At 45.9% G+C, this 144,179-nt stretch overlaps 4 protein-coding genes across 6 annotated transcripts in view; 1 reads left to right on the top strand and 3 right to left on the bottom strand.

Annotated features, from left to right (window-relative positions):
• Positions 1 to 13,713, top strand: part of EIF3G (eukaryotic translation initiation factor 3 subunit G) — a 21,263-nt gene extending 7,550 nt beyond the window's left edge. Inside the window, exons 3-10 of one of the 2 annotated variants that reach the window (XM_069767075.1) lie at positions 1,182 to 1,270; positions 9,435 to 9,494; positions 9,761 to 9,865; positions 10,224 to 10,416; positions 10,590 to 10,697; positions 12,061 to 12,194; positions 12,496 to 12,602; positions 13,620 to 13,713. In XM_069767075.1, the coding sequence (XP_069623176.1) occupies positions 1,182 to 1,270; positions 9,435 to 9,494; positions 9,761 to 9,865; positions 10,224 to 10,416; positions 10,590 to 10,697; positions 12,061 to 12,194; positions 12,496 to 12,602; positions 13,620 to 13,635 (812 nt within the window). In that variant the 3' untranslated portion in view covers positions 13,636 to 13,713. Of the gene's footprint in view, positions 1 to 1,181; positions 1,271 to 9,434; positions 9,495 to 9,760; positions 9,866 to 10,223; positions 10,417 to 10,589; positions 10,698 to 12,057; positions 12,195 to 12,495; positions 12,603 to 13,619 lie in introns of both variants that reach the window. The other variant, XM_069767074.1, reaches the window with a different exon arrangement.
• A 27,085-nt stretch (positions 13,714 to 40,798) lies between these two features.
• P2RY11 (purinergic receptor P2Y11) lies at positions 40,799 to 82,070 on the bottom strand. The gene is made up of 3 exons (XM_069767073.1): positions 81,998 to 82,070; positions 51,073 to 51,285; positions 40,799 to 42,678 (listed from the first exon to the last, which is right to left on the bottom strand). Exon 3 carries the CDS (start codon positions 42,662 to 42,664, stop codon positions 41,726 to 41,728), a length of 939 nt encoding a protein of 312 aa, XP_069623174.1. The 5' UTR covers positions 42,665 to 42,678; positions 51,073 to 51,285; positions 81,998 to 82,070; the 3' UTR covers positions 40,799 to 41,725.
• Positions 82,071 to 100,857: 18,787 nt separating this feature from the next.
• On the bottom strand, positions 100,858 to 110,360 carry PPAN (peter pan homolog). The gene is made up of 12 exons (XM_069767071.1): positions 110,246 to 110,360; positions 108,397 to 108,567; positions 108,165 to 108,266; positions 107,564 to 107,614; positions 104,707 to 104,877; positions 104,217 to 104,293; positions 103,820 to 103,927; positions 103,276 to 103,399; positions 103,085 to 103,163; positions 102,640 to 102,769; positions 102,382 to 102,530; positions 100,858 to 101,929 (listed from the first exon to the last, which is right to left on the bottom strand). The coding sequence occupies exons 1-12, from the start codon at positions 110,258 to 110,260 to the stop codon at positions 101,103 to 101,105; spliced, it is 2,004 nt and encodes a 667-aa protein (XP_069623172.1). The 5' UTR covers positions 110,261 to 110,360; the 3' UTR covers positions 100,858 to 101,102.
• An 18,960-nt stretch (positions 110,361 to 129,320) lies between these two features.
• The window catches only part of COL5A3 (collagen type V alpha 3 chain), a 305,521-nt gene continuing 290,662 nt past the window's right edge, over positions 129,321 to 144,179 (bottom strand). For both annotated transcript variants that reach the window (XM_069767069.1, XM_069767070.1), the window contains 4 exons: positions 134,925 to 135,037; positions 134,535 to 134,603; positions 134,213 to 134,446; positions 129,321 to 133,792 (listed from right to left, as the gene is read on the bottom strand). In XM_069767069.1, coding sequence (XP_069623170.1) covers positions 133,646 to 133,792; positions 134,213 to 134,446; positions 134,535 to 134,603; positions 134,925 to 135,037 — 563 coding nt within the window. In that variant the 3' untranslated portion in view covers positions 129,321 to 133,645. The remainder of the gene's footprint in view (positions 133,793 to 134,212; positions 134,447 to 134,534; positions 134,604 to 134,924; positions 135,038 to 144,179) is intronic.

Raw genomic sequence — 144,179 nt, 5'->3', positions numbered from 1 at the left:
ACTAGGGGCACGGGGTAGATGTCAGGATCCCTGGCAGACTAGGGGCACGGGGTATATGTCAGGATCCCTGGCAGACTGGGGGCACGGGGTAGATGTCAGGATCCCTGGCAGACTAGGGGCACGGGGTAGATGTCAGGGTCCCTGGAAGACTGGGGGCACGGGGTATATGTCAGGATCCCTGGCAGACTGGGGGCACGGGGTAGATGTCAGGATCCCTGGAAGACTAGGGGCACGGGGTATATGTCAGGATCCCTGGCAGACTGGGGGCACGGGGCAGATGTCAGGATCCCTGGCAGACTAGGGGCACGGGGCAGATGTCAGGATCCCTGGCAGACTAGGGGCACGGGGTAGATGTCAGGATCCCTGGCAGACTAGGGGCACGGGGTAGATGTCAGGATCCCTGGCAGACTAGGGGCACGGGGTAGATGTCAGGATCCCTGGCAGACTAGGGGCACGGGGTAGATGTCAGGATCCCTGGCAGACTAGGGGCACGGGGTAGATGTCAGGATCCCTGGCAGACTAGGGGCACGGGGTAGATGTCAGGATCCCTGGCAGACTAGGGGCACGGGGTAGATGTCAGGATCCCTGGCAGACTAGGGGCACGGGATAGATGTCAGGATCCCTGGCAGACTAGGGGCACGGGGTAGATGTCAGGATCCCTGGCAGACTAGGGGCACGGGGTAGATGTCAGGATATCGGTTCCCCCGTGGTCTAGGACAGCACAGTTGTGTAAGAGGTTATCCAGTGTCTGTGTTGGTTTTTTGTTTTTTATCTCCAGAGCTGCCAGTGTCGCCTACACACACTCCTCATTGACCATAGTGGGGCGTCGGGGTTGTGTCCTGGTGTCTGGCCGGTCCACTAGCTCCACCATAGATGCTGCCTTATGCATGAGGGGGACCCCATGCCTTCAGATGGGGGTAGCAGGATATAATTCGGACATGTGCCAGTAGGGGGCGCTCCCCACTGGTCTTTTGGATGTGCGCTCAGACTTGTTGTATTGTAATCACTATGGCGTCGTCTCTCCAGCCAGTCATCCCCGTCACACATGGACTACGGGAAGTGCTCAGTATTACACTGGGGCAGCAGCTTGTGCTCCACAGCTGAACTCTTACATCCATTGTAGCCAAGTGCCTACTGGCCTAATAGCGCAGCTCTGCAGTGTAACCTGTGATCCTCCACAGATGTCCTGGACACCCCGCGAGAGGTCGTGAATGGAAACATAAAGACCATCACCGAGTACAAGCTGGATGGAGACGACAAGAAGATTAAGGTGGGTGCCGCCCGTTATCTGCTCCACGTACTAAGGGGACAAGCCTCGCACAGCAGAGATGGGTGTGTGTCCGGTGCAGATGTGCTGAGGTGGGAGGGAGATGGATCAGCTGCGCACAGCAGAGATGGGTGTGTGTCCAGTGCTGAGGTGGGAGGGAGATGATCAGCTGCGCACAGCAGAGATGGGTGTGTGTCCGGTGCTGAGGTGGGAGGGAGGTGATCAGCTGCGCACAGCAGAGTTGGGTGTGTGTCCGGCGCAGATGTGCTGAGGTGGGAGGGAGGTGATCAGCTGCGCACAGCAGAGATGGGTGTGTGTCCGGTGCTGAGGTGGGAGGGAGGTGATCAGCTGTGCACAGCAGAGATTGGTGTGTGTCCGGTGCAGATGTGCTGAGGTGGGAGGGAGGTGATCAGCTGCGCACAGCAGAGATGGGTGTGTGTCCGGTGCTGAGGTGGGAGGGAGGTGATCAGCTGCGCACAGCAGAGTTGGGTGTGTGTCCGGCGCAGATGTGCTGAGGTGGGCGGGAGGTGATCAGCTGCGCACAGCAGAGATGGGTGTGTGTCCGGTGCAGATGTGCTGAGGTGGGAGGGAGATGATCAGCTGTGCACAGCAGAGTTGGGTGTGTGTCCGGTGCAGATGTGCTGAGGTGGGAGGGAGGTGATCAGCTGCGCACAGCAGAGTTGGGTGTGTGTCCGGTGCAGATGTGCTGAGGTGGGAGGGAGGTGATCAGCTGCGCACAGCAGAGATGGGTGTGTGTCCGGTGCTGAGTTGGGAGGGAGGTGATCAGCTGCGCACAGCAGAGATGGGTGTGTGTCCGGTGCTGAGTTGGGAGGGAGGTGATCAGCTGCGCACAGCAGAGATGGGTGTGTGTCCGGTGCTGAGGTGGGAGGGAGGTGATCAGCTGCGCACAGCAGAGATGGGTGTGTGTCCGGTGCAGATGTGCTGAGGTGGGAGGGAGGTGATCAGCTGCGCACAGCAGAGATGGGTGTGTGTCCGGTGCTGAGGTGGGAGGGAGGTGATCAGCTGCGCACAGCAGAGATGGGTGTGTGTCCGGTGCAGATGTGCTGAGGTGGGAGGGAGGTGATCAGCTACGCACAGCAGAGATGGGTGTGTGTCCAGTGCTGAGGTGGGAGGGAGGTGATCAGCTGTGCACAGCAGAGATGGGTGTGTGTCCGGTGCAGATGTGCTGAGGTGGGAGGGAGGTGATCAGCTACGCACAGCAGAGATGGGTGTGTGTCTGGTGCTGAGGTGGGAGGGAGGTGATCAGCTGCGCACAGCAGAGATGGGTGTGTGTCCGGTGCTGAGGTGGGAGGGAGGTGATCAGCTGCGCACAGCAGAGATGGGTGTGCGTCCAGTGCTGAGGTGGGAGGGAGGTGATCAGCTGCGCACAGCAGAGTTGGGTGTGTGTCTGGTGCAGATGTGCTGAGTTGGGAGGGAGGTGATCAGCTGTGCACAGCAGAGATGGGTGTGTGTCCGGTGCAGATGTGCTGAGGTGGGAGGGAGGTGATCAGCTGCGCACAGCAGAGATGGGTGTGTGTCCGGTGCAGATGTGCTGAGGTGGGAGGGAGGTGATCAGCTGCGCACAGCAGAGATGGGTGTGTGTCCGGTGCTGAGGTGGGAGGGAGGTGATCAGCTGCGCACAGCAGAGATGGGTGTGTGTCCGGTGCTGAGTTGGGAGGGAGGTGATCAGCTGCGCACAGCAGAGATGGGTGTGTGTCCGGTGCTGAGGTGGGAGGGAGGTGATCAGCTGCGCACAGCAGAGATGGGTGTGTGTCCGGTGCTGAGGTGGGAGGGAGGTGATCAGCTGCGCACAGCAGAGATGGGTGTGTGTCCGGTGCAGATGTGCTGAGGTGGGAGGGAGGTGATCAGCTGCGCACAGCAGAGATGGGTGTGTGTCCAGTGCTGAGGTGGGAGGGAGGTGATCAGCTGCGCACAGCAGAGTTGGGTGTGTGTCTGGTGCAGATGTGCTGAGTTGGGAGGGAGGTGATCAGCTGTGCACAGCAGAGATGGGTGTGTGTCCGGTGCTGAGGTGGGAGGGAGGTGATCAGCTGCGCACAGCAGAGATGGGTGTGTGTCCGGTGCTGAGTTGGGAGGGAGGTGATCAGCTGCGCACAGCAGAGATGGGTGTGTGTCCGGTGCTGAGGTGGGAGGGAGGTGATCAGCTGCGCACAGCAGAGATGGGTGTGTGTCCGGTGCAGATGTGCTGAGGTGGGAGGGAGGTGATCAGCTGCGCACAGCAGAGATGGGTGTGTGTCCAGTGCTGAGGTGGGAGGGAGGTGATCAGCTGCGCACAGCAGAGTTGGGTGTGTGTCTGGTGCAGATGTGCTGAGTTGGGAGGGAGGTGATCAGCTGTGCACAGCAGAGATGGGTGTGTGTCCGGTGCAGATGTGCTGAGGTGGGAGGGAGGTGATCAGCTGCGCACAGCAGAGATGGGTGTGTGTCCGGTGCTGAGGTGGGAGGGAGGTGATCAGCTGCGCACAGCAGAGATGGGTGTGTGTCCGGTGCAGATGTGCTGAGGTGGGAGGGAGGTGATCAGCTGCGCACAGCAGAGATGGGTGTGTGTCCGGTGCAGATGTGCTGAGGTGGGAGGGAGGTGATCAGCTGTGCACAGCAGAGATGGGTGTGTGTCTGGTGCAGATGTGCTGAGGTGGGAGGGAGGTGATCAGCTGTGCACAGCAGAGATTGGTGTGTGTCCGGTGCAGATGTGCTGAGGTGGGAGGGAGGTGATCAGCTGCGCACAGCAGAGATGGGTGTGTGTCCGGTGCTGAGGTGGGAGGGAGGTGATCAGCTGCGCACAGCAGAGTTGGATGTGTGTCCGGCGCAGATGTGCTGAGGTGGGCGGGAGGTGATCAGCTGCGCACAGCAGAGATGGGTGTGTGTCCGGTGCAGATGTGCTGAGGTGGGAGGGAGATGATCAGCTGTGCACAGCAGAGTTGGGTGTGTGTCCGGTGCAGATGTGCTGAGGTGGGAGGGAGGTGATCAGCTGCGCACAGCAGAGATGGGTGTGTGTCCGGTGCTGAGGTGGGAGGGAGGTGATCAGCTGCGCACAGCAGAGATGGGTGTGTGTCCAGTGCTGAGGTGGGAGGGAGGTGATCAGCTGCGCACAGCAGAGTTGGGTGTGTGTCTGGTGCAGATGTGCTGAGTTGGGAGGGAGGTGATCAGCTGTGCACAGCAGAGATGGGTGTGTGTCCGGTGCAGATGTGCTGAGGTGGGAGGGAGGTGATCAGCTGCGCACAGCAGAGATGGGTGTGTGTCCGGTGCAGATGTGCTGAGGTGGGAGGGAGGTGATCAGCTGTGCACAGCAGAGATGGGTGTGTGTCCAGTGCTGAGGTGGGAGGGAGGTGATCAGCTGCGCACAGCAGAGTTGGGTGTGTGTCTGGTGCAGATGTGCTGAGTTGGGAGGGAGGTGATCAGCTGTGCACAGCAGAGATGGGTGTGTGTCCGGTGCAGATGTGCTGAGGTGGGAGGGAGGTGATCAGCTGCGCACAGCAGAGATGGGTGTGTGTCCGGTGCAGATGTGCTGAGGTGGGAGGGAGGTGATCAGCTGTGCACAGCAGAGATGGGTGTGTGTCCGGTGCAGATGTGCTGAGGTGGGAGGGAGGTGATCAGCTGCGCACAGCAGAGATGGGTGTGTGTCCGGTGCTGAGGTGGGAGGGAGGTGATCAGCTGTGCACAGCAGAGATTGGTGTGTGTCCGGTGCAGATGTGCTGAGGTGGGAGGGAGGTGATCAGCTGCGCACAGCAGAGATGGGTGTGTGTCCGGTGCTGAGGTGGGAGGGAGGTGATCAGCTGCGCACAGCAGAGTTGGATGTGTGTCCGGCGCAGATGTGCTGAGGTGGGCGGGAGGTGATCAGCTGCGCACAGCAGAGATGGGTGTGTGTCCGGTGCAGATGTGCTGAGGTGGGAGGGAGATGATCAGCTGTGCACAGCAGAGTTGGGTGTGTGTCCGGTGCAGATGTGCTGAGGTGGGAGGGAGGTGATCAGCTGCGCACAGCAGAGATGGGTGTGTGTCCGGTGCTGAGTTGGGAGGGAGGTGATCAGCTGTGCACAGCAGAGATGGGTGTGTGTCCGGTGCTGAGGTGGGAGGGAGGTGATCAGCTGCGCACAGCAGAGATGGGTGTGTGTCCGGTGCAGATGTGCTGAGGTGGGAGGGAGGTGATCAGCTGTGCACAGCAGAGATGGGTGTGTGTCCAGTGCTGAGGTGGGAGGGAGGTGATCAGCTGCGCACAGCAGAGTTGGGTGTGTGTCTGGTGCAGATGTGCTGAGTTGGGAGGGAGGTGATCAGCTGTGCACAGCAGAGATGGGTGTGTGTCCGGTGCAGATGTGCTGAGGTGGGAGGGAGGTGATCAGCTGCGCACAGCAGAGATGGGTGTGTGTCCGGTGCAGATGTGCTGAGGTGGGAGGGAGGTGATCAGCTGTGCACAGCAGAGATGGGTGTGTGTCCGGTGCAGATGTGCTGAGGTGGGAGGGAGGTGATCAGCTGCGCACAGCAGAGATGGGTGTGTGTCCGGTGCAGATGTGCTGAGGTGGGAGGGAGGTGATCAGCTGTGCACAGCAGAGATGGGTGTGTGTCCAGTGCTGAGGTGGGAGGGAGGTGATCAGCTGCGCACAGCAGAGATGGGTGTGTGTCTGGTGCTGAGGTGGGAGGGAGGTGATCAGCTGCGCACAGCAGAGATGGGTGTGTGTCTGGTGCTGAGGTGGGAGGGAGGTGATCAGCTGCGCACAGCAGAGATGGGTGTGTGTCCGGTGCTGAGGTGGGAGGAAGGTGATCAGCTGTGCACAGCAGAGATGGGTGTGTGTCCGGTGCTGAGGTGGGAGGGAGGTGATCAGCTGCGCACAGCAGAGATGGGTGTGTGTCCGGTGCTGAGGTGGGAGGGAGGTGATCAGCTGCGCACAGCAGAGATGGGTGTGTGTCCGGTGCAGATGTGCTGAGGTGGGAGGGAGGTGATCAGCTGCGCACAGCAGAGATGGGTGTGTGTCTGGTGCAGATGTGCTGAGGTGGGAGGGAGGTGATCAGCTGCGCACAGCAGAGATGGGTGTGTGTCTGGTGCTGAGGTGGGAGGAAGGTGATCAGCTGTGCACAGCAGAAATGGGTGTGTCTCTGGTGCTGAGGTGGGAGGAAGGTGATCAGCTGTGCACAGCAGAGATGGGTGTGTGTCTGGTGCTGAGGTGGGAGGGAGGTGATCAGCTGCGCACAGCAGAGATGGGTGTGTGTCTGGTGCAGATGTGCTGAGGTGGGAGGGAGGTGATCAGCTGCGCACAGCAGAGATGGGTGTGTGTCCGGTGCAGATGTGCTGAGGTGGGAGGGAGGTGATCAGCTGTGCACAGCAGAGATGGGTGTGTGTCCGGTGCAGATGTGCTGAGGTGGGAGGGAGGTGATCAGCTGCGCACAGCAGAGATGGGTGTGTGTCCGGTGCTGAGTTGGGAGGGAGGTGATCAGCTGCGCACAGCAGAGATGGGTGTGTGTCCGGTGCTGAGGTGGGAGGGAGGTGATCAGCTGCGCACAGCAGAGATGGGTGTGTGTCCGGTGCTGAGTTGGGAGGGAGGTGATCAGCTGCGCACAGCAGAGATGGGTGTGTGTCCGGTGCTGAGGTGGGAGGGAGGTGATCAGCTGCGTACAGCAGAGATGGGTGTGTGTCCGGTGCTGAGGTGGGAGGGAGGTGATCAGCTGCGTACAGCAGAGATGGGTGTGTGTCCGGTGCAGATGTGCTGAGGTGGGAGGGAGGTGATCAGCTGCGCACAGCAGAGATGGGTGTGTGTCCGGTGCTGAGGTGCTGAGGTGGGAGGGAGGTGATCAGCTGCGCACAGCAGAGATGGGTGTGTGTCCGGTGCAGATGTGCTGAGGTGGGAGGGAGGTGATCAGCTGCGCACAGCAGAGATGGGTGTGTGTCCGGTGCTGAGGTGGGAGGAAGGTGATCAGCTGTGCACAGCAGAGATGGGTGTGTGTCCGGTGCTGAGGTGGGAGGGAGGTGATCAGCTGTGCACAGCAGAGATGGGTATGTGTCCGGTGCAGATGTGCTGAGGTGGGAGGGAGGTGATCAGCTGCGCACAGCAGAGATGGGTGTGTGTCCGGTGCAGATGTGCTGAGGTGGGAGGGAGGTGATCAGCTGCGCACAGCAGAGATGGGTGTGTGTCCGGTGCAGATGTGCTGAGGTGGGAGGGAGATGATCAGCTGCGCACAGCAGAGATGGGTGTGTGTCCGGTGCAGATGTGCTGAGGAGGGAGGTGATCAGCTGTGCACAGCAGAGATGGGTGTGTGTCCGGTGCTGAGGTGGGAGGGAGATGATCAGCTGCGCACAGCAGAGATGGGTGTGTGTCAGGTGCAGATGTGCTGAGGTGGGAGGTGATCAGCTGTGCACAGCAGAGATGGGTGTGTGTCCGGTGCAGATGTGCTGAGGTGGGAGGGAGGTGATCAGCTGCGCACAGCAGAGATGGGTGTGTGTCTGGTGCTGAGGTGGGAGGGAGGTGATCAGCTGCGCACAGCAGAGATGGGTGTGTGTCCGGTGCTGAGGTGGGAGGGAGGTGATCAGCTGCGCACAGCAGAGATGGGTGTGTGTCCGGTGCTGAGGTGGGAGGGAGGTGATCAGCTGCGCACAGCAGAGTTGGGTGTGTGTCCGGTGCAGATGTGCTGAGGTGGGAGGGAGGTGATCAGCTGCGCACAGCAGAGTTGGGTGTGTGTCCGGCGCAGATGTGCTGAGGTGGGCGGGAGGTGATCAGCTGCGCACAGCAGAGATGGGTGTGTGTCCAGTGCTGAGGTGGGAGGGAGATGATCAGCTGTGCACAGCAGAGTTGGGTGTGTGTCCGGTGCAGATGTGCTGAGGTGGGAGGGAGGTGATCAGCTGCGCACAGCAGAGATGGGTGTGTGTCCGGTGCTGAGTTGGGAGGGAGGTGATCAGCTGCGCACAGCAGAGATGGGTGTGTGTCCGGTGCTGAGTTGGGAGGGAGGTGATCAGCTGTGCACAGCAGAGATGGGTGTGTGTCCGGTGCTGAGGTGGGAGGGAGGTGATCAGCCGCGCACAGCAGAGATGGGTGTGTGTCCGGTGCAGATGTGCTGAGGTGGGAGGGAGGTGATCAGCTGCGCACAGCAGAGATGGGTGTGTGTCCGGTGCAGATGTGCTGAGGTGGGAGGGAGGTGATCAGCTGCGCACAGCAGAGATGGGTGTGTGTCCCGTGCAGATGTGCTGAGGTGGTCAGTACAGAAGTAAGAAGCTGTGACCCCTCTTGACCCTCGCCATGTTGACAGGAGAGATGTATATACAGAGGGGGGGGGGGGGTCACTAATGTAAAATACATCTACAGGCAAGCGTGGATTCATCCTCGGCAGCCACTAGAGGGCGCAGCGTCGCCTCATTGGAACGTTTCCCGGCTGCAGCTGCTGGCCCTAATTGTGGCCGCAGGAAAACTCCTTCCACCCAGTATCTGCACTCCATGGAGCTGTGCCAGGGCCCGTTTTTAGCTGCCACTTTTTGGGTACATGTTGCATTTTTACTAACTTTTTTTATTGAATTTTCTGGGAGAAGCGCAGCAACCAAAAAAAAAAAACCATGGCAATTCTGGAGATTTTTTTTTTATTATTATTTCTTAATTTCATAATTTTTTAAATGGGTTGTTTAATTTTATATTTTCATAGATCAGATTTTTTTTATTCATTTTTTAATTTTTTTTTTTATAGTCCTCTCTTGCCGCATGCTGAAATAATGTCGATCACCTTAGAAACCTGGGGTTATAGAAATAGTGGGGACTGGCGGGTTATAGAAATAGTGGGGACTGGCGGGTTATAGAAATAGTGGGGACTGGCGTCTTTAGTAAACGCTCGGCTCCCATGGCACACTGTCTGCAGTTTCATCGTGGGGGACAATGCGTGACGGAACGGTCAGGCATCACGATCACTCGATTTCGATGCCCGTGGTCAGACAGCAGCGATCAGAGATGGCTCCGATCGCTGCTGTGTAACTCAGCCAGCACCCGCCATAAAGAGAGGTGCGATGGGTCTGCTCGGCGGGGACCTTCACTGATGTCTTGGGTGCAGTACCTCTTATTTTGGGCACTGTAAAACCAGGGTGTCTATCCATGTGAACACTTTGGGGGACGACAGCCAGGGGCCCAGGTCGCACCCCACGTGTCACATACAATGCGGATCTTAATGTCTGTTTTTTTTTTACTTTCAGATTATTCGCACCTTCAAAATTGAAACCCGTAAAGCATCCAAAGTGGTGGCACGCAGGAAGGTGAGTGCAGGGAGGACATAAAGGCCTAAAACCTATATAAAAGGGTATGCCGGGGGCTGATCTTATGGGGTCCTGAGAATGTGGAAGGGGCTGCACTCATGTAGCCGTTCACTGTTGCTCCGAGCCCCGTTCCGTGCAGGCAAACCGCCGCTCAGACCCCATACAGGTTAACGTTAAATTTGCGCAGGACTGGTGGGACCTCCACAGATCAGAAAGTGAGGGCAAGACCCCTTTTATTCTCCTTTCCTTTTTCTTTTTGTCTTCAGAATTGGAAGAAGTTTGGAAACTCCGAATTCGACCCACCAGGACCAAATGTTGCCACCACCACCGTCAGCGATGACGTCCTAATGACCTTCATCACCAATAAAGAGGTGAGAAGAGTGACCCTAATTCTCCCTTACGGGGGCAGAGGTGGGACACCAGATTAGGAACTCCTATCTTGGATGATGATGACCGCCACCACCACGACGTCCATGTCGACCACTGCAGGATGGGTAGAGGAGAGTGAGGTTTTTCCCTTCCTACTTATGGAGACCTCACCAGTATCTTGGAATAGGTTCTGGGACGTGCAGTCTGAGCTCTGTTCAGAGGTTGACCCTTTATAATGTCACGTTCTGCCCATTTTCTGAGCTTTGAATGGTCCAGGTTCTGTACTCGTGTGGCCCGGGTCTTGTACCCTTGTGCACAAATGTGAGGTTTAGGCTGACGCTATGTCTTTTGCCTTTCCAGGATCTCAACAATCAGGAGGAGGAAGACCCAATGAACAAGCTGAAGGGGCAGAAAATCGTCTCTTGTAGAATTTGCAAAGGAGACCATTGGACTACAAGATGTCCCTATAAAGACACGCTGGGTCCCATGCAGAAGGAACTGGCCGAGCAGCTGGGTCTGTCCACCGCAGACAAGGAGAAAGTGCCGGGAGCTGGTACGTACTGTGCGCAGGTCCTGACCCCAGATGAGGAGGACCCTAAAGAGGAAATGTCGGATTACACGGTGCCCGCTGCCATCTGCTGTCACTGCCCCATGGATGAGGAATTGTCTTCTGGGGCACATCACTAGGAATTCTACGCTTTACTCTGTTCTTGACTTTTTTCACAGAACCAGAACCAGCGCAGGCTCCAGTGAGCAAGACAGGAAAGTACGTTCCACCCAGTCTGAGAGATGGAGCAACCCGGAGAGGAGAGTCCATGCAGCCCAACCGCAGAGGTACAGATAGTATCGGCGGGATATGGCCGTCGTATATGTCCTCCTGGCATCGGAATTACTCACGATCCTGACGAGCACCCTGCCTACACTAACTCACACAACACTGGCTACCTTAACCATCTCCTTGCAACACTGCCTCCCTGGGCCCGCGTGAGCCTGCCTCCCTCCCTGGGCCCACGTGAGCCTGCCTCCCTCCCTCCCTGGGCCCGCGTGAGCCTGCCTCCCTCCCTCCCTGGGCCCGCGTGAGCCTGCCTCCCTCCCTCCCTGGGCCCGCGTGAGCCTGCCTCCCTCCCTCCCTGGGCCCGCGTGAGCCTGCCTCCCTCCCTCCCTGGGCCCGCGTGAGCCTGCCTCCCTCCCTCCCTGGGCCCGCGTGAGCCTGCCTCCCTCCCTCCCTGGGCCCGCGTGAGCCTGCCTCCCTCCCTCCCTGGGCCCGCGTGAGCCTGCCTCCCTCCCTCCCTGGGCCCGCGTGAGCCTGCCTCCCTCCCTCCCTGGGCCCGCGTGAGCCTGCCTCCCTCCCTCCCTGGGCCCGCGTGAGCCTGCCTCCCTCCCTCCCTGGGCCCGCGTGAGCCTGCCTCCCTCCCTCCCTGGGCCCGCGTGAGCCTGCCTCCCTCCCTCCCTGGGCCCGCGTGAGCCTGCCTCCCTCCCTCCCTGGGCCCGCGTGAGCCTGCCTCCCTCCCTCCCTGGGCCCGCGTGAGCCTGCCTCCCTCCCTCCCTGGGCCCGCGTGAGCCTGCCTCCCTCCCTCCCTGGGCCCGCGTGAGCCTGCCTGCCTCCCTCCCTCCCTGGGCCCGCGTGAGCCTGCCTGCCTCCCTCCCTCCCTGGGCCCGCGTGAGCCTGCCTGCCTCCCTCCCTCCCTGGGCCCGCGTGAGCCTGCCTGCCTGCCTCCCTCCCTCCCTGGGCCCGCGTGAGCCTGCCTGCCTCCCTCCCTCCCTGGGCCCGCGTGAGCCTGCCTGCCTCCCTCCCTGGGCCCGCGTGAGCCTGCCTCCCTCCCTCCCTGGGCCCGCGTGAGCCTGCCTCCCTCCCTCCCTGGGCCCGCGTGAGCCTCTGACTTCCACCCTGTCTACCATTCTGACTACAGCTACCTTAACCCTTGCCACGCTGCCATATTTCCTTCATACATTGCTCTGTGAACAAGACGTTGAAGACATGAGGGTGGCCATGGAGAACTGTGGTGTTATTAGAACCTTCGGTCTTAGAAAATGGGCGGATAGTACAGTTACTACTCCCCCTTAGACAAGTGTTGGCAGACTGGGCCCTGGTATTCATGTAATGAAGATATGGGGGCCCAGTATAAATAAGGGTCCGGACCTGTTCTCTATGGGGTTGAGGTGACTTCCCTGGATGTCCATGTTCTTTTTGTAGCAGATGACAACGCTACTATCCGTGTGACCAACTTATCTGAAGACACCCGGGAGACCGACCTCCAGGAGCTCTTCAGGCCTTTTGGATCCATCTCTCGCATCTACCTGGCTAAGGACAAAACCACCGGACAGTCAAAGGTAAACCATCCTATATCCAATTGATACATCTAAGGGTTAACAATCTTCCTGATCGCTGGGACCCCCACCGATCCGAAAGAATTGGAGGGGACGCTTGGGTCGTGTATTGGATGGGGGGGGATGATGCTAGCTGTACGAAACCGATACTGTGCTATTCATAGTGCAGGACCTGAGGAGGTGAATCCGTGCCATACTGCGCCCCCCTCAGGCCTGTAGTAGGAACAGCAGTGACGGTTTCAGGTATTGCACCTCATTACGTTTTTTTCCTACATAACTGGTGTCTCCCATTCTTCCCCGTCAGGGTTTTGCCTTCATCAGTTTCCACCGCAGAGAGGACGCAGCCCGCGCCATCGCTGGCGTTTCCGGCTTTGGTTACGACCATCTAATTCTCAACGTGGAATGGGCCAAGTAAGTCTGACCACAAGGTTTCCTTTTCTGCCATTTTCTTAGGTTTATCAGATTTTTTGCTCCATTAAAGAAGTCACAGATATTCTCACATACCGGTTTTGCACAACATTTTGAGACTTTTTTTGTTGTTGCTAATCCGATATATCAAACGCGGTTCGACAGATTTGGTCCATAATACGGCCACAAGCAAAACAAAACGGACCTCGGATATTCCCCTCATGGTAAAGTGTTGTCGGCCGGAATTTGCCTTCAGTGAGACTCGGTCATTATCTTAGTAAGGGATGAAAAAATGCAGATTAAATATGGAGTCTGGGACTCGCCTGTCACAAAGGGACTGCGGTCTCTTCCAGCCTTTCCACTCCTGGGGCCTCTACATACAATTGTCTTCCAAGCCTTTGGAGGGAACATCCGGAGTAGTCAGAGGCAGACGGCTCCTATGGATTTTCTTGCTATGATTGTTAGGTGAACCAAAAAGGAAAAAAATACCCAAAAAGCAAAATTAGAAAAGAAGTGTAAAGATTTATATATTTCTTCTCTAATTTTTCTTTTTGGGTATTTTTTTTTCCTTTTTTGATTTTTCTAAAATGTAAATGGAACTCCCTTTATATGTTATGCCTTGCTTTTGGGTTATATGAGTGTTAGGTTTCGGAGCTCTTTGGGTGGCACTATATAGAAATTTGCCTCCTGGTTGTAGGAGAGAAGCACAAGCATGGCTGCCTTGGCGAATGTGCTGGGATAAGGTGTTGCCTGAGCATGCTCGGGTGCTGACTATGTTTGAGTTCCCGCGGCTGCATGTCTCGTGGCTGTTCGACAGACGCAACACATGTGGGGAATAGCTAGCAGCCACGGGGACTCAAACATATTATTCGAGCACACCGAAGTCACTCAGTCAGCACACGAGCATGCTCAGATAACACCTTATCCCAGCACGCTCGCTCATCACTAATAGTTAACACTAACATTACTTTTTTTAAAAAATAGTAATTAACTTTCTGCATCTCTCTTGTTTACCCGCAGACCGTCAACCAACTGAGCGAAAATCGGCACATGGTGTTAGAAGACGGGACGCTTTTTCTTATGTCGCTTGATGCTAATAAATCAGTTGAACACCGAGGAGTCTGTGCTGTTTCTTGCAGCTGCAGCGCCTTATAGCCGCAGCGCCATGTGGCTTGTAGCCGCAGCGCCTTGTGGCTTGCAGCCGCGGCGCCTTGTGGCTTGTAGCCGCGGCGCCTTGTGGCTTGCAGCAGCGGCGCTTTGTGGCTTGCAGCAGCGGCGCCTTGTGGCTTGCAGCAGCGGCGCCTTGTGGCTTGCAGCAGCGGCGCCTTGTGGCTTGCAGCAGCGGCGCCATGTGGCTTGCAGCCGCGGTGCCTTGTGGCTTGCAGCCGCGGCGCCTTGTGGCTGCACCTCTTGTAGCTGCAGCCTCTTGTACCCACAGCTCCTACCCTGGAATTTAGCTATGCAAAGTAACCATCCCCTGTTCTGTTCATATTTTATTATTCAGAGTGGCTTAGACATCAACCATGTTGGCAAATGGCTAACCACTGACAAAGCAGAGGGAGGACCCCCTAGGGCTATAGAATAAAGGGGCAACATCAATGTTAATGCTTATGCCGTAAAAAGCTATTTTCAACCTTCACCCCTGAAGGTGGTTTGCACGTTAATGACTGAGCCAATTGTTACAATTCTTTCCACAGTCCCTTTATTAGGTAATAACTCTGGAACGCTTCAACTGATCCCGGTGATTCTGAGAATGTTTTTCATGACATATTGTACTTCATGATAGTGGTAAAAATTCTTCAGTATGACTTGCGTTTATTTGCGAAAGAAACCCCCGGAAATTTGTCAAATTTCGCAATTTTCCAACTTTGAATTTTCATGCCCTTAAGTCACAGAGATATGTCACACAAAATACTTAATATCATTTCCCACGTGTCTGCTTTACATCAGCACAATTTTGGAACCAACTTTTTTTTTGTTAGGGAGTTATAAGGGTTAAAAGGTGACCAGCAATTTTTCATTTTTCCAACAAAATTATTTTGTTTTAGGGACCACATCACGTGATGTCTCTTTGGGGGGTCTATATGATAAGATACTGAAAAGTGACACCACTCTAAAAACTGCACCCCTCAAGGTGCTCAAAACCATATGTATTTAGATGCATGGTGATAACCTTGAACCTCCAGGTGCTTCACAGAAATTTATAACGTTGAGCTGTGAAAATAAAATCACATTTTCTTCACAAAAAATGTTTTTAGCCCCAAATTTTGTATTTTTATAAGTGAAACAGTTGAAACACCCACAAGAGACCCCATTTTAGAAACTAGACCCCCCTCAAGGAAATGTACACTGCTCAAAAAATAAAGGGAACACTTAAACCACAGAATATAACTCAAGGAAATCAAACTGTCCACTTAGGAAGCAACACTGATTGACAATCAGTTTCACATGCTGTTGTGCAAATGGAATAGACAACAGATGGAAATTATTGGCAAATATCAAGACACCCTCAATAAAGGAGTGGTTCTGCAGGTGGGGACCACAGACCACATCTCAATACCAATGCTTTCTGGCTGATGTTTTGGTCACTTTTGAATGTTGGTTGTGCTTTCACACTCGTAGCATGAGACAGACTCTACAACCCACACAAGTGGCTCAGGTAGTGCAGCTCATCCAGGATGGCACATCAATACAAGCTGTGGCAAGAAGGTTTGTTGTGTCTGTCAGCGTAGTCTAGAGACTTGTAACTGTCAGCCTGTAACTTCATTTTCCACTTTGATTTTCAGCATCATTCCATTCCAGACCTCCGTGAGATATTAGTTGTGATTTACGTTGATCATTTTTAGGTTTTATTGTTCTCAACACATTCCACTATGTAATTAATACATTCCCTACAAGACTATCACATGCTATGAAGTCCTTGGAGAGATTAATACTCACCTACTTGTGTCCGAGGGTGAGGGCTTTTACTGACCCTCTGCAGTTTGCATACCAGCAGAGATTGGGGGTGGATGATGCGGTAGTGTCTCTGCTACATTCAGTACATTGATTCTTGGACAATGATGGATCTGTAGTGTGAAGAGATGGCTGGGGGACCACCATGGTGCAGGAAGACTACTGTACACAAGATGAGATGCAAACAACAAAGGGTAGATTTATTGGAAGGCAAGGAAGGAAGGGAATGAGGAAGATGCAAACTGGTATACAATGGCAACAGACAATTTACAAGAGTAATACACTTTATCTTTTCCGTAAAATAGCATGGTGCTCCAGCTATTTCAGACTCAAAATATGTCTAACAAGCAAATGTAAACAATAAACAAGTGATGATGCTACTCTACATATAACCTCCCTGGCCTTTACTAAGCAGGCCACACGGCTCCCGTGTACTGACTATTGAAGCCTACACTAGGCCCTAACAGGTGCACCAAATGAACAGACTTACGGTGATGTTGGAGAATCAGGTCCAGTCCCAAGGGGCCCCCAGCAGTCTAATATGGTGGTGCGCACGGCTTTCTGTCAGCTCTGTGAAACGTCTTCTCCTTGCTTCTGGATCCTAGGCATGCTCCTGGAAACTGTATATCCCTTTCTCTGTATCTTCGTGGCTCTCTTGCAGCTATAACAGGACAGAGTTCTCTCTTTCAGCTATCAGCACAAAAAGTCCTCTCCGCAGCAGCCTCAGCTCACACACACCGCTCCAGCTCCACACCTGCACTCTGCACAGACTAGCTCATTACGATTATTGCAGGGGAGAAGCAGAACATTCCATCACGCCAGACAAGGGAGTGCAGCCTCTTAAAGTGACAGCGTGTTCCTTACTGCCCATAACAGCACCACCCTCTTACATTCCTCCCTTCTTAATGATGGTTGTCCTCGGCCATCACAGCATCAGGGTCATAGTGTAATGGAGGAACGTGCAATGCGGAAACAGCACCTATAGAGGAGGCAACAAAGGTAAAAACAGAGCACACTGTTCTACATATTGGACTGGTGGAACCCCTGCATTAGACCTCTGGGATCTCCGAAGCTCTTGGCTCTCAGGCAAGGGTTGACTATCTTCCAGAGGAACACTTGCTGCAGGAGTCATCGTGGGCTCTTGTCTGGTCTCGTCCTCACGTGGCGGTACAGGTACATCCATGGGATTACCGTCTCTGTGCAGCTGAGGACCCCCTACTGTGTCAGGGACGGTCCACCACTCATCAATTTCACCATCAGGCATGACAGATTCAGGAAGTGGAGTAGCACCTTCAGCCGACAATGGCGTAGAACAGACCGGCAAGGCCGCAGCATATTTCTGTGAAGTACTCTAGGGGCGGATGCTCCAGTCTCAATTTGTACCTTGTAGACCGGGCCATTAGCATACACTCGCTCGATAAGTTTGTACGGCTGTACTTCCCATCTCTCACTTAGTTTTCCCTTGGGGCGTTTCTCTCTAATACTCGGTCTCCAGGTTGGAGCGGTAACTCTTGAGTCGGTTTGCGGCCCGTATGTTCTTTTTCTTGCAGCTGCTGACCCGCCAACCGCTGTATCGTTTGCAATCGTTGCTGATGCTCTTTCACCCATGAGGTGACAGTTCGCTCCATCAGCTCCTCTGGCTGTTCCAAATTCAGCTCAATGATCTCTCGTCCAGCTCTTCCAAACAACAGTAGATAGGGAGTATAACCCGTGGTGGAGTGGACACGATTGTGGTAGGTCCAGACCAATTCCGGCAGATAGTCTGGCCAACACGCCTTCTTATCCTCTAACGTCCTCCGCATTTGAAGTAAGGTTCTGTTAAAGCGTTCACAAGCTCCGTTGTGGTCCAGGACCGCTCGATGCCATACATACGATACAATTCTTCCATCACCTTGCCTTGGAAACATGCGCCTTGGTTGGAGTGCATGCGCTTTGGGCACCCATACACCCAGATGAAGTCTTGACAGATGGCTCGCGCCGCCGATTCCGCAGTCTGATCTCTAGTCGGAGTGACTAATGCGAACTAAAGGTACCTTCACATTAAGCGACGCTGCAGCGATACCGACAACGATCCGGATCGCTGCAGCGTCGCTGTTTGGTCGCTGGAGAGCTGTCACACAGACCGCTCTCCAGCGACCAACGATGTCGGCAACCAGGGTAAACATCGGGTAACTAAGCGCAGGGCCGCGCTTAGTAACCCGATGTTTACCCTGGTTACCATCCTAAAAGTAAAAAAAAACAAACACTACATACTTACCTACAGCCTTCTGTCCTCCAGCGCTGTGCTCTGCTCTCCTCCTGTACTGTCTGTGTGAGCACAGCGGCCGGAAAGCAGAGCGGTGACGTCACCGCTCTGCTTTCCGGTTGACCGACGCTCACAGCCAGTACAGGAGGAGAGCAGAGCACAGCGCTGGAGGACAGACGGCTGTAGGTAAGTATGTAGTGTTTTTTTTTTTTTACTTTTAGGATGGTAACCAGGGTAAACATCGGGTTACTAAGCGCGGCCCTGCGCTTAGTTACCCGATGTTTACCCTGGTTACCAGTGAAGACATCGCTGGATCGGTGTCACACACGCCGATCCAGCGATGTCAGCAGGAGTCCAGCGACGAAATAAAGTTCTGGACTTTATTCAGCGACCAACGATCTCCCAGCAGGGGCCTGATCGTTGGTCGCTGTCACACATAACGATTTCATTAACGATATCGTTGCTACGTCACAAAAAGCAACGATATCGTTAACAATATCGTTATGTGTGAAGGTACCTTTAGAGAAATGATCGGTCATCACCAAACAGTATTGCAGGCCCCAGGCCGAGTGTCCCACGAGGAGATAGTCGATCATCAAGACTTCTAGCGGTTCCTTAGTTTGTATGGTCTGGAATGGGTGCCCTCTGTTCGGTACTCTTAATGAGGTCACATACTCGACATTGCCGGCAAACCTCTTCCACCACCAACTCCAACCGGGGGGCAATACACAAACCGCTGTAACCATTGGTAGGTCTGTGGGGCCGAAGTGCGCTCCAAATTCGTGGGCTTCTTTAGCTACTTCTTGAGCCATTCTTCCTGGGATGACAACTTGCCACCTTCCATATCTTTTGGCTGTTGCGTCTTACGATATAGCACTGACTCTCGCACCTCCAGTCTATCCCACTGATGTAACACACTCCTCATTTCAGAGTCCAGATCATCTCTTTCTTGTTTGCCAGGCTTCCGCTTTGAGTTACCCACCATTTCATCTGTCTCAGCCCTTCATCTTCATCCTGAATGTGTCCCCATTCTTCATTGGTTCTCCCCAGGGACCGGGGTAATGCGCAGGCCTCCCTTCTTGACTGGGCTGCAACCATTGGGGGCTTAAACTTGCGAAAGTCTGAGGTTTCCTCTTTGAGTTGCTCATCAAGATCCCCCACTGAAGTCTCCACAGTCATGCTTGACAGCCCATCAGCATTTACGTTTTCGGTAGCAGAGCGATAACGGATGGTAAAGTCGAACTTGGCTAGGCGAGCCACCCACCGTTGTTCTAAGGTCCCCAATTTAGCATTCTCAAGGTGGGCCAGGGGATTATTGTCTGTTCGAACTTGAATCTTGGTACCTGTCAGGAAGCCTGCAAACTTTTCTGTCATGGCCCACACCAGGGCCAAGAGCTCTAACCGGAAGGAGCTGTAATTATGAGGGTTTCTTTCGCTGTTCCGCAGGGACCTGCTGGCATACCCGATGACTCTCTCATGTCCATCCTGTATCTGAGAAAGTACTGCACCGAGTCCATGAAGGCTACCATCTGTGTACAACAGGAACAGTTGATCGAAGTCTGCGTAGGCCAAAATCGGTGCTGAAGTAAGGGCATTCTTTATAGCCTGGAAGGCCTCGTCTTGTAAGGCACTCCAGCGGTCCCCCTCAGCAACTCATTGGGAGGACCCGCCACCTTCGCGAAGTCTTTAACAAACCGGCGGTAGTACCCAGCGAGTCCCAGGAAGGCCTGGAGTTCTCTCATTGTTCGAGGGACTGGCCACTTCTGGATAGCAGCCACTTTTTCTGGCGAGGGTAGAACTCCATCTTGTGACACTATGTGGCCCAGGTACTCGATCTCTCTCTTGAAGAGGTGGCACTTCTTTGGCTTCACCTTCAGGTTATGAGCCCGCAGTCTTCCGAGTGCCTGTCCAAGCCGGGCAAGGTGTTCTTCGAATGAGGCCGAAAACACAATGATGTCATCCAGATAGATCAGGGTAGCCTCAAAATTTAAGTCTCCCAAACACTTTTCCATCAGCCTTTGAAATGTGCCTGGAGCATTGGAGAGCCCGAAGGGCATCCGGTTAAACTCAAACAGCCCCATAGGGAGGATGAAGGCGGTTTTCTCTTTGTCTTTCTCTGCCACGGCTACTTGGCAGTATCCGCTTGCTAGGTCCAGGGTGGAGAAGTACGTGGCTTTCCCCAATGCTGTCTCGATGCGGGGCAACGGATACAAGTCTCGAACAGTGCAGGCATTGAGTTTCCTGTAATCTACACAGAACCGGATGGTCCCATCCTTTTTCTTGACGAGCACCACCGCGGCTGCCCAAGGGCTCTGACTACTCTGCACCACTCCCGAATCCAGCATCTGCCTCAGTAATGTTTTCACCTCTTGATACATCTTGGGCGGGATCTGCCGGTATTGTTCTCGAATTGGACAAGCTTCCCCAGTCGGTATCTCATGTATGATGGCTTCAGTACAGCCGAAATCTTCGGCGTGACAGGCGAATGTGACCTGATTTTCCCACAGCATAGTTTCTATTGCTTGCACACGCTCATGGCACAGAGCCTTCACATCCACTTCCATTTGATCAAGGATGATCTGTCCACTCCACTCCGGGGATGGCGTCTCTTCGTCCGCTGCAGCAACTGCTAAGGTCCACCCCACACCTTTTTTTGGTGATAAAGACATCTCCTTCTGACTCACCATTTCACCCTTATGTAGGTACACCAGGGCCAGATCTGTCACTCGTGGCAAGGTGACCTCCCCGGGGCCCACGTTGAAAGCTCTTATGGGGACATGTCTTCGCTGGACCACAGCTATCGTACAAGCTATCATGACTTCTTGGTCCACTCCTCTGCCTTCCACAGGCTGAACAACCACTTCCAACCCGTCAAGGTTGCGGTGAGTCCCCACTGGAACTATAGTTTCTTGCTCGGGAGGTAGGATTACAGGTTCTTTACCAGGAGCCCTGATGACCCCTACCGTCTGATAAGATGGCACACTCTTCTGCGTCCCACAGACGCGGATCAGTCGTTGAAGGGCTTCTTGAGTAGGCTTATGTGTAGTAGCCTTCTTCCAATTTCCAGGTCCCCGTTTGGTAAACATAATCTGATCGAGTTCACGTAGGATGTTCATTCCCAGTCCTCCAGCACATCTTTGATAGGCTCAGGGACTAGCAGGATCCCTTTTCTGCCAACTTCTTGCCCACAGATTCGAATATTCATCCACATGACCCCTGTGACTGGGATCGGTTGTTGATTGGCAGCAAACAACCGGATCAATGTCTCTTTTTCTGGCTTAGCCATGTCCTGAAAATGCTGCTTGAAATACGCTTCTGGCATTGTCACTTGTGACCCGGTATCTATCAGGCAATCCACTAGAACTCCTTCGAATTCAGCACGTAGGATGGGGCTCCCAGCAATCAAGTGTTAGTTATGATATGGAGCGGCCTCTCTCCTCGCCTCCCCCACAGAGTGCCACACTGCTGCGGGGGTTGGTAGTTTAACGGCGGCTTCCGCTGGCCTTGGGTATAGTTCCGACAGTCTCTGGCAAGGTGCCCCCGTCCTCCACATTCCCAGCATTGGATGCCTACTCCTCGCCGGGGGGTACCTCAAGCCTGTCCTCGTGCCTCCGATGCCTGATGGGAGGGGGCTTGCTCCCACTGATCCCTTATCGGTCGGGCTGAAGTATGGTTGCATGAGTACAGTGGGTCAGACTGTTGTAGTTCCCCCACTCTTCGCTCAATCTGGGTCAGTTTCTCTTGCATGTTGACAAGGGACCGCTGCAAGTCTTGCACCACCTGGACCAGCACCTCCTGATGGTTTGGGTCCCCTCTGGTATTGGCGCCCTGGAATGCATCACCCCAGATGCATAGCTTTCTTCTTTACTTTGGGCCACTGTTTCCGCCAGGATTTGACGAAACATAAGAGCCAGATCTGCCCGGATCCGTTCTGACAGTGCTCACCTCAAGGATGTGCTGTGCAGTCCCAGTTGGAATTGCTCCCGGCAGGGCCGACGTCAGCACCCGGTGTACCCGGGCAAGTGCCAGGGCCCTGACAAGACGGAGGGGGCCCATAACAGTAAGACACTGCTGCCGACACTAATGCGCATCATGCGCTCCTGGGGGGGCCCCGAAGCCGGACTTCATCCCTCCCTGCAGGGCCGCCATCAGGGCATTACAGCCCTTACTGGCGTATGGTGCTGCCCGGTGAGCAGAGAGCGGCCCCTCACTTCTGCTCTCCTGGTACAGCCGGCGTGCTGGAACACCGTGTATCAGCGCGGTTGCACGCACTCATTCTCTGCTCCTTCCTCTCTGCATAGTGAGGACTGGAGCAGAGCGCTGGCAGTGCGTGCGGCCATGCAGAGAGTTGCTGGCTGCAGTGTAGCAGGGGCACACAGTCACACATGCTGTGACACTACTCACCGCACCTGCAGTCAGCAGCAGAAGCATCGGATCCCTCCCCTCCAGCAGCGTCACAGCTCCCACACTGTGAAGTCATGGAGGGGCGGGGCTAAATGTCGGGGGTGGAGCCACAGACAAGCAGGGAGAAGAAAGCAGAAAGGATTAAGGAAATATAAAAATCAGAGCGGGAAAGAGAAAAGATGTAAGAAGAGAGACAGAAAACACAACAGAGAGGCAAGACACAGGTGAGAAGTTCCGTCACACTTCCGTCTTTCTGTCTGTCCTTCTGTCTTTCTGTCACGGATATTCATTGGTCGCGGCCTCTGTCTGTTGTCGCTGATTGGTCTCGGCAGCTGCCTGTCATGGCTGCCGCGACCAATCAGCGACGGGCAGAGACCGATTAGTCCCTCCCCTACAGTCAGTGCCCGGCGCCCGCTCCATACTCCCCACAATCGGTGCCCGCTCCATAATCCCCTCCAGTCACCGCTCACACAGAGTTAATAGCAACGGTAACGGGCCGCAGTGTAACGCACTCCGTTACTGCTGCTATTAACCCTGTGTGTCCCCAACTATTTACTATTGATGCTGCCTATGCAGCATCAATAGTAATAATATGTCATGTTCAAAATAATAAAAAACAAAAAACCTGCTATACTCACCCTCTGCCGCCTTTCCCACTCCTCGCAACGCTCCGGTAACCGCTCCATGCAAGCGGCAGCTTCCAGTGCCAAGGATGGTATGCGAGAAGGACCTGCCATGATGTCGTGGTCATGTGACCGCAACGTCATCACAGGTCCTGCGCTCATACCAGCCCTGGGAACGGAAGCTGCCGCATGCGGTACAGGGCCAGAACTTCAACGGAGGGTGAGTATATGTTTATTTTTTATTTTAAGTCTGTATACTACATGACTCTGCTGTATACTCCGTCACTGGGCAATATACTACGTGGCTGGGCAATATACTATGTGACTGGCCAATATATTACGTGGCTGGGCAATATACTACGTGACTAGGCAATATACTACGTGGCTGGGCAATATACTACGTCACTGGGCAATATACTATGTGACTGGCCAATATACTACGTGGCTGAGCAATATACTACGTGTCTGGGCAATATACTACGTGGCTGGGCAATATACTACGTGACTAGGCAATATACTACGTGGCTGGGCAATATACTACGTCGCTGGGCAATATACTATGTGACTGGCCAATATACTACGTGGCTGAGCAATATACTACGTAGCTGGGCAATATACTACGTGGCTGGGCAATATACTACGTGGCTGTGCAATATACAACGATGCTGGGCCATATACTACGTGACTGGGCAATATGCTACGTGGCTGGGCAATATACTACGTGGCTGGGCAATATACTACGTGACTGGGCAATATACTACGTCGCTGGGCAATATACTACGTAGCTCAGCAATATACTATGTGCCTGGGCAATATACTACGTAGCTGGTCAATATACTACGTGGCTGGGTAATATAGAACGTTGCTGGGCCATATACTACATGACTGGTCAATATGCTACGTGGGCTGTGCAATATACTACATGGCTGTGTTATATACTACGTGGCTGTGTTATATGCTATGTGGGCTGTGCAATATACTACGTGGCTGTGTTATATGCTATGTGGCTGTGTTATATACTACATGGCTGTGCTATACGCTACGTGGGCTGTGTTATACACTACGTGGATTTGCTATATGCTACGTGGGCTGTGTTATATGCTACGTGGGCTGTGTTATATGCTATGTGGCTATGCTATATTTCTCTGCTGTATCTGTGCATCATGAATCGTGCTATGTGTTAAAGGGGGGGCCCACTGAGACTCTTTCGCCCGGGGCCCTCTAAAACCTGGAGCCGACCCTGGCTCCCGGAGTATCCGGTCTTTAGAGCCCATGCCGTCAAATCCATCCGCCTCCTTTCTCTGCACCTCTGCTAACACTTCTTGCAGTGCTGTTGCATACCGAGAAATTTCTTCTTCTTCCCGCTGCAGCCTAGAGAAAAATTTGGCGCGAAGGTGTCCGGCGTCAGCAGTTTCGCCGTAGATCTCTTCCAGGAACTTCACTAGCTCCTTCAGGGTACTGCGGGTGAGTTCTGCTTGTAGGCAGACGTTTCTACGGGCTTCCCCCTCTAGGGCAGTTAACGCAATGTCCACTTCAAGGTCTGGGCTGATGTTATAAATCTTCAGTGTGCTTTGCAGCTGGGACACCCAGTCGGACAGTGACATATTCTTGCCGTCAAACTTTCGTAGCACACTAAATATGGTGCCCATAGAGAGAGTCCTTGCAGGGGTTCCACCAATGTCCACAGCATCTCCATTAACATTAGCATTCCCACCATTGCTGTCTGCTGCCTCCATCTTGGTGACAGTACCCTGCTCGCAGCGCCACTTGAAGCGATGGCCGGGGGACCACCACGGTGCAGGAAGACTACTGTACACAAGATGAGGTGCAAACAACAAAGGATAGATTTATTGGAAGGCAAGGAAGGGAATGAGGAAGATGCAAACGGGTATACAATGGCAACAGACAATTTACAAGAGTAATAAACTTTATCTTTTCCGTAAAATAGCACAGTGCTCCAACTATGACAGACTCAAAATATGTCTAACAAGCAAATGTAAACAATAAACAAGTGATGATGATGCTACTCTACATATAACCTCCCTGGCCTTTACTAAGCAGGCCACACGGCTCCCGTGTACTGACTATTGAAGCCTACACTAGGCCCTAACAGGTGCACCAAACAGGGACAGACTCACGGTGATGTTGGAGAATCAGGTCCAGTCCCAGGGGGCCCCCTGCAGTCTAATACGGTGGTGCACACGGCTTTCTGTCAGCTCTGTGAAACATGGTCTTCTCCTTGCTTCTGGATCCTAGGGATGCTCCTGGAAATTGTAAATCCCTTTCTCTGTATCTTCGTGGCTCTCTTGCAGTTATATCAGGACACAGTTCTTCTCTCTTTCAGCTATCAGCACAAAAAGTCCTCTCTGCAGCAGCCTCAGCTCAGACACACTGCTCCAGCTCCACACCTGCACTCTGCACAGCTCATTACAACGATTATTGCAGGGGAGAAGCAGAACATTCCATCACGCCAGAAAAGGGGGTGCAGCCTCTCTTAAAGTGACAGCGTGTTCCTTACTGTCCATAACAGCACCACCCTCTTACAAGTGGGTGCCATGATCTTTGACTTCTCAAGTGCTTTCAATACCTTACAGCAGTCCTTACTACGTAATAAGTTGACTGATATGGTGGTAGATGAGGGGATGGTGAACTGGATAAGCGACTACCTGACGGACAGGCCGCAGTTTGTAAGGATGAGGGAGGTGGTATCTGGCAGTGTACGGAGCAGTGTTGGAGCCTCTCAGGGTACAGTGCTGTCGCCCTTCCTCTTCACATTGTATACAGCTGACTTTCAGTATAAATCAGATTTTTGTCATCTCCAAAAATTCTCAGATGACTCACTGATTGTAGGGGGCATTGTGGGGGGCCGGGGGGAAGAGGAATATAGAAGGATGGTTTCTGACTTTGTGGATTGGTGCCGGACGAACGGTCTAGAACTAAATGTAAAGAAAACCAAGGAGATGGTGGTGAGTTATAGAAGGAAAAAGGAGGATTACTTACCGATCAATATTGCTGGCCAGGAAGTTGAGATTGTTGAGAGCTACCAATATTTGGGGTTTCACCTTGACAGTAAACTCGATTGGAGTTGTCATACAGAAAAGGTTTATAAGAAGGGAATGAGCAGACTGTACTTTCTCCGGAAGCTAAGGTCATTCAATGTGTGCAGTAAAATGCTGGAAATGTTCTACCAGTCCGTTGTGGCAAGCGTCATCTTTTTAGTGTATCGTATCATATTTAACCCCTTCTCGACCTTTGACGCCACGTAGGCGTCATGAAAGTCGGTGCCAATCCGACCCATGACGCCTATGTGGCGTCATGGAAAGATCGCGTCCCTGCAGATCGGGTGAAAGGGTTAACTCCCATTTCACCCGATCTGCAGGGACAGGGGGAGTGGTAGTTTAGCCCAGGGGGGGTGGCTTCACCCCCTCGTGGCTACGATCGCTCTGATTGGCTGTTGAAAGTGAAACTGCCAATCAGAGCGATTTGTAATATTTCACCTATTATAACTGGTGAAATATTACAATCCAGCCATGGCCGATGCTGCAATATCATCGGCCATGGCTGGAAACACTAATGTGCCCCCACCCCACCCCACCCTACCGATCTCCCCCCCAGCCCCCCGATCTGTCCGGTACACTGCTCCGGCTCCCCTCCGTCCTGTGCTCCGCTCCCCCCGTGCTCCAATCACCCTCCCCGTGCTCCAATCACCCCCCCTGCACTCCGATCCACCCCCCTCCGTGCTCCGTTACACCCCCCGTGCTCCGTTCCACCCCCCCGTGCTCCGTTCCACCCCCCCGTGCTCCGTTCCACCCCTCCCGCGCTCCGATTCACCCCCCCATGCTCCGATCTCCCCCCCCCCGTTCTCCCCCCCCACCCCATCATACTTACCGATCCTGCCGGGGTCCGTCCGTCTTCTCCCCGGGCGCCGCCATCTTCCAAAATGGCGGGCGCATTGCGGCCGGCAGATTCATTCCAAAGTGCATTTTGATCACTGAGATAGATTATATCTCAGTGATCAAAATAAAAAAAATAATAAATGACCCCCCCCCCCCCTTTGTCACCCCCATAGGTAGGGACAATAAAAAAATAAAGAATTTTTTTTTTCCACTGTTAGAATAGGGTTAGGGGTAGGGTTAGGGTTAGGGCTAGGGTTAGGGTTAGGGGTAGGGCTAGGGGTAGGGGTAGGGTTAGGGGTAGGGTTTCGGTATGTGCACACGTATTCTGGTCCTCTGCGGATTTTTCCGCTGCGGATTAGATAAATCCGCAGTGCTAAGCCGCTGCGGATTTATGGCGGATTTACCGCGTTTTTTCTGCGCATTTCACTGCGGTTTTACAACTGCGATTTTCTATTTGAGCAGTTGTAAAACCGCTGCGGAATCCGCACAAAGAAGTGACATGCTGCGGAATGTAAACCACTGCGTTTCCGTGCAGTTTTTCCGCAGCATGTGTACAGCGAATTTTGTTTCCCATATGTTTACATTGAACTGTAAACTCATGATCCGCAGCGTTTTCCGCAGCGTGTGCACATACCTTTAGAATTAGGCTATGTGCACACGGTGCGGATTTGGCTGCGGATCCGCAGCAGTGTTCCATCAGGTGTACAGTACCATGTAAACATATGGAAACCAAATCCGCTGTGCCCATGGTGCGGAAAATACCGCGTGGAAACGCTGCGTTGTATTTTCCGCAGCATGTCAATTCTTTGTGCGGATTCCGCAGCGTTTTACACCTGTTCCTCAATAGGAATCCGCAGGTGTAATCCGCACAAAAAACACTGGAAATCCGCGGAAAATCCGCAGGTAAAACGCAGTGCCTTTTACCCGCGGATTTTTCAAAAATGATGCTGAAAAATCTCACACGAATCCGCAACGTGGGCACATAACCTTAGGGTTAGGGTTGGAATTAGGGTTGTGGTTAGGGTTAGGGGTGTGTTGGGGTTAGGGTTAGGGGTGTGTTGGAGTTAGGGTTGTGGTTAGGGTTGTGATTAGGGTTAGGGGTGTGTTGGGATTAGGGTTAGGGGTGTGTTGGGGTTAGGGTTGTGGTTAGGGGTGTGTTGGGGTTAGGGTTGTGATTAGGGTTACGGCTACAGTTGGGATTAGAGTTAGGGGTGTGGTGGGGTTAGTGTTGGAGGTAGAATTGAGGAGTTACCACTGTTTAGGCACATCAGGGGTCTCCAAACGCAACATGGCGCCACCATTGATTCCAGCCAATCTCGTATTCAAAAAGTCAAATGGTGCTCCCTCAATTCCGAGCCCTGACGTGTGCCCAAACAGTGGTTTACCCCCACATATGGGGTACCAGCATACTCAGGATAAACTGCGCAACAATTATTGGGGTTCAATTTCTCCTGTTACCCTTGTGAAAATAAAAAAATGCTTGCTAAAACATCATTTTTGAGGAAAGAAAAATGATTTTTTATTTTCACGGCTCTGCGTTGTAAACGTCTGTGAAGCACTTGGGGGTTCAAAGTGCTCACCACATATCTAGATAAGTTCCTTTCGGGGTCTAGTTTCCAAAATGGGGTCACTTGTGGGGGGGTTTCTACTGTTAAGCCACATCAGGGGCTCTGCAAACGGAACGTGACGCCCGCAGACCATTCCATCAAAGTCTGCATTTCAAAAGTCACTACTTCAATTCCGAGCCCCGGCATGTGCCCAAACAATAGTTTACCCCCACATATGGGGTATCACCGTACTCAGGAGAAACTGGACAACAAATATTGGGGTCAAATTTCTCCTGATACCGTTGGGAAAATAAAAAATTGCAGGCTAAAAGATCATTTTTGAGAAAATAATTTTTTTTTTTTTTCATGGCTCTGCGTTATAAACTTCTGTGAAGCACTTGGGGGTTCAAAGTCCTCACCACACATCTAGATTAGTTCCTTTGGTGGACTAGTTTCCAAAATGGAGTCATTTCTGGGGGATCTCCAATGTTTAGGAACACAGGGGCTCTCCAAACGTGACATGGTGTCCGCTAATGATTGGAGCTAATTTTCCATTTAAAAAGCCAAATGGCGTGCCTTCCCTTCCGAGCCCTGCCGTGCGCCCAAACAGTGGTTTACCCCCACATATGGGGTATCAGCGTACTCAGGACAAACTGGACAACAACATTTGGGGTCCAATTTTTCCAATTACCCTTGGCAAAATAGGAAATTCCAGGCTAAAATATCATTTTTGAGGAAAGAAAAATTATTTTTTATTTTCATGGCTCTGCGTTATAAACTTCTGTGAAGCACCTGGGGGTTTAAAGTGCTCAATATGCATCTAGATAAGTTCCTTGGGGGGTCTAGTTTCCAAAATGGGGTCACTTGGTTAGGCACACAGGGTCTCTCCAAACGCGACATGGTGTCCGCTAACAATTGGAGCTAATTTTCCATTCAAAAAGTCAAATGGCGCTCCTTCCCTTCCGAGCCCTGCCGAGTGCCCAAACAGTGGTTTACCCCCACATATGAGGTATCGGTGTACTCGGGAGAAATTGCCCAACAAATTTTATGATCCATTTTGTCCTTTTGCCCATGTGAAAATGAAAAAATTGAGGCTAAAATAATTTTTTTGTGAAAAAAAAGTACTTTTTCATTTTTACGGATCAATTTGTGAAGCACCTGGGGGTTCAAAGTGCTCACTATGCATCTAGATAAGTTCCTTGGGGCGTCTAGTTTCCAAAATGTGGTCACTTGTGGGGGAGCTCCAATTTTTAGGCACACGGGGGCTCTCCAAACGTGACATGGTGTCCGCTAAAGAGTGGAGCCAATTTTTGATTCAAAAAGTCAAATGGCGCTCCTTCCCTTCCAAGCCCTGCCGTGCGCCCAAACAGTGGTTTACCCCCACATATGAGGTATCAGCGTACTCAGGACAAATTGGACAACAACTTTCGTGGTTCAGTTTCTCCTTTTACCATTGGGAAAATAAAAAAATTGTTGCTAAAAGATAATTTTTGTGACTAAAAAGTTAAATGTTCATTTTTTCCTTCCATGTTGCTTCTGCTGCTGTGAAGCATCTGAAGGGTTAATAAACTTCTTGAATGTGGTTTTGTGCACCTTGAGGGGTGCAGTTTTTAGAATGGTGTCACTTTTGGGTATTTTCAGCCATATAGACCCCTCAAACTGACTTCAAATGTGAGGTGGTCCCTAAAAAAAATGGTTTTGTAAATTTCGTTGTAAAAATGAGAAATCGCTGGTCAAATTTTAACCCTTATAACTTCCTAGCAAAAAAAAAATTTTGTTTCCAAAATTGTGCTGATGTAAAGTAGACGTGTGGGAAATGTTATTTATTAACTATTTTGTGTCACATAACTCTCTGGTTTAACAGAATAAAAATTCAAAATCTGAAAATTGCAAAATTTTCAAAATTTTCGCCAAATTTCCGTTTTTATCACAAATAAACGCATAATTTATTGACCTAAATTTACCACTAACATGAAGCCCAATATGTCACGAAAAAACAATCTCAGAACCGCTAGGATCCGTTGAAGCGTTCCTGAGTTATTACCTCATAAAGGGACACTGGTCAGAATTGCAAAAAACGGCAAGGTCTTTAAGGTCAAAATAGGCTGGGTCATGAAGGGGTTAAAACTGGAATATTTCATTCAGTGATCTCTAGGAAGTGGGATTTTAGTGTTCCCTTTAAATTTTGGAGCAGTGTATTTATATGGGTGATGAGTACCTTGAGCAGGGCTGCCACTAGAAGTTTTGGGGCCCCATACTGGCAAAAAGTTCGGGGCCCCCTTGAAACTCCGCCCTGGCTCCACCCCAGCCCCACCTCCAGCCTCCACCCCTCGAACTGTCCACAGTCCCACTGCTTTCTCTTGGAAAATCTCCACTTCTCACCTATCACACATTGACAGTTCCCATCACCAGATCACATTCATAGCTGGCAGCTTTTGTTTTGGCCAAAAGATTTTTTAAGCCGCCACCATAACACGGTAGACACTATTGGCCGGGCCCTACTCCACTGTAACCTATTAATTATTTGTTAAAATATGCAATACAATTTAGGTATATTTTTATTTATTTTTCAATTTTTAAAATGACCTATAATACTACATACAAGGAACAAATACCACAACACTATGACCAGATGACATATTACCACCACAGTGATCGAATAATATAAAATACAAGGAACAAATACCGCTACACCATGACCAGACCACATATTACCACCAATGACTGAATACTACAATACTGATCAGTAATAAAAAAAAACCACAATACTATCACCATCAGTGCCATACACAGGAGATCTATAATTAGTAAGCAGTGTCTACAGGTAATACAGTGATCACCGGTGACATTATACACAGGAGCTCTGTATGTAATGTATAGGTAATACAGTGATCACTGGTGACATTGTACACAGGACCTCTGTATATAGTATACAGTGTAGTGTCAGTGTATAGGTAACACTGACTCACCAGTGACATCTCTAGGTGAAGTCCTTCATCTTTCCTCCAGCACAGACCGCCATCACTTCATCCAGCCAGGACTCGTCTCTGCAGGAAATAACACAGTTATCTCGAGTTCCGCTTGTAGAACACATTACTTAATTTTCCCAGCCTCTACATTACACCACATGAAGAAGGCGACATATCACTCTACACAGTAACAGGACTGCCCCCCATTTAAAACAGTATACTCAAAAAATAAAATAAATACATCACTGCAATAATAATATCCCTTAATTAGCCCCTATGGTAATATTCCCCATCCTGGCCCCCGTGTGTCTCATTCCAGGCTCCAGCCATATGTTCTCCCATCCTGCCCTCATGAGTATCCATTCTGCCCCATATGATCTCCCCATCCTGCCCCATCTGTCTCCATCGTATCCATCCTGCCCCATCTGTCTCCAATCCTGCCCCATCTGTCTCCATTCTGTCCCATCTGTTTCCAATCCTGCCCCATCTGTGTCCAGCACTCTGCCCCATCTGTTTCCAATCCTGCCCCATCTGTTTCCAATCCTGCCCCATCTGTGTCCAATCCTGCCCCATCTGTGTCCAATCCTGCCCCATCTGTGTCTATTCTGCCCCATCTGTTTCCAATCCTGCCGCATCTGTGTCCAGCACTCTGCCCCATCTGTTTCCAATCCTGCCCCATCTGTTTCCAATCCTGCCCCATCTGTTTTCAATCCTGCCCCATCTGTGGCCAGCACTCTGCCCCATCTGTTTCCAATCCTGCCCCATCTGTGTCCAGCACTCTGCTCCATCTGTTTCCAATTATGCCCCATCTCCGTCCAGCACTCTGCCCCATCTCCGTCCAGCACTCTGCCCCATCTCCGTCCAGCACTCTGCCCCATCTCTGTCCAGCGTTCTTCCCTGGGCCCCCCGGATCGCCGCTCTCAAGAAAAAAAAAAAAAAAGAAGTTCTTCTTACCTGGCCGTGCTCCTGCGGCGGGCGAAGTCTCCACGCAGCTGCAACGTGCACTCGCCGGCGACTGACAATGATGTCAGACGCCGGCGAAATGCACGCACGCTGCGGCTGACGTCAGCTGCCAGCCTCAGATTGGCTAGCGGCTGTTAACTATTGACGTGCGGGCCCGCGCCCGCACGTCAATAGCTTTAAACAGCTGCAGCGTCGGCGCTAAGGGCCCGGTTAGCCTGCGGCTGCCGGTAGGGGCCCGGTGAGCAGATGAGACGGGGCCCGATGCGGGCCCCCTCTGCCCACCGGGCCCCTTACGCCAGTCACGGCCGTCATGCCCTGATGGCGGCCCTGACCTTTAGCCCTCAGGTGCTTCACAGAAGTTTATAACATTGAGTCTTGAAAATAATAAAATTACATTTTCCTCACAAAAATGTTATTTTAGCCCCAAATTTGGCATTTTCATAAGGTTAACAGTAAAAATGGCACCATACAATTTGTTGTGCAATTTCTCCTGAGTGCGCCAATACCCTATATGTGGGGAGAAACTACTTTTGAGGCACAATACAGGGCTCAGAAAGGAAGAGGCGCCATATTGGAGTTCAGATTTTGCTGGAATGGTTTGAGGGTGCCATGTCACATTGGCAGAGCCCCTGAGGTGCCAGGACAACAGAGACCCCACTATATGTGAACTCATTTTACAATCTACACTCCCCAATGAATTAATCTAGGGGTGCAGTGATCATATTAACACCACATGTGCCTCACAGAATATTATACCACTGAGCTGTGAAGAAAGAATAAGTTACAATTTTACCACAAAAACTTTTTCTAAAGGCTAATAGGAATTATTTTTACAACAAACAGGTCCATTTTTTCCTGAGTGCGCCAATACCCTAAATGTAAATCGCGAAATATTTTTCAGGCACAGTGCAATGTTCAGGAGGCAAGGAGCGCCAGATTTTACTGTTATGGTTGGCAGGTGCCATCACCCACTGGCAGAGCCCCTGAGGTGCCAGAACAACAGAACCCCCCCATACGTGACCCCATTTTACGAACTACACATCTCAATTAATTCATCTAGGGGTGCAGTCATGATATTGACACCACGGGTGTGTCACAGAATTTTAGACCATTGGGAAGTGAAGGAAAAATAATTGAATTTTTACCACCAAAATTTAGTTTAATCCCCTTCTGACATCAGACGTACTATACCGTCGAGATGGTAGGAGCCCGTATGACCACGGGGGGAGCGCGGCCGATTGGGGTCGGGTGTCAGCTGACTATCGCAGCTGACATCCGGCACTATGTGCCAGGAACGGTCACGGACCGCTCCTGGCACATTAACCCCCGGAACACTGCGATCAAACATGATCGCAGTGTTCCGGTGGTACAGGGAAGCATCGTGCAGGGAGGGGGCTCCCTGCGTGCTTCCCTGAGACCCTCTGAGCAACGTGATTTGATCGCTTTGCTCCGAGGGTCTCCTACCTCCTCCCTGCAGGCCCAGATCCAAAATGGCCGCGGGGTCCTGCAGGGAGGTGGCTTTCAAGTGCCTGCTCAGAGCAGGCATCGGGAAGCCTCCTTGCTGTGCCTTTGTGATCTCTGATCTGACACAGTGCACAGCAAAGTGTCAGATCAGCGATCTGTGGCTATAATGTGATGTCCCCCCGGGGCAATGTAAAAAAGTTTAAAAAAAATATACGTGTAAAAAAAAAATCCTAAATAAAGAAAAAAAAAATTGTTCCAATAAATACATTTCTTTGTCTAAATAAAAAAAATAAATAAAAGTACACATTTAGTATCGCCGCTTCCGTATCGACCCGACCTATAAAACTGTCCCACTAGTTAACCTCTTCAGTGATCACCGTAAAAAAAAAGGCAAAAAAACAACGCTTTATTATCATACCGCCGAACAAAAAGTGGAATAACATGCAATCAAAAAGAGGGATATAAAAAAACATGGTACCGCTGAAAACGTCATCTTGTCCCGCAAAAAACGAGCCGCTATACAGAATCATCAGCAAAGAAATACAAGTCCTCAGAATAAAGCGATGCAAAAATAATTTTTTATATAGAATAGATTTTATCGTATAAAAGCGATAAAACAATGTTATAAATGAGGTATCGCTGTAATCATACTGAGCCGAACAATAAAACTTCTTGATCCATTTTATCAAACGTGGAACGGTATAAGCGCTCCCCCGCCCCCAAAGAAATTAATGAATTGCTGGCTTTTTGTTTATTCTGCCTCACAAAAAATCAGAATAAAAAGCAATCAAAAAAGTCACGTGCCTGAATATGGTACCAATAAAAACGTCAACTCGTCCCGCAAAAAATCAAGACCTCACATGACTCTGTGGACCAAAATATGGAAAAATTATAGGTCTCAAAATGTGGAGACGCAATAACTATTTTTTGCAATAAAAAGCGTCTTATGGTGTGTGACGGCTGCCAATCATAAAAATCCGCTATAAATAGTAAATCAAACCCCCCTTCATCACCCCCTTAGTTAGGGAAAAATAATAAAATTTAAAAAATTTATTTATTTCCATTTTCCCATTAGGGTTGGGGCTACAGTTAGGGTTTGGATTACATTTACGGTTGGGGTTAGGGATGTGGTTGGGATTAGGGTTAGGGGTGTGTCTAGGTTAGAGGTGTGGTTAGGGTTATAGTTAGGGTTGGCATTAGGGTTAGGGGTGTGTTTTGATTAGGGCTTCAGTTATAATTGGGGGGTTTCCACTGTTTAGGCACATCAGGGGCTCTCCAAACGTGACATGGCACCCGATCTCAATTCCAGCCAATTCTGCGTTGAAAAAGTAAAACAGTGCTCCTTCCCTTCCGAGCTGTCCCGTGCGCCAAAACAGGGGTTTACCCCAATTTATGGGGTATCAGCGTACTCAGGACAAATTGGACAACAACTTTTGGGGTCCAATTTTTCTGGTTACCCTGGGAAAAATAAAAGGGGGGCTAAAAAATCATTTGTGGGAAAAAATTATTTTTTAATTTCACGGCTCTGCGTTTTAAACTAGTGAAACACTTGGGGGTTTAAAGTTCTCCCAACACATCTAGATAAGTTCCTTGGGGGGTCTAGTTTCCAATATGGGGTCACTTGTGGGGGGTTTCTACTGTTTAGGTACATCAGGAGCGCTGCAAACGCAATGTGCCGCCTGCAGACCATTCCATCTAAGTCTGCATTCTAAACAGCGCTCCTTCCCTTCCGAGCTCTGCCATGCGCCCAAACGGTGGTTCCCCCCACATATGGGGTATCAGTGTACTCAGGACAAATTGGTCAACAACTTTTGGGGTCCAATTTCTCCTGTTAACCTTGGGGAAATACAAAACCGGGGCTAAAAAAATAATTTTTGTGGAAAAAATAATTTTTATTTTCACGGCTCTGCGTTATAAACTGTAGTGAAACACTTAGGGGTTCAAAGTGCTCGCCACACATCTAGATAAGTTTCTTAGGGGGTCTACTTTCCAAAATGGTGTCATTTGTGGGGGGTTTCAATGTTTAGGCACCTCAGGGGCTCTCCAAATGTGACATGGCGTCCCATCTCAATTTCAGTCAATTTTGCATTGGAAAGTCAAATGGTGCTCCTCTTCTGAGCTCTGCCATGCGCTCAAACAGTGGTTTACCCCCACATATGGGGTATCAGCGTACTCAGGACAAATTGCTCAACAACTTTTGGGGTCCACTTTCTTCTGTTACCCTTGGTAAAATAAAATGTTGGAGGCGAAAATATCATTTTTGTGAAAAAATGATTTTTTTATTTTTACGGCTCTACATTATAAACTTCTGTGAAGCACTTGGTGAGTCAAAGTGCTCACCACCCATCTAGATAAGTTCCTTAGGGGGTATACTTTCCAAAATGGTGTCACTTGTGGGGGGGGGGTCAATGTTTAGGCACATCAGGGGCTCTCCATGGCGTCCTATCTCAATTCCAGTCAATTTTGCATTGAAATGTCAAACGGAGCTCCTTCCCTTCTGAGCTCTGCCATGCGCCCAAACAGTGGTTTATCCCCACATATGGGGTATCAGCATACTCAAATCAAATTGTACAACAACTTTTGGGGTCCAATTTCTCCTGTTAGTCTTGGTAAAATAAAACAAATTGGAGCTAAAGTAAATTTTTTGTGAAAAAAGTTAAATGTTCATTTTTTTTTTAAACATTCCAAAAATTCCTGTGAAACACCTGAAGAGTTAATAGACTTATTGAATATGGTTTTGAGCACCTTGAGGGGTGCAGTTTTTATAATGGTGTCACACTTTTCTATCATATAGACCCCTCAAAGTGACTTCAAATATGATGTGGTCCCTAAAAGAAAAATGGTGTTGTAAAAATGAGAAATTGCTGATCAACTTTTAACCCTTATGAACGGCGCACTTGAGATCTCCTCAGAGTGGCTCAATGATATTGAGGTCAGGAGACTGAGATGGCCACTCAAGAACCTTCACTTTATTCTGCTGTAGCCAATGACAGATCGACTTGACCTTGTGTTTTGGATCGTTGTCATGTTGGAATGTCCAAGTACATCCCATGTGCAGCTTCCAGGCTAATGAGGGCAAATTTTCCTTTCCAGTATTTGCTGATAACGTGCTGCATTCACCTTTTCTTCAACTTTGACCTAGTTTCTTGTGCCTCTGTAGCTCACACATCCCCAAAACATCAGCGATCTGCTTCTGTGCTTTACAGTAGGAATGGTGTTCCTTTCATCATAAGCCTTGTTGACCTCTCTCCAAATGTAACGTTTATGGTTGTGGCCAAAAGAGTTCAATTTTGGTCTCATCGCTTCAAACTACCTTGTTCCAGAAACTTTGAGGCTGGTCTCTGTGCTGGTTTACGTATTGTAGGGGAGATTAACACTTTTGTAAGAAAAGGGGAGAGAATCTTAAAAAATAGGAGGTGTGAACCCATCCGAAACCTGGACTCTTACCCACTGGAGTATTTCTTATTGCATCGTCAATTTCTGCTTCAGAAAATTGGTTTCCCAACTGTTTTATGGATTCATTTCTTAAGGGGGAATAGCATTATCACATATATATTGGTCAATCCGTTGGTGTAAGATCTGGGGATCCAAATCCAACAATTTATCTTTTTTATTGTACTGGAATGTGCCTGTAAGAATAACAGTATTATTAGCAAAACTAAAAATATAGAGAACTGAAATTGCATCTAAACAATGCTATGAAACAGAGTGAAAAATTTAAAGGGGTCTGAATACTTTCCGTTCCCACTGTATCTGTTTGATGTGTTCAGCCACTTTAGAAGCTTTCTTCCCTTTAAGACGTACACCGTGTTTGATTAGTATTCCCTGAATGATGCATTTTAAGAGATTCACATTGTAGTGGTAGGAGTGATGTCTAACGTGTTGGTAGTCAAAAACACTGTGGAACCACGAGGTATAATATCTATCTCTGACATTGGGAACATGATCGTTCTTAAAGTGTGTCTCTTGAAGGAGCAGTATCTGCACCCTTTGTTTGTGCATTGCATACAATATCTGTGATTTCTTTTAAGGGATATTAAATCCCTTCCTATTCAGAACGACAAATTTTAAGGGCCGCATAATTACCTTATCCTAGAGCAATTCTAATGTCAGGAGATGAGGCGAAAGACATACACACACACACACAAAAAAAGGTGGGGGTGAGAGAAGGAAGTTAGAGGAAGGAAAGAAGGGAACAAGGAAGAATAGTGTCACGGGGTTACCGCGACAGAGAGGAGCCAGAAGACCGCAGCGTCTGATTGCTCCTACTCCTGCGCTGAATATAAGACCCTCTTATTAAACAGTGTCTATTTCTTTGGGCAGTGCAGGGGTTAATCTGCTCAGTTGAGAGCTCCTGGAGCTAGGGCTCTCAGCTGTGCAATGTTAGCCACTCCCATCCCCTACAGTATAATTTGGGTTCTGACTGTCAGATGCTTCATGGCTGAAGGTTGTTGGTGGTTATTTGAGCAGTCGGTTGGTGGATTTACGAGCTGATGCTAGGTTTTGTAATTATTCCCTTTCTTCTCCTTTGGTTTAACACCATCCTTCACTTCCCAGTCTTTACCTTTGTTATATGTGAGTGTATGTTTGGTATTTTCCGTTACTCCTGTTCGTATTACCTTGTTAGTCTGGTAGGTGTAGTACGGTATACTACTACTTCCATGGGTGGGGTAAGGGTAGAGACTGAGGGCAGATTCAGGAGCTAAGGCAAGGTACGTGGCTCCGGCATCTTCACCTTCAGAAGTAACCCATGGAACAGTGTGAGCTAGGGCGCCCCATAGCATTAGGGACAGGGAAGGAGCCCCTGTTCCCGGGTCACTCGAAAACAAATAGTCGTGACAAATAGGGAGAGTGTTCAAATTTTTATGCTCACTACAGAAGAGTGAGCTGAATGTAGCCAACTAACTGGAGGTCGCGAAAAAGAAATAACTGTACCGTGACCAGCGAAGTACAGTTCCTCTGTCCGGGTGATGGGTTTTCCACAAAGAGATCCTCCCCCGAGCCAAGAACACACCTATTGTTACACTACTAATTGGATTATTAAAACCAAGAATCAACATTTTTAAGAAAATAAAACCAGAGATGACTCCAATTATTCTATCATTATAAGTCATTATGTTTAAAATTTTCATTGTGTTTATGACAGATGTTACTTGTAATTATTACCCGTTATAAACTATTAATATGGCTAGGAATAACTTACTCTAAGCAGCTGTGTGTCATATTGAAGACTGTTATGTGGTGTCTACCATACCCAAATAAAATATGTAGAACTTATTAGAACTTTATATGATGGACTCATGAGAGTTTTTCAACATTGTGATGGAACATAACTGGTATATCATATTCCATTGTAACACAAATTATTCCCGTCTCATCTGAACAACATCTAAATACTGTAAGGGTCAGTCCCCAAACTGTTTAGGAAGAAATGTTCATAGTTATGTAGATAGGAACCATAAATCCATCAGTTAATGGGAACCGGAGCCCGTGGATTGTCCCGTCCTCTGACGCGTCTCCCGTCGTTTCTCCTTCCAGGTTCCCGTTGTCTTTGTGGATGTAGACGGGGTATGTCCTTGTCTCTGGCTCCTGTAAGTAGGGAGGGCAAATACAAGTCCTCCACATGAGGGATGTGTAGAGCCTCGGTGAAAGCCAAAATACCACTAGGGTGACTTGGCACATGGACTCTCCCAGCTTGACGGACCCTCAGACGAAATGGGAACCCCCAGGTATAGGGAATAGTGTGTCTTCAGAGCACTTCTAGAAGTGGTTTCATAGCTTTTCTTTATTGCAAAGTCCATCTAGGAAGATCTGAAAAAATCTGGATCATTACATCCAATTGTGGAAATTATTATTATTCCAAGATCTATTGATTAAACTTAGTAACATAGTAACATAGTTAGTAAGGCCGAAAAAAGACATTTGTCCATCCAGTTCAGCCTATATTCCATCATAATAAATCCCCAGATCTACGTCCTTCTACAGAACCTAATAATTGTATGATACAATATTGTTCTGCTCCAGGAAGACACCCAGGCCTCTCTTGAACCCCTCGACTGAGTTCGCCATCACCACCTCCTCAGGCAAGCAATTCCAGATTCTCACTGCCCTAACAGTAAAGAATCCTCTTCTATGTTGGTGGAAAAACCTTCTCTCCTCCAGACGCAAAGAATGCCCCCTTGTGCCCGTCACCTTCCTTGGTATAAACAGATCCTCAGCGAGATATTTGTATTGTCCCCTTATATACCTATACATGGTTATTAGATCGCCCCTCAGTCGTCTTTTTTCTAGACTAAATAATCCTAATTTCGCTAATCTAGCTGGGTATTGTAGTTCTCCCATCCCCTTTATTAATTTTGTTGCCCTCCTTTGTACTCTCTCTAGTTCCATTATATCCTTCATGAGCACCGGTGCCCAAAACTGGACACAGTACTCCATGTGCGGTCTAACTAGAGATTTGTACAGAGGCAGTATAATGCTCTCATCATGTGTATCCAGACCTCTTTTAATGCACCCCATGATCCTGTACTTTTGTTCATGGGAAAACCCCTTTAAGTAGTAAATGTCTCCCAGCTATTGACTGGGTACACTTTAGTAAAGTGTACTGTCTCTTTAAGACAGGGAACGCATGCGCTCGTACCCCAAGCGTGCTGCCAAGAGATCTGCCAAGGGTGGCAGACCCTGGAGAGCAGGCGCAAAGGCAGGAGACACAGATGGGGTGGTGAGTAAGTCAGCGTCCGGGGAAAAAAGGGAACGGATGCACTCAAGGACACCACCGCTACATAGGCCTAGAGGCCAGCGGGAAAATCTCAAGATTTCTGAACCAATAGTGATTATGGAAATTGAATAAAGCATTAAAATAAACATGTAAAAATATAGTTAACATAAAAAGACAATTTATAGAATAGGTCATTTTCTGATGACACATTCCCCTTAAGCCTGGACTGATAGGTCACAATGGCTTTTCAAATAAGCACCGCCCCTGAGGAACTATCTGCTTTAGATATAGAAAATCTAAATCAGTCAAGAATGTGGGCAATAAATTCAATAAACCTCGGACAACTGTACTCTTCACAATTTGCTAGAGAGATTTAAAAAAAAAAAAGAAAAAACACAACGTACATTAATACTAATTCACAATAAAAAAGCAAACATTTATTTATTTATTATGCTCGGTTATATAACGCCATTAATTTCCTCAGCTCTTTACAGACATTACAGTTTAATAAATTTAATGTTATTGATAACTTCATCCATTAACAATCATTTATCACTACAAAGTTTTAGATATCAATCACATAAACGAGATGACGAATAACTGTAGATGAAGAGGATGTCCAGGATTAAAAAAAAAAAAAAAAAAAACATGGCTGCCATCTTTCAACAACAGCGCCACACCTATCCCTGTGTTGTGACCGGTAGTGCCTTTTCTCCTCTAAATAGAGCTTGGCTGCAATACCCGACACAACCTAGAGATGGGGGTGGCGCAGGTTTTATAAAAAACAAGTCATGTTTTTTTCTAATTTGATACAACCCTTTAAAAAGGGATAATCCAGCTCTGATCACTCACGTATTAGTAAGTGAGCGGAGTTGGTGAGGTCACGTCTACAGATATTTACTGGCAGGCTTTGGGCACTTGTCCTATTCAATCGTCCGCGAGCAAACAGGTATCTACAGACGTCACATCACCAGCCGATGCGGAAGTGATCGGAGACGGATTACTCCTTCAGTGCAGTGTGAGCTACTAAACAACTTTTGTGGCAACAACAATTTCGGAATCACGTATACAAATACCATGGCTTTACAAGCCTCCTACTGACATTGGTTGCTCGACTTTGCCTTATATACATCTAAAGATCAAGGAGCAGTTTCGGGAATTGTGTTTAATTGGACGTTCTGCTCGACTACAATCAAGTCCCTTGACTTTTTCTTCACCCCTCTCCTCCCCACCCATGTTCCTTCCATCCACCAGTTGTCTCATCCTCACTGCCGTAAGTCATGAGGCTGAGTTCTTGTCTCTTCCACCTCAGAAGATTTAAGGTTTCCTAAATGGATTCATATTACAGTCGTATTTCCTCTGGTTTTTTCTCTACATGTTTCTGGCAGCATTCGAGCCTCGCTCTCACATTGTCCACGACGGAAGTATACAACAATGGATGAATACAAGGGTTCAAGGCCACCAAACCTCGGGTTATCTGGAAACCCGAGTGGATGTAAGATGACCACGCACAGGATGTCGGCTTCAGTCTGTTCGCGAGGTTGAGGTTCCTCAGAATGTGATAAGGCAAAAATGAGATTGAGTAAAGGGCCACCACAATGCACACCATAGTGACCACCTTCCTCTTATCTCTTGATTCGAGCCCATGGCTTTTACAGACGGCCCTCGCGATGCCAATGTATGAAAAGAGAGTGATCACAAATGGGAGGCCACAGCCAAATGCGGCCAGAAACAGGCTGTAGGGCAAGTAAGTGGGCAACATGCTATCAACGGCCGTTCCTATGCACTCCGTCACATGTAGTTCATGTTTTATGGTGGAAAATTTAAAGACAGGGGCCGAGATGGTGGCTACGATCAGCCATACAATCACACTGGCCACCTTGGCATGTTTACTTTCTACCTTACCTCTGGCATAGAATGGGTACACTACACCCAGGCATCGGTTGGCGCTGATGCAAGTTATGAAGAAGATACTTCCATAGAGATTGCAATTGAAAAGAAACCGCTCCACTTTGCACAGGGCCAGGCCGAAGACCCAATTTTTGCCCATAGCATAGTAAGCGATTAAAAGAGGCAACGACAATGCATAGGCCAGGTCACTGACTGCAAGGTTCAGGGAGAAGATGATGCCGGCGTGGCTTTTTTTAGATCCTCGTGGCACCAGTAACCAGATGGCAAATCCATTTCCGAGCAAAGCTAGAAAAAATTCCACTCCATAGACCGGAGCCAGGTACTTAATCTGGACGTGGGAATAGGAAGCGTTACACTTGGGGGTCTCCATATATCAAGGATATTCTGCAGAGAAAACAAAAGGGACACCATAAATCATCAAAATAAAAAGATTCTTAATATAAACAAAATGGTATTAAAAGCAATACATCCTAGCCAAAAAAATACTAAACACTGTCATACAGTGAATTAATAAAACAATGGTATATAGTTCAGTGTGAATATTATCAGCATATAGACGTAAGATTATAATGGAGGGCAATCTGGGCTAGCGTTTGAGGCTCTGCAAAGGCCCATGGCCGGATCGCCCACACCATAGTGTTGTGTGCACTGCCATCAGCAACACACATCTCTGAATTGGGAGCCTACCCGGAGCTCGGTTGCTGGTAATACAGAATGGCAGTGTAGCTCCATGGGAGCTCCTATCGCCTCTCCTGTGAAGTGTCGGTGCGATGATGTCATGTTATGTGGGCTCATGCTGTATATAAGGGGCTCACACTGTATCTAGAGGGCTATATGGGTTTTATACTGTATTTCAGAGGCTATGTGGGGGCTCATACTGTATATAGAGGGCTATATGGGTCTCAATGTATATAGGGAGCTCGTACTGTATATAGGAAGCTATGCAGGGTTTCATGTTGTATATAGGAAGCTATTGCTACATACAAAAGGCTCATACTGTATATAAGGACTATCTGGGGGCTCATGACAGGGTCGGACTGGCCCACTGAAGAACTGGAGGATTCTCCGGTGGGCCCAAGCACTGACACCTGCTGGCATACAGGGCCGGAAGCTGCCTAGGGCCCCTGCTGCTCCAGGGGCCCCCAGCCAGTGGCGTGTCGCTAATAACAGCACACCACACAGCTGCTATGGGGCCCGTGAATTGGGGGGGCCCGCCCCCGCCCGGTGCCAGCAGAGCAGCAGTGGGAGGCAGGAGCCCGTCACCACAGCGAAAGAGAAATGAACATTCACTCTTCCCCACGCCCCCATGAGTGTGGAGAGGGGTGAATATTCATTTCACTGTAATAGCAGGCAGTGTTAGCCGCAGGCTGTGGATAACATACCGCCTGTAAAGCCGACCGGGGCCCGGAGGTGGAGGGGGGCCCCTGCAGGCAGCTAACACTGAGGGCAATCTGGCCTGTTTATCCGAACCGAGGCTCCGGGGGCCCCTGGCCAGATTGCCCTCAAGTTTGGTGGGCAGGGAGCAATGATGCCTGCAGCTCCGCTGTCTACAGGAGAAAATGGCAGCGGGTGTGTGTGTGTGTGTGTGTGTGTGTGTTGGAGAGGGCAATGGAAAGGATGATGGGGTATTGGGGAAGGAGGCAATAATATAGGTGGTGATGAGAGGACAATGATGGGGTGGTGTAGAAGGTATTGATGGAGACGGCAATGATGGAGGTGGTGGAGAGAGCAATGATGGGGTAGTGGAGGAGGCATTAATGGAGAGCGCAATGATGGAGGTGGGGGAGAGTACAATGATGGGATGCAGATGGGGAGGAGGATAATGAGGGTGTGGGATTGGAATGGGAGGAAAGCAAAAGAATTGTCAACGGATCTACGGGAAAAGGTAGTTGAACTGTATAAAACAGGAAAGGGATACAAAAAGATATCCAATGAATTGATAATGCCAGTCAGCTGTGATTGATTAACAAATGCCAGGAAAATTGTTTGGGATGCAAAGAAAAACCTACAAATAACATCAGCTGAAATACTGGACTCTCTGAAAATTAGCGGCGTGGCTCTTTCAAGATGCACAATAAGGAGGTGCAGCGCCTCAGAGTCCTGGTCGTTGCAGTAATGTCATTCTTCCACCGGGGATAGTGATGTTACGTCTGAAGGCAATGAAGGAGATCACCTTACCAGGTATCACAAACCACACAACACACTTCACACTCCAGGCCGCCAGGGGGAGCTATGCTTCTATCTATTAGGACACTCCTCGCAATTAGGTAAAACTGGTAGTCTGGACAGAAAGTTAGGCAGATGCAAACTGAAGCTGAAGCTGGCTGGAGTGAGAGGGGGCAATACACGGTATTAAGAAATAGGGTATGTACACTTTTGATCAGGGTCATTTGGATGTTTTGGGTTGTCATTATGATTTAAAAAGAGAAAACACAGTAGTTTGACAATAAATGGCTTCACTCAACCACTAACCTTGAGTGGAGAAAAAGTTTTGGTATTATCATTCGTATTCTCTGAAAAAAGGCCAAGAAAGCAAAAATTCTGCCGGGTATGTAAACTTTTTAGCACGACTGTATAGATATATCATACAGTGCAGTGTGATTATTATCAGTGTATAGTTGCGGTGTCACATGTATACCATATACAATATATAGTGCAGTGTATCTCCTATATTCTGCTGGCGATTAGTGCTGCTCTGTAGCTTCCTGTGCAGTGGGTACCTATGTTATATCACTGTGGGTATTACACATCCGCTTGGAGCAGACACTTCTAGACACAGGATTTCCTATGGCCACCACACAGTGCAGTTACCCAAAATAATACCGCGCTTTCTGTGTTGTCATAGTCTCGGTTATACATGATATGGCGATACTATTACAGTAGTTAATATCCTATATTTTATCATATGGTGGTTAGATCAGCAGATACGTTTGTGGTTCCAGTTAGAATATTACATAACCCGAGGTGCATGGTATGATCTGTTTCTATCAGCGCAGCATGTAACACAGGCAGTGGAGCGACATGTATGGCTACGTGTATCGTATGTGCTGACAGCGAGCAGGAAATAGTGGCAGCTGGGGTATAAAGTGCGGTGAACGCCCAAGCACAACACACCAAATGTCACCATAGGAAATGCTAAAAAGTAGTAAAACTACAAAAACTCAGTAAGAGACAATTCCAGGAACTACACGTCCCATCAATTCGATAACAATGATTCCATGTCTTGGCTCCTGATGTAAGTTGGATAGTGCCAAAGTCCCTGCTACTATGGATATTACTGCCATGCAAGTGAGTAGCCCAAACATTACTGGAGGCCAAAGTGCCCCCGTTGTCACTGTCCCGTGAGAGTACGTCCTCGTCCCTGCCCAGTCCCGGGAAAATAGGCGCCCTACTCCCCGCCCAGTCCTGGGAAAAGAGGTGCCCTAGTCCCCGCCCAGTCCCGGGGAAAGAGGCGCCCTAGTCTCCACCCAGTCCCGGGGAAAGAGGCGCAATAGTCCCCACCCAGTCAGGGGAAAAGAGGTGCCCTAGTCCCTGCCCAATCCCGGGGAAAGAGGCACCCTAGTCCTCACCCAGTCCCAGGGAAAGAGGTGCCCTAGTCCCCACCCAGTCCCGGGAAAAGAGGCACCCTAGTCCCCGCCCAGTCCCGGGAAAAGAGGCACCCTAGTCCCTGCCCAATCCCGGGGAAAGAGGCACCCTAGTCCCTGCCCAGTCCCAGGAAAAGAGGCACCTTAGTCCCAGCCCAGTCCCGGGAAAGAAAAGAGGTGCCCTAGTCCCCACCCAGTCCCAGGGAAAGAGGCACCCTAGTCCTCACCCAGTCCCAGGGAAAGAGGTGCCCTAGTCCCCGCCCAGTCCCGGGAAAAGAGGCACCCTAGTCCCCGCCCACTCCCGGGAAAAGAGGCACCCTAGTCCCCGCCCTGCCCTGCCCCATGGAATGGCATCCTAATCTTTACTGTCCATTGGGATAAGGCTAGGTTCACATTGCGTTAGTGGCAGTCCGCTAACGGAATCCGTTACATAGCACCACTAACGCAATGTAACGGGTCCGTTAGCGCACCCATTGACCGCAATGTATCTAACGCATCGCTAACGTATGCCATTTTTGGCATGCGTTAGCGATGTCCCGCTATTTAATGACGGACCTCGAACGCTGCTTGCAGTGTTTTTGGGTCCGTTCTCGAGCATCTGCGCTAATGGGATCGCTAAACACAATCCCTTTTTGTACATTGCGTTAGCGCATTCTGTTAGCGTATGCGCTAAACGGATTTCACTAACGCAATGTGAACCTAGCCTAAGCAGGGAGCACATGACACCTCAGAAGTCCCAGTAAGCCCAATTTCCCCTCTCTCCATTTGTACATGCAATCTGCGCGTATATACCGAGACTTGACTTTCAAGTTGAATGTGTCTTCCTTATGTGTGAGATTCATCTTGAGAGTGTGCAAAAAACTAACTGACACCACAAAAGCAAATCTGCACCTTACATAACATATTATACAACTGAGCCCTAAGGCTATGTGTACATGTTCAGGATTTTTCGTGTTTTTCAGCCATTTTCTGCGGGAAAAACACTTGAAAAACACATACAAAAGCATCCCATCATTTTTAATGCATTCTGCAATTTGTGTGCACATGATGCGTTTTTTTCAGCAAAAACGCATCATGTTCATTAATTTTGCGGATTTTTCGCGTTTTTGACGTTATTTTATGCATTGGGAAGCTCCGGGAAAAAAAAACGCGGGAAAAAACGCATGTGGATTTCCTGCAGAAAAAAGTCCAGTTTTGTTCAGGAAAATTCTGCAGAAAATCCTGACGTGTGCACATAGCCTTAATATGTACTGTGACGTAAGCGTGTGTCAATGGGAAATTGACAATTGGCATGCACATGCTGCAGAAAAAAAAAAAGTGTGGATTTGCAGCGCTTTATTTTCCGCAGCATGTGAATTCTTTTGGTGGATCTGCAGCATTTCTGCACCCATTGAGTCAGGCAAATCTGCAGCAAAACCACAGGTTTAAAAAGATCTGCAGATTTGCTGTGGAGTTGGGTGTGAGAAACGCTGCAGATCGGGAGGAGGAAGAGTGTGTAAGCGGAGACTATGTGCGTGGGCGGAGACGTTGTGCGTGGGCAGAGACGTTGTGCGTGGGCGGAGACAAGTGCGTGGGCGGAGACAAGTGCGTGGGCGGAGACAAGTGCGTGGGCGGAGACAAGTGCGTGGGCAGAGACGTTGTGCGTGGGCAGAGACGTTGTGCGTGGGCAGAGACGTTGTGCGTGGGCAGAGACGTTGTGCGTGGGCAGAGACGTTGTGCGTGGGCAGAGAAGTATAAGTGTGGTCGCCCTAGTGACTTGCATAAAGGCAAAACTATGTTCTCGTCATAAGTATCTATGCCTCTTTCAATACATCCCATTATTTTATTTGCCTTGGCAGCAGCTGCCTGACACTGAGCAATAAAATGGAGTTTGACATCCACCAATACACCCGTCTTTTTTTTCAGCTACAGTTTTACCCAGTGTTTTACAATTCCATACATACCGTAATTATGCATTTCATTTCCACTGCCCAACTGCATAGCCTTACATTAAATTTCAATGTTTCAGTACAAGTCTCCAGATTACATAACTGCTTCTGAAATATTAAATTATCCTCCTCTGTGTTGATTACCCTGCAGAGTTTAGTATAACCTGAGAGTATTGAAATTCTGCTCTGTATGCCCCCTACAAGGTAATTAATATGATAAAAAGAAGAGGGCCCAATACTGACCCCCGTGCTACATCATTGTTAACTTTGACCCAATCCCAGTGTGTTCCATTAATATCTAACCTCTGTTTCCTATCACTAAGCCAGTTGTTAACCCAGATACACATATTCTCCCCTAGTTTTGTTTTTCTCATTTTATATACCATCATTTTGTGTGGCGCCGTATCAAACGCCTTTGTAAAGTCCATATAGACAACATCCACTGTGCTTCCCTGGAAATTAGCTCCTCATGTTATCCCATACCAGCAATGTGAGGCAGCTGAGAACTTTGGAAACTAAAGAAACAGTCAAGAACAAGAGCAGCCTTTCCCACCATCAGCTGGTTGCCTTAACTAGTGGGCCTTCAAACTCCAATTCTTCACAGAGATGTGAAGCCAAAAAGTAAAAATATTAAAAGGGGTTTTCTAGGCTTAACATAAGTTTCGGCAGGTAGCATGAGTGTAAAGATCGTGGTCACAAAGGGTGTGACTGAGACCGGGCCAGTGGGAGTGCAGGACCCATGGCAGCCAGCTCTGGAGGACACATCTGCAGTTGAAGACTATGCCACCTGCGACGTGCCGCCAACGTGCTCTGCAGCTCCGGGCCTCTGATAGACCTTTGCCTACAGAGTAAGTGCTGGGCAGAGAATCATCTGGGAGGAGGAAGAGGAGGATAGAGCTGCCCTGCGGAGGACATGGGAGAGATTGGTTTGTTTTCTTCAATAGTAGTGTGGGAGCAGACCATAATGGAGGCCACACTAATTTATAGGGATTACGTTATCACTTTATATGGGTCCCATAGGGTGACTAATATATGTGGGCCACATTATTCATTTATCTGAGCCAGAATTGAGGGACATTACTATAATATCGGAGTAACATAGTGGGACAATATTTTTGGTGGCCACAGAGGAATATCACTACTTTATTGGGGCCACGGAGCTAGACGTAACACCTGTAAGGGGGAATCATCACATCCCTCCGGCCTCCATGCCGGCCCCGAGGCATCCCTCCGGCCTCCATGCCGGCCCCGAGGCATCCCTCCGGCCTCCATGCTGGCCTCCAGGCATCCCTTTGGCCTCCATGCCGGGCTGTGAGGCGTCCTTCATGCTGGCCGCGAGGTGTCCCTCCGGCCTCCATGCCATTGCTGTATGAACACATGTGAGGCTTGGTAAATTTGGGCTGGGAGTTCTGCGGTCAGTCCACAGATTGCAGTCCACATTCAGACTATGAAATACGCCTGTCAGAACCAGATCTTAAAAGGGAACCTGTCACCATAACCTGCAGATATGGGGTTAATCTGCAGGTTATCAGCGTTATAATACTGCCGGGCGCCTGCGCGCAGCCAAACGCTTCAGGGAGAAAATGAACTTTATTCTCCTCGGCAGCGTTCCCGTTACAGTCGCGGGGGCAGCATTCCCGTTACAGTCGCGGGGGCAGCGTTCCCGTTACAGTCGCGGGGGCAGCGTTCCCGTTACAGTCGCGGGGGCAGCGTTCCCGTTACAGTCGCGGGGGCAGCGTTCCCGTTACAGTCGCGGGGGCAGCGTTGGTTCAGTTACTGCTCAGAGAGTACACCATGCCCCCAACATTAGGGCCGGCCGTGAGTCAAGGCCGGGGTCGCGGTTAGAGCCGTCGAGTGAACCAGCGCCGTCTCCGTGACTGAAGCGAGAACGCTGCTGAGGAGAAAATAGTTTGCTTTCTCCCTGAAGCGCCGGCCAGCATTAGAACCTCCAGATTAACCCCTTATCTTCAGGTTAAGGCTGCCGTCACACTAGCAGTATTTGGTCAGTATTTTACCTCAGTATTTGTAAGCCAAAACCAGGAATGGAACAATTAGAGGAAAAGTATCATAGAAGCATATGCACCACTTCTGTATTTATCACCCACTCCTGGTTTTGGCTTACAGATACTGAGGTAAAATACTGACCAAATACTGCTAGTGTGACGGCAGCCTTAATAGTGTTTTTTTCTCGTGACAGGTTTCCTTTAAATAACAGAACTTACAGAAAACTCTAGATATCGCTCATGCACCAACACTACTTTGTGTACTGAGAAAAACCAGAAGAACCTCATACGTAGGTGAGCATTACTGGGGCCCCAGGATATTCTCCAGGGGCCCGCTGATAACGTGACGCCAACAGGAAGCGAGCCAGGGTAGGAGTTGTGATTGCAGGGCTCCCGGGATGTATAGGGAAGATCTCTGCTTGCTGTCAGTGAAGAGGAAAGTCATCTGAAAACACACTGGCTTATATATTCAGCGGCTTCAGGCATAAAACCACTAACAGCTGTGGGTTTGTTACACTTGCACCCAATGCGGGAAATTCTCTGTTAGCAAAAGGTCATTCAGTCCTGATAGTTTACTACAGACGATCAGTGCAGGGAAAACGTATCAGCCAGGAGCCCATACTGGTGGGATTAGGTTTAGTAGAGTTTTTAAGCCACTGGACATTAAAAAAAAACAAAAAAAAAACGAGAGGTCAAGAAGCTGAGCACTTTCGTAATACCCCTTTAAGCAAAGTTTGGATGGTCGAATATCATGGAAAGTGAAATACGGCCATCTGGACCCAGCCATAAAGTGTCCATATAGACATGCTGAGAGTTGTAGTTTCCCTATATAATTTACACATTACTCAAGTTACCCTTAATATTAGGGAATTGTTTTCTAAGCGATTGCCTCGTATACACCTATTTTGAGGATAGCCTCCTTGGGAAAGTCCAGGCATCATTACTTATTAGTGAGGGTCCTCTCTCCTCCTGTGCCAGTCGTGACTTGTATTGTACAAGATTATTGTACTTGTTTTTATTATGTATACCCCTCCTCACATGTAAAGCGCCATGGAATAAATGGCGCTATGATAATAAATAATAATAATAATAATAATGAGCGAGTGTGCTGGGATAAGGTGCAGCCGTGGCGACTCAAACATATTTTTCGAGCACACCGAAGACACTCGGTTAGCATCCGAGCATGCTCAGATAACACCTCATCCCAGCACATTCGCTCATCACTAATTATTTCTTATCATATAGGACCAAAAGACGACTTACCTGGGTTTCGGCGGCGTCTCCTGCAGAGCTGTCGGTTCCTCTTAGTTGACACTTTTAGGTTTTCTTCCTTTTTCAAGTCACCACATTCCTCTACCTTGTGTGTTTGTGAGTGTGATTCCTCTCCACCCCCTCACAGTACAGGCTCTATGCTCTCATCCGCCCTCCTTTTCTTCATCCTCCTCCTCCACCTCCTCTGGGCACATAAGGTTCCTCCTGCCAGACACAGGAATAAGCACAAATTACACATTTATGAGCATTTTCATTCCGTAGAATTATATACCAAAAAGTGATGGAAGTATCAAGCTGGCGAGAGAGATAAAAAAAAGATAGAACAAAACAATAACAAATGAAACAGAATTTTAACCCCTTAGTGACAGAGCCAATTTGGTACTTAATGACCAGGCCAATTTTTGCAATTCTGACCACTGTCACTTTATGAGGTTATAACTCTGGAACGCTTCAACGGATCCCGCTGATTCTGAGATTGTTTTTTCGTGACATATTGTACTTCATGTTAGTGGTAACATTTCTTCGATATTACTTGCGATTATTTATGAAAAAAACGGAAATATGGCGAAAATTTTTAAAATTTTGCAATTTTCAAACTTTGTGTTTTTATGCCCTTAAATCAGAGAGATATGTCATGAAAAATAGTTAATAAATAACATTTCCCACATGTCTACTTTACATCAGCACAATTTTGGAAACAAAATTTTTTTTTGTTAGGGAGTTATAAGGGTTAAAAGTTGACCAGCAATTTCTCATTTTTACAACACCATTTTTTTTTAGGGACCACATCACATTTGAAGTCATTTTGAGGGGTCTATATGATAGAAAATAATGAAGTGTGACACCATTCTAAAAACTACACCCCTCAAGGTTCTCAAAACCACATTCAAGAAGTTTATTAACCCTTTACGTGCTTCACAGGAACTGAAACAATGTGGAAGGAAAAAATGAACATTTAACTTTTTTTGCAAACATCTTAATTCAGAACCATTTTTTTTATTTTCACAAGTGTAAAAACAGAAATGTAACCATAAATTTTGTTATGCAATTTCTCCTGAATACGCCAATACCCCATATGTGGGGGTAAACCACTGTTAGGGCGCACCGCAGAACTTAGAAGTGAAGGAGCGCCGTTTGACTTTTTCAATGCAGAATTGGCTGGAATTGAGATCGGACACCATGTCACGTTTAGAGAGCCCCTGATGTACCTAAACAGTGGAAACTCCCCACAAGTGACCCCATTTTGGAAACTAGACCCCTTAAGGAACTTATCTAGATGTGTGGTGAGCACTTTGAACCCCCAAGTGCTTCACAGAAGTTTATAACGTAGAGCCGTGAAAATAAAAAATCGCTTTTGTTTACACAAAAATGATCTTTTCGCCCACAAATTCTTATTTTCACAAGGGTAACAGGAGAAATTAGACCACAAAAGTTGTTGAGCAATTTCTCCTGAGTACGCTGATACCCAATATGTGGGGGTAAACAACTGTTAGGGCGCACCGCAGAGCTTGGAAGAGAAGGAGTGCCGTTTTACTTTTTCAATGTAGAATTGGCTGGAATTGAGATTGGACGCCATGTCGCGTTTGGAGAGCCCCTGATGTGCCTAAACAGTGGAAACCCCCCACAAGTGACACCATTTTGGAAACTAGACCCCTTAAGGAACTTATCTAGATGTGTGGCGAGCACTTTGAACCCCCATGTGCTTCACAGAAGTTTATAACGTAGAGCCGTGAAAAAAAAAAATTGCATTTTTTCTACAAAAATGATCTTTTTGCCCACAAATTTTTATTTTCACAAGGGTAACAGGAGAAATTAGACCACTAAAGTTGTTGTGCAATTTCTCCTGAGTACGTCGATACCCAATATGTGGGGGTAAACCACTGTTTGGGCGCACCGCAGAGCTTGGAAGAGAAAGAGTGCCGTTTTACTTTTTCAATGTAGAATTGGCTGGAATTGAGATCGGACGCCATGTCGCGTTTGCAGAGCCCCTGATGTGCCTAAACAGTAGAAATCCCCCACAAGTGACCCCATTTTGGAAACTAGACCCCCCATGGAACTTATCTAGATGTGTGGTGAGAACCTTGAATGCCCAAGTGCTTCACAGAAGTTTATAATGCAGAGCCGTGAAAATAAAAAATATTTTTTTTTTTCCACAAAAAAGATTTTTTAGCCACCAAATTTTTATTTTCACAAGGGTAACAAGAGAAATTGGACCCCAAAAGTTGTTGTCCAATTTGTCCTGAGTATGCTGGTACCCCATATGTGGGGGTAAACCACTGTTTGGGCGCACGGCAGAGCTCAGAAGGGAGGGAGCACCATTTGACTTTTTGAGCGCAAAATTGGCTGTCGTATTTGGAGACCCCCTGATGTACCTAAACAGTGGAAACCCCCCAATTCTAGCTCCAACCCTAACCCCAACACACCCCTAACCCTAATCCCAACCTCATCCATAATCCTAATCACTAACCCTAACCATAATCACAACCCTTACCCCAAAACAACCCTAATGTCAACCCTAACCATAACCCTAATCAAAACCCTAAATCCAACACACCCCTAATCCTAATCTCAACCCTAACCTCAAACCTAACCCTAATCCCAATACACCCCTAATCACAACCCTAACCTTAACCCTAATCCCAAACCTAACCCTAATCCCAAGCGTAACCCTACTGCCAACCCTAATCCAAACCCTAACCCTAATACGAACCCTAATCCAAACCCTAACCCTAATCCCAGCTCTAACCCTAACTTTAGCCCCAACCCTAGCCCTAACTTTAGCCCCAACCCTAACCCTAGCCCTAGGGCTACTTTCACACTTGCGTCGTTTGGCATTCCGTCGCAATCCGTCGTTTTGGACAAGAAACGGATCCTGCAAATGTGCCCGCAGGATGCGTTTTTTGCCCATAGACTTGTATTGCCGACGGATCGTGACGGATGGCCACACATCGCGTCCGTCGTGCACTGGATCAGTTGTGTTTTGGCGGAGCGTCGGCACAAAAAAAGTTCAATGAAACGTTTTTTTGTACGTCGCATCCGCCATTTCTGACCGCGCATGCGTGGCCGTAACTCCGCCCCCTCCTCCCCAGGACATAGATTGGGCAGCGGATGTGTTGAAAAACTACAGCTGCTGCCCACGTTGTGCACAATTTTCACAACGTGCGTCGGTATGTCGGGCCGACGCATTGCGACGGCCCCGTACCGACGTAAGTGTGAAAGAAGCCTAACCCTAAGTTTAGCCCCAACCCTAACCCTAAATTTAGCCCCAACCCTAACCCTAAATTTAGCCCCAACCCTAACCCTAAATTTAGCCCCAACCCTAGCCCTAACCCTAGCCCTACCCCTAACCTAACCCTACCCCTAACCCTACCCCTAACCCTAACCTAACCCTACCCCTAACCCTACCCCTAACCCTAACCTAACCCTACCCCTAACCTAACCCTACCCCTAACCCTACCCCTAACCTAACCCTACCCCTAACCCTACCCCTAACCCTAACCCTAACCCTACCCCTAACCCTAACCCTACCCCTAACCCTACCCCTAACCCTACCCCTAACCCTAACCTAACCCTAACCCTAACCTAACCCTACCCCTAACCCTACCCCTAACCTAACCCTACCCCTAACCCTAACCCTACCCCTAACCCTACCCCTAACCCTAACCCTAATTTTAGCCCCAACTGCTGTTCTCCTGCCGGCCGGCAGATGGAGACAGATGGCGGGCGCACTGGGCATGCGTCCGCCATGTTCTGCTGCCGGCGGCCAGGAGGAGCAGCAAGAGGATCCAGGGACCTAGGTGAGTATGCTAGGGTCCCCGAATCCCCCTATTTCTCTGTCCTCTGATGTGCGATCACATCAGAGGACAGAGAATTACACTTTACTTTTTTTTTTTTTTCTTTTTTTTTTGCGGTCGCCGGTAAACAGTTAATTACCGGCGATCGCAAAACAGGGGTCGGTAATACCGAACCCGATCATGCTCTTTGGGGTCTCGGCTACCCCCGGCAGCCGAGACCCCAAAGATTCTCCCGGTGCCGGCCGGCGGGCGCACTGCGCATGCGCCCGCCATTTTGAAGATGGCGGCGCCCACCGGGAGACACGAGGAGCATCGGGGGAGCTAGGTGAGTATTGGGGGGCCACCTGGGACCCCTTTTCTCTGTCCTCCGATGTGCGATCACATCGGAGGACAGAGAAATTAAAAAGAGATCGCTTTTTTTTTTTTTTTGCGATCGCCGGTAAACGGTTAATTACCGGCGATCGCAAATGCGGGGTGGGTTAAAAACCCCCCGAATCATGTTCTCTGGGGTCTCGGCTACCCTCGGCAGCCGAGACCCCGGAGAAAATCGGCCTCTGGGGGGCGCTATGGACTTTTTCCACAGCGCCGTTAATTAACGGCGCTGTGGTTTAAGTACCCTTAGCGGCCGCCGTTAAAAGGCGTATCGGCGGTCGCTAAGGGGTTAATACATAACAACAAAACAGCAATATAAAGCTAAAATAAAAATAGAGCAATAAAGTCTAAAAAAAAAAACAACTAGAGGAAATAACAATACATAAAAACAACAAAAAATGGAATAAATAAATGCAAATATGAACAAAAAATGAAAAACCTAAAATAAGCCAAATAGAATAATGAAATACAAAAAAAAGGTACATTAAAATACTTGAAAACAAGAAAACATGTGAAAACATAAAAAAAATTGCATAATAAAATGAGAAACTGTTAAATTAAAAAATATCATCCTCATAAATGCTGTTTTTTTGTCTAATCTCCATGAATTTAGTATCAAACTGGAAGGATAAAAAAAAGATAGAAAAAAAATAACAACAATTTAAACATAATATTAAAACGTAATAATAAAAAAAAAAAATATATATATATATAACTAAAATAAAAATTGAGCAATAAAGCCTAAAAGAATGAAAACTATATGAAATAACAATAAAAACGTACTAAAAATAATGTAAACAAATGGAATGAAAAATAAATAAAAATATGAACAAAAAATGAAAAACCTAAAATAAATATAATAACATGTAAAAACAAACAAAAAAATGATTTAAAAAATAAGAAACAAATTAATAAATTAAAAATATCATCCCCATAAATGCTGTTTTTATGGACTTTTCTCCATGAATTTACTTCTTTGTTTGGGAGGCGCATCGAAGGTCGAAGGATTCAGCTAAACCTTGTAATGTTTATATTTGTCTCTAAGGGCGGACCATATTGTATGGAGCATTACACAGAAATCTATGGCTCTGATTTTATAGCCGAGCTCAATAAGGCTCTGTATTCATCATTACTGTTTGCTCCCATTTGCTCCCTATTAGTGGCTTTAGTATTTGCACCTTATTTTTTACACGTTTTGCTCCATTTTTTATGTTGTCTTTTTTTTTTTTAAGTAATTTTTTTTGCTCTTCTCAACAACTTTGCTTTTCCATATTTTCGGCCCAATCATGAAATTATGCGACCAGTCCCTGCCTGGAGCAAGGTTTCCGGAGGAGTTCTTATTTTGGCGTAATTGAAGGCTATCGTGTGACATTTTAAAGGATGATGTGTCTTTTTGAGTTAAAAAGTCCCAAAAACGTTTACAGACAAAAAATAAAGAGCATTTTAAAAAAAAATTTACACAGGGGTCTAAGGGGTAACGTTTCTCCTTGTGGAGAGTGCCAAGCCTGGCATGTCAGAGAGACGCCATGTATGCTCCTCTGGTAAATTAAATATGTAATTTGTCTCTTCACAGAGGAAGAGGACTAGAACTCTATAGACCACCTATTGGAAGCAGCGATCCTAATAGTCAATATTGACTCTTTAACCCCTTCACGACCTTGCCCTTTTCCGTTTTTGCGTTCTCGTTTTTCACTCCCCTCCTTCCCAGAGCCATATCTTTTTTTATTTTTCCGTCAATATGGCCATGTGAGGGCTTGTTTTCTGCAGGACAAGTTGCACTTTTGAACAACATCATTGGTTTTAGCATGTCGTGTACTAGAAAACGGAAAAAAAAATTCCAAGTGCGGTGAAATTGCAAAAAAAAAGTGCAATCCCACACATTTGGCTTTTTTGCTAGGTTCACTAAATGCTAAAACTGACCTGCCATTATGATTCTCCAGGTCATTACAAGTTCATAGACACCTAACATGTCTAGGTTTCGTTTTATCTAAGTGGTAAAAAAAAATTCCAAACTTTGCTTAAAAAAAAAAATTGCGCAATTTTCCAATACCCGTTGCGTTTCCATTTTTCATGATCTGGGTCGGGTGAGAGCTTATTTTGTGTGTGCCGAGCTGGCGTTTTTAATGATACCATTTTGGTGCAGATATCTTCTTTTGATGTCCTGTAATTGCATTTTCATGCAATGTCGCGGCGACCAAAAAAAGGGAATTCTGGCGTTTCGAATTTTTTTCTCGCTATGCTGCTTAGAGATCAGGTTAATGCTTTTTTTATTGATAGATCGGGCGATTCTGAACGCGGCGATACTAAATATGTGTAGGTTTGATATTTTTTATTGTTTTATTATTTTGAATGGAACGACAGGGGGGTGATTTAAACTTTTATTTATTTATTTTCAGATCTTTTTACTTTTGCCATGCTTCAGTAGCCCGCATGGGAGGCTAGAAGGTGGCACAACTCGATCGGCTCTGCTACATAGCAGCGATCATCAGATCGCTCCTATGTAGCTGATTTACAGGCTTGCTATGAGCGCCGACCACAGGGTGGCGCTCACAGCAAGCCGGCATCAGTAACCATAGAGGTCTTCAATAGACCTCTGGTTACTATGCCGACGCATTGCTGACCCCCAATCATGTGACGGGGGTCAGCGATGCGCTCATTTCCGGCCCGATAGCCGGAAGCGCCGGTTAAATGCCGCTGTCAGCATTTGACAGCGGCATTTAACTAGTTAATAGCCACGGGTGAATCGCGATTTCACCCGCCGCTATTGTGGGCACATGTCAGCTGTTCAAAACAGCTGACATGTTTCGGCTTTGATGCGGGCTCACCGCCGGAGCCCATATCAAAGCAGGGGATCCGACCTCCGCAATTATAGTACGGCTGAGGTCATGAAGGGGTTAATAAGCCTTGCAATTTGACTTACCAGAATCTCAATTTGCAGACACGTGTTTCGGGGTGTTGCCCTTCATCAGTACAAAGTATGAGATCTGATTTGGCTAGGTGAGAGACTCCGGACTGGTGTCTAAGTGGTAACGTTTCTCCTTGTGGAGAGTGAACCCCTTTGACCCCAGTCCAGAGCCTCTCACCTTGCCAAATCAGATCTCATATGCTGTACCCACCCATGAAACGGATAGTCATCAGGGACCACCTTTTTAGGGGCTGGGCTATTCTCTGCTATACTTGTTGAGGGAGGATCTAACTTGATCCTTCACGGTTGACTCAGTGATTTCCAAATTAATCTACAGGGTGTTGCCGGCAACTGAAAATGACCAGACGGAGACTCGTGCCTCTGTGTGGGGGATCGAGCAGATCTCTGGGCCCCCGTTTATTGTGTATGAGTTTTCATAGTCATAGAAATTATACTTCAACCAATCAGCATAAGAACACGCTCACAGTTCTTAACCTATAAGAATACAGGAAAAACTTAACCCATGAGGATGCAGGAAAAATGAAAACTACAGATATGGTCGTGTCTTTTTGGCATAAAAAAGATATTAACAGATGCCTCAGTCTTGTATAGCGATACACCCACGAGTCTCTTATCTGGCTCGAGTTAGAACATTCAAGGTCTTTATACCAATTATAAATCATAGCATAGTTGAATAACAAAATGTTATCTTCGTGAGAAACAGGACAGAGTTACTTCATAGCAGCTGTAACCTTCTACCTAAGTAAATAACAGAATTTATCTTTAACCAACAAGAAAATGGAGTCAAAGCACAAAATGGAGAATCTAGCACAAAATGGAGAATCTTTCATAATTTGTTCCTTCACATACTGAGCATGTACCGGTTGCCAATAGGACACATACTCAGTATGCTATCCCTGGTCACCACTGTGTCACTTTCATTGTTCTCCCTCGCTGGCTGTAAAGAGAACTTGATGAGCTGGCGAGGGAGCAAACTATCAGTCACAAGCTGGTAAGAGAACTCTAAAATTTGGATTCACTACTGGAAAATGTGTGATCCTTCAAAAACTGATCATTTGTTAGGTTCTAAAAAGAGGACTTCATTATGCCTGTGCTTTTCCTGAGCTCCTGTTTTGTTAGTAGGGCACCCTAAAAATAAGCTCATGATAGGATATCCAGATACCGCGACCTCTAGTAATCGGCAGGACCTGGCATCAAGTGAGCACTTTCCTTGTAGTGTCACCTCTGGGCAAGGAAGGTATTACACAATGCCATCAAGATGGGGCACATTACACACTTTGTCCTTTTACACCATGCCCTCAGGGTTGGGAACAAGTACACATAAGCACTGAGGGTGGAGAACATTATATACAATGGCCACAATGAGCCACTTTCCCTTTTGAATCCCAATTAGTTGGCTAAATTTGTTTCAGAAAGTGACAAGGATAGGAAAGGACAATGTACATACAGGGAAGGTCTGGCCAGGATATCCCCAGGGGGCTAAATTCCGCACATAATTCTCACTTTTGGGCCCCTTCCCCCAGCAGTCAGTGTTTACTTCCCCCATGTTACAGCTGCTGATTATGTCCACATGGAGATGTAGTATGATAGGAGATGTCTCCTGCTATTTACTGGGGGAAGGGGCGGAAGCAGAAGATTTGTTTTATTAGTGACCCCCCCCCCCCCCCCCAGGCATCGTGTCTTTGATCATATAACACAGAATGTGCTATGTCCAGCTATCGCCCAAAATCGCTGCTCCCATTCGCTTCCAAACTCCTGGAGCCGCACGTTCACGCTGAACTTTCCTCTCACCTCTCATCTAACTTTCTCTTTGACAATCTACAATCTGGTTTCCACCCCCATCATTCAACTGAGACAGCCCTGTCCAAAATTATTTATGACCTACTTACAAAACTACTTAGCCAAAGCTAATGGACAATACTCTATACTCCTCCTCCTAGACCTGTCCTCTGCTTTCGACACAGTTGACCACTGCCTCCTACTACAGATCCTCTCCTCCTTTGGCATCAAAGACCTCGCCCTATCCTGGATCTCCTCATACCTTTCCAACCACACAATCAGCTTCTCCCACTCCCACACTACCTCCTCATCCCACCCTCTCTCTGTTGGAGCCCCCTAAGGCTCTGTTCTAGGACCTCTACTCTTCTCAATCTATACACTTGGCCTAGGACAACTCATAAAGTCTCATGGATTCCAGTACCACCTGTATGTGGACGACCCTCAGATCTACCTTTCTGGCCCAGACGTCACCGCTGTGCTCTCCAGAATCCCGCAGTGTCTATCAGCCATATCCTCCTTTTTCTCCTCTAAGGCCAGGTTTACATTGCGTTAATAGCAGTCCGTTAAACACATAGGTTAACGGGCTGCTGTTAACACAAGTGCCGTTATGGCAGCACGCTAGCGCAGATAGAGCATCTGCTAGCTCTATCTGCGCTAGCAGTGACGGATCCGGAAACGCTGCAGCCCGCGTCTCGGGGTCCGTCACTCGATGATGGCACATGGCTAGCGCACACCCATTGTAGGCCTGCGCTAGCGATGCGTCCGACATTGCATTCAATGGCGGCGCTAGCGGACTATGTTACACCGCGTTATGCCGCGGTGTAACATAGTCCGTCTAACGGACGCCAGGAACGCAATGTGAACCCAGCCTTACTTCCTCAAACTCAATGTGGACAAATCTGAACTCATCATCTTTCCTCCATCTCACAGATCTTCCTTACCCGATCTATCTATCAGAAAAAATGACATCACGCTTTCCCCCGTACCGGAAGTCCGCTACCTCGGAGTAACCCTTGACTCTGCCCTGTCCTTCAAACTGCACATCCAAGCTCTTTCCACATCCTGTCACCTCCTGCTCAAAAATATTTCCAGAATCCGTCCTTTCCTCGACCGTCAACCTACTAAAATGCTTGTGCATGCCCTCATCATCTCCCGCCTCGACTACTGCAACATCCTGTGGCCTCCCTGCTAACACTCTAGCACCTCTCCAGTCCATCCTTAACTCTGCTGCCCGACTAATTAATCTCTCCACTCCTCCACTTCCCCCCTCTTCAAATCTCTTCACTGGCTCCCGTTCCCTCATGTATCCAGTTCAAATTACTAACACTGACCTACAAAGCCATCCATATCCTGTCTCCTCCATATATCTCTGAACTAATCTCTCTATATCTTCCCTCACGTAATCTCCGGTCCTCCTAAGACCTCCTTCTCTCCTCCACACTTATTTGCTCCTCACCTAATTGCCTACAAGACTTCTCCCGAATATCCCCCATCCTCTGGTATTCTTTGCCCCAACACATCCGACTGTCAACCACATTCGAATCCTTCAGACGGAACCTGAAAACCCATCTCTTCAGGAAAGCCTACAGCCTGCACTGACCCCGCTGCCTCCTCATCACTACCGAAGCTACCGCCTCACCAACACCGGAGCTCCTGCAACCCTCCACCTACTGTCTCCTTCCCAATAATCCTGTAGAATGTAAGCCCGCAAGGGCAGGGTCCTCGCCCCTCTGTATCAGTCCGTCATTGTTAGTTTGTTTACTGTAAGTGATATCTGTAACTCTGTATGTAACCCCTTCTCATGTACAGCACCATGGAATCAATGGTGCTATATAAATAAATAATAATAATCTATATATATAATTGTCTAAGGGTTTTTCCGTCTGTCTGTCTTTCTGTCTGTCTGACTGTCTGTCTGTCCTGGAAATCCCGCCTCTCTGATTGGTCGAGGCCGCCAGGCCTCGACCAATCAGCGACCGGCACAGTGACGATGATGTCATAAAGGACGTAGATATCCCGCGTCTCTGATTCAGCGACGGGCACGGTATAGACGTAGATGTCATAATGGTTGCCATGGCGACGATGATGTCATAAAGGTTGCCTCGACCAATCAGCGACGGGCACAGTCTGCTGCGAATTCGCCTCGACCAATCAGCGACGGGCACAGTATCGACGTAGATGTCATAAAGGTTGCCTCGACCAATCAGCGACGGGCACAGTCTGCCTCGAATTCTGGAATCATCAATGTCCATATACTACGGGGACATGCATATTCTAGAATACCCGATGCGTTAGAATCGGGCCACAATCTAGTAAGTAATAATAATGTCATCCCTTTCATCAGTTCCATGGCCCAGTCCGAGAAGAGGGTTTACAAAGTGACTTTATATATAATCCTTACCTACTCTGCAAGCCTTGCACATATAGGCTAAACTATCATAGCGGCAGCAAAAGAGCGTCCATTACCTGCACGGTCAGGGAGACCTATTTAATGCATCATTCCCATCTCAGAAATGCTATATGTGTTTGATGGTTAATGATAATTAATTAATAGTTAATGATAAACTTACCTGGAGCAGCCAGTGCCAGGCAGCAGCTGCCAAGGCAAACAGGATCATGGGGTGCATTAAAAGAGGTCTGGATACACATGATGAGAGCATTATACTGCCTCTGTACAAATCCCTAGTTAGACCGCACATGGAGTACTGTGTCCAGTTTTGGGCACCGGTGCTCAGGAAGGATATAATGGAACTAGAGAGAGTACAAAGGAGGGCAACAAAATTAATAAAGGGGATGGGAGAACTACAATACCCAGATAGATTAGCGAAATTAGGATTATTTAGTCTAGAAAAAAGACGACTGAGGGGCGATCTAATAACCATGTATAAGTATATAAGGGGACAATACAAATATCTCGCTGAGGATCTGTTTATACCAAGGAAGGTGACGGGCACAAGGGGGCATTCTTTGCGTCTGGAGGAGAGACGGTTTTTCCACCAACATAGAAGAGGATTCTTTACTGTTAGGGCAGTGAGAATCTGGAATTGCTTGCCTGAGGAGGTGGTGATGGCAAACTCAGTCGAGGGGTTCAAGAGAGGCCTGGATGTCTTCCTGGAGCAGAACAATATTGTATCATACAATTATTAGGTTCTGTAGAAGGACGTAGATCTGGGGATTTATTATGATGGAATATAGGCTGAACTGGATGGACAAATGTCTTTTTTCGGCCTTACTAACTATGTTACTATGTATGTTACTATGTTACTATGTGGGTCCTGCCCCCTGGATCAGGGTTAGGGAAAAAGAGTCCCAGTGAGCCTGTCTTCAATTTAGATTTTTTTTTAATTCTTTAACTTCCAAGATTTATGACTTTTTAAATTTTTGGTTGATGGAATTGTATCAGGACTTGTTTTTCTAAGGTACGAGATGTAGTTTTTATCACTACTATTTCGAGGTCCATATGCCATTCTGATCATTTTTATTCCATTTTATAGGAGAACAAAGTGACCAAAAAAGCAAATCTGCCATTTCCATTTCTTTTCTTTACATTTTTTGTATTAATTCTCCCAGGGAACTTAAACCTGCTGATTACTTTTACAATACACTGTAATATTTCAGGGTAATATAAAATGACAGTACCTATCTCCTATTAAGCACATGCATGGGTACACATGGGTCTACAAACATGGCATACATAGGCTCTATAGTAGGCTCCTCCTGCTGCTATGACATTGCCATTGGCACCCCACAATCATGTTGCGGGGAAGAATTGGCACGGGTGCTGGATCAGACACCTTTTTCCCGTTTCTAACCACTTGAATGCTGCTGTCCTGATTGACTGTGGCATCTAATAGGGTAAACTGCTGTGATCAATGTTAGCTCGAGTCATAGAATCCTAGAATGTTAGAGTTGGAATGGACCTCCAGAGTCCTCGTGTGCAACCCCCTGCTCAATGTAGGATTCACTAAACCATCTCAGGCAGATGTCTGTCCAGCCTCTGTTGATTTCCATTGAAGGAGAACTCACCACCTCTCAAGGCAGCCTGTTCCACTCATTGAACACACTCACAGTCAAAAAGTTTTTTCTAATATCTAACCTGTATCTTCTCCCTCTCAGTTTCATCCCATTGCATCTTGTGCTTCCATGTGCAAAATGAGAATAATGATGATCCCTCTACAATGTGACAGCCCTTCAGATATTTGTAGACCGCTATTAAGTCTCCCCTTAGCCTTCTTTTTTGCAAGCTAAACATTCCCAGATCCTTTAACCGTTCCTCGTAAGACATACTTTGTAGTCCGCTCACCACCCTGGTCGCACTTCTTTAAACTTGCTCCAGATTTTCAATGTCTTTTAAAATGTGGAGCCCAGAACTGGACGCAGTATTCCAGATGAGTCCTGACCAATGAGGAGAAGAGGGGGATAATGACTTCACATGATCTAGACTTTATGCATCTCCTAACACATCCTAGAACTGTGTTTGCCTTTTTTGGTGCTGCATCACACTGTAGACTCATGTGCAGTGTGTGATTTATTAGTCTTTTTCACACGTGCTGTTGCCTAGTTCTGTTCCTCCCATTCTGTAGATGTAATTTTTGTTTTTCTTACCCAGATGTGGAATCTTGCATTTCTCCATGTTAAATACCATTCTATTAGTTGCTGCCTATTGTTCAAGCTTATCTAGATCCTTCTAAATCCTTTCTGTCTTCTCTAGTGTTAGGGTACCGTCACACTAGACGATATCGCTAGCGATCCGTGACGTTGCAGCGTCCTCGCTAGCGATATCGTCCAGTGTGACAGGCAGCAGCGATCAGGCCCCTGCTGTGATATCGCTGGTCGGGGAAGAAAGTCCAGAACTTTGTTTCGTCGCTGGATCTCCCGCTGACATCGCTGAATCGGCGTGTGTGACGCCGATTCAGCGATGTCTTCGCTGGTAACCAGGGTAAACATCGGGTTACTAAGCGCAGGGCCGCGCTTAGTAACCCGATGTTTACCCTGGTTACCATCGTTAAAGTAAAAAAAAACAACCACTACATACTTACCTACCGCTGTCTGTCCCTGGCGCTGTGCTTCTCTGCTCTGGCTGTGAGCGCCGGGCAGCCGGAAATCAGACCTCGGGATTGTTGGTCGCTGGAGAGCTGTCTGTGTGACAGCTCTCCAGCGACCAAACAGCGACGCTGCAGCGATCCGGATCGTTGTCGGTATCGCTGCAGCGTCGCTTAGTGTGACGGTACCTTTAGCTATCCCACCTAGCTTTGCATCATCTGTAAATTTGATTAGTTTACCTTCAGTTCCCTTATCTAGATCATTTATAAAATGTTGAACAGCACTGGGGCCAATACAGAGCCTTGTGGTCCCCACTTGAAACCCTATTCCAATTGGATGTGCAACCATTTATTACCATTCTTTGAGTACGATCACTGAGCCAGTTATGAATCCACCTATCCCTAGCCTTGTCAAACCCATACTTGGTCATTTTTTCAATAAGGATAGTATGAGATACTTTACCAAATGCTTTGCTGAAGTTGAGATATACTGTCACGACTCATTTTTGAAGTCCTGACAGCTCTGGTTCTGCTTTAATTTTGGTTTTTACTTTTGGGCCAGCAAGGGTTAATGTCAGTATCCTTGCTGGCACCTGCTGTGTTGCTGGTCAGCTGATGTGGGTGGTGACCACTCCCACCATCCTTTAAATAGTCACATGATGCATCATCTGACTTTTGGTAATAGAGTTTGTCTCTGAAGACCAGCCTAGGAGTTTGGAGTTCTCTGGTGCTAGCAGTGTATCAGCTGATTTGGTGGAGTTCGAGGACCTGGTTCCATATCCTCTGCTGTGTGGAGCTTTGCAGCAGAAGCTTGAGCTAAGTTTTTGTTGTTTACTTGTCTGTCTCGTGCTTGTCACTATCCCCTGTGTTGATACCATCTGCAGTGGTGATGCTAGCGTCATTGCCTGCCAGTGCGCTAGCCAGGGTATAGTGAGGTGACAGCTAGGGACTAGGCATCTGATAGCGGCGGGGGGAAGTACCTGCATAGTGTGTTAGGGGAGTTTAGAGATAGGCTCAGATTGTTGATAGGAGGTGCCCCATCCCTCGCTCCCTACTGTTAGGGCCTTCCTCTCCTTTTTTCCATCCCGTTGTGTGTGTTGTGCCATCCGCCTGACTTTCCCATCCCGAGCCTTACATATACTATATCTACCGCATTTCCCGGATCCACCCAGTTGGTGATTCTATCATAGAAGAAAATTAGATTAATCTGACATGACTTGTTTGCTACAATCCTATGCTGGCTCTGGTTAATTATCACAGCAGCAAGACGTTGTACCAGATGTGTCACACAGCTCTTAAGCCAGCTTGCTACATGCATTGTGCACACCAATGGGCAGTGTGGGCACCTCAAGCACTATAGGTACTTGCCCGGGTTCGGTGAGTGTTGCCTTTAGCCCTGTCTGAGACCTGCACCAATCTCTAGAACAAGGTTTCTCTCGACTTTGTGGTTGATGTGCAGGGAGAAGTGGGGGTGCATGTGTGTCTTTCCATCCACTTCTACAGGAGTTTTATAGATTGCATGCACGGTCACCTCTGCTTACAAAACACCGTAAGCCCTAATGTGTGTCCCAGAGGTGGACATTTATGGCATATCCTGGGGACAATAATAGATGATTTCCATCATAAAAAGTTATCATTAATCAAAGAATAGATTATATCTTGAGGATTGCTTGTGGTCTGACCACTGTGACTTCCTCCCCACCTATCTCAAGAATGTGGCTCTAAGCTAACCTGCTGGAAAGGAGGTAGCTGTGACTATGCACCACCACTCCATTAATTCTTTATGGGACTGCCACTTAATGGGTGGCCAGTGGCCACTGCTCTATTTCAAAGGCACTCCTGAACTATTTTATCTGGATCGGTGGTGTGCAGTATTCACCTGTCTCTGGCATGCACAGCCATCACTCTGACAGGACATTTCACAAACCTTTTCTCGGGATCTTTGGGGCATTTCACTATCACTAACTACTACTACTCAAACAAAGCATTTCAAAGTCCTGTTCTTTGAATCGGTGGGGTGGTATACTTGGCTATCACTGGCGTGTGACCCACTTCTCGACTCTTCTGGGCTACTGTATTCAGCTATCTCTAGCATGCAGGTCTACTACTCTATGCCGATGAGAAATTTCAGAGTCCCGTTTACGGGATCATTGGGGCTCTGTACTTGGCTATATCTGACATGTGTGGCCACCACTCTACACTGATTGGTCATTTCAGAGACCCTTTCTCAGCTATCTGTGGAAGGAAGGACAACCGCTCTACTCTGACAGGGCATTTCAAAGGTCCATTCTCAGGATCGGTGGGGTGGAGAACTCTTGCAACCCTGGCATGGAGGACCACTGCTCTATACTGATCGGGCAATTCAGAGTCCCTTTCTTGGGATCATTAAGGTGATGTACTTGGTTCTCTGGCACAAGTGGTCACCACTCTACGCCGACATGTGGTATCACCACTCTATACTGATGAGGCATTTCGATTCTCAGGATGAAATAGCTGTAGCCATAAAAAGGCATGTACCTTTAATAATAATAATGACAATAATAGTTTTATTTATATAGCACCAACATATTCCGCAGCACTTTACATTATAGATGGGATTTGTACAGACAATAGACATTAAAGCATAACAATAAGCACATAAACAGCAGATACCAAGAGGAATGAGGGCCCTGCTCGCAAGCTTACAAACTATGAGGAAAAAGGGGAGACACGAGAGGTGGCTGGTAACAATTGCTTTCATTGTTCTGGCCAGCCATAACGTAATAAATCGGGTGTTCATGTAAAGCTGCATGAACCGGTTATCAGCCAGAAGGTGTAAAAGTACAAACACAGAGGGCCATTAAATGCATAAAGAGTGTGAGAACCTTTATGCTATACTAAAAGCCCAAACATAGAAAATATATCAATCAGTCCACAAAAAATGCTGCACATGTGCCAGAATGGATGAAAAATGCATATGGCCTAATACAGACAACTGACAATTTAACAAACAGCCCACAAAATGTATATCACTGGTGAGGAGGATACACTATGATCACAGATGGGAATACGTGGTGAAAGATAAAAATGACAGCTAATAAAAAGTGTATACAAAGTACACAGACTCTTCAAAATCATTGGGCGGATAGAAAATCAGGCTGCTTTTAATAAGAAAAAAATATTGAAATAATAATAATAATAATAAACACTATAAAATGACTGTGAAATGGAAAAAAGAAGAGAAACAGCCTGATTCAGATCATCCCTCACTATTATAAGACCAATAATGGATAAAGTGTCTCATTTAGGGAAACATATCCTGTAAGAGGCCTGCGCGTAGGTAATTAGCCTACTCACCCCTCTAGAGTCTTGTAAAGTCCAAGGTTATGAGAAAAAAGATCCTCATCCAGTAGGTCTGTGAAGTGTCCTAATGGGAGCAGACAATGTATGGAGCTGTGGATGAGGAATCGGGGAGCCCCATTGTCAGAATGGGTGGGGGCGCTGTATTTGGCTGTCTCTGACATGGGGGGCCACCACTCTATATTGGTGGGGCATTTCGGAGTCCCATGATCAGGATGAGTGGGGCTCTGTAGTTGGCTGTCTCTGACTGCGACATTTCAGAGTCTCATTGTCAGGATGGATGGGGGGTGAAATTTCAAAGTCTCCTTGTCAGGATGGGTGGGGGTACTGTATTTGGCTGTCTCTGACATGGGGGACCACCACTCTATATTGGTGGGGCAATTCAGAGTCCCATGGTCAGGATGGGTGGGGCGCTGTATTCGGCTGTCTCTGACTGGGACATTTCAGAGTCTCATTGTCAGGATGGATGGGGGGTGAAATTTCAAAGTCTCCTTGTCAGAATGGGTGGGGGCGCTGTATTTGGCTGTCTCTGACATGGGGGGCCACCACTCTATATTGGTGGGGCATTTCGGAGTCCCATGATCAGGATGAGTGGGGCTCTGTAGTTGGCTGTCTCTGACTGCGACATTTCAGAGTCTCATTGTCAGGATGGATGGGGGGTGAAATTTCAAAGTCTCCTTGTCAGGATGGGTGGGGGTACTGTATTTGGCTGTCTCTGACATGGGGGACCACCACTCTATATTGGTGGGGCAATTCAGAGTCCCATGGTCAGGATGGGTGGGGCGCTGTATTCGGCTGTCTCTGACTGGGACATTTCAGAGTCTCATTGTCAGGATGGATGGGGGGTGAAATTTCAAAGTCTCCTTGTCAGGATGGGTGGGGGTACTGTATTTGGCTGTCTCTGACATGGGGGGCCACCACTCTATATTGGTGGGGCATTTCGGAGTCCCATGGTCAGGATGAGTGGGGCTCTGTAGTTGGCTGTCTCTGACTGGGACATTTCAGAGTCTCATTGTCAGGATGGATGGGGGGGTGAAATTTCAAAGTCTCCTTGTCAGGATGGGTGGGGGTACTGTATTTGGCTGTCTCTGACATGGGGGACCACCACTCTATATTGGTGGGGCAATTCAGAGTCCCATGGTCAGGATGGGTGGGGCGCTGTATTCGGCTGTCTCTGACTGGGACATTTCAGAGTCTCATTGTCAGGATGGATGGGGGGTGAAATTTCAAAGTCTCCTTGTCAGGATGGGTGGGGGTACTGTATTTGGCTGTCTCTGACACGGGGGACCACCACTCTATATTGGTGGAGCAATTCAGAGTCCCATGGTCAGGATGGGTGGGGCGCTGTATTCGGCTGTCTCTGACTGGGACATTTCAGAGTCTCATTGTCAGGATGGGTGGAGTATTGTATTTACGGTAACAGGAAGTGAAGAGCCGGCACTCACCGATCGTCCAGGACAGGTAACTTTATTAAAGTGCGGTAAAAATCTTCACGGCCGGGGGTGCGAAGTAAGGAGAGCGGCCAGCATGACGACGGCCGTTTCACGCGTGATATGCGCTTCTATGGGTCAATTCTACATATCTCGGAGTATTGTATTTGTCTGTCTCTGACATGGGGGGCCACCACTCTATATCGGTGGGGCATTTCAGAATCCCATGGTCAAGATGGGTGGGGAGTACTGTATTCAGCTGTCTCTGACATGGGGGACCACCACTCTATATCGGTGGGGCATTTCAGAATCCCATGGTCAAGATGGGTGGGGAGTACTGTATTCAGCTGTCTCTGACATGGGGGACCACCACTCTATATCGGTGGGGCATTTCAGAGTCCCATGGTCAGGCTCGGTGGGGCGCTGTATTCGGCTGTCTCATGGGGGACCACCTCTCCATGCCGACTGGCCATTTCAAATTCCCATTCTCTGCAGTTATCCCATATCCGTGTCCTTTGCTGTATCTTGGATTCTCACTACGCCCAGGATAATATTTGTATATAATCCCCGTTTTATGCAGTTTGTGTAGTTTTACGTATCAGGTCAATAAAGATATTTAAACAAGGATTTGACGAGGATCATGTCTCAAAATCCACGAGTGAGACCTGCTTATTGTATATGGAGAATAAGACAACACCTTAATAAATAAAGTGAGAGAGTGACACGGCCGCTGGCTCCACACCAGTCTATATAGTCTGCAGATAAGAAAGGATGAAGATGGAAGCTCCAGGGTTCACAGGTCACAGAGATACAACAATGTGTGGACGTTTCCTGGAAGGACTGAGGAGTAGTGATGAGTGAATATACTCGTTAATCGAGATTTCTCGAGCACGCTCGTGTGTCCTCAGAGTATTTTTTAGTGCTCGGAGTTTTAGTTTTTCTTGCCGCAGCTGAATGATTTATATCTGTTAGCCAGCATAAGTACATTTGGGTTGCCTGGTTGCTAGGGAATCTCAGCATGTACTTATGCTGGCTAAGAAATGTAAATCATTCAGCTGCAGTGCTAAAAACTAAAACTCCGAGCACTAAAAAATACTCGGAGGACAACCGAGCATGCTCGGGAAATCTCGAGTAACGAGTGTATTCACTCATCACTACTAAGGAGACAATCCCGGGGCCTTAGTTATGAAAACTGTCTGTTTCTCTCAGCTACCAATCACAGTTCAGCTTTCATTTCTGAAACTGCTTTGGAAGACTGAAAGCTGCGCTGTGATTGGTTGCTAATGGCAACAGTTTTGCTAAATTTGCCATACTTCCTTGTATTTGTACGGCCTTTTTTTTCCGTACTTTATAGTTACCGACGTGATGTTCACAATGTAGAGACACTTTTGTTTCGACCTCTTCTGACACCAGCCAGAAATACTTATAATACAGTATGGCCAAGGATTTTGTAAACTTAGCCCTTTTTAGGCCCAAAACAATCTAAATTTCCCTAGACTAATTCTTAAAAATTGGGACATTAAAAACGAACTCCCACCAGTCGGATATTAATGACAGATAGGTAACGTGGGCATCGGTGGCAGGGTCGGCTTTCTGATGGATGCTGCCCTGTGCTGTACCCGGCATGGTTAGAAATAAACATATCTATTCAATTGCCTAAAAAATTATGTTATACAGCATAACCACAACATACCGTACTTCACTTAGTGCCCACCAAAGTCCCCCATCTGCCCCACAGTATCGTTCCATCCTCATGGATCTCCTGCACAGCATTATAGGAAGCAGATGGCGTACACGGACACTGGACATGGAGCTGATAACAGCGAGATTACGGTAATTACAGGGCGCAGGAAATTCCAGCATTCGTTTTTTCCGGAGATAGAGGAATTATCTGTGCAGGACTGAAGTGACAATCATACATACAGTGCTGTGCCTGTGTGGGACGTGGAATCCACTGCTATTCTCAGCGCATGGACTAGCGGTGGATTCCGCGTCCCACACAGGCACGGCACTTATGTCCTGATATTTTAAGGTATATCGCTTTATTTGGGGCTATACTGCCCACATACAGGCAGCGCTCACAAACACGTGTGTGACTGATGAAGGTCTGGATGTAGGACCGAAACGTTTCTGTTATTTTGTGGACACCATTAAATCACCTGTATCACGTTAAATTGAGTGCCAAGTTTTTGCTATATATTACGGTGTGGGAACCTACTCTGGCACCTCTTTACGGCGTGCACACTTCTACTTTTTCATATTAAAAAAGTATTCATACCCCGTGAACTTTTGCACATTTTTCACTTTACACCCACAAACCTAAATATATTTTATTGGGATTTTATTTGATACTAACACTAAGTATCAAGTATTTGTGAGGTGTAAAGGAAATTATGCAGAGTTTTCTAATTATTTTTAAAACATCAATCTGAAAATTCTGACATGCATTTGTATTCAGCTCCCCTGAGTCAATACTTTGTTGAACATCTTTCCCTGTAAATATTTCTGCCGGTCTTTTGGTGTCTGTCTTTACTAGCTTTGCACATCTAGAGGTGACATTTTGCCCATTCTTCTTTGCAAACTCACTCTCGATCAGTGAGATTGGATGGAAGCATCTGTGATCAGCAATTTTCATGTCTTGCCACAGATTCTCAATGGGATTTATGTCTGGACTGTGATTGGGCCGTTCACGCACAGGACTATGCTGTGATCCACATCATCCATTGTAGCTCTGGCAGTATGTTTAGGGTCGTTTTTTCTACTTGAAGGTGAACCTACACCATTCTCAAGTCTTTCGCAGCCTCGAATTGGTTTTCCTACAATATTGCCCTGTATTAGCTTCATCCATCTTCCCATCAACCCTAACCAGCTTCCCTGCCCCTGCTGAAGAAAAGCGTCCCCACAGCATGATACTGCCACCACCATTTTTGATTATAGAGAGGGTGTTTTCTGCCACACATAGCGTTTCGCATTTAGCCCAAAAAGTTCTACTTTGGTCATATCTGAACAGAGCACCTTCTTCCAAGGGAACAGCTAGCATGTAGAAGAAGGTGCTCTGGTCAGATAAGACCGAAGAAGACCTTTTTGGGCTAAATACGAAAAGTGATTACCTTAGTTATAAACCTTACCCTAGATCCTAGTTAGGTATGGAAAAATATTAAAAAATATAAAATTGAATGTAATGTTAGTGCACCGTTGTTGTTTTTTTTACAAGGAACATTTTTTTTACAGTTGGGATAGCTGTCCCAGGAGGTCTCCAGCTCTGCCTTCCCTATTATAAAATTACAACTGAGAAGAAAACACAGCGCACAAGACTAAATACTATTTTTCTCAGCCTTCGTCACCTCAGTTGCTGCCTGAGCAGAGCACAGCCATGAAAATGAGAATGTTATCGACTGCTGCTCTCTGCAGAGGAACTATCCGAGTTGTCAAAGCTCCCTTTATTATACTGAGGTTTGCCATCTCAGTTGCTGCCTATGAAGAGCAGTGGAGCTGATGACAAATTCATCTGGACTGCTGCGCTCTGCATAGGCAGCAGTGAATAAAATGACAAACAAGCTGTTGGCTGCTTTACCCATTCCTTTCAGTGTCCTAAAACACCTGAAGAGGAGTCACTGACCATTACATTTTACTATTTAGTGTGCGTAACATACATTTACCTAAAGTCTACTTTCATTGGATATTATTAGGACTAACAATGGTGCAAATCGATTCGCAGGACCCAGTCCACTGGCAACATCGGTGATCTCTGGCTACTAGATGGGAACCCAGGTAACCACCTCCAACCTACCATATCCATCGCCCTTCTTTTGGCCTGGTAACGACGTCATGTGTATCACGCCACAACGATGACGGTTAATCAAAAAAGCGTGGGAGGTAGGAGGAAATTCTCCCGTCCAGAGGCCATAGATTACGGAAATAACCAATAGACCGGGTCCTATGAAATGTTTTGCACAAATTATAAGTAGGACTGCTTTTGAGTCCAACAATGTTTCTGTTCACTTATGTAGGCAAAGATCCTGAACATGATCAAGAGTTTAAACAAAATATATTCGAAATTTACCAAAAAAATCTACAAAGATCTTCTAAAAGCTTCCTCCTTCCTCGAGGTAAGCTTATTTTGGCAGTGTAGTAGTACGTTTCTTTGGCCTATTTTGTCATTTAGCCTGGTAATTCAACAAAACTGATTAGAAATAGGAATTTTGGATAAGCCAGACTGGGTGGTTGGGTGTGGTTAGTTAGCATGGGCTAATTTTGGAATATACTCAGCAGTAATGGAGGGCATCTGTGGAAGGTTGACCTCACGTTGGCTGGTGCCATGTGCTTTACCCCATATGGTATATTGTCATGTAGTGTATAATTAGCTCTACCATATGGTGTCTATATATGAGCGCTATACAAGGAATAACACTTCAGGTTCCTAAATAACAAAGTTTTACAACACTGCGACCACCATGAACTGCGTTAATGCCACTCAATGTCTAAGTGCATACCACCACCGCATAGGGCTCAAATATTACCATCATACCATGACCATATAAGTGTTCCAAACATAATGCAATATAATAAGAGTGCTAAGATATTATTCTAGAAGCACCCCCCCTTCCAAAAACTATATATATTATGTTTGTAATGTACGTAAAGTAAGTTGAGAGACTTTACTTTGCTGATTGGTGAACAATTCATAGATACTGTCTCACCGGTCAAATAGGGCACCTGTCGAATATATATATTTGATTCATCCTCAAACAAAAGTTAAAAAAAATCCCATAAGGAACAGAAAAATATAGTCCAGACTGTAGTGATGCCATTAGACATAGAACTTCCGGTTACTAAATGTGTCACCGATAAGTTCCCAAAAACTGGGGCGGATACTGATAGTACAGTGCCCCTATGCAGGACTTACGGCATGAGTCTCCAACTCCAGGCCTCGAGGGCCGCCAACAGTGCAGGTTTTCAGGATTTCTTTAGTATTGCATCGGTGGTAATGTGATCATCTGCACAGGTGATGATTCCAACCCCTGTGCAATACTAAGGAAATCCTGAAAACCTGCACTGTTGGAGGCCCTCGAGGCCTGGAGTTGGGGACCACTGACTTACGGTATATGTCTGGCCCTCCCCTCCTCAAATGTTTTTCTTTACTCATTCATAATAGTATTATTTATTTTTACTTATTAGGTCTTGTTTTTTTGTGAGGTTAGCTGTATTTTTTCATTTTACTAAATACGTCTGTAAGCTGTGGTAGATCGGCTCACTCAGCTGCACACGAAGGTAGACAACGGAGCACTGTCTCTTTAAGAATGTCACTGGTTTATTAGGAGTGCTGCATAAGCCAGTGCAGAGTTAGCAAAAATTAACAAGGCCTTCCTGGCCTTGGGAAAAAAAGCAAGCAAAATATATAGCACACTCTGTGTGGTAGTGGGGATTCGCCCACTCAGGGGGAAACAAAAATAACATTCACAGGTTCAGCTTCCTTGTCAGGACGTCTAGAACTAGAGTTCCTCTCTCCATCCCTACTGAATACAGACTGCCTCTGGAGGCCGACTATTTAAACCCCAGGCCACACTCTGGGGTGGAGATAAGATGGACAACCTCCCACCCGCTCTATGGCTGTCCACAAAAATCCAGCCCTTCAAATGGCCGATTAACCCCTCTCAACATTTAGTGTGCTGGAGAAAACTTCAGGCTAATAGCCTCAGTGAAGCATATCTCCCCCCAGCACTTTGCCAGTGACTTTGTCACAAAGTGACACATTACTGGTAATTTTATATTGATTTAATAGTGAAAAAAAAAACAGCTCAAATTTTTTTAGTCCATTTGCCAATCATCATAAATAATGTGTTCATTTTGTAGTACAGGTTGTTAATAATTACATGGATTTCAAAGTGATTTACTGGTTTGTGACATTTATTTTTTTTAAAGTATTACTTAAATTTTTAAAATGTATTAAAAAATATGATTATTATAACTGTGTAAAGAGATGGACATGTTGCCCATGTTCCCCCTTAAAGAACAGAATATTGTTGTATTGTATAATGTACGGTAAACTGTGAAATGCGTTAATAGGGTTGTTATTGTGCTCTGCCCGATGATAGGGAGAGTTAGGGTTAATGTGTGGGACTAGCCCAGAGTGGGAGGAGCGAAGGTAAAGGGTCAGAGACAGAATGTCAGATAGGGCCCAGTATGTGTCTGAAGTAGACCTAAGGTCTAGAGAGCAGCAGTGAAGCATGATGTCAGTGTCCTGAAGTGAGGGAAGACCAACACGGTGGTTAGTGTGAGCTGGGGTCAAGAGGAAAGTAGAAAGAATGGAAGGACAGAGTGGATAATCGGAGACGGGTGCCAGGAGAGGACGCTTAACAGTATGGCCCCGAGTTTATAACTCCGAGAGGTAAGGGGCCAAGATGGAACAGAGAAAGTGTGATGAAAAGAGCGCCCCAGCGGGAGTTCCAAGCGTCAGTGACAGAGACGATGAGTACTGACCATACTAGCAACATAGTACCCTTGAGGCGAAAGAAGACGAACTGCGGTTTGAGAATAATTCTCTCACTAACTGGACTGTAGTACTGAGTTGTGTTGTGGTGAAGTAGACTGAAGCAGTGAAAATAGGGTCGAAGTGAGTAAAAAGGAAGATATTGAAACTGTGTGTGGAAAATGTTCCGTATTGTGAAGGAAATGTTCATAAAGTTGTGTACCCGCCACCTACTGTATAGAATCCACGCCAAGTTATCGTTTAGTAAAAAATGTATTTTTGACTGGTGGTCTCCCTTACTGAACTAACATCTGGTCCTGGCCAACCAAAGTCATCGGTAACACACACCCAGCAAGGACCTCCACTTTCATTTAAAGTGCCTGGGTGTAAGAGACGAGAACCTCACCCACAGCTGCCGCCCTGTGTCACGTTACATTTGGCGTAGTCGGCAGAATTGAGTCTTGCAGCCGGAAGAGAAGAGTGATGCAGGAAAGACTCAAGTTATGTGGAGGATGGCGACCGTTACACAGTCTAAAATGGTGTCAAACACAAACTTTATAAAGGCGACTTGTGATGTGGAACATCTTGGATGTCCTGAGCTTACGCCTATCAGGGGGAGTGTTGAAACTGGAAGTATCAGCCCATAGGCGGGAGCGGTCACTTCAGTAAAATAAAGTGGAAGAAAATGGCCTGCCCAGTAAGGTGTGAGTCCGGAAATTGCGCAGAGGAGATAGAGAAATAGAATGATGAGATGAAAAGAACCCCACCAATCAAGACGGAGCAGTGACGTAGGATGCCAGGTCACGAGGAAGACGGTGATATTAGTCTGCTGGAGATTAAGGAAAGTGCAGTACTATGCAGTGAGAGGATAGTACGCGGTCTGTTGCGGCAGTTAATGGTACTGATGGAGAAAGAGGTAAGGCTGGGTGGCCTGGCAGAGAAGGTGACCGGATTCCCTGAAGGAGAGCTAGAAGCCAGACATGAGCCGGAGGTTGAACCCCTGACCATGACCTGGTTCATGGCTTGCAGAAAGGCCAAGCGGCTGGAAGCCTTTTGGGCCTAGACGCTGGTGGGTTCCTCAGAAACCCCAAAAATAGTCCACACCCCTGAGCGAGCACCCCCTACCACCAAGGCACAGAGTATCTGGGACAAAAAGAGGAGGAAGGAAAGAGTACAGGCCCAGCTGAACAACCCTTGAGGTGAGAACTTGGTTCAACATATGAAAAGGGGGATGGTTCTGTCTTTTGACTGCGAATGAGGGTATGGCTTTCAGGAAGAGGAGCGCACCAAACACATTGTATATGTGAATGCTCGCACCGTCAGTCCAGTTCCTTCCTACACGCAGAGCCTACAGCTCAGGTAATGGGTGCAGTTTCTAAAGGAAGACTCTTTGTTCCCCCATGCCCAGGGATCACATGGAGGAGGAAACTATAGAAGCAGTCTCCACGGTTCCATGGAAGATTTAGGACTGTGATCTTGGCGAATCTGGCCTTCATGTATGTTGCCTAGGGCATGCACTTGGCTGTATATGTACAGGAGGCAGGATCAAAGAGGAAAACATGGGTCTAAATGTGGTAAGGAGAGAACCAGTTGAGAAAAGAAGAGAATAAAATGGAATCTGAGGCAGAAACAGTCCATGTTGTGCTCATTGCATCTGATAATTGGGACAGTTTTAGGTTCCTGAAGGCCACAGTTAATCTGGTCCAGGACCATATGTAATCGAGACTCTCCAACATTGTTGGCCACAGATGGCCAAAGTGTGTGTGTGTTTTTTTGTTGTTGTTTTTTTTATCTCACAGTGCTTCTTTAGGATTCATGGTGGTCAGAGGGCATGGGTGCCAGGAACAGCCACAGTGCACTCCACAGCAAAGGAGACAGATGCTTCATGTGTTACTAAATAGGCTGGTCCTCATCGGTGACTTAAATGGGGTTTCTATGGCTGACAAACATAGAGACCATCTGCCTGAAACACAGGTATTGGTTGCTGGCACAAAGCTGCATAAAATCCTGACATAATAACATCTCTTGCTGGCATAATTGAGGTCATCTGCCTGAAATAATGGAAATGGTAGTTGGCAAAGGGGTACATCAAAACCTGGGATAAGAGTGACTGATTGTTTTGGGGTTATCTTTGGCTGGCATTTGCCTGGAATGTGGCATTGCTAAATTATGGCAATTTAATTGCCGGTAGTTAGAGTATTTGAGGATGTCTTTGGCTTTCTTGGCTGGAATCGAAGTTTCCGGGGCTAGGATATGGCTATTTGTGGCAAGCATGTGGAGGGCACACACTATTAGGAGAACCTCAGTGGCATTTTGTCATAGGTAGCAGGTCCATGGCTCCTAAGGGTAGGTGCTCACTACATCGTTTTCATGTGGGTCAACCACGAAACCTCATTGAACAATTGCTGAGAAAATGCTCAAAATAACAGCTACATTTCTATGTAAAACAACTTACTGGTCATATACTGTATTAAGTCTTGCGAGTGGTCAAATGACGCTCAAGTTTCCAAAGATGCCAAGCAGTTAAAGAAGTGTGCTGACCATTCTTCAGGTGTCTTCTGCTCGGAAGGCGCTCTACACTCTACAATATGAGTCAATGGAAAGGCTCAAAAGACACCTGGGCGTCTTTTTGAGCATTTTCTCAGCATTTTCAAATTGTTGAATGAATAAGAAAAAGACAACCCAAAAATGATGGAAAAATGCTCGTAAAAAATCACCGAAGGTCAAAAACTACAAAGCAGGTGCTTAGGAAGCTGCCAAAAAGACACTTCATGTCAAAAAACGCTGATGTGTCCTGCAGCATCTTCCTCTTGGAAAACCCGGAGGGTTGCCTGAGTTTAAGGCCGCGTTCACAAATTCAGTATTTGGTCAGTATTTTACCTCAGTATTTGTAAGCCAAAACCAGGAGTGGAACAAATAGAGGAAAAGTATAACAGAAACATATGCACCACTTCTGCATTTATCACCCACTCCTGGTTTTGGCTGAGAAATACTGATGTAAAATACTGACCAAATACTGCTAGTGTGAACGTGGCCTTAAAGCCGTCGTATGCACAATCCCTAAGATTGCCAGGACATGGCACATATAGCAGGTTACATAATTGCCATCAGGCTGAACAACATAAAAAGCAAAGAACTTGCCAATTTCATAGGGAAGTGGGCAGGAAATTTGCAAGGGCTGGGACGGAGGTTGATATTTTTAGAATTTTCACAGCTCAAGACGATCTGTCTCCAAATGAAAAGCCCCAGTAGCTTTGCGCCAAGCAATCAACCCCCCCTTACAGTGACCAGTTAAGGCAATTGAGCCTCCCTGGTCCCTCTTGGGTAATCTCTTGTGAAATCTGTTGGGATTATAGTAGCATCCATACAATAATGTTTTCTCACCTGTGACTATAGCGCCATCTGCAGGTAAGACGCACCTTTCTTACCCTTTTGTACAGAGGTGCTAAATTTTCTGAAAAGGCATTCCCAGCATTAGGAAAAAATTGCTTTTTTTCTTCCAAAAACAGCGCCACCTGTTTCCACAGGTGGCTTATGGTATTGCAGCTATGCTTCATTTCACCAATAAGGAATCTGCAATACCAGACACAATCTATGGTTGGTGGTGGCGCTGTTTCTGGAGAAAAGCAGTTTTTCTATTCTTATAGAAGTCTCTAAGGAAGCTGAGAAACCAACAGTATGGAAACAATTAGCGCTAACAGCGTTACTGGATTTTACAAACTGGTACACTGACTATGTGATAAATGATTCCAGTTTGTGTACCTTTGCATAAATGGACGTTTTGCTCATGTTTTGATTCTGAGAAATATGCCTGACCATGGTGATATGACGGTTCTTGAAGGGGTTCTCCTCTTTTGATAATCTCTTTTTGTTAGAAAGGAACCCACGCTATTAGCTGATCACAAAATATCCTACTGTTAGGATCCCTAGTGATCGACTGTAATCCATGGATCAACTGGTAAAAAAAATGCTTGATTTTCCTGCAGTGCCTTCACAGGACAAATAAATTGCACGGTTCCCACTGGAAACAGTGAGGCAAGTCCTCCAGATGACACTGTCATAGATGGCACTGGGAAATCAGGCAGATTCCACTGGTGCCACTAGTTGTCAAGCAAAACAATGGGGAAGTCACGCGGACTCCACTGATGTCACCAGCTTGTCAGGGATACGCAACTCCGCTGCCTCCAATCGTCAGGATAATTACGCAATTGACTGACGAGTGATGGTCAAGGCGCGGCTGATTCCACTACTAGGCTGGTTATTGGGGAATTCACAGTGAGCGTATGGTATATAGACTTCCAATTCCAACACAAGGAATATATATATACCGTATATATACCCCCTGTATGGTCACTGAAAACTCCACAATAACAAGAAGAACTATCAGCTGCCACCACCAATCGTTTATACATGCCGATTGGACACCCGTTACAGGTAGTTTATGGCTTCAGGGATGCGGTTTACAGAGCAAGAGGAACAGAACTAATACATTTTATATATTTAATCTGGAAAGGTCAACAGTGTTTATAAAAAAATATACAAAGATGTTACAAAATGGGGACAAAACAATACAATATATACAATTACATACAGTAAAAGAGATAACAAAAGAACATTACCAAATCTGTGTCACGGAAATGGCTCTTATCTTTATAGAGGGAAGCGCTCTGATTAGAAAAATGGAACACTCTCACAGCGAACTGTGTCTTCCAGAATGAACAATGACAGACACCAAAACTCACATTTTTATTAGATGAAGGTTACGCCAATATACCTCCCCTTGGTGAGCGCATATGGGGGCTGGTTATGGGATGTGCTAGGTCTTTTACAATTTTTTTTGAGATCCCTAACTTTCAGAATACCTTCGTCCCAGGTGGGAGATATTGTTGTCATGTTTCCAATCGCGATTTTACCTTTTTATAAAGATGAAATACTACATGGATAGCATCATCCATTGGAACGATATTAAGTTGTAATGGTTAAAATGGTCTTACAGTGATATGAGTGAATGCGTTATATTCGTTTCTATGCTACAATGTTGAAAACATATGTCCTATAAATATCAGATCTTTGGATTTCCCAATATTCATCACTGACCATTGACTCTCAAAAGTCTGGGGGCCTGTGGTTTGGACAGAGGAAGCTCTGGTGTACTTCTCCACCTCTGAATACAAAAATACCAGGCTCAGTGTTTGGCTCTCAGAGCAGATCTCCTGTTGTAATCACCTGGCCATTGCAGGATGTCCCTACTTCAATGGAGGTTGAATTATCAGCACTCCCTCACATCCCCAGTTATAATTAATTCCACATGTTCTATATGAGGGTGATATGTGCCCTCTCCGGAGATGTCTTTATGGATTTTAATTTTTCTCTATCACAAAGATGTCTTAAGACCAGGTTCAGATGCCCGTTAAAACCTAGACAGTCACGTCTGTGAATTCTGCATATGCCTAAATCCATATGCTCATCTGTGCAGATGAGTACTGGAGTTGCCTTTACATTGCATGTTGTTATGGTCCGTAACACAAACCAGATCATGCATGCTGCATTTTTTTTCCATGTGGTCAATGGACCGTATGTAAAAATTGGCCATGTATACTGGCACAGTGGCTATAATGGGTCCATGTGTGGTCTGTGATGGACAAGAACCAAACTGGCAACTGCAGTTAAAAATAAAATATAGAAGTATAGAAAAAATCCAAAAATAAAGAAAAAAAAGCGATTGGAGAATTGTATGGAAATAAAAAAAATTCCCCCAAACTCACCCTCAACGCATCGCCATGCGAGCCTTCATCCTGCAGCTTTAGGTCATGAATGTGCAGGCAGCCGCCTGGCACTGAGGCGAAAAGTGTTGATGTGGTTACAAGGATGGGGGCTGAACCCAAGAAAGAGGAAGCAGCAACATGAGAAGAAAAAGGATCTTCATGGAGTGGCGTGTGACCGGTCGTCATCAGAGCTATATATGAACCTGGTGCTCTTAGCAGGCAATGTCCTACCGTTCTATAGATTGACGCAGGTCAATAGGGGGTGCAGAGGTAGCTGTCCCATCGGCCTTTGCTGCAGACCGATATATACATGGTCTCTCTGGCAGGACAGCATTGTTCATCCTGATTTTCATAGTTTTTGAATATTATGCCAGAAACTATTTTCCCGTTGAAGACAATGGGGCTTGTGTTGCGAATTGTGGTACAGAAAAGGATAAAAAAAAACCTGCAAACAAACCCAAGTGGACCCTAGAAATACAGTATCCAAAAAAAAAAAAAAAAAAAGAATCACTGATCTAGAAGGATCCAAGATCTGAGTCTACAATGGAGGACTGAATGATGGCACTCAGTGCCAGTCTCCTGCATCAAAGCTAACAACACCAAAGCATAATTGTACCACTCGGCTAGAAAGTCCAAGAAAGCACTGGGCATTAATCAAACCACAAGGGAGAAAGCATTAAGAGATAATTTCGAGGAGAGGTCAGATGGATGAAGTAGTGGTCAATTTTGTATGAAAAAGGTTGAAGGTTAGGGCTAAACTCCATTGTAGAACAGGCACTGGCCCAAAGGAAGGAGGTAAAATTTACTTCTGGACCACCCATAGATTATAAACGCCTGGGAAGTCCACACAATGTGCTGCACCAACTAAAATGGTCAGGCAATCTCAGGAGCTTGAACAACATTGTGAAGGTATAGTAGTGGGGAGACACAGCCAGACTTTCCAGAGAAATCTCTGTATACACAGCACTGAACCAGCACTTGTGTTTATAGACCATCCCTTATAGATTGTGAGCCTTCGCGGGCAGGGTCCTCATTCCTCCTGTACCAGTTATGACTTGTATTGTTTAAGATTATTGTACTTGTTTTCATTATGTATACCCCTCCTCACATGTAAAGCGCCATGGAACAAATGGCGCTATAACAATAAATAATAATAATAATAATAATAGACCTGGATGTAGTAGTTCCTCTGACATTGCTTCCTTCTTCAGGCCAAGAGAACATATGATTAATGGGTGTAGAGAGACTCAATCAGCTCTGCTCTAAAGCTGAAATTCCCCTGTAACTCGGTCTAATAAACCAGCCCCAGTTACAGAAGAAATAAGCAATAAAAAAAATGTATTAATATGTTAAAATGCCCCCCAAAAAAGGTTAAAAAAAGGAACTACGCTGCCAATCTTAATCACTGTTTCTAGATCTGCCATCATTGAAAAATAAATATACCCAATATATAATATTGTCTTTGGAAGTTACTTTGTGGTCTTAAAAAAAGAAAAAGAAAAGTTAAAAATAGAGGCGTATTTCCTATTTTTCTTTACATTTACTCTCCAAAATCACCCACCCTCCCCCCAAAAAACACTTCAAAATTAAGCTTAATATATCGCAAACAAGAGAGCCAAAAACTATTTGAATGTGTGAACATGAAACTTTTTTGGGGGCCGACAAATGTGCATGTACAATAAAGCCTGAAAATGTGTCAGTAAAGGGTGTGGGAGGTGTAAATGGCTCAGTCATGAACTGGCTAATGCAATGGCTGGACTCAAAGGCGAGAAGCATCAAGTTCCTGCTGAGTCATCGAAGACAATGCCCTCCGAGCTCTTGATGAAGCATGCCATAGAAGACAAGGAGCTCCGAATGTTTGCTAGGCAATCCCTACATGTGTGGCTGCTGTCGAACAGCCGCGAGAAATGCAGCCGCGGGGACACAAGCATATTTTTCTAGCACGCCAAAGACACTCAGCACCTGAACATGTCGGGATCACGCCTTATCCAAGCACACGGGCTCATCACTAAAATCCCTTTGTCTACCTTAGAGAACTATACTTAATCTTAAAGCCATGTCTGAGATTGATAAAACCTTAGAGGATACTTATGCCAGTGCGAAGACTCACCTTTCCCCTGAACAACTCCAATCTATTGATGTACAAATGAATAAGTTAATGGACCTTTGGGTCAAGGACATCCAACAAAATCAATCCACTAAATTCAATAGAGAGCAAAATGATTTTGCTCTTGGCAGAATAAATAGATGGAAAAGACATCTGTCAAGGGGTTCGGAGAGGGACCGTACATCTTCTATCTCTTCTAATCCACCAGCCAGTGATGTGTCTGGTGGTTCCTTTTCCGTCTCTACATCATCTCTACTCCCAAACGTCAACGAGAGCTACAGCTTCTTCCCAACAAACTGAAAACAACAGGAATAAACTGAAGGTAATCAACCTTAGCTCACATAATATTCTTCCGTAGAAATTAATGTTCTTAATAAGGGTCTTATGTTTTGTCCCACTGCCCAATTTGATAGATTTACTGCTATTAAAGACCTCCACCTATTTGCGAGAAAATTGTTATTCAAGCATTTTTTCATGATGAGACCTCTTTAAAATTGTTCTCCACAGAGATGGAACAGGAGGCGCTAGCCAACCTGGAGCAACAGGCACTGGAGCATAATACACCACAAGGAGGTAAGATCCCAACAGCGATTAAAGTACGGTCCCTCAAATTCCCTCCATTATCCACACGCCCCACAATTGACATCTTTGTTAAGATGGTAAGCGAAGAATTGGCAAAGATCCCCCGTTATTCTACCTCCAATAACTTGAACAGGGATTAAAAAAAAAATCGTTTGAGGCTACAGGACTTGAAGGATGTGGTTTTCAAGCCAGTGGATAAGGGTGGTAATATGGTAGTTTGGCCCAAGACTATGTACCAGGCAGAGGCCATTCGACAATTGAAAAGTTCTATTTGTTACAAATAATTTACCTACAATCCCCTCTGGTGTTTCCATGAGTTTTTGTTTGCTGTCCTGTTTGGACTCTTTTTCATCTATATTTGGAGATAGAAGAGCAAAGGGAGAATCCACCATGATGAATCACACTCCAAATTCGATCCCCTCCCCTTTCCCTCTTCCCCATCCGTTCCATTCCTCCTCTCCCTTTCCCCTCTCCCCGAAGTCCTGTTCCTCCCCTACCATTCATCCTATTCCTTTCCCCTCTCCCCTCCCCTTCCTCCTCTCCCTTTCCCATCTCCCCTCCCATTCCTCCTCTCCCTTTCCCCTCCCCTCCCATTACTCCTCTCCCTTTCCCCTCTCCCCTCCCTCCCCTCGCATTCCTCCTCTCCCTCTCCCCTCCCATTGCTCCTCTCCCCTTCCATTCCTCCTCTCCCCTCCCATTCCTCCTCTCTCCTCTTCCTCCTCTCCTCTCCCCTCCCATTCCTCCTCTCCCTTTCCTCTCCCTCCTCTCCCCCCCTCCCCTCACATTCCTCCTCTCCCTTTCCATCCCCTCTCCGAAGTCCTCTCCCTTTCCTAGTCCTCTCCCATTCCTCCTCTCCCCTTCCATTCCTCCTCTCCCTTTCCCCTTCCATTCCTCCTCTCCCTCTCCCCTCTCATTCCTCCTCTCCCTTTCCCCTCATTCCTCCTCTCCCTTTCCCCTCTCATTCCTCCTCTCCCTTTCCCCTCTCATTCCTCTTCTCCCTTTCCCCTTCCATTTCTCCTCTCCCTTTCCCCTAGTTCTCTCCCTCCCATTCTTCCTTACTCTCACTGCTTATTATGCACCTACATATGTTCACCTCTTCTGATTACATCCTACTGTAGCCCACATTATGTATTCATACATTTTCCTTCTTTCACCTCCTCATACTTATTATCCATTATGTACTTTGACCTTCTACACTTATTTTCCCCTTTTATCACACACTACCTGCACCATACACATCCCTCTTTATCATCATGTTTTATTTAATGTTCCCACTTATTATATTACCATTATCTTTTTGCTGTTATCATTGTTCCGTATTACTTACACTACCGGCAGTCATTTTTCATTTCCACCAATCACATCCCTCTTTATTATTTCATCCTGTTTCATTTATTTAAGTTCCCACTCATTATCTTACCATTATCTTTCTGTTATTATTATTGTCCCGTATTACTTATTGCCTCTATCAAGCAATGTTGTGGTTTCATCACAGTATTCCTTCATTCTCCCCATAATTCTCACACCTGTGCTGATGTATATTTTTTATACATATATTTTTTTACTACAGCGGAATCTACATATTACATCGTTCTGATACCTGCAGACTCAAAGCATATGATCTGACCACATACGCACGCATGCACGGCGGGGGTCCCGGGTGTCGGCTGCATCCTTGCATCTATGTGGCGGATACACATCACATGATCTGTGCCCTGTCATCACCGGTCACATAAGGCGGATGCCGATGACTTCCAGGTTCCTCCTGGTAGTGCATGTGGCGGTTCCTCACCGGGCTCCACCCAGGGTTTTTAAACCTTCCGGATCACGTGGGATGTTACCCCATGCCGAATGACTTGTTCCGAAACGCGCGTCGGGGTGTGAGCCGCATTTGGGCCAGGAAACATTGACTAGGTAACTATCTTCCCACTTTGTTTTATTTTGTATGCACGCTTTCATGGTATACACATCCGCTAAATACATACGGTTGGCTTATTGGTATTACTTTGTCCATGCAATTTTTCTTAGTGCACTTTTTAACTATTATGACAATGATGACATTCTTTTGGTGCATTTATCCTTTGCATGTTACACTCAAACCAATACAGATGTCAGCACTATATCACATCACGGGTGTCCATTAAGTTGACTCATACTTGTCTCATGGTCTATGTAGTCCATATTTCTTGCCTATGCAAGTTATTTTTTCAGAAAAATGATGAAATGGCGAATGCAAAGCATGGTTTCACGTAGCTGAACAATGACTGGCGTGCCACCAAATGCCATGCCTCCTATGAACAGATATAATTGTGATGGGAAAAGGACAGTAATGACTTTCGCCTGGGACCTTTAGGGGCAAAGATATTGTAAATGCTGACAATCTCCTAAATTTCTAAGGCTAAGACACACCATATAGCTCTCTGAAGTCACCAGAGAGGAGGTGTGTGCGTGAAACTTATGCTAATAAAAAAGTCAGTGCCAATTATGATCCTAGTTCAACGCCATTAAGATACATTGTTGTGTAGAATTGATCCACATTTTCACCAAAGTGCTTCACTCAATAAACCTGAGCCATCTCCGTGACATTAGGTTTAGTAATTCTCTTTCGTTATTCCTCTTTACTTCATGTAATTGTATATACCGTATAGTTTTGTCCAATTTATAAAACAATATAATTTCTTTTTTTTTTATCAACACTGCCTACCTTTCTGGATTAAATATAAAATTGATTAGCTCTGTTCCTCTTGCTCTGTAAACCGCACCCCTGAAGCCATACGATACCTGTAATGGATGTTCAATCGGCCTGTATAAACTTGTATGATATCTACCTATCTCTCTCTATCTACACTGCTCAAAAAAATAAAGGGAACACTTAAACAACAGAATATAACTCCAATTAAATCAAACTTCTGTGAAATCAAACTGTCCACTTAGGAAGCCACACTGATTGACAATCAATTTCACATGCTGTTGTGCAAATGGAATATAGACAACAGATGGAAATTATTGGCAATTATCAAGACCCACTCAATAAAGGAGTGGTTCTGCAGGTGGGGACCACAGACCACATCTCAGTACCAATGCTTTCTGGCTGATGTTTTGGTCACTTTTGAATGTTGGTTGGGCTTTCACACTCGTGGTAGCATGAGACGGACTCTACAACCCACAAGTGGCTCAGGTAGTGCAGCTCATCCAGGATGGCACCTCAATGCGAGCTGTGGCAAGGTTTGCTGAGTCTATCAACGTAGTGTCCAGAGGCTGGAGGTGCTACCAGCAGACAGGCCAGTACACCAGGAGATATGGAGGGGGCCAACCCAGCAGCAGGACCGCTACCTCAGCCTTTGTGTAAGGAGCAACACTGCCAGAGCCCTGCAAAATGACCTCCAGCAGGCCATAAATGTGTATTTATATGCACTGTTAGAAACCGACTCCATGAGGATGGTCTGAGTGCCCGACGTCCACAGATGGGGGTTGTGCCCACAGCCCAACACCGTGCAGGACACTTGGCATTTGCCACAGTACACCAAGATTGGCAAATTCTCCACTGGCGCCCTGTGCCCTTCACAGATGAAAGCAGGTTCACACTGAGCATGTGACAGACGTGACAGAGTCTGGAGACGCCGTGGAGAGTGATCTGCTGCCTGCAACATCCTTCAGCATAGAACCTAAAACACATGGGCCACTTGCACAGTGAACGAGTCTGTAGGAACATGTTCACACACCACCAAAAAACTTGTTGACACAAAAGAGCACAGCGAGGTCAAAAATACTCTGTTGTAAAAAAGTCACAGTAAATAAGCAAGTGCTAGTCAAAAGATGAAAAAAATACAGGGTATTTAGTTAATACGTTTTTTTGCAAAAAAATGTATATTAAGCTGCTCCACCAATCGCCAAGGTATACCCTCGTTCACTGTGCAAGTGGCCCATGTGTTTTAGGTTCTATAATTGCTTTCTTGTTTCTACAAGACTAGGGAGTCCACCACTCCTCTGTGGGTTATTTGCACTGGAGCTGCTTCATCCAGCACGTCCACATGGATATTTTTTCTCTCTGAGCCCTGCTTATACAGGTACTATACAGATAATCAGGTTTTTAAATACATCAGATAGGGATTATATACATTAGATAGGACTGCTCTATTATGGGTATACCTTGGCGATTGGTGGAGCAGCTTAATATACATTTTTTTGCAAAAAAACGTATTAACTAAATACCCTGTATTTTTTTCATCTTTTGACTAGCACTTGCTTATTTACTGTGACTTTTTTACAACAGAGTATTTTTGACCTCGCTGTGCTCTTTTGTGTCAACAAGTTTTTTGGTGGTGTGTGAACATGTTCCTACAGACTCGTTCACTGTGCAAGTGGCCCATGTGTTTTAGGTTCTATAATTGCTTTCTTGTTTCTACAAGACTAGGGAGTCCACCACTCCTCTGTGGGTTATTTGCACTGGAGCTGCTTCATCCAGCACGTCCACATGGATATTTTTTCTCTCTGAGCCCTGCTTATACAGGTACTATACAGATAATCAGGTTTTTAAATACATCAGATAGGGATTATATACATTAGATAGGACTGCTCTATTATGGGTATACCTTGGCGATTGGTGGAGCAGCTTAATATACATTTTTTTGCAAAAAAACGTATTAACTAAATACCCTGTATTTTTTTCATCTTTTGACTAGCACTTGCTTATTTACTGTGACTTTTTTACAACAGAGTATTTTTGACCTCGCTGTGCTCTTTTGTGTCAACAAGTTTTTTGGTGGTGTGTGAACATGTTCCTACAGACTCGTTCACTGTGCAAGTGGCCCATGTGTTTTAGGTTCTATAATTGCTTTCTTGTTTCTACAAGACTAGGGAGTCCACCACTCCTCTGTGGGTTATTTGCACTGGAGCTGCTTCATCCAGCACGTCCACATGGATATTTTTTCTCTCTGAGCCCTGCTTATACAGGTACTATACAGATAATCAGGTTTTTAAATACATCAGATAGGGATTATATACATTAGATAGGACTGCTCTATTATGGGTATACCTTGGCGATTGGTGGAGCAGCTTAATATACATTTTTTTGCAAAAAAACGTATTAACTAAATACCCTGTATTTTTTTCATCTTTTGACTAGCACTTGCTTATTTACTGTGACTTTTTTACAACAGAGTATTTTTGACCTCGCTGTGCTCTTTTGTGTCAACAAGTTTTTTGGTGGTGTGTGAACATGTTCCTACAGACTCGTTCACTGTGCAAGTGGCCCATGTGTTTTAGGTTCTATAATTGCTTTCTTGTTTCTACAAGACTAGGGAGTCCACCACTCCTCTGTGGGTTATTTGCACTGGAGCTGCTTCATCCAGCACGTCCACATGGATATTTTTTCTCTCTGAGCCCTGCTTATACAGGTACTATACAGATAATCAGGTTTTTAAATACATCAGATAGGGATTATATACATTAGATAGGACTGCTCTATTATGGGTATACCTTGGCGATTGGTGGAGCAGCTTAATATACATTTTTTTGCAAAAAAACGTATTAACTAAATACCCTGTATTTTTTTCATCTTTTGACTAGCACTTGCTTATTTACTGTGACTTTTTTACAACAGAGTATTTTTGACCTCGCTGTGCTCTTTTGTGTCAACAAGTTTTTTGGTGGTGTGTGAACATGTTCCTACAGACTCGTTCACTGTGCAAGTGGCCCATGTGTTTTAGGTTCTATAATTGCTTTCTTGTTTCTACAAGACTAGGGAGTCCACCACTCCTCTGTGGGTTATTTGCACTGGAGCTGCTTCATCCAGCACGTCCACATGGATATTTTTTCTCTCTGAGCCCTGCTTATACAGGTACTATACAGATAATCAGGTTTTTAAATACATCAGATAGGGATTATATACATTAGATAGGACTGCTCTATTATGGGTATACCTTGGCGATTGGTGGAGCAGCTTAATATACATTTTTTTGCAAAAAAACGTATTAACTAAATACCCTGTATTTTTTTCATCTTTTGACTAGCACTTGCTTATTTACTGTGACTTTTTTACAACAGAGTATTTTTGACCTCGCTGTGCTCTTTTGTGTCAACAAGTTTTTTGGTGGTGTGTGAACATGTTCCTACAGACTCGTTCACTGTGCAAGTGGCCCATGTGTTTTAGGTTCTATAATTGCTTTCTTGTTTCTACAAGACTAGGGAGTCCACCACTCCTCTGTGGGTTATTTGCACTGGAGCTGCTTCATCCAGCACGTCCACATGGATATTTTTTCTCTCTGAGCCCTGCTTATACAGGTACTATACAGATAATCAGGTTTTTAAATACATCAGATAGGGATTATATACATTAGATAGGACTGCTCTATTATGGGTATACCTTGGCGATTGGTGGAGCAGCTTAATATACATTTTTTTGCAAAAAAACGTATTAACTAAATACCCTGTATTTTTTTCATCTTTTGACTAGCACTTGCTTATTTACTGTGACTTTTTTACAACAGAGTATTTTTGACCTCGCTGTGCTCTTTTGTGTCAACATCCTTCAGCATGACCGGTTTGGCAGTGGGTCAGTAATGGTGTGGGGTGGCATTTCTTTGGAGGGCCACACAGCCCTCCATGTGCTCGCCCGAGGTAGCCCGACTGCCATTAGGTACCGAGATGAGATCCTCAGACCGCTTTTGAGACCATATGCTGGCGTTGTTGGCCCTGGGTTCCTCCTAATGCAGGACAATACCAGACCTCATGTGGATGGAGTGTGTCAGCAGTTCCTGCAAGATGAAGGCATTGAAGCTATGGACTGGCCCGCCCATTCGCCAGACCTGAATCCGATTGAACACATCTGGGACATCATGTCTCGCTCCACCCACTGTCACGTTGCACCACAGACTGTCCAGGAGTTGGGGGATGCTATAGTCCAGGTCTGGGAGATCCTTCAGGAGACCATCCACCGCCTCATCAGGAGCATGCCCAGGCATTGTAGGGAGGTCATACAGGCACGTGGAGGCCACACACACTACTGAGCATCATTTTGACTTGTTTTAAGGACATTACATTCCACTTTAATTTTGTGTGTGACTCCAAATCCAGGCCTCCATTGGTTAATAAATTTGATATCCATTGATGATTTTTGTGTGATTTTGTTGTCAGCACATTCAACTTTGTACGGAACAAAGCATTCAATGAGAGCATTCCATTCTTTCAGATCTAGGATGTGCTATTTGAGTGCTCCCTTTATTTTTTTGAGCAGTGTATATACAGGGTGGGCCATTTATATGGATACACCTAAATAAAATGGGAATGCTTTGCGATATCAAATTCCTGTTTGTGGCACATTAGTATATGGGAGGGGGGAAACATTTCAAGATGGGTTCTGACCATGGTGGCCATAAGTCAGCCATTTTGGATCCAACTTTATTTTTTTCACTGGGAAGAGCATCATGTGACACAAACTTATTGAGAATTTCACAAGAAAAACAATGGTGTGCTGGGTTTTAACGTAACTTTATTCTTTCATGAGTTATTTACAAGTTTATGACCACTTATAAAATGTGCTCAAAGTGCTGCCCATTGTGTTGGATTGTCAATGTAACCCTCTTCTCCCACTCTTGACACACTGATGGTGACACCGCAGAAGAAATGCCAGCACAGGCTTCCAGTATCTGTTGTTTCAGATGCTGCACATCTCGTATTTTCGCAGCATAGACAATTGCCTTCAGATGGCCTCAAAGATAAAAGTCTAAGTGGGTCAGATCGGGAGACCGTGGTGGCCATTCAACTGGCCCATGACGACCAATCCACTTTTCAGGAAACTGTTCATGTAGGAATGCTCGGACCCGACACCCGTAATTGATGGAATGGTGTGGTATATGGTTTAGAAAAATAGTGGGGCCATTCTTCATCAATAGAAACCTCAATGCCACTGGATATCTGAAATTGCTACATGACGATGTGCTGCCCTCTTTATACACTGAAGATAGCACTTCCCTGAGGTTTTTCAAGCAAGATGGTACATCACCACATTATGGGTGTCAGGTCCGAGCATTCCTACAAAGAATCTGACTCCCTTAGACTAGCATTTTTTCTGCGGTGTTGCTATCAGTGTGTCAAGAGTGGAAGAAAAGGGTTGCATTGACAATCCAACACAATGGGCAGCACTTTGAACACATTTTATAAGTGGTCATAAACTTGTAAATAACTCATGAAAGAATAAAGTTACGTTAAAACCTAGCACACCATTGTTTTTATTCTGAAATTCTCAATAAGTTTGATGTGTCACATGACCCTCTTCCCATTGGAAAAAATAAAGTTGGATCCAAAATGGCCGACTTCAAAATGGCCACCATGGTCACCACCCATCTTGAGAAGTTTTCCCCCTTCCATATACTAATGTGCCACAAACTGGAAGTTGATATCACCAATTATTCCCATTTTATTTAGGTGTATCACTATAAATGGCCCACCCTGTATATACGCACACACACATTGAAATCAGTGGTGTATATACCAATACACTTACTGTTAGTTCCCCAATAACCGGCCTAGAAATGGAAGCAACCACAGTCTCATCCATCACTCTGCAGCCAATTGTGTAACTGTCCTGACGATTGGAGGCAGCGGAGTTGTGGTCCCTTGACAAAAAGGTAACAGCGTGTGGATCTGCATGATCTCCCTGGCTGTGATCCTTGACACTGTACTAGACTTCCTTCATAATGTACCTCCTCCGTCTACTGTACCAAACACACAGGAAACCCACATGATTACAGCACACGGAGGTTTCCTAATCAGCTCACGAGATTGAGGTCACCGTTAACTACACTCCGCAACAATGAACACATATGGCAGCAGCGGCTCAGTATTGGGGTATCAGGGGCAGTAATAGGGACACATACGGCAGCAGCGGCTCAGTATTGGGGTATCAGGGGCAGTAATAGGGACACATACGGCAGCAGCGGCTCAGTATTGGGGTATCAGGGGCAGTAATAGGGTCACATACGGCAGCAGCGGCTCAGTATTGGGGTATCAGGTGCAGTAATAGGGACACATACAGCAGCAGCAGCTCAGTATTGGGGTATCAGGTGCAGTAATAGGGACACATACAGCAGCAGCAGCTCAGTATTGGGGTATCAGGTGCAGTAATAGGGTCACATACAGCAGCAGCGGCTCAGTATTGGGGTATCAGGGGCAGTAATAGGGTCACATACGGCAGCAGCGGCTCAGTATTGGGGTATCAGGTGCAGTAATAGGGACACATACAGCAGCAGCTCAGTATTGGGGTATCAGGTGCAGTAATAGGGACACATACAGCAGCAGCTCAGTATTGGGGTATCAGGGGCAGTAATAGGGACACATACGGCAGCAGCGGCTCAGTATTGGGGTATCAGGTGCAGTAATAGGGACACATACGGCAGCAGCGGCTCAGTATTCGGGTATCAGGGGCAGTAATAGGGACACATACAGCAGCAGCGGCTCAGTATTGGGGTATCAGGTGCAGTAATAAGGACACATACGGCAACAGCGGCTCAGTATTGGGGTATCAGGTGCAGTAATAGGGACACATACGGCAGCAGCGGCTCAGTATTGAGGTATCCGCAACATTGAAATTACACCAAGAAGGAATAGACATGGAGTTATGAAAATTACAGGATGGAGACATGTGACTGATCTCCAAATGATGGAAAAGTGGAAACAAAAGTTTAACCCCTTTACCCCCAAGGGTGGTTTGCACGTTAATGACCGGGCCAATTTTTACAATTCTGACCACTGTCCCTTTATGAGGTTATAACTCTGGAACGCTTCAACGGATCCCGGCGATTCTGACATTGTTTTCTCGAGACATATTGTACTTCATGATAGTGGTAAAATTTCTTTGATATAACGTGCGTTTGTGAAAAAAACGGAAATTTGGCGAAAATTTTGCAATTTTCCAACTTTGTATTTTTATGCCCTTAAATCACAGAGATATGTCACACAAACTAATTAATTAGTAATATTTCCCACATGTCTACTTTACATCAGCACAATTTTGGAACCAAAATTTTTTTTTTGTTAGGGAGTTATAAGGGTTAAAAGTTGACCAGCAATTTCTCATTTTTACAACACCAATATTTTTTAGGGACCACATCACATTTGAAGTCATTTTGAGGGGTCTATATGATAGAAAATACCCAAGTCTGACACCATTCTAAAAACTGCACCCCTCAAGGTGCTCAAAACCACATTCAAGAAGTTTATTAACCCTTCAGGTGTTTTACAGGAATTTTTGGAATGTTTAAATAAAAATGAACATTTAATTTTTTTTCACAAAAAATTTACTTCAGCTCCAATTTTTTTTATTTTACCAAGGGTAACAGTAGAAAATGGACCCCAAAAGTTGTTGTACAATTTGTCATTAGTATGCCGATACCCCATATGTGGGGGTAAACCACTGTTTGGGCGCATGGCAGAGCTCGGAAGGGAAGGAGCGCCATTTGACTTTTCAATGCAAAAATTGACTGGAATTGAGATGGGACACCATGTTGCGTTTGGAGAGCCCCTGATGTGCCTAAATATTGAAAACCCCCACAAGTGACACCATTTTGGAAAGTTGACCCCCTAAGGAACTTATCTAGATGTGTGGTGAGCACTTTGACCCACCAAGTGCTTCATAGAAGTTTATAATGCAGAGCCGTAAAAATAAAAAATCATATTTTTTCACAAAAATGATCTTTTCGCCCCCAATTTTTTATTTTCCCAAGGGTAAGAGAAGAAATTGGACCGCAAAAGTTGTTGTGCAATTGGTCCTGAGTACGCGGATACCCGATATGTGGGGGTAAACCACTGTTTGGGTGCATGGCACAGCTCGGAAGTGAAGGAGCACCGTTTGACTTTTCAATCCAAAATTGACTGGAATTGAGATGGGACGCCATGTTGCGTTTGGAGAGCCCCTGATGTGCCTAAACATTAAACCCCACCACAAGTGACACCATTTTGGAAAGTAGACCCCCAACAAGTGAGCCCATATTGGAAACTAGACCTCCCAAGGAACTTATCTAGATGTGTTGTGAGAACTTTAAACCCCCAAGTGTTTCACTATAGTTTACAACGCAGAGCCGTGAAAATAAAAAATCTTTTTTTTTCCCCCACAAAAATGATTTTTATCCCTCCAAATTTTTATTTTCCCAAGGGTAACAAGAGAACTTGGACCCCAAAAGTTGTTGACCAATTTGTCCTGAGTACGCTGATACCCCATATGTTGGGGTGGAACCCCTGTTTGGGCACACGGGAGAGCTCGGAAGGGAAGGAGCACTGTTTTACTTTTTCAACGCAGAATTGGCTGGAATTGAGATCGGACGCCATGTCGCGTTTGGAGAGCCCCTGATGTGCCTAAACAGTGGAAACCCCCCAATTATAACTGAAACCCTAATCCAACAACACCCCTAACCCTAATCCCAACGGTAACCCTAAACACACCTCTAACCCTGACACACCCCTAACCCTAATCCCAACCGTAAATTTAATCCAAACCCTAACTTTAGCCCCAAACCTAACAGGAAAATGGAAATAAATACTTTTTTTTAATTTTATTATTTTTCCCTAACTAAGGGGGGGGGGGGGGGTTGATTTACTTTTATAGCGTTTTTTTATAGCGTATTTTTATGATTGGCAGCTGTCACACACTAAAAGACGCTTTTTATAGCAAAAAAGTTTTTGCGTCTCCACATTTTGAGACCTATAATTTTTCCATATTTTGGTCCACAGAGTCATGTGAGGGTCTTGTTTTTTGCGGGACGAATTGACGTTTTTATTGGTAACATTTTCAGGCACGTGACATTTTTTGATCGCTTTTTATTCTGATTTTTGTGAGGCAGAATGATCAAAAACAGTTTTATTCTTCGGGTCAGTACGATTACAGCGACACCTCATTTATATCTTTTTTTTATGTTTTGGCGCTTTTATACGATAAAAACTGTTTTATAGAAAAAATAATTATTTTGGCATCGCTTTATTCTGAGGACTATAACTTTTTTATTTTTTCGCTGAGGATGCTGTATGGTGGCTCGTTTCTGGCGGGACAAGATGACGTTTTCAGCGGTACCATGGTTATTTATATCTGTCTTTTTGATCGCGTATTATTCCACTTATTGTTTGGCGGTATGATGAAGCGTTGCTCTTTGCCTCGTTTTTTCTCTTTTCTTACGGTGTTTACTGAAGGGGTTAACTAGTGGGACAATTTTACAGGTTGGGCCGTTATGGACGCGGCGATACTAAATATGTGCACTTTTATTGTTTTTTTTTTTATTTGGATAAAGAAATGTATTTATGGGAATAATTTTTTTTCTTTATTTAGGATTTTTTTTTTTTTTTTTTTTTTACACATGTGGAAATTTTTTTTTTTACTTTGTCCCAGGGGGGGACATCACAGATCGCTGATCTGACAGTTTGCACAGCACTCTGTCACATCAGCGATCTGACTTACAGTGCTGCAGGCTTACCAAGCGCCTGCTCTGAGCAGGCACTTGGTAAGCCACCTCCCTCCCTGCAGGACCCGGATGCCGCGGCCATTTTGGATCCAGGCCTTGATGCAGGGAGGGAGGTAAGAGACCCTCGCAGCAACGCGATCACATCGCGTTGCTCCGGGGGTCTCAGGGAAGCCCGCAGGGAGCCCCCTCCCTGTACCTCCGGCACACTGCGATCATGTTGGATCGCGGTGTGCCGGGGGTGAATGTGCCGGGAGCAGTCCGTGACCGCTCCTGGCACATAGTGCCGGATGTCAGCTGCGATAATCAGCTGTTACGCGGCCGATCGCATATGACGTACTATCCCGTCACTGGGAGTTAAGTCCCAGGTCACCTTGACGGGATAGAACGTCATATGGGATTAAGGGGTTAAAAAACATTTGGATTTATTCAGTCAGGAGGATGAACGCCACGTGCAGAAATTCCCGCACTTACAGCCTTGGCTGCTATCCGTGAGGTCAGTAATGGTTGTCTGAGGAAGGTTTTGCCATGTTGAAAGCATTTCAGCAAATCATCAAGATCCACTGCTGGCAGCTTCTTTTGCAATTGCCTGCTGAGGACATCCTGAGTTACATCCTGTATTATACCCCAGAGCTGCACTCACTATTCTGCTGGTGCAGTCATGGTGTACATACATTACATTACTGATCCTGAGTTACATTCTGTATTATACCCCAGAGCTGCACTCACTATTCTGCTGGTGCAGTCATGGTGTACATACATTACATTACTGATCCTGAGTTACATCCTGTATTATACTCCAGAGCTGCACTCACTATTCTGCTGGTGCAGTCACTGTGTACATACATTACATTACTGATCCTAAGTTACATCCTGTATTATACCCCAGAGCTGCACTCACTATTCTGCTGGTGCAGTCACTGTGTACATACATTACATTACTGATCCTAAGTTACATCCTGTATTATACCCCAGAGCTGCACTCACTATTCTGCTGGTGCAGTCATGGTGTACATACATTACTGATCCTGAGTTACATCCTGTATTATACCCCAGAGCTGCACTCACTATTCTGCTGGTGCAGTCACTGTGTACATACATTACTGATCCTAAGTTACATCCTGTATTATACCCCAGAGCTGCACTCACTATTCTGCTGGTACAGTCACTGTGTACATACATTACTGATCCTGAGTTACATGCTGTATTATACCCCAGAGCTGCACTCACTATTCTGCTGGTGCAGTCACTGTGTACATACATTACATTACTGATCCTAAGTTACATCCTGTATTATACCCCAGAGCTGCACTCACTATTCTGCTGGTGCAGTCACTGTGTACATACATTACTGATCCTGAGTTACATGCTGTATTATACCCCAGAGCTGCACTCACTATTCTGCTGGTACAGTCACTGTGTACATACATTACTGATCCTGAGTTACATCCTGTATTATACCCCAGAGCTGCACTCACTATTCTGCTGGTGCAGTCACTGTGTACATACATTACTGATCCTGAGTTACATTCTGTATTATACTCCAGAGCTGCACTCACTATTCTGCTGGTGCAGTCACTGTGTACATACATTACATTACTGATCCTGAGTTACATCCTGTATTATACCCCAGAGCTGCACTCACTATTCTGCTGGTGCAGTCACTGTGTACATACATTACATTACTGATCCTGAGTTACATCCTGTATTATACCCCAGAGCTGCACTCACTATTCTGCTGGTGCAGTCACTGTGTACATACATTACTGATCCTGAGTTACATTCTGTATTATACTCCAGAGCTGCACTCACTATTCTGCTGGTGCAGTCACTGTGTACATACATTACTGATCCTGAGTTACATCCTGTATTATACCCCAGAGCTGCACTCACTATTCTGCTGGTGCAGTCACTGTGTACATACATTACTGATCCTGAGTTACATCCTGTATTATACCCCAGAGCTGCACTCACTATTCTGCTGGTGCAGTCACTGTGTACATACATTACTGATCCTGAGTTACATTCTGTATTATACCCCAGAGCTGCACTCACTATTCTGCTGGTGCAGTCACTGTGTACATACATTACATTACTGATCCTGAGTTACATCCTGTATTATACCCCAGAGCTGCACTCACTATTCTGCTGGTGCAGTCACTGTGTACATACATTACATTACTGATCCTGAGTTACATCCTGTATTATACCCCAGAGCTGCACTCACTATTCTGCTGGTGCAGTCACTGTGTACATACATTACATTACTGATCCTGAGTTACATCCTGTATTATACCCCAGAGCTGCACTCACTATTCTGCTGGTGCAGTCACTGTGGACATACATTACTGATCCTAAGTTACATCCTGTATTATACCCCAGAGCTGCACTCACTATTCTGCTGGTACAGTCACTGTGTACATACATTACTGATCCTGAGTTACATGCTGTATTATACCCCAGAGCTGCACTCACTATTCTGCTGGTGCAGTCACTGTGTACATACATTACATTACTGATCCTAAGTTACATCCTGTATTATACCCCAGAGCTGCACTCACTATTCTGCTGGTGCAGTCACTGTGTACATACATTACTGATCCTGAGTTACATGCTGTATTATACCCCAGAGCTGCACTCACTATTCTGCTGGTACAGTCACTGTGTACATACATTACTGATCCTGAGTTACATCCTGTATTATACCCCAGAGCTGCACTCACTATTCTGCTGGTGCAGTCACTGTGTACATACATTACTGATCCTGAGTTACATTCTGTATTATACTCCAGAGCTGCACTCACTATTCTGCTGGTGCAGTCACTGTGTACATACATTACATTACTGATCCTGAGTTACATCCTGTATTATATCCCAGAGCTGCACTCACTATTCTGCTGGTGCAGTCACTGTGTACATACATTACATTACTGATCCTGAGTTACATCCTGTATTATACCCCAGAGCTGCACTCACTATTCTGCTGGTGCAGTCACTGTGTACATACATTACTGATCCTGAGTTACATTCTGTATTATACTCCAGAGCTGCACTCACTATTCTGCTGGTGCAGTCACTGTGTACATACATTACTGATCCTGAGTTACATCCTGTATTATACCCCAGAGCTGCACTCACTATTCTGCTGGTGCAGTCACTGTGTACATACATTACTGATCCTGAGTTACATCCTGTATTATACCCCAGAGCTGCACTCACTATTCTGCTGGTGCAGTCACTGTGTACATACATTACTGATCCTGAGTTACATTCTGTATTATACCCCAGAGCTGCACTCACTATTCTGCTGGTGCAGTCACTGTGTACATACATTACATTACTGATCCTGAGTTACATCCTGTATTATACCCCAGAGCTGCACTCACTATTCTGCTGGTGCAGTCACTGTGTACATACATTACATTACTGATCCTGAGTTACATCCTGTATTATACCCCAGAGCTGCACTCACTATTCTGCTGGTGCAGTCACTGTGTACATACATTACATTACTGATCCTGAGTTACATCCTGTATTATACCCCAGAGCTGCACTCACTATTCTGCTGGTGCAGTCACTGTGGACATACATTACTTGTGTACGGATCTGGTGGAGCGCCATTCTTGTTCATAGGTTATATCTGGTATTGCTGAGCTGTAATACCGCACACAACCCATCGCCAAGAGAGGTAATTTCTGAACAAAAATGACAACCTAATACAACCACTGTAAAGAACATTTTTTTAATATTAATTATCCCCTCCTCCATATAACTAGTCTGTCACATTCTTTGTATTATTTCTCTTAATAATTACTCTGCTGGGACAGTAAAATTCTGATCTGACAACTGCAGATTAGTGTGGGGGGGATGGGACAGATTGTAAAACATCTCACGTTACGGAGGCACCACGGTATAAAGCAGCACGATACTTTATAATTAGTTATTTACAGGAAGCGTCCGTGGTGGCGCCCTCTTATGGTGACTTTTTCTTATGTCTGAAGGCTTTGCCCTTCGGTCCTCCCATTTTACGTCCTCCGGCAACCTTGTCTTTTTTCCCCTTATTTTGGTCCTTAGAGCCAAATGCTCCGGGTTTCTTGAATCCCATCTTCTTCCCTTTACCCGTGGGGTGTTCATTTTGAGTTCGGCCCCTGTTGTTTTTAAAGGGTTTCTGTCCTTTTTTACCAGGTCTAGGTGACTGTCCTTTGGGACCCTCAAAATTTCTAAATTGTTTCTTTCCTTTTTTATCAGGTCTGGGCGACTGTCCTTTGGGGCCATCGAAATTTCTAAATTGTTTCTGTCCTTTAGGTGATCTGGGCGACTGTCCTTTGGGACCCTCAAAATTTCTAAATTGCTTATTTCCTTTTTTATCAGGTCTGGGCGACTGTCCTTTGGGGCCATCGAAATTTCTAAATTGTTTCTGTCCTTTAGGTGATCTGGGCGACTGTCCTTTAGGACCCTCAAACTTTCTAAATGGTTTCTTTCCTTGTTTATCAGGTCTGGGTGACTGTCCTTTGGGGCCATCGAAATTTCTAAATTGTTTCTGTCCTTTAGGTGATCTGGGTGACTGTCCTTTGGGACCCTCAAAATTTCTAAATGACTTCTGTCCTTTTTTATCAGGTCTGGGTGACTGTCCCTTGGGGCTCTTCGGACCTTTGCGTAAGGAGAACTTGGACGTGTGATGTCCGCTGGGGGACGGGGAAGCATCGCTTTGTTTCATGGGGTCTTTTTTAAATCTCTTCTGGGGTGGTCCAGATTTCCCTTTTGGTAATGATTTCCTTTTTTTGCCGTGAAGGAAGAGATCTACAAGAGGGATGAAAAGAAAAAGACAAAATAATCCTTCTAGTATGCCAATATTGAAGAACATGCCACCTACCTGATGCCAAGGAAGGTGGTCAGAAAACCTCACAGAGACCACATCTTACATAAACATTTTTCAGGAAGAAAAACACTTTTTTCCCCCCTTAAAGTCCCAGAGATCAGCTGCGATCGCCAGGGAAAGTTACAACCAGCCACACATTTTCCCTGCAGTGATCTTTACTGGGGAAGCGAAGAAATACATGTTGGCCACTGAAATAATCAAGTCACCAGTGAATTCATGGATCTGCCAGTGTTTCTCTAAAAGTATTTAATATGTGCAAGGATTTTTTTTTAAAGAGATAATCAAATTTCAGACCTTTGGTGTCAAACAAGGCGTTCACAAACAAAAAACTGGAATATCGTGCCGTGTCCATACATTCCTATAGAAGTTATACCTTTGTCTGGTTCTTCTCCCACCGTCTGTCTGTAATACTCCACGTCATCATCTTCAGACACGTCCGCCGGATCTTGTTCTCCGGGGTCTTCCACTTCATCGTCCTCATCCTCTGGTCGCTTCCGCTTCATGCCGGCCAAACTGCGCTTCCTGGGGGTAAAACAACAAAAAAGTTAATATCTCTAGAGCCCGGGATGAAGGTAAAAAAAACACAAAACCTCAGATTTTCCTACGATTACGGTACGTATCGCTCACTCACTTATTCTCCTCATTCATCGCTTTCTTTCGCTTTACATTCTGCTCCTGTTTCTTCTTCCGCTCGCTCTTCTGCTTCAGCTTCTTCTCCCTCCGATCCAGCATCGCCATGATCTCTTCCTCTGTCTTCTTTACTGAAATAGGAATAAAAAAAAAAAATAAAAAAAGTTTTTAGAGCGCTAACTCTCCAAATCCACCTCAAAACTTCTCAAACTTTGAGAGTTTATGCTCAGGTTCTGCTCTGAAAACTCTGCAAAAAGACTCCATGTGCACACGGCCTGTGGGTGGTTTTCCCACTGAAATGAATACCCAACCTGTTCATACAATATTTCAAGTGGTTTTTCGGTGTGGATTATGGTGCAGAATCGGCGCAAAAATCCATGAAGAAAAACGCTGTGTGAACACACCCCAACGAGAGTTCCTTCTAGGAAGGAAAACCTAAAACTTACTATAATTGTGGTACAGAACTTTGCCGTCATTTAAGCCCTCCTCAATCTTGACCAACTGTAGAGTCATCCTGGGGCCGATCTGGAGGCAGGAGAGAAATGGTCAGAAAGGGAACACATAGCTATTACAGTCATAGCTCAGATCTGCCAGATTTCTGCACAATCTGTCCATGCATGACTAGTCACAGACTCACCTCCGTTAGACGCACAGCACTTTGCTCGAACCTCTGGTTGCCACGTCCGGCGTATACCTGGGGCAGCTCCGTGATGTTATGTTCTCCATCTTGCTCGGCCTCGCTCTCCGACAGGTTGGCTCCTCTGGATGTAAGGAATGAGAAGTCAGTAACTGGAAGATGCAACCGCAACGAGAAGAGGAGGTTGCCGTCTGCCAGCAACTTCCCTCCGCGAGCCCCGCCATCTGCCGGCAACTTCCCTCCGCGAGCCCCGCCGTCTGCCGGCAACTTCCCTCCGCGAGCCCCGCCGTCTGCCGCCAACTTCCCTCCGCGAGCCCCGCCGTCTGCCGGCAACTTCCCTCCGCGAGCCCCGCCGTCTGCCGGCAACTTCCCTCCGCGAGCCCCGCCGTCTGCCGGCAACTTCCCTCCGCGAGCCCCGCCGTCTGCCGGCAACCTCCCTCCGCGAGCCCTGCCGGCAACCTCCCACGCCCCCCCCCCTTCCACGGGGATATTGGGGAACATTAACCCTCCATGTCTCTATTACTTTGTTCTCCAGTACACCTACTTGACCAGTAATTCACTGATGTCCTCCCAGCGGCTCATGTTGGGGAATTTCTCCTGAAGAAGCTTCTTCACCCCTTTGCTCATTCCCACCGGGACCACCTTCACACTGCTGCAAAACAAAAAAGGAAGGATATTATGTACATGAACAATATTGCCCCCTTCAGCCATCATGGAGGTACTGCAACATTGGAACCATATTCCCGCTAGAAATATGCTCATTGCATGTAAGCTCCTTATCTCTGGCGCCCCCTGTATGTAGGAACCATGTAAGACAAGGTCCAGCCTTTTTGATCAGATCTTATCCGGGGCAATGTCCCCTTACAGGTTGCAATGGCAGATTTCTCGGGGTGCGGCACTGGAATAACGGGGTGTTCTAGTTGTAGCATTGCTCTCCTTACTAATGCCTGAAGTCCAGTAGCTGCGTGTCCTGGTTGTAGCTGATGAGGATGCATCTACGGATGGAGTTCAGGTGCACCTAAAAGAGAAAAATCACAATAGTGGGCAGGACAAGGTAATGGGGGATAATGAGAGTTGTAGTTCATCTCCTGCTCAGGGGGCGCAACATGGATGTCTCAGAAAACTTCCTCTACGAGGATCATGGGAAGCCCTCAGAAGACTATACAAGGTCATCAGCGACATCCTCTAAGGAGCAGCAGACTGATGGAATATTGAAGGCTGCAGACGATCAGCAGTCAACGATTAACTGCAGCGGTTACATAGGAGGAACATCAGGGAAGGAAATATATATATATATATATATATAATCTATATTATGATGCGCAGTTTATCTGTTAACAAGGCGTTGCCCAGTAGTGGACTATCCCTTTAAATGATAGGAATTAGATCTGCAGTGTAAAGCATTAGGGACGGGCTTTTTTTTTTTCTTACCTTGTGCACATTGATGGAGGGGAACATATTCTGGAACATGGTGGCCATGACCTTGACGTGCATCCCCTGTGTGCCGAAATTATTGAGAACCAGGAGAGGAGGAAAGGCGAACTGCTTCTCGTGCATCCGGTGCTTCTTCAAGGAGGAGACCACGTCCTTCACCAGGGAATACTGCGCAGAGAGAGGGGCATTCACATAGTCAGCCCATCTAGTGCCCATCTGTACAGACGAGTGTACCCAGCAGCGCTACGTACTGTGCGGGCACAGGAGGGTCCACACCATGAGCCCCCTCGCTGTGCGGCGTCCGGCACAACCTCCACATAATGTATACTGTACCCCCCCAAAAAAATTAGAGGCCGGGCTCCTGCATTAACTGTCAGGGATGGTGCCCTGGCTGTTTAACCCCCTAAATGCTGCGATCGAGAGAGATCACAACATTTCGGAGGCAGGCAGAGGGAGGGGGCTCCTTCTCCCTTTAGATCAGCACCCGAGACTTCACCGCAGGGGCCCGATTGTGGCCATGGTGACCCGGGGGTCATTATGACGACCCATGGGTCGTCAAGCTACAGAAAGCCTCTTAAGACCATGCCTAGATCGTGGTCTATGAGGCTTCTCTCAGTGCAGCACTGTGAAATTCCCATAGAGGGATTAAGATTAAGTAAAACAGTTAAAAAAAAAATTCAGACCCATAAAAACATATTTTTATGTTTGTGGTTTTTTTTTTAAAGTACACATATGTAGTGTCGCCATGTCCATAACGACTCGATCTATTTCAGTTGCAATAAAAATAAAAAAAAATGTGGCAAACTATGGTTTATCATCCTTCCGCGGGAAAAAGTGGAATACAACATGATCAAAAAGACAAATATAAAAGAAAAATGGTATCTCTAAAAACGTCATCTTGTCCCGCAAAAAAAAAAACAGGCCGCCATACCGCTCCACCAGCCGAAAAAAAAAAAAAAAAAAGTTATAGTTCTCAGAATAAAGCAGTGCCACCATTTTTTTTCTATAAAAGTTTTTATTGTGTAAAAGCACGAAAGCAAAAAAAAAAAAAAAAAAAAGAAGATATAAATGAGGTATCGCTGACCCGAAGAATAAAATGGTCTTACCAATTTTACCCCAAACGGAACGGTATAAAAAAAAAAAAAAAAATTCCTGAATTGCTGGTTTTTGTTCATTCTGCTTCCCAAAAATCAGAATAGAAAGCGATCAAAAAATGTCATGTGCAAGAAAATGGTACCAATAAAAATGTCAACTCGTCCAGCAAAAAACAAGATGACTGTCGGCCAAAACATGAAAAAATTATAGCTCAAAATATGGTGATGCAAAAACTAGTTTTCGTTATAAAAGCGTCTTTTAGTGTGTGACAGCTGCCTCGCTATAATTCTGGTATCTCTGTAATCGCACCGACCAGAAGAATAAAGTCTTCTAATCACTTATACCGCACGAGGAAAGGCGTAAAAAATAAATAAAACCAATTCTTCACCACCTGTTGATTTTTTCATTCTACTCCCAAAGATCGCAGTAAGGCTCGGCGCACATTTATCCTGCGCTCTGCGCTGAGCGCTTACACCCGGGTTTCCGTGTAAATCTCAGATATGTGATTCAGACAGAACCCCGGGCAGAAGATTCCCTATAACGAGGCAGATGGAGGCACTTTGGTCGCTATCTGACCTATAATCCGGCGGTGTCCGTCTTTTTAGGACTGCATAAAAGTGCCGTTGGCCACAGGTGGAGCCCAGAGTAACTCCGCTGCCTCATTATAGTGAATGGATCCCTAAGGGGTTTCATCTGAATTACGTCACTCAGAGATTTAGATGGAAACCCCGATGTAAGCGCTCAGTGTAGAGCACCGGATAAATGTGATCCCGAATGTTATGTAAAATGTTACCCAATAAAAGCTTCAACTCAATCCACAAAAAAAAAAAAAGCAAGTCCCCACTCAGGTCCGTCATCTAACGGAAATATAGGGGGCTTCCACGTTCCTAGTAGCACAAAGGCTCTGGAAAAGCGAAATGGCTCCTCACCCGCCAAAGAAATTCAGCGAATTTTGCGCTCCCAAAATCAAAAGCCCCCCTCCCGTCTGAGCCCCAGTGTGTCTAAGCCACATTCAGAGCCCACGTTTGGCAGGGGTATAATTTCCAAAATGGGGTCACTTGAAGGGGGATTCTGCTTTTCTAGCACTTAGGAGCTCTATTATATGGAGTTGGCAAACTATTGCAGGAAATTCTGCGCTCCGTCCTTCCAGAGTCTCTCCGTGTGTCTAAGAAGTACTGTACAGCCACATATTGGCATTTCTACATTCAGCAGAAATAGGGGGCCAAATTTTGGTGCCATTTTTCTCCATTTTCCCGTGTGAAAATGTAAAATCTGGGACTAAAAAAAGAATGTTTGTGGTAAAAACGTAATTACATTTTCTTCACTGCTCCGATGGTGTCAATCAGGAGAAATGGCACAACAAACTGGGGTCCTTTCTTTCCCATTAGCCCTTATAAAAAAAACTTAAAAATTTGAGGACGAAAACAACATTTTAGCGGTAAAAACTTAATTGATCTTTCTTCATCGCCCAATGGTATAATTTTCTATGAGGCATGTGTGGTGTCAATATAATCACTGCGCCCCTAGATGAATTCATGGGGGGGATGTAGTTTGTAAAGTGACATGACTTATGTTGGGGTTCTGCCAATGTGTCCTAGCACCCACAAACCATTCCAGAAAAATCTGAACTGCAATATGGCGCCTCTTCCCTTCTGAGCTTTACACTCTGCCTCAGTTTCCCCACACATACCAATACAGACAGAACTAAAGAAGAACTTTCCAAAAACAGCCGAGATGAGAATACAGTAAGGATACCAACCTGAGCCACTTTGAAGTGCAGCGTGGGGCCTCTCGGCACGCGGACAAATTTCTAACGATGGGGGAAAAAAAAATAAACAAAAAAAGTAAATTTTGCATTATGAGATACTTGCTGGGGGTTATGTAGTAAAAAGGGGACATTGGGGCCCTGTCCCTACAGTCCATCTTGAGTACAGTCCGTGCCCTGCCAACTTCTAGGACAGCTATTGTAAGGAAGGTCCCTGCACAGAAAGTTACACAGGAGGTGGCGGATAACATCCAGAAGCCTCACTGACACAGAGGACACACATATGGCCGAGCGTAGCAATATACTGTGCTGCTGGTATACCCCTATAAGGCATAATGAACTGAAGAGCCCCCACAGATGCTGACAAGGGGGTACATAGTCCCCAGCACAGAGGCCTGGCCTGTCAGAGCTAATGAGGATAAGGAGACCACAAAGTCAGCGACAGACGGTGACCATGAAGGCCAACGAGGCAGCCCGAGGCTCAGGAACTTGGGAGAGGGTCTATTGTTTGGGCCCCCACAGATCTGACTTCTAGATGATGATAAGACAAAGCTGTACACATTTTTCTCATACACGTCACCAGCTCTTTACGTACAAAGTTGACGTTTGTCTCAGTTTTGCTGAAGACCAAAAAGTGGGTGACTCCGAGGGGCCCGGCCACCGAGACGAAGTCTTTCAGGCTGTTCTTCTTGCGAACCTACAAAGCAAAGTAAACAATTAGCAAATCACCTGCTAACCCCTCACCCAAAGAGCGGCCCCGCCGACACGTGCACCCCATCATTACGGCTCCTCGCCACCCTGCCGGCCTTGACCTATCTGGTTGTTACCTTGAGCGACGAGGCCGTATATGGCTCCATGGCTTTCCTCACATCCTGGATCAGCTGCTGCACGTTCTTCCCAATCTGCCCGCGATGGAAGACGAACGAGTGCGGGACGCCGGAGTAATCCTCCTCGGCATTGTGAACGGCGGCCGCTCGGAGCTTCTTCTGGTTCTTAGTCTATAAAATAAGAAGAGAAGAGTCAGCGGTGAGGACACGCTGGACCGGAGGGTGCGTTCCCGGGGACACACTGTTTGCTAAATCAGCCATGTCTGTGAGAGGAATGAAGATCGATTGAGGCCACAAATACGAGAGAGAAATGTCAGACATGGCCTGTGATCACGGGCGTGGAGACCGCTCAGGTGTGCGGTGGGGCGACGTTACTGGAGCCATGAGGCAACATCCTGGGCGCGGTGGAGCGACACCAAGTGTGCGGTGGGGCAACGTCATGTCAGCGGGGTGGGATGTTATTTACACGGTAGGGGCGACGCCACGTGTATGGTGGAGGTGACTTCATGTGCGCGGTGGGGAGACGTTATGGGCGCGGTGGGGAGACGTTATGGGCGCGGTGGGGAGACGTTATGGGCGCGGTGGGGAGACGTTATGGGCGCGGTGGGGAGACGTTATGGGCGCGGTGGGGAGACGTTATGGGCGCGGTGAGGTGACTTCATGTGCACGGTGGGGCGACGTCCGGGGCACGGTGAGGCGACTTCATGTGCACGGTGGGGCGACGTTATGGGCGCGGTGAGGCGACTTCATGGGCGCGGTGAGGCGACTTCATGGGCGCGGTGGGGAGACGTTATGGGCGCGGTGGGGAGACGTTATGGGCGCGGTGGGGAGACGTTATGGGCGCGGTGGGGAGACGTTATGGGCGCGGTGGGGAGACGTTATGGGCGCGGTGGGGAGACGTTATGGGCGCGGTGGGGAGACGTTATGGGCGCGGTGGGGAGACGTTATGGGCGCGGTGGGGAGACGTTATGGGCGCGGTGGGGAGACGTTATGGGCGCGGTGGGGAGACGTTATGGGCGCGGTGAGGTGACTTCATGTGCACGGTGGGGCGACGTCCGGGGCACGGTGAGGCGACTTCATGTGCACGGTGGGGCGACGTTATGGGCGCGGTGAGGCGACTTCATGGGCGCGGTGAGGCGACTTCATGGGCGCGGTGAGGCGACTTCATGGGCGCGGTGGGGAGACGTCATGGGCGCGGTGGGGAGACGTCATGGGCGCGGTGGGGAGACGTCATGGGCGCGGTGGGGAGACGTCATGGGCGCGGTGGGGAGACATCATGGGCGCGGTGGGGAGACGTCATGGGCGCGGTGGGGAGACGTCATGGGCGCGGTGGGGAGACTTCATGGGCGCGGTGGGGAGACTTCATGGGCACGGTGAGGTGACTTCATGTGCACGGTGGGGCGACGTCCGGGGCACAGTGAGGTGACTTCATGGGCACGGTGAGGTGACTTCATGGGCACGGTGAGGTGACTTCATGGGCACGGTGAGGTGACTTCATGGGCACGGTGAGGTGACTTCATGTGCACGGTGAGGTGACTTCATGTGCACGGTGAGGTGACTTCATGTGCACGGTGAGGTGACTTCATGTGCACGGTGGGGCGACGTCCGGGGCACAGTGAGGTGACATCACACTGGAGCACAATGCTATTTCATTACATACAGTTGTTTCCCATTCTCCACAAGTTCAGACTTTCCCTGTACACAGCCTGCGCTCCCTGTGCCAGCCCAGGTGCCCAATGATGACACGACCGTGCCAGCTAGAGACGGCAGCAAACAACTACAACTCCCAGCAGCTCCAGGATGGCGTGTCCTCTCCCCCCGGTACCGGCCCCGCTCCGCCTCCTCTCACCTTCTCCTTCCCCATGCTGCGCTCTCCTCTCCACCGCACACACGTGGTAGAGAAGCTCACACACTTCCGGCTGCGCCGTCTCCTAACTGGAACCAAAGCTGCGTTCTGTTAGTTCCGCCTTCACTTGGTTCCGGGCAGGGATTGTGACTGCGCTGAGTGAAGCGGGTGGGAACTCACTATACGGTCTCTATGGGGCGCTGTGCATCTTGTGTCATTGGGAAAACAGCCACATTGTATAAGCAAAGGAATGGGTCGGGTCTCTAGCAACCAATCGGATTCCAGCTTTTATTTTTACAATGCAGGTTACAAAATGAAACAAGTGACCTGATTGGTCAGAGTCTGTACATAGGAAAATCTGGTCATAGTCTGTATACGGGGGTCTGTATATAGGAGAATGTGGTCAGAGTCTGTATACGGGGGTCTGTATATAGGAGAATGTGGTCAGAGTCTGTATACAGGGGTCTGTATATAGGAGAATCTGGTCAGAGTCTGTAAACGGGGGTCTGTATATAGGAGAATCTGGTCAGAGTCTGTACAAGGGGGTCTGTATATAGGAGAATCTGGTCAGAGACTGTATACGGGGGTCTGTATATAGGAGAATGTGGTCAGAGTCGGTATACTGGGGTCTGTATATAGGAGCATCTGGTCAGAGTCTGTACAAGCGGGTCTGTATATAGGAGAATCTGGTCAGAGTCTGTATACGAGGGTCTGTATATAGGAGAATGTGGTCAGAGTCTGTATACAGGGGTCTATATATAGGAGAATGTGGTCAGAGTCTGTATACGAGGGTCTGTATATAGGAGAATGTGGTCAGAGTCTGTATACGGGGGTCTGTATATAGGAGAATCTGGTCAGAGTCTGTATACGGGGGTCTGTATAGAGGAGAATCTGGTCAGAGTCTGTATACGGGGGTCTGTATATAGGAGAATGTGGTCAGAGTCTGTATACGAGGGTCTGTATATAGGAGAATGTGGTCAGAGTCTGTATACGAGGGTCTGTATATAGGAGAATGTGGTCAGAGTCTGTATACGGGGGTCTGTATATAGGAGAATCTGGTCAGAGTCTGTATACGGGGGTCTGTATAGAGGAGAATCTGGTCAGAGTCTGTATACGGGGGTCTGTATATAGGAGAATGTGGTCAGAGTCTGTATACGGGGGTCTATATATAGGAGAATGTGGTCAGAGTCTGTATACGGGGGTCTATATATAGGAGAATCTGGTCAGAGTCTGTATACGGGGGTCTGTATATAGGAGAATCTGGTCAGAGTCTGTATACGGGGGTCTGTATATAGGAGAATCTGGTCAGAGTCTGTATACGGGGGTCTGTATATAGGAGAATCTGGTCAGAGTCTGTATACGGGGGTCTGTATATAGGAGAATGTGGTCAGAGTCTGTATACGAGGGTCTGTATATAGGAGAATGTGGTCAGAGTCTGTATATAGGAGAATCTGGTCAGAGTCTGTATACAGGGGTCTGTATATAGGAGAATCTGGTCAGAGTCTGTATACGGGGGTCTGTATATAGGAGAATGTGGTCAGAGTCTGTATACAGGGGTCTGTATATAGGAGAATCTGGTCAGAGTCTGTAAACGGGGGTCTGTATATAGGAGAATCTGGTCAGAGTCTGTACAAGGGGGTCTGTATATAGGAGAATCTGGTCAGAGACTGTATACGGGGGTCTGTATATAGGAGAATGTGGTCAGAGTCGGTATACTGGGGTCTGTATATAGGAGCATCTGGTCAGAGTCTGTACAAGGGGGTCTGTATATAGGAGAATCTGGTCAGAGTCTGTATACGAGGGTCTGTATATAGGAGAATGTGGTCAGAGTCTGTATACGAGGGTCTGTATATAGGAGAATGTGGTCAGAGTCTGTATACGGGGGTCTGTATATAGGAGAATCTGGTCAGAGTCTGTATACGGGGGTCTGTATAGAGGAGAATCTGGTCAGAGTCTGTATACGGGGGTCTGTATATAGGAGAATGTGGTCAGAGTCTGTATACGAGGGTCTGTATATAGGAGAATGTGGTCAGAGTCTGTATACGAGGGTCTGTATATAGGAGAATGTGGTCAGAGTCTGTATACGGGGGTCTGTATATAGGAGAATCTGGTCAGAGTCTGTATACGGGGGTCTGTATAGAGGAGAATCTGGTCAGAGTCTGTATACGGGGGTCTGTATATAGGAGAATGTGGTCAGAGTCTGTATACGGGGGTCTGTATATAGGAGAATGTGGTCAGAGTCTGTATACGGGGGTCTATATATAGGAGAATCTGGTCAGAGTCTGTATACGGGGGTCTGTATATAGGAGAATCTGGTCAGAGTCTGTATACGGGGGTCTGTATAGAGGAGAATCTGGTCAGAGTCTGTATACGGGGGTCTGTATAGAGGAGAATGTGGTCAGAGTCTGTATACGGGGGTCTGTATATAGGAGAATCTGGTCACAGTCTGTACAAGGGGGTCTGTATATAGGAGAATCTGGTCAGAGTCTGTAAACGGGGGTCTGTATATAGGAGAATGTGGTCAGAGTCTGTATACGAGGGTCTGTATATAGGAGAATGTGGTCAGAGTCTGTATATAGGAGAATCTGGTCAGAGTCTGTATACAGGGGTCTGTATATAGGAGAATCTGGTCAGAGTCTGCATACGGGGGTCTGTATATAGGAGAATGTGGTCAGAGTCTGTATACAGGGGTCTGTATATAGGAGAATCTGGTCAGAGTCTGTAAACGGGGGTCTGTATATAGGAGAATCTGGTCAGAGTCTGTACAAGGGGGTCTGTATATAGGAGAATCTGGTCAGAGACTGTATACGGGGGTCTGTATATAGGAGAATGTGGTCAGAGTCGGTATACTGGGGTCTGTATATAGGAGCATCTGGTCAGAGTCTGTACAAGGGGGTCTGTATATAGGAGAATCTGGTCAGAGTCTGTATACGAGGGTCTGTATATAGGAGAATGTGGTCAGAGTCTGTATACGAGGGTCTGTATATAGGAGAATGTGGTCAGAGTCTGTATACGGGGGTCTGTATATAGGAGAATCTGGTCAGAGTCTGTATACGGGGGTCTGTATAGAGGAGAATCTGGTCAGAGTCTGTATACGGGGGTCTGTATATAGGAGAATGTGGTCAGAGTCTGTATACGAGGGTCTGTATATAGGAGAATGTGGTCAGAGTCTGTATACGAGGGTCTGTATATAGGAGAATGTGGTCAGAGTCTGTATACGGGGGTCTGTATATAGGAGAATCTGGTCAGAGTCTGTATACGGGGGTCTGTATAGAGGAGAATCTGGTCAGAGTCTGTATACGGGGGTCTGTATATAGGAGAATGTGGTCAGAGTCTGTATACGGGGGTCTATATATAGGAGAATGTGGTCAGAGTCTGTATACGGGGGTCTATATATAGGAGAATCTGGTCAGAGTCTGTATACGGGGGTCTGTATATAGGAGAATCTGGTCAGAGTCTGTATACGGGGGTCTGTATAGAGGAGAATCTGGTCAGAGTCTGTATACGGGGGTCTGTATAGAGGAGAATGTGGTCAGAGTCTGTATACGGGGGTCTGTATATAGGAGAATCTGGTCACAGTCTGTACAAGGGGGTCTGTATATAGGAGAATCTGGTCAGAGTCTGTAAACGGGGGTCTGTATATAGGAGAATGTGGTCAGAGTCTGTATACGAGGGTCTGTATATAGGAGAATGTGGTCAGAGTCTGTATATAGGAGAATCTGGTCAGAGTCTGTATACAGGGGTCTGTATATAGGAGAATCTGGTCAGAGTCTGCATACGGGGGTCTGTATATAGGAGAATGTGGTCAGAGTCTGTATACGGGGGTCTGTATATAGGAGAATGTGGTCAGAGTCTGTATACAGGGGTCTGTATATAGGAGAATCTGGTCAGAGTCTGTATACGAGGGTCTGTATATAGGAGAATGTGGTCAGAGTCTGTATACGAGGGTCTGTATATAGGAGAATGTGGTCAGAGTCTGTATATAGGAGAATCTGGTAAGAGTCTGTATACAGGGGTCTGTATATAGGAGAATCTGGTCAGAGTCTGTATACGGGGGTCTGTATATAGGAGAATGTGGTCAGAGTCTGTATACGAGGGTCTGTATATAGGAGAATGTGGTCAGAGTCTGTATATAGGAGAATCTGGTCAGAGTCTGTATACAGGGGTCTGTATATAGGAGAATCTGGTCAGAGTCTGTATACGGGGGTCTGTATATAGGAGAATGTGGTCAGAGTCTGTATACGGGGGTCTGTATATAGGAGAATGTGGTCAGAGTCTGTATACAGGGGTCTGTATATAGGAGCATCTGGTCAGAGTCTGTACAAGGGGGACTGTATATAGGAGAATGTGGTCAGAGTCTGTATACGGGGGTCTGTATATAGGAGAATCTGGTCAGAGTCTGTATACTGGGGTCTGTATATAGGAGCATCTGGTCAGAGTCTGTACAAGGGGGTCTGTATATAGGAGAATGTGGTCAGAGTCTGTAAACGGGGGTCTGTATATAGGAGAATCTGGTCAGAGTCTGTATACTGGGGTCTGTATATAGGAGCATCTGGTCAGAGTCTGTATACGGGGGTCTGTATATAGGAGAATCTGGTCAGAGACTGTATACGGGGGTCTGTATATAGGAGAATGTGGTCAGAGTCGGTATAATGGGGTCTGTATATAGGAGCATCTGGTCAGAGTCTGTACAAGGGGGTCTGTATATAGGAGAATGTGGTCAGAGTCTGTATACGGGGGTCTGTATATAGGAGAATCTGGTCAGAGTCTGTATACGGGGGTCTGTATATAGGAGAATCTGGTCAGAGTCTGTATACGGGGGTCTGTATATAGGAGATTCTGGTCAGAGTCTGTATACGGGGGTCTATATATAGGAGAATGTGGTCAGAGTCTGTATACGGGGGTCTGTATATAGGAGAATGTGGTCAGAGTTTGTATACGGGGGTCTGTATATAGGAGAATCTGGTCAGAGACTGTATACGGGGGTCTGTATATAGGAGAATCTGCTCAGAGTCTGTATACAGGGGTCTGTATATAGGAGAATCTGGTCAGAGTCTGTATACGGGGGTCTGTATATAGGAGAATCTGGTCAGAGTCTGTATACGGGGGTCTATATATAGGAGAATGTGGTCAGAGTCTGTATACGGGGGTCTGTATATAGGAGAATGTGGTCAGAGTCTGTATACGGGGGTCTGTATATAGGAGAATGTGGTCAGAGTCTGTATACGGGGGTCTGTATATAGGAGAATCTGGTCAGAGTCTGTATACAGGGGTCTGTATATAGGAGAATCTGGTCAGAGTCTGTATACGGGGGTCTGTATATAGGAGAATCTGGTCAGAGTCTGTATACGGGGGTCTATATATAGGAGAATGTGGTCAGAGTCTGTATACGGGGGTCTGTATATAGGAGAATGTGGTCAGAGTTTGTATACGGGGGTCTGTATATAGGAGAATCTGGTCAGAGTCTGTATACGGGGGTCTGTATATAGGAGAATGTGGTCAGAGTCTGTATACGGGGGTCTGTATATAGGAGAATCTGGTCAGAGTGTATACGGGGGTCTGTATAGAGGAGAATCTGGGAGAAAGCAAACACAGCCAATATAGAAAAGCCAAAGAAGATCTCCCAAACAGGAATAAGATTAACCCCTTAGTGACAGAGCCAATTTGGTACTTAATGACCAGGCCAATTTTTGCAATTCTGACCACTGTCACTTTATGAGGTTATAACTCTGGAACGCTTCAACGGATCCCGCTGATTCTGAGATTGTTTTTTCGTGACATATTGTACTTCATGTTAGTGGTAACATTTCTTCGATATTACTTGCGATTATTTATGAAAAAAACGGAAATATGGCGAAAATTTTTAAAATTTTGCAATTTTCAAACTTTGTATTTTTATGCCCTTAAATCAGAGAGATATGTCATGAAAAATAGTTAATAAATAACATTTCCCACATGTCTACTTTACATCAGCACAATTTTGGAAACAAAATTTTTTTTTGTTAGGGAGTTATAAGGGTTAAAAGTTGACCAGCAATTTCTCATTTCTACAACACCATTTTTTTTTAGGGACCACATCACATTTGAAGTCATTTTGAGGGGTCTATATGATAGAAAATAATGAAGTGTGACACCATTCTAAAAACTACACCCCTCAAGGTTCTCAAAACCACATTCAAGAAGTTTATTAACCCTTTACGTGCTTCACAGGAACTGAAACAACGTGGAAGGAAAAAATGAACATTTAACTTTTTTTTGCAAACATCTTAATTCAGAACCATTTTTTTTATTTTCACAAGTGTAAAAACAGAAATGTAACCATAAATTTTGTTATGCAATTTCTCCTGAATACGCCAATACCCCATATGTGGGGGTAAACCACTGTTAGGGCGCACCGCAGAACTTAGAAGTGAAGGAGCGCCGTTTCACTTTTTCAATGCAGAATTGGCTGGAATTGAGATCGGACACCATGTCACGTTTGGAGAGCCCCTGATGTACCTAAACAGTGGAAACTCCCCACAAGTGACACCATTTTGGAAACTAGACCCCTTAAGGAACTTATCTAGATGTGTGGTGAGCACTTTGAACCCCCAAGTGCTTCACAGAAGTTTATAACGTAGAGCCGTGAAAATAAAAAATCGCTTTTGTTTACACAAAAATGATCTTTTCGCCCACAAATTCTTATTTTCACAAGGGTAACAGGAGAAATTAGACCACAAAAGTTGTTGTGCAATTTCTCCTGAGTACGCTGATACCCAATATGTGGGGGTAAACAACTGTTAGGGCGCACCGCAGAGCTTGGAAGAGAAGGAGTGCCGTTTTACTTTTTCAATGTAGAATTGGCTGGAATTGAGATTGGACGCCATGTCGCGTTTGGAGAGCCCCTGATGTGCCTAAACAGTGGAAACCCCCCACAAGTGACACCATTTTGGAAACTAGACCCCTTAAGGAACTTATCTAGATGTGTGGCGAGCACTTTGAACCCCCATGTGCTTCACAGAAGTTTATAACGTAGAGCCGTGAAAAAAAAAATTTGCATTTTTTCTACAAAAATGATCTTTTTGCCCACAAATTTTTATTTTCACAAGGGTAACAGGAGAAATTAGACCACTAAAGTTGTTGTGCAATTTCTTCTGAGTACGTCGATACCCAATATGTGGGGGTAAACCACTGTTTGGGCGCACCACAGAGCTTGGAAGAGAAAGAGTGCCGTTTTACTTTTTCAATGTAGAATTGGCTGGAATTGAGATCGGACGCCATGTCGCGTTTGGAGAGCCCCTGATGTGCCTAAACAGTAGAAATCCCCCACAAGTGACCCCATTTTGGAAACTAGACCCCCCATGGAACTTATCTAGATGTGTGGTGAGAACCTTGAATGCCCAAGTGCTTCACAGAAGTTTATAATGCAGAGCCGTGAAAATAAAAAATATTTTTTTTTTCCACAAAAAAGATTTTTTAGCCACCAAATTTTTATTTTCACAAGGGTAACAAGAGAAATTGGACCCCAAAAGTTGTTGTCCAATTTGTCCTGAGTATGCTGGTACCCCATATGTGGGGGTAAACCACTGTTTGGGCGCACGGCAGAGCTCGGAAGGAAGGAGCGCCGTTTTGGAATGCAGACTTTGATAGAATGGTCTGCGGGTATTATGTTGCGTTTGCAGAGCCCCTGATGTACCTAACCAGTAGAAACCCTCCACAAGTGACCCCATTTTGGAAACTAGACCCCCCAAGGAACTTATCTAGATGTGTGGTGAGAACTTTGAATGCCCAAGTGCTTCACAGAAGTTTAGAATGCAGAGTCGTGAAAATAAAAAATATTATTTTTTTCACAAAAAAGATTTTGTAGCCCCCAAGTTTTTATTTTCACAAGGGTAACAAGAGAAATTGGACCCCAGAAGTTGTTGTCCAATTTATCCCGAGTACGCTGATGCCCCATATGTGGGGGTAACCCACTGTTTGGGCGCACGGCAGAGCTCAGAAGGGAGGGAGCACCATTTGACTTTTTGAGCGCAAAATTGGCTGTCGTGTTTGGAGACCCCCTGATGTACCTAAACAGTGGAAACCCCCCAATTCTATCTCCAACCCTAACCCCAACACACCCCTAACCCTAATCCCAACCTCATCCATAATCCTAATCACTAACCCTAACCATAATCACAACCCTTACCCCAAAACAACCCTAATGTCAACCCTAACCATAACCCTAATCAAAACCCTAAATCCAACACACCCCTAATCCTAATCTCAACCCTAACCTCAAACCTAACCCTAATCCCAATACACCCCTAATCACAACCCTAACCTTAACCCTAATCCCAAACCTAACCCTAATCCCAAGCGTAACCCTAATGCCAACCCTAACCCTAATACCAACCCTAATCCAAACCCTAACCCTAATCCCAGCTCTAACCCTAACTTTAGCCCCAACCCTAGCCCTAACTTTAGCCCCAACCCTAACCCTAGCCCTAGGGCTACTTTCACACTTGCGTCGTTTGGCATTCCGTCGCAATCCGTCGTTTTGGACAAGAAACGGATCCTGCAAATGTGCCCGCAGGATGCGTTTTTTGCCCATAGACTTGTATTGCCGACGGATCGTGACGGATGGCCACACGTCGCGTCCGTCGTGCACTGGATCAGTTGTGTTTTGGCGGAGCGTCGGCACAAAAAAACGTTCAATGAAACGTTTTTTTGTACGTCGCATCCGCCATTTCTGACCGCGCATGCGTGGCCGTAACTCCGCCCCCTCCTCCCCAGGACATAGATTGGGCAGCGGATGTGTTGAAAAACTACAGCTGCTGCCCACGTTGTGCACAATTTTCACAACGTGCGTCGGTATGTCGGGCCGACGCATTGCGACGGCCCCATACCGACGTAAGTGTGAAAGAAGCCTAACCCTAAGTTTAGCCCCAACCCTAACCCTAAATTTAGCCCCAACCCTAACCCTAAATTTAGCCCCAACCCTAGCCCTAACCCTAGCCCTACCCCTAACCTAACCCTACCCCTAACCCTAACCTAACCCTACCCCTAACCCTACCCCTAACCTAACCCTAACCTAACCCTACCCCTAACCCTAACCTAACCCTACCCCTAACCCTACCCCTAACCCTACCCTTAACCTAACCCTACCCCTAACCCTAACCCTAACCCTAACCCTACCCCTAACCCTACCCCTAACCCTACCCCTAACCCTAACCCTACCCCTAACCCTAATTTTAGCCCCAACTGCTGTTCTCCTGCCGGCCGGCAGATGGAGACAGATGGCGGGCGCACTGGGCATGCGTCCGCCATGTTCTGCTGCCGGCGGCCAGGAGGAGCAGCAAGAGGATCCAGGGACCTAGGTGAGTATGCTAGGGTCCCCGAATCCCCCTATTTCTCTGTCCTCTGATGTGCGATCACATCAGAGGACAGAGAATTACACTTTACTTTTACAGTTAATTACCGGCGATCGCAAAACAGGGGTCGGTAATACCGACCCCGATCGTGCTCTTTGGGGTCTCGGCTACCCCCTGAACATGCTCCAGGTTTCAATGTCTTTTTTAAAATTTGGTGCCCAAAACTAGACACAGTATTCTAGATGAGGCCTGACCAAGGAAGAGTAGAGGGGAATAATTACTTCACGTGATCTAGACTCTGTGCTTCCCTTAATGCATCCTACAACTGTGTCTTTTTTGCTGCTGCATCACAATGTTGACTCATGCAGTCTGTGATCTATTAACCCCTTTACCCCCAAGGGTGGTTTGCACTTTATGGACCGAGCCAATTTTTACAATTCTGACCACTTTCCCTTTATGAGGTTATAACTCTGGAACGCTTCAACGGATCCCGGTGATTCTGACATTGTTTTCTCGAGACATATTGTACTTCATGATAGTGGTAAAATTTCTTTGATATTACCTGCGGTTATTTGTGAAAAAAACGAAAAAAATTTCCCACAAAAATTATTTTTTAGCCCCCAGTTTTGTATTTTTCCGAGGGTAACAGGAGAAATTGGACCCCAAAAATTGTTGTCCAATTTGTCCTGAGTGCGCTGATACCCTATATGTGGGGGGGGGGGGGGTGAACCACCATTTGGGCGCATGGGAGGGCTCGGAAGGGAAGGAGCACCGTTTGGAATGCAGACTGAGGCCATGTTCACACAGTGCGTTTTTTACTGCGGAACCGCAGCGGTTTTGCCGCTGCGGTTCCGCAGCTGTTTTCCATGCAGGGTACATAACAATGTAACCCTATGGAAAACAGTCACTGCTGTGCACATGATCCGTAATTTCGTTTAAAAAGCCGCGCAGAATAGCTGCGGCAAAAAAGAAGGAGCATGTCACTTCTTTTTCCTGAACCGCAGCGGTTCTGCACCCATAGACCTCCATTGTGAGGTCAAAATCGCAGTAAAACCCGCAGATCAAAAATATATCTGCGGGTTTTACTGCGATTTGATGTGCAGAACCGCTGCAACAGGAAGTGCGGGGGAGCGGGCGGAAGTGCGTGGGCGGAGTGTGGCTGCCCCCCCGTGCTCCGATCCCGCCCCCCGTGCTCCGATGCCCCCCCCGTGCTCCGATGCCCCCCCCCCAGTGCTCCGATGCCCCCCCGTGCCCTAATCTCCCCCCCTTATACTTACCCGGCGTCCCGGTGTCCGTCCGGCCGTCTTCTCCCTGGGCGCCGCCATCTTGCAAAATGGCGGGCGCATGCGCAGTGCGCCCGCCGAATCTGCCGGCCGGCAGATTCGCTCCAAAGTGCATTTTGATCACTGAGATATAACCTATCTCAGTGATCAAAATAAAAAAATAGTAAATGACACCCCCCTCACTTTGTCACCCCCATTGGTAGGGACAATAAAAAAATTAAGAATTTTTTTTTTTTTTTCACTAAGGTTAGAATAGGGGTAGGGTTAGGGGTAGGGTTAGGGGTAGGGTTAGGGGTAGGGTTAGGGGTAGGGTTAGGGGTAGGGTTAGGGTATTTTCAGCCATTTTAGCCCTAAAAAGCTTCCTAGGAAACACACAGTCTCTGCATAGAAAACTGCATAAAAAAAGGATAAAAAAACGCATCAAAAAACGCATCAAAAAACGCATCAAAAAAGGACCAAAAAAAGGACCTGCGTTTTCTGCCAAGAGCTGCAGTTTTTTAAAAAAACTGTCCTGAAAAAAAAAGGATGGAAATCCTGAACGTGTGAACATACCCTGAGATGGATTGGTCTGCAGAGCCCCTAATGTACCTAAACAGTAGAAACCCCCCACAAGTGACCCCACATTGGAAACTAGACCCCTCAAGGAACTTATCTAGATGTGTTGTGAGAACGTTGAACCCCCAAGTGTTTCACTACAGTTTATAACGCAGAGCCGTGAAAATAAAAAATCTTTTTTTCCCACAAAAATTATTTTTTAGCCCCCAGTTTTGTATTTTCCCAAGGGTAACAGGAGAAATTGGACCCCAAAATTTTTGGTCCAATTTGTCCTGAGTATGCTGATACCCCATATGTTGGGGTAAACCCCTGTTTGGGCGCACGGGAGAGGTCAGAAGGGAAGGAGCACTGTTTTACTTTTTCAACGCAGAATTGGCTGGAATTGAGATCGGACGCCATGTCGCGTTTGGAGACCCCCTGATGTGCCTAAACAGTGGAAACCCCCCAATTATAACTGAAACCCTAATCCAAACGCACCCCTAACCCTAATCCCAACTGTAACCCTAACCACACCTCTAACCCTGACACACCCCTAACCCTAATCCCAACCCTATTCCCAACTGTAAATGTAATCTAAACCCTAACCCTAACTTTAGCCCCAACCCTAACTGTAGCCTTAACCCTAACCCTAGCCCTAACCCTAGCACTAACCCTAGCCCTAACCCTAATGGGAAAATGGAAATAAATACATTTTTTTAATTTTTCCCTAACTAAGGGGGTGATGAAGGGGGGTTTGATTTACTTTTATAGCGGGTTTTTTAGTGGATTTTATGATTGGCAGCCATCACACACTGAAAGATGCTTTTTATTGCAAAAAATATTTTTTGCGTCTCCACATTTTGAGAGCTATAATTTTTCCATATTTTGGTCCACAGAGTCATGTCAGGTCTTGTTTTTTGCGGGACGAGTTGACGTTTTTACTGGTAACATTTTTGGGCACGTGACATTTTTCGATCGCTTTTTATTCCGATTTTTGTGAGGCAGAATGACCGAAAAGTAGCTATTCATGAATTTCTTTTGGGGGAGGCGTTAATACCGTTCCGTGTTTGGTAAAATGGATAAAGCAGTTTTATTCTTTGGGTCAGTACGATTACAGCGTTACCTCATTTATATTATTTTTTTATGTTTTGGCGCTTTTATACGATAAAAACTATTTTATAGAAAAAATAATTATTTTTGCATCGCTTTATTCTGAGGACTATAACTTTTTGATTTTTTTGCTGATGTTGCTGTATGGTGGCTCGTTTTTTGCGGGACAAGATGACGTTTTCAGCGGTACCATGGTTATTTATATTTGTCTTTTTGATCGCGTGTTATTCCACTTTTTGTTCGGCAGTATGATAATAAAGCGTTGTTTTTTGCCTCGTTTTTTTTTTTCTTTTACGGTGTTTACTTAAGGGGTTAACTAATGGGACAGTTTTATAGGTTGGGTCATTACGGACGCGGCGATACTAAATATGTGTACTTTTATTGTTTGTTTTTTTATTTAGATAAAGAAATGTATTTATGGGAATAATATTTTTTTTTTTTTTCATTATTTAGGAATTTTTTTTTTTTTTTTACACATTTGGAAAAATTTTTTTTTACTTTTTTTACTTTGCCCCAGGGGGGACATCACAGATCGGTGATCTGACAGTTTGCACAGCACTCTGTCAGATCACCGATCTGACATGCAGCACTGCAGGCTTCACAGTGCCTGCTCTAAGCAGGCTCTGTGAAGCCACCTCCCTCCCTGCAGGACCCGGATGCCGCGGCCATCTTGGATCCGGGCCTGGAGCAGGGAGGGAGGTAAGGAGACCCTCGCAGCAACGCAATCACATCACGTTGCTGCCGGGGTCTCAGGGAAGCCCACAGGGAGCCCCCTCCCTGCGCGACGCTTCCCTATACCGCCGGCACACCGCGATCATGTTTGATCGCGGTGTGCCGGGGGTTAATGTGCCGGGGGCGGTCCGTGACTGATCCTGGCACATTTTGCCGGATGTCAGCTGCGATAGGCAGCTGACACTCGGCCGCGCTCCCCCCCGTGAGCGTGGCCGATCGCTATGACGTAATATCCCGTCGAGGGTCAGACAGGCCCAGGGCACCTCGAAGGGATAGTATGTCTAAGGTCAGAGAGGGGTTAATAATATATTCAACAATCTGTCCTGGTATAGAAGTAAGGCTCACTGGCCTGTAATTTCCTGGCTCCATCTTCTTTCCTTTTTTGAACATAGGAACAACATTTGCCCTTCTCCAGTCTTCTGGGACTTCTCCTGTTCTCCAGGATTTTTCTGGCTAGTGTCTCTGAAATTTACCCTGCTAACTCTTTCAGTACCCTAGGATGTAATTCATCTGGACCAGGAGATTTAAATTAATTTAAATTAGCTAAGTGTTCCCCCATCATCTCTCTGTTTATAGATAGCGTGAATTATTTTATTCCTTAGATGGCACTGTGAAGATAAGTTGATGTTACAATTGCTTTCTTAGAGAACACAGACGCAAAGTATGAATTTAAAAGTTCAGCCTTCTCTACATCATTTTTTACTACTTCTCCCTTTTCATTGTGGAAAAATCCTATAGCATCTTTGACTTTTCTCTTGCTTTTGGCATACCCCCCATAATCCTTTTTTACTGCTTTTGGTCTCCCTTGCAATCCTCACTTCATTACTAGCTTTAGCGCTTCCAACGCTTGCCCTGCATTCCTGCAAATAGCATTATATTCTTCTTTAAATATGCCCCCTCTTTCCATTTAATATACATTTATTTTTTCCTTTTTAACAAGGCATAACATGGTATTGACTGTCTCAGGTCTTCCACTCGTCTAATTGGCATATGCAGATCAGATTGTATGCTCTTATAAGATCCAACTTGGTGAAGATCCTGGCACCTCTTCAAACAATTCAAGAATCAATGGGCAGTGAATATTTGTTTTTGATCTTGATCTGGTTGAAACCTCTGTAATTGATACACTATCGTAGAGAACCATCCTTGTTCTTAAAAAAGAAGCCAGCTTGAGCTGGAGAAGACTTCTGGATGAAACCCCTAGCCAGATTCTCCTTTACATATTCAGAGATGGCTAGGGTCTCCACTTGCGACAAAGTATAGATGTCACCTTGAGGAGGTGCGGATCCCAGGAGCAGGTCAACGGGATAATTGTACGTCCTATGTTGAGTTAATGTCTCCTCTTCTTTCTTATCAAATACATCCGCATAAGACCAGTAAGTTGACGGCAGACGCAGAGGACTGCGACCGCACAGGACATACAGGAACAATATACTTTTCGTGGCAAATTGGACCACCTCTTTGGATCTCCAGATTAGGACAGGTTCATGAACCACGGAAGGCCCAGGAAAAGATGATGCAACAGCCCAAGGAAGTATATAGAAGGAAATCTTCTCCGTGTGTAGAATTTCTTTGCAGAGCTGTACTTTCTCGGTGACCACATGGGCCCTCCCATCGATGGATGACACCAACAAAGGATTTTCGAGACGTTGAATGGGAATTTGATACCAATCCACCACTTCTTGCTGCATGAAATTTCCCCCCACCCCTGTAATCTAAGTAAGCTGTGAACCTCCACAAGGTATTGATATGATCAGAATCAAGGGTGGAGAGGAAGCACTTTCACCCTCTCCTACCAACTATAAGTTTTGGGTTTTCCCGACTTCTTGGGACAAATACAAATGATATGTACAATACAATAGTAGCACAGTCCCCTAGGACAGTGTTCCTGCTTTTGTTCATCCAACTTAAGACGGTCCATGGATTCAAAGGTTGTAGGTGGCATAGACGGCCTAGTAATAGGCGACCTTTGAAAAGACAGAGCCTGACAAAGTGGGTTCTCTGGAACATTCCTGGAACCTGTGGACTATACGGATAGTCAGGGAAATTAGGTCATCCAATGTAGCAGGGATGTCTCAACCAGGCAGTTTATCTTTTATTCTTTTGGACAATCCCTCCCAAAATGCAGCCATCAGTGCCTCATTTTTCCAGCCAAGCTCAGAAGACAGACTGCATATTGGCCTACTATCAGACCACCCTGACGCAACCTGAGGAGGGAAGATGCTGCAGAAGTGACACGGCCCTCATCGTCGAAGACCTTGCGCAATGCCTTCAGGAGTATCTGCAAATCTGAGGTCACCGGATCCCTCCTTTCCCGTAGGTGACTGAGTCATGCCAGAGCCCCTTTTCCTAAGCGAGACATCAGGAATGCAATTATAGCCCAATCGATGGGGAACTGGTAGGCCAGCAGTTCATAGTACAGGGTACACAGGTTAATAAACTCACAGCACTGCTTCGGGTCCCCATCAAAACGTGCAAGTGCAGACAGAAGGAAAGCAAGTCTGCATAAGTTGCAGGCGGAGTGGACACTATTGTAACTGGAGCAACTTATATCCAAATGGATATTCACTGTCCGCAGATAGGACAACATCTTGTCCTGCTGATCCTGTTGCCAGGACATCTCGAAATAACTCCGAGAGTGGAGAGGTCTTGGGATCAGCAGGTCCATTGCCTGAGCAAACTAATACTTGTGGATTGTGGACCCACTTTGCCACGGACTGGGGAAAGCCTGGAGGGGCAAAACTAGGCGACTACCTGGATTTTAACTAGAGCCCCTAATGGTGTGGTTAGACTTGGACCATAGGTGGACACCATGTGCTACTCCGTGACAGATTCCAGTTCCGCGGCAGCTGACCCCAAGGGTCAGGACAGTAGACACAGACTCGAAGTCCAAGGTGGAGCGGATAGTAGTTCTAGTGCAGGCGGGACAGGGTAGTAAGCACAGGTACTGGTTCACATACTGCCAGAGCGGGTTCAGGCTCAGGTACTGCAGGTGCGGTTTTGGGTTCAGGTACCGCCAGATCTGTTTCTGCATCACATGCTTCCAGAGTGGTTTCAGGCTCAGGTACTGCAGTTGCAGTTTAATAATAATAATAATAATAATTTTTATTTATATAGCGCCAACATATTCCGCAGCGCTTTACAAGTTATAGAGGGGACTTGTACAGACAATAGACATTACAGCATAACAGAAATACAGTTCAAAACAGATACCAGGAGGAGTGAGGGCCCTGCTCGCAAGCTTACAAACTATGGGGAAAAGGGGAGACACGAGAGGTGGATGGTAACAATTGCTTTAGTTATTCGGACCAGCTATAGTGTAAGGCTCAGGTGTTCATGTAAAGCTGCATGAACCAGTATGTAGCAGTACAGACACAGAGGGCTAATACTGCATAAAGTGTATGAACATGATGCGAGGAACCTTTTTTCTTTTTTTTTTTTTATTTATTATAAATAGGCCACACAGGGATCGTTAGGTTAATGTTTCATTTTGGAAGTACAGATACAGACCAGACTGAACAGGTAATTGAACAGATGCAGATTCAGGGACCTGACAGTGGGCTTGCAGGTAGAAAACTGCAGCACTCAATTGTCGTTCAGGCACCTCCCTACAGGTGGAGATGCCTTAAGTACTAAGTGCCTCCCAGCTATTGGCTGCAGACACATAAGATTGTTTGAGCTGTCTTTTTAAGAGACCAGGAGTGCATTCGCCCTAAGCTCTCCCTCTGGGAGAGCAGTGCGGTGCCCCCTGAGACTGATGAGGAAGCCGGAACAGAGGACACAACAGGTTGGCCTGGGCAGTAAGTCAGCATCCCTGCTGGGAGGGAGGAGCGGTGACATGCAGGGATGCCAGTGATACACACTGCTAAAACTCCCTTCCATTTATAAATACTGTAATCTCTGGAGGCAGCTTCTCAGGAAGATCTATGTCTGGCCCATTGGTATATTAAGAAAAATGTGGATTTGTCTGGAATAAGATATTAGTTTAAAGGTATCATTATATTCATATATAGATGGCTTAGGAGGGCTGATCCTACTGTCAAATTCTCTTTTAACTGAAGACTGAATTTAAAAAAAATGCTATTCCTATGTCCTCAAAAGGTCAGACTTAATGGTGCTGTTCCATATACAATCAACCAACAAAATAATTGTTGCTCTCCTAGGTGGCGCACGTGGATTATGGACCCATTGTGCCACAGACCGGTCTTGCCCTGGAAAGTTATGACTAAACAGCTACCTTGGTGTTCCCTGGAGCATCTAGAGGTGAGGTCAGACTTGTTTGGCAGGTAGCTGCCAGGTGCCAGTACAGGGCGACGTCCAGCAGTAGCTGCTGTCCCCAAATGTCAGAGGTGTCCCACCTGCCACTGGGACAAGTTCTCACTGTGCAAACAGGAAGGCCACTGGGTCAGGTTCTCCCTGTGCAGACAGTACGGCCACAGGGACAGGTTCACATGGTGCAGACTGGACGGCCACAGGGATAAGCTCATAGTTCTGGCCTGGGTATTCAGCCCCCAGGGTGGCAGACAGGTACCGCCTGCCATGGGCTGCTTTTTATACAAGATTTCTTCCACCTATTGGCGGGACACAGATTGCACATAAGAAGGAGGCAGGAGCACGCTGGGGACCTCCAGGCGAGTCGGGGTGGTGAGTTAGCCGGCGTCCCTGCATGGAAGAAAAAGGGGACTACCTGCAGGGGCACTGGGCAAAGCGCTACAATAATTCTGTGTAAATCAGGACTGGTCCAAATCAGGTTGCCCATGTGAATCAAGTCTTGTTTTGCACACCTAATTTTTTTGGTTCTTTTCCACTTGGAAAGCTTGCTGGCAACTGAAAAAAATTGTATAATTGACACCCAAAGTCTCCAGAGAGAAGGTAATTCCTAAAGGTGCTCAACATTAGGAAGCAATAACAGTTTGTAGCCCTAACGAGCAACACTTGTTACCCAGATCAACCATGGCCAACCAAATAATATGATGAAATTGCTTGGACTTTGGAAGAAAGCAGGGGATCACTTGACCTCTGCAATTTTGGCTTGTTTGATTCCCTTTTGCCGCGATTCAGCTGTTACCAGAGGAGGAAGCCGTGGGCAGCCGATCATTCTCAAATCACTGTTCTACTTTGTACTGGATGTCATCTATGACGTTCATCTGCCTTGTAGAACGGGCTCGTTACATTCTCATCTTTTGTCAGAATAGTTGTGACCCACATTTCCCTTGTGTCGGGATGGGACCAGGAAATAGAGACCAGCAGAAAATGGGAAACGGCAGACCAATTGTAGAGGATCGGTAGTGGCATGGCCTTTGGCCTTTTTCATACTTTTTTGTCTGTCTAGCTTCTACAAATAAATGTCCTTTTTCAAACATGTAATGATCTTTTTTATCCATGTGAATCCTATATCTGTTTTTATAATCCGTGCCTTTGGATTTTTTTCTTGTACGCAAAAGAAAGGAGGTTCCAAGTGTCTTCACGCAACAGGTCCGTAAAAAACGGACAGCATGCAGATCCCATGAGTTTAGTCCACAAATCGGACCAGAGTAAGATGTGTTTCTGCTTTCGCTAAGGGACACATGAATAGCCCCATAGAATATAAGGTGCCCACATACTGTCTGTAAAAAATGTCAGACACACATGGACAAAAAACACTGACGTCTAAGTAAGCCATGCGGCTATGTTCACATGTGGCGTTTTTCCAGCATTTTTTTGGGTGTGGTTTATCTACAGTACAAGTTTAATAAAGTTAGTTTTATTCACCAAAAACACAGCAAAACCTTCTTGCTGCCTTTTTTGCATTTTTAAACTTTATGATTGCTTTCTACTGGTAAAAAAAATGCTGCAAAGATGCGGAAAGAATTGACATGATGCACATTTAAAAAATGCTGCACAGCTTCTTTTGTGCAGAAAAAAAACCTCGCCGCATGTGAACATAGCCAAACTGTCAGTTGTTGTGGCTTTCAGACTTGGCAAAAATTTTAATTCTCCTTTGGTTTGTTCCCAATGAAATCCGGTTGTTCATGTCCCTCCCAAAAAAAGGATCAGTCACTGGTAGTTTTAGCGTACCCAAATCTCACACACGGTAGTCATGAAATATTAATTTAAAATCTTTTTTATTCTTATAATACAAATTTGGTATAATTGTTCTAGCACCATTTTATATAAAAAAAAATAAAATAAACAACCAAAAAAATAAAATAAATTGCATTTTGGTCAGTAATTAGTAGCAACTTGTTTAATCACGGAACAAGATAAAACAGTGGTCTGTGGTCTTTTCAATAAGAGGCAGCAGAGCCAATCACAGTACTAGCTTTCTGGAGCACGTAGCGACAATTAATTCATTTAAAAAACTGCATCTGATTAAAGAGAAACTATCATATTTTTTTGGTTTACATTTTTTTCTTTTGTTTAGATTAGCACAGTAGTTTAAGTTTTACTTCCCATCCTGGATAAACAAAAAAGTTGATCGCTTATATAATTGTTCCTGATCAATGTAAACAGGCCCAGCGATCAAATGACTTATGATGACACTCGTTTGTCATTGATTGTGTAAAGGGTGGATGTACTTTACCAATAATGTCAAGGTTAAACCTACTTGCAGGCCTAGATTTGTGGCACTTCCATCAATACAAACCCTACAAAAGCAAGGAAGCATATGCCAAAATAAAATAAATAATCTTTATTGAATCAAGTATATGGATAAAACTTCACATAAAAATTCTATTTAAGGGAGATACAAATTGCAAAATAAACTGCCTGCATGGGGAATATACCAAACCAAGCAAATGAATAAGGTTTCTCAAGTGCATAGGCTGAATATATTACATGTCTGTACAGTGCTGAGCCCCGACGCGCGTTTCGTGTGTTGCGTCTTCCTGGGTGTGTTGTTGTATAAAGACACCTTATTCATTTGCTGCTATACTACATCCTTATGCCTCATATGCCTGTCACACTCAAAAGGAGCTCTAAACTGTCTATCAGCTGTTTGATGATTGGCCACTGTGCCTTATAGTGTGCATTTGTCTTCTTTGCAATATATTTTTTACTACCTCAGTCCACTGTTGGACATGCACTTAATTTAGCACTATTAATGCACTTTAAAAACTTAGCTGTTAAGTGTCAGGCTCACTTTATCAGTATTCATATTTATTAATTGCTGCTAGGTTGCTTCTTGTGTACATATAAATCATTTAGCTTCTGCATGGAACCCCCACATGCCACTGGACATATACAGGAGCCTTCAGGCCTGATTTAACTAGCTCAGCTTAAATGAAAAATTTCTTTATTTTGGCATCTGTGGGTTCCCGCTGACTCTACCCTACTATCCATGTAAAATAATTTTTTTTTTATCAATAATGTATTATTTTCCAGTTGATTCTCTAAATGTACCATCTATTAGGTGCTGAATGTATGCCTTTATTATGACACTGATCTTTTAGACTTGGTATAGTCCCCACGCAGGCAGATTATTTTGCAATCTCCCTTAAATATAATTTTTATGTAAGGTTTTATCTATATACTTGATTCAATAAAGATTTTATTTTGGCGTAGGCTTCCTTGCTTTTGTAGGATTTCAAGAATGTAAAGGGTTTCATATGAACTGTTGCATCTTGTTCATTTGTCCATGTAAAAGGAACTTAAATATCAGTAGGTGTCGATATACTACATAGTAGATGTCTCACCAACTGACACATCTCCCTTTTTATGGTCATTAGGATTAATAAGGTTACATTATTAGGGTCTATGTATACCCCCATTACGGTTCCTTTTTCTGTGGGATTTTGGTTTTGTGGGTCATGGAGAGTGGATAAGTCCTTCTTCAAGATTGAAGTACAGTTTTAAAGCATATTGTTGTCGTTAGATCTTTGGAAACGAAACTTATAGCAAAAGCATTCATGTCATACATAACACTGTGTTGTTTTAAGGGTCTGTATTCATTGGCCTTCACAGAGTCAACTAAAATGCAGGATTTTGGAAGCCAGATTGTGAATGCAGCTTGTCCATAGAACTTCCTGATCCACGGTACTACAAAATACATTTTGAGGAAAGATTATTTAACTGTTTTTGTTTGTTTCCTGCGTAGTAAGATTTATTAATAACAATGTCTTGGTGGAATATACTAGTGGCTCTTATTCCAAAATTTTTCTTATAATAAATATTTTAGCTATAGATTTCTTCCATAAAGGTTCAGTTCTGTTTTATATACGAGCATCATAAAAGGGAACAGAACTTGACAGCACTTTTTATTTTTTGCTCGTTTTTTGGTTCTGTCTGTCTATTTGTTACATATATTGCATTTGTACACATACCGATTCATAAATAAATTGTAAGAAATGTATGAATATCTATCATTGCCCACAATAGAATGACCATGTATTTTTTGGAGCGTAAAGTCAACAGTTCCATTGTAGTTGACACGTTGGCCAGAGGCCAACTCATCTGATTTGATTTGGATACTGCTGACTGTATCTATGACTGCACCTGTGTTGGGTTGTTAACCAAAATGCTTGAAATTTTTATTGGAAAAAGTCTTGTTTTTTCTCTGGCACTGGACTATAATGTAATCCTTACCCCTCCATCAGTAGTGTGTATTATGTACATGCTGACACAGTCTCGCTAATAGTAGTAAGAATAATTGAATCATTACTGAACACATAAGTAAAATACATGCAAATTTAATACATATAATATTAGGCAGAGAAACGCCTAATCCTCTTCTACCTCGTTTATTATCTTTGGAACTTATCTGTATGCTGTCTTGATGGCTAACATTGACATTTGAGGTTATGTTGTTGTGCTCCTTGTCTATTATGTCACCCAAACTCATCTTTATGAGTAGTAAGGAAGCCTCATTTTAGACTCAAAATCCAATAAAACCTTTTTGAGGTCAACACCCAAATTTGCAGGGAAAAAGGGTCTTCTGAAAGGGGGTCTTTTTGAAGAAGAGGGAAAAGATAATTAAAACTCTGATCTAGATCAGGAGTTGACTTCTAAAAGATGTGGTCTTCCGGAGACATTTCATTATACAGATTAAGTTAACTCGCTATAGCACTGTTCAACCCAGATAAGAATTTTTCAGTAAATAAAGGTGTTCTGAAGAGGGTTTTTTTGAAGAAGAAGAGGGATAAAAAAAAATTAAAACTCGGATCTAGGTCAGGAATTGACTTCTAAAAGATGAGGTCTTCTAGAGACTTTTCAGTTTAAGTTATCTCGTTACAGCACGTTTTCGACCCAGAAAATTAGGACTTTACCAGCCTAGCCTTAACCAAACAAGAAGGTCTTGACTACAGATTGAGCACCTAAAGACCCCTTTTGTGCAAATTAGTTAAGGTGGTGCAACGTAGTTAACTCTCTATGTACCAAACGACTCTATGTGTCAAAGCAAACACTGTAATTGTCAAAAGAATACTCTCGAAGAATTTTTGAGAAGTCAAGACCAGAGAAAACTTTTGGAAAAAAAAGTATCGGACCCACAAGACTTCATATTACATTGGACAGTTATTGAATCCAACTGAAACATTAACTATATTTTGAGGGATATCTAGATTTTCTATTACCATGAAGGTTAAGAGGATTAGGAATGGTTGACTTAAGTATTGATTAGAGGTAACTATGACAGTAGGGAACAGTATGAAGAAATATAATTACATATTTTTCCTTTACCTTCTTTACCTTAATACACAGAGCCCATCTTTAAAGATTAATATGGAGTTTAAAAACTATACACACAAATATACAGTACATTTACGTCAATGTGGTCAGTGACACCGTTTCCTCATACAGTGAGCCTCAGGAGCAATTTCTGTTACTTGAGGTAGATGTCACCAACCTATTAAATCTCTGCAAATTTGGGGACTCTGATGAGATAAACAACTCGTGTCATTGTCAGATAAGATAGAGGAATTATTCAGTGTATGACTGATGGCAGCTGAAGGCAATCGGATCACCTTATTGCAGCAAGTTCTGTGACTGGGGCATCAAAGGAAACATCCTTATAGGACCATTACGCTCCAGTGCAAAACCAAGAGTGATTCAGAATTTCGAGAGATAATCTTGCAGAATGAGCGGAAGGAATTGCATATACCAAGTATGACCGCAGTACTGTATAGTGACCATCGTGCCGAAGACTTTCTCAACTAAAAAATATGGTGGCATGTTGTCCATCGAGGTCTTCAAAGCAATAATTACACCACATATATTTAGTACTGTAACCCTACAAGAGTGGACCCTCGCTGGAAAAACACATCTAGAATTCCCTGCAGTTAACAAATCAAAAATATATAACAAAAATAAAATCACATGGATGAATCTTTTTCAATTTGTGACCAATGGATTTTTTTTTAGTTCGTTGGCCGTGAAACTAAAGTTCCTTTTTCTGGAAGAGGACATTTTTTGGGACAGTCTTTCATTTATGCTTTTCATTAGCCGTTAAAGCAGACTGGCCCCAGCTCAAAGCCAAACTTCTGACTGCTTTCTCCAAAATCGCTGACAGCAACGTCCCTGAGGGGTAGATTTTCCACCTTGTAGGTGTTGATCTCAAGCACCGTTCGCTCCACTCCTTTACGATACTGTAATGAGAAGATGAAGCATTAGATACGATGACTGCTGAAGTTTCTGTTCACTGTTGTGATCGATAATTCCTTATTTTAAGTTTTGCACCAGAAACTGGAAATTCTAAATAGTTTAGTTGAGCTAAGAGAAATATGGCCCCTTGACTTTTGATTTGGGAAAGATACTAAAAGTTCTGAACATCACCAAGTGAACGCCTAAAGTTGATGGATCATTTGAAGTTCTCTAAACCAGTCTTGTTCTAAAGAAATATCTGAAAATGTATACTTTTTACAACTTCATGTTGATGGGGTAGCATTTTATGATTTGTTTGACAGGTATAGTTATAATATCAAAGATTTTGAGATGAGAAAGTAATTTTGTTAAAACTTTCTAAATTTTCTAATCTCGTAATCCCAACTGTGACATTTCATACTTACTTGACAGCCATCATATAACGCTCTTAGCTGTGGTGTACGGCTATTGGATAGCGTCTCTTCGTTGTCTGCCTTCAACTTTATCGACCGTTCATGATTTCCTTTTGACAAATCAAACCATCCCACGGACTGCTGACAATGGTAAGTGAAGGTCTGATGGCCTACAGCACTTAGTAGTTTCAGGAAAGTCATCTGCACCACATGGACGGGATTACTGTCCGCATCAATGTACTGGAACTGGGGGAATAAGATGAATATTTGTACTTTATATATAAAAGATAGAGAAAGATGTATGTGAAAAAATTCAGGAATATAAGAAATGTACCTTCTTTCCTCTTTTGAAAGTGCTGTACCAATCGCCTGGGGTTTCCTTGCTCCACCCTGCAACTTTAACCTGGTGAAACAAGTACAATAAAATTGGTAACAAGATCAAGAAGATCTACAGAAGCAAAAATTGGGTTTTACAGGCCACATCTTTATTAAGTTAGGACAAGTTTAGATGCTAATCAAAATAATACAGGGTCCATTTCCATTTGTCATCTATGGGCAATGCCAGCAACAATCTCATGTGCCGTGTTATCTGTCAAGTGCAGTGGCAAGGTCTTAATATTTCAGTAGCATTTTAAAACCCAAGTATTACCAATATGTAAAATGTATAAATTCAATCTCACTGAAGGTGTGAAGCTATCGAAAGCGTTTTTTATGTTATATTTACCGACTCAAACTTTTTGTCAGGGTATAGACAAGTTTCCCCACCAGCTGTAAAATTGCAAAAGACCTTGAAGGCATCTCTATTACAACCTTGGTTTGGATCAATCCAGTATTCACCTAAGATGACAAAAAATACACAAAATACCATACATAACATGTATTGTTTTACAATGTTTCTTCCTTTTTTTGTTATTTTCACTAATACCCCCAAAACTTCTATAATTCACCGTTATACAGTGCCTTGCGAAAGTATTTGGCTCCCTGGAACTTTTCAACCTTTTCCCACAAATCATGCTTCAAACACAAAGATTTCAAATGTAAATTTTTGGTGAAGAATCAACAAGTGGAACACAATTGTGAAGTTGAACAAAATTTATTGGTTATTTCAAATTTTTGTGGAAATTCAAAAACTGAAAAGTGGGACGTGCAATATTATTCGGCCCCTTTAACTTAATACTTTGTTGCTCCACATTTTGCTGCGATTACAGCTGCAAGTCGCTTGGGGTATGTCTCTATAAGTTTTCTACATCGAGAGACTGAAATTCTTGCCCATTCTTCCTTGGCAAACAGCTCGAGCTCAGTGAGGTTTGATGGAGATTGTTTGTGAACAGCAGTTTTCAGCTCTTTCCACAGATTCTCGATTGGATTGAGGTTTGGACTCTGACTTGGCCATTCTAACACCTGGATACTTTTATTTGTGAACCATTCCATTGTAGATTTTGCTTTATATTTGGGATCATTGTCTTGTTGGAAGACAAATCTCCATCCCAGTCTCAGGTCTTTTGCAGACTCCAACAGGTTTTCTTCAAGAATGGTCCTGTATTTGGCTCCATCCATCTTCCCATCAATATTAACCATCTTCCCTGTCCCCGCTGAAGAAAAGCAGGCCCAAACCATGATGCTGCCACCACCATGTTTGACAGTGGGGATGGTGTGTTCAGGGTGATGAGCTGTGTTGCCTTTATGCCAAACATATCGTTTGGCATTGTTGCCAAAAAGTTTGATTCTGGTTTCATCTGACCAGAGCACCTTCTTCCACATGTTGGGTGTGCCTCCCAGGTGGCTTGTTGCAAACTTTAAACGACACTTTTTATGGATATCTTTGAGAAATGGCTTTCTTCTTGCCACTCATCCATAAAGGCCAGATTTGTGCAGTGTACGACTGATTGTTGTCCTATGGACAGACTGTCCCACCTCAGCTGTAAATCTCTGCAGTTCATCCAGAGTGATCATGGACCTCTTGGCTGCATCTCTGATCAGTCTTCTTGTTTGAGATGAAAGTTTAGAGGGACAGCCCGATCTTGGTAGATTTGCAGTAATATGATACTCCTTCCATTTCAATATGATCGCTTGCACAGTGCTCCTTGGGATGTTTAAAGTTTTGGAAATCATTTTGTATCCAAATCCGGCTTTAAGCTTCTCCATAACAGTATCACGGACCTGCCTGTGGTGTTCCTTGGTTTTCATGATGCTCTTTGTGCTTCAAACAGAACCCTGAGACTATCACAGAGCAGGTGCATTTAATTTATCTGGAGACTGGATTACACACAGGTGGATTATATTTATCATCATTAGGCATTTAGGACAACATTGGATCATTCAGAGATCCACAATGAACTTCTGGAATGAGTTTGCTGCACTGAAAGTAAAGGGGCTGAATAATATTGCACGCCCCACTCTTCAGTTTTTGAATTTCCACAAAAATGTAAAATAACCAATAAATTTCATTCAGCTTCTCAATTGTGTTCCACTTGTTGATTCTTCACCAAAAATTTACATTTGGTATCTTTATGTTTGAAGCATTATATGTGGGAAAAGGTTGAAAAGTTCCAGGGAGCCGAATACATTCGCAAGGCACTGTATTACTCCATTTAATGTTTCCATATATATGTTTCCTCCTATTACTCCATATATCTTCCTATATCTCTACCTATTACTCCCTATATCCCCCTATATCTCCTATTACTCCATATATACTCCCTATATCTCCTCCTATTACTCCATATATCCCCCTATATCTCCTCCTATTACTCCATATATCCTCCTATATCTCCTCCTATTACTCCATATATCCTCCTATATCTCCTCCTATTACTCCATATATCCTCCTATATCTCCTCCTATTACCCCATATATAATTTCTATATCTCCTCCTATTACTCCATATATCCTCCTATATCTCCTCCTATTACTCCATATATCCTCCCTATATCTCCTCCTATTACTCCATATATCCTCCTATATCTCCTCCTATTACTCCATATATCCCCCTATATCTCCTCCTATTACTCCATATATCCTCTCTATATCTCCTCCTATTACTCCATATATCCTCCCTATATCTCCTCCTATTACTCCATATATCCCCCTATATCTCCTCCTATTACTCCATATATCCCCCTATATCTCCTCCTATTACTCCATATATCCTCCCTATTTCTCCTCCTATTACTCCATATATCCTCCCTATATCTCCCCCTATTACTCCGTATATCCTCCCTATATCTCCTCCTATTACTCCATATATTCTCCACTACCACCCTCCGCTACTCTTCCCTCGTTTTAGGTGCACTCCGTCTGCATCTACTCCTCCTCCAACCTCCAGCTGGCTGTCATCTACCGCTCCCCAGAACTAGTCATCTCCACCTTTCTTAACCACTTCACCACCTGGCTATTTAATTTCCTCTCAGCCGACATCCCCACCATCATCATGCGGGACTTCAATATCCCCATTGACACTTCCACCCCAGATGCCTCTAAACTTTTATCGCTCACTGCCTTCTTTGGTCTCACTCAATGGTCCTCCGCAGCCACCCACAAAGATGGCCACACACTGGACCTCATCTTCACCCGCTTCTGTTCCCTTACTAATCTCACTAACTCACCCCTCCCCGTCTGACCACAACCTACTGACACTCTCTTCCCTCTCCTCTCCTAGTGCGCAACCCCCACACCACAAACTCACTCACCCTTTCAGAAATCTCAAACACCTACATTTACACTCACTCTCTGAGTCCCTTCTCCCTCTTACAGACATAGCTTCTTTCCATGGCACAGATGCTGCTGCCACTTTTTATAACACCATAATAGCAACTACACTTGATTCGGCCGCCCCCCTCACGCATAGCAAAACTCGTACAATCAACAGGCAGCCTGGCCTGACCAAAGAACTGAGACGGGGTCGCTGAGTGGAGATGGAAGAGATCTCTTTCTGCTGAGCACTTTATCACGTACAAGCAGTCCCTCACCAGCTTCAAGTCCACTTTCACTGCCGCAAAGCAAACCTACTTCTCATCTCTCATATCCTCCCTGACTCACAACCCTAAACAGCTCTTCAACACTTTCAATTCTCGACTCCGCCCCCAGCACTTCCTCTCTCACCTCTCATTTCTGCTGAAGACTTTCTTTCTTTAAGCAGATCAATAATATCAGACAAAGCTTTGGCCCCCAGCCCCCAATGCCCCTCCTCTTGACTGCTCAGTCCTGTTCTTCCAAAGTCAGCATCTCCACCATGACAGACGATTAGCTCTCCACCCCTTCTGTCAAGATCACATCTCACTACTTGGACGCTTGACCCGCTCCCATCCCACCTCATCCCTAACTTCCCAAAGTATTCATCCCAACCCTAACACAACTCTTCAACCTCTCACTTACAAATAGTGTCTTCCCCTCATCCTTCAAACATGCATCAATCACACCTATCCTCAAAAAAACCCTCCCTCGACCCATCCTCTGTGTCCAACTATCGCCCGATATCCCTTCACCCTTATGCCTCAAAACTGCTGGAACAGCATGACCATCTTGAACTGTCCTCCCACCTCTCCTCCTGCTCCCTCTTTTACCGGTTATAATCTGGCTTCCGACCACATCACTCAACTGAAACTGCCCTAACTAAAGAGACCAACGACCTACTAACTGCCAAGAACAAGCAACACTACTCTGTCCTCCTCCTCCTCCTGGACCTGTCTTCTGCCTTCGACACTGTGGACCATTCCCTCCTGTTACAGATTCTCTCATCTCTTGGCAGCACAGACTTAGTCCTATCCTGGATCTCATCATATCTAACAGACCAAACATTCAGTGTCTCCCTCTCTCACACCACCTCCTCACATCGCCCCCTGTCGGTGTTCGCCAAGGCTCAGTCCTAGGGCTTCTGCTCTTCTCCATCTACCCCTTCGGCCTGGGATAGCTCATAGAATCCCACGGTTTACAGTATCATCTCTACGCCGACAACACGCAGATCTACCTCTCTGGATCTGATCTCACTTCCTTACTGACCAAAATCCCACAATGTCTGTCTGCTATTTCATCTTTCTTTTCTGCTCGCTTTCTAAAACTGAACATGGACAAAACAGAATTCATCATCTTTTCCCCACCTCACTCTACCCCTCCACCCAACCTATCCATCAATGTCAATGGCTGTTCACTTTCCCCAGTCCCGCACGCTTGGTGCCTCAGGGTGAGCCTTGACTCTGCCCTCTCTTTCAAGCCACATATCCAAGCCCTTGCCCCCTCCTGCTGATTCCAACTCAAAAACATTTCCCGAATCCGTGCAATCCTTGACCATGAAACCACAAAAACAATAGTGCATGCCCTTATCATCTCCCGCCTCGACTACTGCAACCTCCTACTCTCTGGCCTCCCCTCTAGCACTCTGGCACCACTCCAATCCATCCTAAACTCTGCTGCCCGACTAATCCACCTGTCACCCCGTTATTCCCTGGCCTCTCCTCTCTGCCAGGCCCTTCATTGGCTTCTTACTGCCCAGAGGCTACAGTTCAAAACACTAACAATGACATACAAAGCCATTCACAACCTGTCTCCTCCATACATCTGTGACATGGTCTCCAGCTACTTACCTACACACAACCTTCGATCCTCTCATGATCTCCTTCTTACTCCTCTCTCTCTCTCTCTTCCTCCCACAAATGCATACAAGACTTCTCCCGTGCTCCCCCTACAATCTGGAACTCTCTACCCCAACACATCAGGCTCTCGCCTACCATGGAAACCTTCTAAAGGAACCTAAAGATCCACCTCTTCCGACAAGCCTACAACCTGCAGCGATCCTCTGTCTGCTGAACCACCGCATGACCAACTCTACCCTCTCCTAGTGTATCCTCACCCATCCCCTGTAGACTGTGAGCCCTCGCGGGCAGGGTCCTCTCTCCTCCTGTACTTGTGTGTGCCTTGTTTTACTCATGTTTATTGTACTTGTATATTTGCCCCATTCACATGTAAAGCGCCATGGAATAAACGGCGCTATAAAAATGTATAATAACAATAAATATATCTCCTATTACTCCCTATATCTCCTCCTATTACTCCATATATCCTCCCTATATCTCCTCCTATTACTCCATATATCCCCCTATATCTCCCCCTATTACTCCATATATCCCCCTATATCTCCTCCTATTACTCCATATATCCCCCTATATCTCCCCCTATTACTCCATATATCCTCCTATATCTCCTCCTATTACTCCATATATCCTCCCTATATCTCCTCCTATTACTCCATATATCCTCCTATATCTCCCCCTATTACTCCATATATCCTCCTATATCTCCTCCTATTACTCCATATATCCCCCTATATCTCCTCCTATTACTCCATATATCCCCCTATATCTCCCCCTATTACTCCATATATCCTCCCTATATCTCCTCCTATTACTCCATATATCCCCCTATATCTCCTCCTATTACTCCATATATCCTCCCTATATCTCCTCCTATTACTCCATATATCCTCCCTATATCTCCTCCTATTACTCCATATATCCTCCTATATCTCCCCCTATTACTCCATATATCCTCCTATATCTCCTCCTATTACTCCATATATCCCCCTATATCTCCTCCTATTACTCCATATATCCCCTATATCTCCCCCTATTACTCCATATATCCTCCTATATCTCCTCCTATTACTCCATATATCCCCCTATATCTCCTCCTATTACTCATATATCCTCCCTATATCTCCTCCTATTACTCCATATATCCTCCCTATATCTCCTCCTATTACTCTATATATCCTCCCTATATTCTCCTCCTATTACTCCATATATCCTCCTATATCTCCCCTATTACTCCATATATCCTCCTATATCTCCTCCTTACTCCATATATCCTCCTATATCTCCTCCTATTACTCCATATATCCTCCTATATCCCCCTATTACTCCATATATCCTCCCTATATCTCCTCCTATTACTCCATATATCCTCCTATATCTCCCCTATTACTCCATATATCCTCCTATATCTCCTCCTATTACTCCATATATCCTCCTATATCTCCTCCTATTACTCCATATATCCTCCTATACTCTCCTATTACTCCATATATCCTCCTATATCTCCTCCTATTACTCCATATATCCTCCCTATATCTCCTCCTATTACTCCATATATCCTCCCTATATCTCCTCCTATTACTCCATATATCCTCCTATATCTCCCCCTATTACTCCATATATCCTCCTATATCTCCTCCTATTACTCCATATATCCTCCTATATCTCCTCCTATTACCTTCCCTATCTTACCCATATCCTCCTATATCTCCTCCTATTACTCTATATATCCTCCCTATATCTCCTCCTATTACTCCATATATCCTCCTATATCTCCCCTATTACTCCATATATCCTCCTATATCTCCTCCTATTACTCCATATATCCTCCCTATATCTCCTCCTATTACTCCATATATCCTCCTATATCTCCTCCTATTACTCCATATATCCTCCTATATCTCCTCCTATTACTCCATATATCCTCCTATATCTCCTCCTATTACTCCATATATCCTCCTATATCTCCTCCTATTACTCCATATATCCTCCCTATATCTCCTCCTATTACTCCATATATCCTCCTATATCTCCTCCTATTACTCCATATATCCTCCTATATCTCCTCCTATTACTCCATATATCCTCCTATATCTCCTCCTATTACTCCATATATCCTCCTATATCTCCTCCTATTACTCCATATATCCTCCTATATCTCCTCCTATTACTCCATATATCCTCCCTATATCTCCTCCTATTACTCCATATATCCTCCTATATCTCCTCCTATTACTCCATATATCCTCCTATATCTCCTCCTATTACTCCATATATCCTCCTATATCTCCTCCTATTACTCCATATATCCTCCTATATCTCCTCCTATTACTCATATATCCTCCTATATCTCCTCCTATTACTCCATATCCTCCTATATCTCCTCCTATTACTCCATATATCCTCCTATATCTCCTCCTATTACTCCATATATCCTCCTATATCTCCTCCTATTACTCCATATCCTCCTATATCTCCTCCTATTACTCCATATATCCTCCTATATCTCCTCCTATTACTCCATATATCCTCCCTATATCTCCTCCTATTACTCCATATATCCTCCCTATATCTCCTCCTATTACTCCATATATCCTCCTATATCTCCTCCTATTACTCCATATATCCTCCCTATATCTCCTCCTATTACTCCATATATCCTCCTATATCTCCTCCTATTACTCCATATATCCTCCTATATCTCCTCCTATTACTCCATATATCCTCCTATATCTCCTCCTATTACTCCATATATCCTCCCTATATCTCCTCCTATTACTCCATATATCCTCCTATATCTCCTCCTATTACTCCATATATCCTCCTATATCTCCTCCTATTACTCCATATATCCTCCTATATCTCCTCCTATTACTCCATATATCCTCCCTATATCTCCTCCTATTACTCCATATATCCTCCTATATCTCCTCCTATTACTCCATATATCCTCCTATATCTCCTCCTATTACTCCATATATCCTCCCTATATCTCCTCCTATTACTCCATATATCCTCCCTATATCTCCTCCTATTACTCCATATATCCTCCCTATATCTCCTCCTATTACTCCATATATCCTCCTATATCTCCTCCTATTACTCCATATATCCTCCCTATATCTCCTCCTATTACTCCATATATCCTCCCTATATCTCCTCCTATTACTCCATATATCCTCCTATATCTCCTCCTATTACTCCATATATCCCCCTATATCTCCTCCTATTACTCCATATATCCTCCTATATCTCCTCCTATTACTCCATATATCCTCCCTATATCTCCTCCTATTACTCCATATATCCTCCTATATCTCCTCCTATTACTCCATATATCCTCCTATATCTCCTCCTATTACTCCATATATCCTCCTATATCTCCTCCTATTACTCCATATATCCTCCCTATATCTCCTCCTATTACTCCATATATCCTCCCTATATCTCCTCCTATTACTCCATATATCCTCCCTATATCTCCTCCTATTACTCCATATATCCTCCCTATATCTCCTCCTATTACTCCATATATCCTCCCTATATCTCCTCCTATTACTCCATATATCCTCCTATATCTCCTCCTATTACTCCATATATCCTCCCTATATCTCCTCCTATTACTCCATATATCCTCCTATATCTCCTCCTATTACTCCATATATCCTCCCTATATCTCCTCCTATTACTCCATATATCCTCCTATATCTCCTCCTATTACTCCATATATCCTCCCTATATCTCCTCCTATTACTCCATATATCCTCCCTATATCTCCTCCTATTACTCCATATATCCTCCCTATATCTCCTCCTATTACTCCATATATCCTCCCTATATCTCCTCCTATTACTCCATATATCCTCCTATATCTCCTCCTATTACTCCATATATCCTCCCTATATCTCCTCCTATTACTCCATATATCCTCCTATATCTCCTCCTATTACTCCATATATCCTCCTATATCTCCTCCTATTACTCCATATATCCTCCCTATATCTCCTCCTATTACTCCATATATCCTCCTATATCTCCTCCTATTACTCCATATATCCTCCCTATATCTCCTCCTATTACTCCATATATCCTCCCTATATCTCCTCCTATTACTCCATATATCCTCCTATATCTCCTCCTATTACTCCATATATCCCCCTATATCTCCTCCTATTACTCCATATATCCTCCCTATATCTCCTCCTATTACTCCATATATCCTCCCTATATCTCCTCCTATTACTCCATATATCCTCCTATATCTCCTCCTATTACTCCATATATCCTCCTATATCTCCTCCTATTACTCCATATATCCTCCCTATATCTCCTCCTATTACTCCATATATCCCCCTATATCTCCTCCTATTACTCCATATATCCTCCCTATATCT

Source organism: Ranitomeya imitator, chromosome 4, assembly GCF_032444005.1.
Source record: "Ranitomeya imitator isolate aRanImi1 chromosome 4, aRanImi1.pri, whole genome shotgun sequence".
Classification (NCBI taxonomy): domain Eukaryota; kingdom Metazoa; phylum Chordata; class Amphibia; order Anura; family Dendrobatidae; genus Ranitomeya; species Ranitomeya imitator.
Note: the sequence above shows the minus strand (reverse complement) of the source record. Positions and strands in the feature narration are given on the sequence as shown.

Bases quoted from the DNA above. Each gene is read 5' to 3' on its own strand.
- PPAN (XM_069767071.1), bottom strand. The intron at 104,878-107,563 runs GTTGGTATCCTT...CTCTCTGCGCAG, and splicing joins TGCACTTCAAAGTGGCTCAG to TATTCCCTGGTGAAGGACGT. The intron at 104,294-104,706 runs GTAAGAAAAAAA...TTTCTCTTTTAG, and splicing joins CCTCCATCAATGTGCACAAG to GTGCACCTGAACTCCATCCG.
- P2RY11 (XM_069767073.1), bottom strand. From the start codon at position 42,664: ATGGAGACCCCCAAGTGTAACGCTTCCTATTCCCACGTCCAGATTAAG.